Raw genomic sequence first — 144,179 nt, 5'->3', positions numbered from 1 at the left:
AGCTGCATGGCTATAAGCCAGATGTAAGTCACATGAAAGTTTTTGGCTGTCTTGCTTATGTGCATATTCCAGATAAAAAAAGGAAGAAGCTGGATCCAAAAGCGCATAAGTGTGTCTTCATTGGATATTCACAAGAGAAGAAGGCATACAAATGCTATGATCCCTCTACCAGGGAGACCTTGGTGAGCAGGGATGTTATTTTTGATGAGATGGGTTCTTGGTATGTATCACCGGCAACAGTGCCATTGGATATGCCTTCCACTCATGTATCTACAGTTGATATGCAGCAGAGCACTACTATGACAGGACCTAGTAGTCAGACAATATCTCCATGGACAGGGAGATTGAGGAACTCACCGTCCACTGACACCAGTATGTCAGTGAGGGGGAGATATGATGTCGTGGACAAAGGAAAAGAGAAAGTTACTGAGGATGTATCTGGGATGATGACACCTGGTAGGATGACTTCTGGATATGAGTCTACTAACACTTTAGACAGTGAACTTGGTATTTCGACTGTCTATACGCCTGGCACAAGGCAGAGCAGGTACATTCCGCCTCATGAGAGAGGGGAATCGAGCAGTGCACCACAGCTTAGACACTCACAGAGGGTTAGATACCCTGTTGACAGGTTGACATATAGTGGCTACACTGCAAAGCATTATGCTTACATGACAAAAGTGATGGAGATCAAAGAACAAGGTACATATGCTGAAGCAGTGGAAAATGAGAACTGGTGTGTAGCTATCACTACAAGGAATTGGGCAATTAGCGACGCCGATTAGCGACGGTGGATATCGGCGTCGCTATAGGCGTCGCTATTGGCGTCGCTATTTGCGTCGCATTTGCGATGCAAATAGCGACGCAAATAAATGCGACGCAAATAGCGACGCCGCAGGGAAAAAAAGTGCGGCCGAAACCAGAGCGCCGTTTTCATTTTCTTTTCTTCGCCTTTTGAGAGCGAGAGCGAGAGTGAGGGAGAGAGCGAGGGAGAGAGCCAAGGCTTTGTGAGAGAAGAAGAGGAAGAGACTTGCCGCCGCCGCCACCGCCACCACCACCGCCGTTGTTCGCGAAGGAGAGGAGGAGCCCTCGTTGCAAAGAGAAGCCGCCCACGCTCGCCATATCTCATTGGTGAGTCTCCCTCTCTCTTTCTTTTACTTGTTGAAGGTTTAAATCGTTCTCTTTTGTTTGTTTAGGAGAGGAAATGAAAGAGAAGGAGAGGGAGAGGGAGAGGGAGAGAGAGAGAGAGAAAGAGAGGGAGAGGGAGAGGGAGAGGGAGCGAAAGAGAGGGAGAGTGCATTCTCTCTCTCTCTCTCTCCCTTTTGCTTGTTTAATGTTTGAATTACTTTCTTTTTTGCTTGTTTAGGAGAGGAAACGAGAGAGTAAGAGAGAAAGAGAGGGATAGGGAGAGGGAGAGGGAAGGAAAGAGAAAGAGAAAGAAAGAGAAAGAGAAATAGAGGGAGAGGGAGGGGGAGGAAATAGGAGAGGGAGAGAAAGAGAAAGAGAGGGAGAAGGAGGGAGAGTGCATTCTCTCTCTCCCTCCCTCTCCCTTTTGCTTGTTTAATGTTTGAATCACTTTATTTTTTGCTTGTTTAGGAGAGGAAATGAGAGAGAAAGAGAGTGAGAGGGAGAGGAAGGGGAAGGAAATGAGAGGGATAGAAAGAGAAAGAGAGGGAGAGTGCATTGTATCTCTCCCTCTCCCTTTTGCTTGGAGGATGTTTAAATCACTTTATTTTTTGCTTGTTTAGGAAATGAGAGAGAAAGAGAGATAGAGAGGGAGAGGGAGAAAAAGAGAGGGAGAGAGAGAGGGAGGAAATGAGAGAGGGAGAGAAAGAGGGAGGGGGAGGGAGAGGGAGGGAGGGAGAGGGAGAGGGAGAGGGAGGGGGAGGGAGGAAATGAGAGAGGGAAAGAAAGAGAACGAGAGGGAGAGGGAGAGGGTGAGAGGAAGAGAGGGAGAGGGAGAGAAAGAGAGGGAGAGGGAGGGGAAGGAAATTTAAGATAATATACTTATTGATAATGGTATGCAATGTGCTTTGCATACGGCCACGTACTTCATCAAAATGGATCCAAAATTATTGTTATAGAAGAAGAAACCCTTAAATTGAGTATAGGATAATTTCTCTCAGGTCTTATGACTATGAGTAGAATTGATTGAAATAAATTTTATTACTATAGTTATAAAATTTCAAAGATGGCGCGCATTAATTTTAAAATGGATTACTTATACTCAAAGCCGAGATATAACAAAAAATTATCTACCGGGACAAACAAATCGTTGAGCATGATACAAGGCCGAGATATAACATCGGAAAATCTCTCGACTACTATATACAATGTAAGGTTTATGGTCAACTTGTAGCTTGATGTATATCTCCATAAAGCTATCCATTTAAGCCTCGTTTGCTGTAATGTAGATAAGATGGCAAACGAAGAAGGTCTTATTGTTCAAGACCGCGAGTCGTATCTTAATCAGCGTGTCCCGTGTCCTTGCTCTCAATGCAAGTTGGCAATTAGACAAAAACGTTGATTGTCTATAGAACACGTACGACGATTTGGCAAGTTTCAATCTGAGATCATTGATCAGGCGATTGTAGATATTCAGCAAACGGTAATTTGAAGTTAGCATTTTTCATGCATTGTACTCTCAAGCTAATTGAAAACCATACAAAATAAGATTGGGTCTTGTTGGCAAATTTTGTATCCAGGGGGGTGATGTCTCGACCCAAGGGGGAGTGCACACTTTGCGGCCAATTAGAAGAGTTCGTGGACGTGCGATGGATGGATTGCAGGAGCCAATCGACCACTCGCAAGGCCCATCTATACCGTCAATGCCAGAGGAGACAGACAACCTTCCTGACTTGCCTACAATCTTGGAGCCTGAGATGGAGGCAATGATCGATGCATTGATTCCCATGGATGTTGAGACATCTGACCCGCTTAGAGAGGAAGCATCCATACCATTATATGATGGGTGCCGAGTATCTCGGTTGAAGACATTGCTTGCACTCTTAAGTGTGCAAGTAAAATACGGTTGGAGCGACACGAGTGTGACTGAGTTATTCAGGTACCTTGCACACAGACTTCATTGTTTTTTTTAAAAACAGTATTATTGCAAACATGGATGGATTTTTCAAGGTGTTTTATGATTTTTTCAGGTTATTGAAATATCATATATTGCCACCTACAAACACCATGCCCGAGTCTCGTGATGATGCACGACATGTTTTACGGAAGCTTGGCATGGACTACAATAACATCCATGCATGTATCAACGACTACATATTGTTTCGAGATGAATACGAGACTATGGAGACATGTCCAAAGTGTGGTGCTCACAGGTATCGACAGGACTTGCAAGGGCAGACCATCCCTCAAAAAGTCCTCAAACACTTTCCGCTCATCCCCCGCATAAACCACATGTTTTGCACGTTTGCCATGGCAAGCTTGACAACGTGGCATGTGCAGAATAGGTCCACGGATGGAGTGCAACGAATATCAGCAGATTCGCGCGCATGGAGCCACATTGACTCTACCTTCCTAGGCTTTGCGCGAGAGCCAAGGAATCTTCGGCTGGGTCTTGCCATGGATGGTGTGAACCCTTTCGGTCTGCGCTCGACTTCTTACAGTGTGTGGCCTATAGTGCTTGTCAACTACAACATTCCTCCATGGCTTTCTACGAAGAAAGGACATCTCATCCTTAGCTTGCTCGTCCCGGGCCGCTACAAAGTAAAAAATATGGACGTGTATCTTCGTCCATTAGTCTATGAGCTTAAGATTTTGTGGGAGGAGGGGGTCACGGTGCAAGATATGAGCAGGCGCGATGGTCGGCGGTCAGCCAACATTCGAGCCATTCTCATGTGGACGATGCGTGACTTTCCGGGATTGGGAGAGTGCTCAGGTGAGCAGACCTTTGTTCTCGCTGGTAATATCTATATTTTATTTCATTTAATCAAGTATTCACTAGGTCGTGGATCGCCTTGCAGGTCTCGTTACCTCAGGTTATCATGCATGTCCATTGTGTGGGCCACAGTTAGACTCCCGAAGGTCACGAACCATGAAGAAGATGGTATATCAAGGACACGCCGCTTTCTTGCCGGAGGATCATGAACTCAGGGAAGGTTTTCTTGGACGACCTCCAGCACGTATGAACGCTGCAAGCTGGTACGAGCTGAAAATGGTAAACCCGGAATCACATCCAAATGGAATGCGACGGTTCTCAGTTTTCTATGAGTTGCCATATTGGACCCACTTACATGTCAACCACTTGTTGGATCCCATGCATATTTTCAAAAATGTGGGCAGCTTGCTATGGGACCACATCACAGGAAAGAGAGACACTATAGGGTCATGAATGGATTTAAAGGAGGTAGGTAAGATGGAGGCGCTTTGGCCGCAGTCGAGTGCTGAAGGGGGAGTGCAGCTTCCTCGCGCTCCCTGGGTTTTGTCTACCAAAGAAGAGCGCATTGTGAAGCAAGTAATCAAGTCTATCCGCACTCCGACGGGTATGATGCGTTCTCTCAGGTCCGCATTTTCTAAAGATGACCAAATGTCTGGGCTAAAGTCCCATGATTGGCATAAGATATGTTAGGTTTGTGAATAGAATGGATTTTAATTAGCATGGACATTTTGAAATTTGAAAAGTGACCATTATTCTTAATGCTTTCTCATTTGTGGCAGTTTGTCCTACCGATCGCGATCGCGGGATACCTAACTCCAGAAATTTGTGGGGCCATTTACAAGTTGTCGATTTTGGTGCAATGGATCTCACAGAAAGAGATTAAGACGTCCTCTATTGAATCCGCAAGGCGGGGAGCAGTTGAGACGGTCTGTCTCTTTGAGAAATACCTGCCCACTAGCATGCTCACGATACAAGTTCACCTTCTTGTGCATCTTGTGGACGAAGTGGAGATTGCTGGACCTGTCCATACGCGATGGATGTTCTTCTTGGAGCGCTTCATGAAAACCCTGAAAGGCTTTGTGCGACAACGAGCTCGTCCGGAAGGTAGCATGGCGGAAGGTTGGTTGGTGTCAGAGGCGTTAGTGCATATCTCACAATGGCTACCAACGGTGGAACCAGACAATAAAATGCTATGGACGCTGAAGGACGATGACAGGCTGATTGGAGATGTGGTGGTTGAAAATGGGGTAGAAAAAAGAATGGATGCCTCAATGGAAGAGAAGGTGAATCGCTTTTGTATGTTGCACCATGCCTCCATGGAGACGTGGCTCGCCAAGTACCAGATTGCAAGGCAAGATCGAGAGGAAGCGCGAGCTGAATTTCGATGCAGTACGCATCACCGACTGATTCGATATCCCGAAGGCATGGAGGAGATGCCGCGGTTTATGTCAACACGATGGTTGCATGGAGCCTTGACCGCAGCATCCAGTGAAGGGACAGAGGTCTCAATGGAGGAGTGGGAGTTCTCGAGGGGATGTAGTCCAAAGGTAATGAGGGGTTGTACATGTGTCGTATCTAAATTTGCTTGCTACATCTAATTTGAGTGTTTCAATGTGCAGTACAAAATATATAGTGCAGCGTGGTCGCGCGGATGGCATTTTCGGGTGGAGCGTATTGACCAAATGCGCTCCACAATGGACTGTGGTGTCATGGCAAGGTTTGAGCAAGAGAGCCGGCGACGAGCAACGGATCCGAACACGGTTGTGGATGAGATGGAGTATTTTGGGAACTTGCAACGTATTATTACGGTGGATTACCGTAGCTTCTCCATGATAGTATTCGATGTGCAGTGGTTCAAAGTGGTACTTGGAGGACTTGGCGCAACAGTTCGACGAGGTCCATCTGGATTTCTTGAAATAGATTCCGAAAAAAAATGGATGGATTTGCGCGACACCTTTGCGTTGCCGGCCCATTGTGAACAGGTACAAATAGTCATTTGCTTGCTAATTGTAATACGACATGGTTTATGTCACAATGGTTTGAAGCCGCTTTGTAAGTGTTTGTGAATAGGTAATCTTCTATCCAAATCCCCGACAACCTCGATGGTGGTATGTTATACCTTCAACTCCTCGAGGTGCGAGAGTATACGATCAAAGCGATGTTCCAGGCATAGATGAAGAAAATATGCAAATAGAGGGATCGAAATTACAAGGGGTGGAGGCCACCGCAAGCTTGGAGCCCGCATCGGCTAACAATTATGGAAATATAGAAGTCGTAGAATTTTTTGAGAATGAGGCAGACTCGTTCTTTTGTGGTGACATGTCTATCGACCTTCCAGTGTATGCAGAGTTGTGTCAGGAGATTAACATGGGACCATAGAATACTTCATTCTTGGAGAATTGTATTACTCAATTCGTTGTTTAGATCTTCCATAAAGGTAGATAAGATATGCATTTTAAGAGGGATTTTTCAAAAATGATTTATATTAATGTGCTTTGTATAGTTTAAATTGATTATTCTAACATCATTTTTTATCTATGCAGGTATCGACATTTTCAGGATGAGTCGAGGGATGAGCGATGAGGAGTTTCAGGAGATGATGGCACGCATATCTCCAGATCAGCTCGCGAGATTCAGAGAGATGGCAGATCAGGAGCTGGCTCGTTCTTTGTCAGGGCGCTCTGCTAGATCAGCTTCAGCGCGATCAGATGCTTCAGCTTCGAGCAGACGACCTCGATACTCGCGACTTGGGCCAGAGGGAGGGATTGCGACTGCAGGAGGATCAGGGGGGTGCTGCTGTGGAGACACAGATGCGGTGTCTCCGTCTCCTCGTTCAGTTGGAGCTCGGTCACCTCCAGGATTTGTCACACCTGTGGGGACGTCCACTCCAGTTACTCCGCCTTTTGAGCAGTCGTCGGCAGATGGCACGCCTTTTGGTGGCACTCCTTTTGGTGGCACCCCCTTTGGTGGCACCCCTTTGAGTGGCACTCCGGGAGAGGGTACCCCCGTCGGTACACCGGATGTACAGGGGTCTCCTGGATATGCCCAGGAGCGTGGACGGAGATGGGAGAGGGCCCATACAAGGCATACTCCTAGGGGTTATGGATACCTAGTGGATGGCAGGTCAGGAGCCATCATCATGAATGATGAGGGGAGGAGGGTGATGGCTCGCATGAGGGAGTTGTGCCAACAAGTTTTTCGGCACAATGTCCTGGATCATTGGAGGAACATACCGGAGGGGAGCAAGGAGTACGTAGTAGCATCCTTGCACGAGGAGTTCCCGGTGCCAGCCGCAGTGGATAGATTCTCTACGGGCTGGATGATGGATTGCATGCGTGCATACATGTCACATAGACGATCCGACGCATGCAAGGCAATCAAGAGTGGGGCTCCAAAGCCCGAGTGGTTAGATGCAGACGACTGGCGCCGACTGAGGGAGGAGGCTACAAATTCGCCAGGACGTTGGAGTCAGCAGCGGGAGGCGGCGAGGGCACGAATCGAGGTCGGATCGGTACATCATCTTGGGAGTGGCGGCCACAGGACATATTTGGAGGACTTTGTAAGTTTCTCTTTTGTTTTGCTTATTTTTTTTTTTGAGATATTCTTTGTACTGACAATCGTGTTTCTAACAGTTAGCATTTTGTTTTCTTTGCAGCACTCCATTACAAATTGCGATCCGCAAGGCCTTGAGACTCGATATGTAGAGAGGCATGGTCTCAGATCATTGATCGACCGATTGTATAGACGCGGCGGCCCAGTAAGTCACTCATCTTTCTTGTCCGTAGTTACCATGAGATATTTGAATGCATTATTGTATGGTGGATTGATATGTTGTTTCTTTTTCTGCAGAATCCGTTTGATGCTCCTTTGCAGCCGGAAGAGCTTTCGGGGGACGAGGATTTGTAGCTCGCCCTTGGATCCTTAGAGCTCACATACCTTTAGTTTTTAGTTGCCCGATCTATGTAGACATTTTCTATGTATTAGTGATATTGTTTTATGATTGTACCAATCGCATTTTATGCGATATCATGTATTTATTTCATCTATCAGTTTTATGATTTCAGTACACATTCTTTTTGTTTGCAAACGCTTTGTATGCAGCAGTGCAGAAACTATTTTGTATGGCTCTCATACAGCACACAGTGCTATATGTGGCAGGGCAGCTTGCTGCCTTGCCACAATTTTTTTTTCTCTGTTACCATCGCTATTTGCGTCGCAAATTTACTGCACGTGTCGCTATTGTCGTCGCTATAAGCGTCGCAAATTCTCTGTAACCGTCGCTATATGCGTCGCTATATACGTCGCAAATAGCGACGCATATAGCGACGATTCTATGGCGTCGTCAATAACGACGCTTTTTGCGACGACGGGGGTAGATTTTGTTGTTTGTATTTTCGTCGCTTTGAACGTCACTATAAGTTATATATCTTGTAGTGTATGGATGAAGAAATGAATGCCTTGGCTGAAAATAAGACATGGGATCTTGTGCCACTACCTGAACGAAAAAAGACCATTGACTGCAAATGGGTCTACAAAATCAAATGCAAGTCAGATTGCAGTGTGGAAAGGTACAAAGCTAGGCTGGTTGCTAAGGGGTATACCCAATAGTATGGACTTGATTATGAGGAAACATTCAGCCCTGTTGTCAAAATGGCAACCATACGCACTGTGATTGCTTTGGCTGCTGCTAGAGGATGAAAATTACAGCAAATGGACGTTAAGAATGCATTTCTTAATGGTGACTTAGCAGAGGATGTCTATATGGTTCAGCCAGAAGGGTATGTTCACCCTGATTTTCAGTATTATGTATGCAAGCTAAAAAAGGCACTGTATGGGCTGAAGCAGGCTCCGAGAGCTTGGCATGCTAGGATCAATAACTACTTGCAGAGGTTGGGTTTTACTGTTGGTAGGGCTGATCACAGCCTATTTACAAAGAAGACCGATAGTGGCTTGGTAGTGCTGGTCATATATGTTGATGATTTGATAATCACTGGTGATGATGACTTGGACATACATCATGTAATGAAGATGCCGAAATCTGAATTTGACATGAAAGATCTAGGTGAATTGAAATACTTTTTGGGTATTGAGGTAATCAAGGCTGAAAATGGTTTATGGATGATGCAGAAACATTATGCCATGGAAATGCTGAAGAAGTATGGCATGGCTGAATGCAAACCATTGGATACACCCCTTGATCAGAATGTCAAGCTGGACATTAGCACTGGAGCTGAAATTTAGGATGTGACTATGTACAGACAGATGGTTGGAAGTCTGATCTACTTGACCATCACTAGGCCGGATTTGAGTTATGCAGTTGGGCTCATAAGTCAGTTTATGCAGAAGCCCAGGAAGCGACATTTGGATGCTGTTAGGCGGATTATGAGATATGTTAAGTCCATTGTAGATTATGGGCTGTTCTATATGAGAGATAAGCCCTTGAAACTAGTTGGATACACAGATGCGGATTGGGCAGGATGCTCATATGATCGCAGATCTATGAGTGGCTATGCTTTTGGCCTTGGAAGTGGCATGATCAGCTGGAGCAGCAAGAAGCAATCAACGGTTGCATTGTCTAGCACTGAGGCAGAGTACAGGGGTGCTGCATTGGCAACATGTGAGATTTCATGGTTGTTCAAGCTTATGGCTGATTTGGATATTCAGGTGGATGCTCCAGTGACCTTATTATGTGACAATCTCAGTAGTGTACTCCTAGCAACGAATCCAGTATACCATGCCAGGACAAAACACATAGAGATACACTACCATTTTATCAGAGAGATGGTTCTTGCAGGGAGAGTAGATCTTATGCATGTGAAGACTGATGAACATGTTACAGATATCTTTACCAAGTCTTTGGGTAAAGATAAGTTTAGTAGTTTTAGACAGCTACTTGGAGTTCATCAGATGATTTGAGCTTGAGGGGGAGAGTTAGAATATCAAGCTCATACTATTCTCCTGCTAGTATGTATAACTGACATTAGTCTTGTCCAGATGTATCAGCAAGTGTGGGACATTAAATAAGTCCGTGGTCTTAGACCCAGTGTGAATGGTCCTATGGACCTTAGTACTATTGTATACACTTACCTTTTGTGTGTGGTTATGTGAGAATGAATGAAGAAGATGAGAGCATGCTTGCTCCTCACTCCATCTCTACCTCTCTCTCTATCTTAACATGGAACTGATAGGTAGTAGTTGGAACCTGGGATGGGTGTAGCCAAATGGATTTTTTGAGTTTGTATACAAGCCCTTGCGAGGAACGGTGCTGGATGGATCATTCCTTTGAAATTGCAGATGGTGTTGGACGGATCCCCCTCTTGCCCTCCGAGGTTGCGGCACCGCGAGCTTAACATGGTTGTTCCCTATTCCCTCCAAATGTCCTTATCTCTTTACATATGTATGTTTAGACTTTGCCACTTATACAAGAGGGAACCCAACACTTCTGATAAAATGAATTATATTGCGCCTCACGCTTTTCTTGTGAGAGCATTCGAGGGTGCTCCCTCATCCTTGAGAAAGCCTTGCTAGAATATTCGGTGCTTTCCTCCCTCCTTTTAGAGCACCTTACTAGAATCTTCGGTTCTTTCCTTCATCCTTCATCCTTGATAGGACCTCCATCATCCTTGAGAAGACCTCTCCAAAATATTCGAAGCTCCCCCATGTTTTTTCTGAGGTTGCCATCTCCTACACTTTTCCTGCTTGAGCAGAATGAGCTTTTTTGTTCACTTATTGACTTGGGCTACCTTGGTTTTCCTTTGCTTTGTCTCAGCTGCATGGTGACACGTTGTGCGAAAACGGTTGTGGAAGTTGATGATGATAGGGTTTCATGGGGATCGGTCTTGGGGGCCAAGAGTGAATTGAGTGGATGATGGGGCCACCGAAGTTGACAGGTTGCATCATTTGTATTTACTTGGAAATAAAAGAAGGTGCACTATCTGGGGGCATGTCTACCTTACCATGTGGTGCATTGTGCTTGTGCTAGTGGAATTGGGAGCTGGGTCGAAACCACAAGCAAGCCTGGTTGTTGTCCCACACTTGAGGACCCAGTTCGTGCACCGTTATGGGTGCTATGTGTGACTTAGGGAGACATGTTTGAAATTCCTGCCCTTGAGGTGCCATAAGCATAAAGTAGAGAATGAAAATGGGCTAGGGGGTTAGGGGTAGAGCTGGCCGACCGAGGACACCAAATGTGCCTAACTTGAGAACCCGTAGGTGTAGTGACGGTGACCTACATGTATTAAAAAAAAAGCCACACATTGATCTATACATTGCACAGATATCTTGGCCGACGTTTGAGGTCAAAAAGAGTGGTGCAGGGCAACATTCTTGTCATAAAAACCTCCCACTAAGGAGCCGCGGCTTGCTGCCCCCTTTCAAAACTTGGCCATGTGTCTTTAGTCATCTTTTTCCTCTCTTGCTTTGCGTCTGTGGGCTCCACAATTTGCATTTGGGCATGTAGCCTGTGTTTTATAGCCTTGCAGGAGATCTCTAGCTTTTTCCTTAAGGACTCAATGGCCTCCTCTTCCTTAGATCGCATGGTGTCCAAGAAAGTGCGGAGGAAGGTGCGTTGTTGGGCTGCTCCTTTCCTTGGTGTGGAGGGGGACCTATTCGTATCTCATAGACTGCCTCGTTGTGTTGTGCTTTCCCAAGTGCCTCTCTTACGATGGTTGTCAAGATTCCTCCAAAGCCAATGGTGGAGGCATTTGAGGATGACGATTTCTTGGCTTTGGAGGCCGAGGACTCTCCCCCTCTGCGGGCCTTCCACCCAATGGCTAATGCTTTTGCCGACGACTCTATTGTCTTTCTTACGAAGCCTTTTAGATTTACCTCCTCAAAGGACATTGATTCTGTTCATCAACATACTAATGTAGCAATGCTCTCCAGCATTGGCACGTTGATACCGTTCATCAATGCGTTATATCGTTGATTGGAGAATAGGGTGTGCACCATTTTGGCTTGGATTTGGACCTCAAGGTTGGGGATGTTAGCTAGGTTGATGCCATTGTTGGTGTGGACAATCATTTTGTCCATTCCCAATATGTCTTATACATCCCTTTTTGGTCGTCTCTCCGCTTTGTTTGGTAGGCCTAGTGCTTTCTATACCAGCTCAGGGCTTAGCTTGATTTTTACTTCGATTTCTACTTGGTGTGTCTCATTCTCTAGGTGCACTTTGACGGTGCCTTGGTTTCTATTGAAGGTCTGAAGGAATTTGACGCACTTCTCATAGTCGATGGCTTGGCCCACCTTCTCCACATACTTTTGCAGCTTGCATTGCTTCACCAATTGTGTGATGGATGGATCCTCCATGACTAGGTCTTCTAGATTCAGGATATGCCTGAATTTGAATTGATTGTAAGCCCTTGTTTCCAACAAGAGGCTGTACTTTGCCTCCTCCTCTGAAAATGGAAGTTTGTTGCTTTTCTCTTGATTGCCATTGTGGGTACCTGTCATGATGCCATAGTTCACCATTAGTGCCCTTAAGGTAACTTCTTGTTGAAAGGTAATCAGGATTTGATTATGCTTTCTTAGGAAGAATAACATGTTAAAATACAAAAAGAGCATTTTTCCTTCAGACAATCCATTCATTCCAAAAATTTTATGACTTGTTCCTCAATCACAAGTTGATTTTTATCTGCTCTCTTCCGCCCTTGGACATTCATGGATGTTTGATCGGTGCATTTCATTCACCTTTATTGTTTATATGTTTGATTTCACCTCATCCCAGAATCCTTCCTAGCATTAAGGTTTGAGAGGTCAAGGGCATTCGGCACTGACTTGCGGTGTTTTACTTTCTCATGAGCCAAGCATAGAAGTTTAGATTATATTCTAGATTGACACAGCGATCCATATCGAAAGGACAGATGCCAACTTGAGTGATGTAGGTGAGAACATCCATGATAAAATCACCGGAGTTGATCCTGCTAGTAATGTATAACTCTTCCTCGGTCAGAATTCGGTCTAAATGTGGGTGGGTCACGATGTGCTCTTCTAGGGTCGGTTACAAATGGTGGTCAATACCCTATAGGAGGTTGGAGCTACATAAGTGGGATCATACTCAGAGGTCTTAACAACACGTTGTTGCTCAGCATTAATCATGATTTGGAAGCCTTCTTATTCCGTTGTGGGGGTTTTTACCGTCATGAATTTGTATTCCTCCCAAGTGCACATCATGGAGCGGACATCGACGCTAAGGATGAATCAAGCATACCTAGGTCCAAATGCTCATAGATCTTAGCGAGTAGGGTGAACGTGGCATCAAAGTACTTGATGCAGGTGATTAGGTCGTCTTCCGTGTTATTAGCTAGGTCTTTAGCCAATGTGAGAATCGATCATCATTCGAAGGATGGCTTAAGACTTGCTAGCAAGTAAGGTTTGACTGAACTAGATAATTTGGTAGCTGATGGCTATGGCTTTGGTTGCTCCTGAGAGCGTGGTTGGGCTTCTTGTGTGATAGGCTTGTTGATTAGAGTCAGGGGTGCCGTGCTACTAGGCGCTAGTGAGGTAGTCTCTACCAGCTTCTGGATTTGAGGCTCCATGCTTTTCGCAGCTTGAGTCGTTTGTGGCATTGCTGCCTTTTCTGTCACATGGCTTGGTGTGGGTAAGTTTGGGGGCATTGTTGGAGTAGTGTCCTTGGCCATCTTGGCTTTACGTATCCAAATCCAGGTGTTACCCTCGTAGTAGTGTTGTGCTTGCAATAAGGTCTTGGGAACCCATCACCACTTGAACCTTCGTCGATGCCTATAGTTTCTTCTAGGCTTCCTAGGTTTCGAGGAGGATTTCCTAGCCTTGCGGGTTTGTGTTTGGGTGCTCCTAGATAGGCGGCGTTCGTGGATATTTTGGCACCCATTTGAGATGGTGTTCAAGGGTTTTAGCTTTGTGGTCGACTTTTCACTAGTACTGAGTTTTGGCAGGTGATGACGAATCACAACCCCCCTCCTTAGTCTCGATGGTGGGTTTCTCTACCGATGGCTTTATGGACTATGATGGAGTCGCGTAGCCCTTGCTAAAAGTCGTAACTATCCTAACATTGCCCATGGCAAGGTGAATGAGTTGCGAGTAATAGTTGACGTTGCAGTGTACTTGTTTCTTGAATGTATAGCCTAGCAGCGATTCCTTACCATCGGTCTTAGTGTTAGGCATCACAAAAAAGGTCACAGGTAGGCTTTCAGTCTTGATAGAGACCGTCATTCTACACTTCTTGAGCAGTGCGTAGGACCATCCTCCAAATGGATTGAGTTTGGTGTTGGTGGATTGCAGTTTTGGTTGACTAATGAGGGTCCAATGATTATGCATAAGGATGTTATAGTCAGCTCCCTTGTCAATGAGTATGTCAAAGATGTGTGTCTTTTGGGTAGTTACTAACAAGCGTAGGTAGGCAGGTGCCACTACTTCCTCATCTTCATCTTCAATTTTCGTGATGGTGGCCACTCGTACCTTGACAAGTTTGGAATGCCTATGAGAGCTCCTCGCTATCATGCAGATTGGTGCTAGCGGCATGCCACTAGGCTCACCAATTGCCTTAGCGGCTTGTTCATACTTCTCACTATCCAAGAATGATAGATCGATTGTGGCTAGCACATGCATCCAATATCACTTATCCTCAGGACAAGGGATGTACTTGGTGAGTTGCCCATAGTATTTCCTAATTTGCGCATCACCGTTCAGCATGGTGGAGATGGCATCCATGTCAACTGGTGTGGTCTTCCATGTATCCATCTCTAATTTTACTGCCTCTGTTCAATTGCCTAAGAAGATTAGACCCTTACCCTTATCTTCTATGACTCGTGCATTGTACATCCAGGGCCAGCCTAATAGGATGTCATAGTCCACTCCCTTCATGACTATAAAGTCCAAAGAATTGGATTCCTATGATCTTCAATGGTCAATTCTTTAATACTCCAAATGGCCGCAATTTCATTCCATTGGCTAGGGTGATATTGAACGGAGCATTCTCAACAGGCGGGTTATCCCAATCCTAGAGTACTGTGTGGCTCAACACACTAACTCTTGCTCCTATATCCACAATTCCCTTTCTTAGGATGTCTCCTAGAGCTAGGACCGGTAAGACTGTATGCATTTTGGTGCCTACCCAAAAAGCATTGACGTGCAAGGACTTGGGAACTGAGTGCAGCATCAGATTGGGCATCTGAGTTACTGCATCATGATCATATAGATAAGCTACCCCTTGCTCCATTAGTCCTTCAACCTATTGCTTCAATTCTTGCCATAGTGTCAGATGCTGCCTAAGTAGGTCTCCTAGGCTTATAGTCAATGGGGTGGTCACTAATGTGATGAGGAGGTTGTTAAGTAGCTATTTTCCTCTCTCCTTACTTTGCGTTTCTTGGTCAATGGTCCCAATTGGTTTGTTGGCCTATAGCGTGTAGGTTCTATTTAAGCAACACTACTTGTGGTACGGCCAAATCCCTTGACTTTAGTTGTGGAGGCGATGCTGGTGTGCTTATGATTGAGAGATCATCGATCTCATCTTTCAATATAGGTCAACATCCTTCAAGTGCTCCTGGGCTTCTTTTACCCACTCCTTGACCTTTTCGATAGCCTCAAGTTGGCCCTTTGGGTTGGGGTACTCCGCAACCTTTGCACTCCCCTTCTCGACCATCCTTAGAGAAGATGTTTTTGCTTTTGTGTCTGTCACCTTTTTTCTGGTAGCACAGGTAGTGTTGTGGCACTCTTGGTTTTTAGTGTGACCTTTGCCTTAACTTTCTTTCTCCTTCACTTATAGCTCTTTGTTCTGATTGAGGCTGCATCTAAGTTGTTGGATCCAGGCAGTGATATGCCGGCTTGCTTTTTCTATGTGCAGATCATGAGATGTAATGGGATGGGTGTGTCCTCTCCGTTAAATGTATCAACTCCAAACAACCCCAACAGTACATATGGCTCGTTCGTAGCACTAAAGGGTGGCCTTTGTTTGGGGCATTCGATAAACATGTGAGTGATTCCACACTCTCGGCATCTAAGGTCAGCCTTTTTCTGATTAGCCTACTCCTGTTCGGGCCAGTGTGAGGAGATGTGTCCTGGGTGACCGCAATTCCAACAAGAAATTGGTACTTGGGTTTGCCCCCCTAAGCTCCTACCTCTACCCCTTCCTAACACCATCACCGGTATAGGTCGGTAATCCATAAGGACTGCATTGCCCTCTTTGTCATACGATATGTAGGGGTGCACGTAAGGCTCTTCGTTGTTTGGCTCCTCCACATAGTGGACTGGCATGTCGCTCGGTGGATGGGTTACATAGGGTCAAGGTTGTCTAGGTATACTTATGGGGTTTATCTTCATCCTAGGAATGGCCGGTTTGGCGTCATTAGGTGCTAGGAGAGCCAATGGGGCTCCCCTCCTGAAAAAGTTTTGTGGCCTATTCACTAGATAAGGCTGTTTGTATGGTTGCGAGTACGGAAGTCTCCTTGGTAGCCTGCAATGTAGGGTATTATGGTCAACAAACCTACCGCGACCTCATGCTTGACACTCGGTTGGCAGGTGGTTTCCATCACAATGCATGCATTGAAAGTAAGAGCATGCTGGTCATCTCATCATCTCTTGTAATTTGGCTAGCTCCATCTTCATCTCCGCTAGCTCTTGACTTGTGTTAGTGCCCTTTCCTTTATCTTGAGTACTTGGGCCTGATTTTTTTCTTGATGTTGAAACTCTCTCTCTAGCATTAGCTAGCTCTCGGGTGGGAGCTCTTGGAGCTTCTCTCTTTGAGCTCGTCATCCACTCTAATTGCCTCATCGAAGACCCTAGCTAGCGTGTCTCGCTACAAGCTTGAATTGCCTACCAAGGCCTTGTACAGTTCCTCTTTTCGTATCCCATTGATGAAGATGGTGCAGACCGCTCTTTCAGTGGGTCACTCACTAGTTGGGATTTTTTTCAAGAGACTTCGCATGTGGGTGATGTAGTCTCTGATGTCCTCCCTGTCTTTCTGCTTGATGTTCATTGGTTGCACTAGAAGGTTATTGGAGTACCGAGGCTCAGAGAATCTCTTAATAAAGAGACTCTTGAGACTATTGAAGTCGGTTCACTCAGTAGCATCCAGACTCGTGTACAAGGTCCTACCCTTATCTCCTAAGCATAGACCAAAAGCTTGTGAGCACTAAGTAAGATCGGTGAGGCCATTGGCCTCTCAGACTTGCTCGAATTGCTCTATGAAGTTGTATGGGTCATTGTTTGGCTAGTACTTGTCTAATTGCTTAGCCATGACAAGGATTATTGATTGGCTCTTAGAGCCCTAGTTAACTCCTAATCCTGTAAGCAATGAGGATGCCATTGGACTTGAGCTCTATTCTACTGACGAGTTTCTAGCAGTCGCTTCGTAAGAAGCTCGCTCAATCTGAGATCACCTCTTTTAGCACTCTTTCCCTCTCTGCATTGTCAGGTCCTGTTCTATTTCTGCTTGCTAGGCTAGCACTCATTGAATCCCGTGCATTTCTATGTTCTGTTGCAAGCTTCTAGCTTGTTGTTCATAATTGTAGGCCACTATGCCTTGCAAAGCTTCCCATGCTAGTCTCCTCTCCTTTTCAAGGTACACTATGATATCCTCGGATGTCCTACTATGGTGGTCTATCCGGGTTTGTAGACTAGCTGTTGCTGGATTTCCGTTGGGAAATCACCTAGGTCAAGCTCTTTGCCACATCCGTGGTTAGTGCTTGGCTGTGCTAGGCTTGCACTCTCATGTGCTCCACCAATTTGTCAATGAGATTGATCAAGTTAGACAGATCCAGTCTTCCAATGGTGTCGGTCCTTGTAGTGTCTGACTTCTGTGTCGCATCTGCACTTGGTCCTATGCTTTGGGTTCTTGATCACTTGACTATGTTTTAGGGTCTTCTCCTACTAGTGGTTTGTTCTGATTGTTAGTTTTGAGTGAGTTCCTTATTATTTACAGACAGTCCTCACTTACACTCCTTGAGTGTGTGTGTGCATGCTCTCTTTCGTGCACCGTGCAAATTCAGGCTTTTAGCTTTACTTAAGTGCACTTCAAGTGCTGGAAAACAATGTGGGTGCAAACACAAAGTGACAATTGTAACTCTCGCATTCTCCTCCATGTACTCGGTCTAATGGGACGCTAGTATTGATTTCTAGCCACTTCCTTTGGTCTCTAGGGTTTGTGCTACGTCGTTAGGCTTGCTCAGGGTCAAATGGGGTGTTGAATATGCTGATATGAGTATTAGCACTGTGCCTGGCTGTTCAGCTACAATTTCTAGGTTTGCCTAGAAGGCTTTCGATGAATTCTCCTGTTGTGGGTTGTACTCTCTATCGTCCTGGACATGTTAAATTTGTCAAGTTGATGTGTCGAAATTTGATATGAATATGTAGAGTCCGATTCTGCAATGTCCGATTTGATAGGTGTCCAATTTTGAGATGCCCCATTCTCAAAATTGGACAAGGTATGTTTGATCGAACTGGTCAAGTTGGTCCAATTTGAGTGTGTCTGATTCTCAAAATTGGACAGAGTGGTCCAAGATTCTGATTTTCAAAATTAAACGAGGTCACAAGTTCGAGTATCCGATCCTCAAGATCGGATACATGGTAGTGGTTTGATTGTTGGGGTGTTCTATTTTCTGCATGTTCAAGTGCTTGAGTCTAATTTAACTGAGTCCGATCAGACATGTCAGGTTGGACCATGTGATTCTCGGGATTAGACGTGTATAAGGTGTCTAAGCGTTCGATTTTGGGAATCGAACACCTACGGATGGTGCCCGATTTTGCTGTCGGCATGCAAAACAATGGCAACAAAAATCGCTTCGCGCCAATGATTTTTTGCCACACCCACAAGCAATATTCTCTAGAATCGAAGGGCAGATACATAGAAAGGTTTCTACACAACTAATCCAAGCAAAAAACTCTTGTGGCTACCGATCGATTTCCCGGAAGCACCAAGTCTCTCACAAGCTCTCAAGCTCTCTCTCTTTCTCTACTAGAAACTAAAAATGAGGTCTCCCTTTTCTTCCCAGGGTCTTAAACCCTTGTTGGACTCAACCTTAATCTATCTAGTCACTCTCCATGTAATTCTAACACCTCTAAGCACTCTTTTTCCCCATTTTTCTCCTTGTTTGCGCTTGCTTCACAGTAGAAACCCTAAAGTTTTTTCCTTTGATTTATTGGTCCTATCCTACTCTAAATGCAACAAAAATCAAAAGAAAAATATAGAAATGAAACCTCCTACCTATCTGCTCCGATTCAGGGATGAAACCCTTACTTTGTTGCTCGATTTGAGGTGCGCAAGTACTCAAGCTTGAATCCATTGGTCTCGGCAAACAGAACCAAAATGTAGTGGGAGCTCATGCCCGACTACCAAGACCCATGGACTTCTTATTGTTTCAAGAATTTTAAGCGAATATCTATGGATATCTCTCACCTAGCCAACACACCTTCAATCCTACCAGGGTGTAGTGAGCTTACCTTGATGCCCAAACGAGTTGCCTCCTCCCTCAAGTACACCGGTAGCTCCACAATTGAGATGCGAGCTCAAGCATCCTCAAGACTCTATCTCCAAGCTCCATCTTCCATAGCCATGTGTGAGACAAGACAAGACAAGACAAGACAAGAAGAGAGGAGATGATGGAGACCTACACCTCCAAGATCCCTAACCCTCACACACTCACTCCCTCACACTCTCACACTCCCTCTCTCAAGCACACACAAGCAAGTAAGAAGAGAAGAGAAGAGAAGAGAAGAAGATAAGTCCACTTTGCCACACACCAAAGAATGAGCTCCTCATTCACTGAGTTTATATACAAAACCATAATTCCTTTTGGGAGGTCATCCCCTTATCCCCTTTTTTTTGCATGGCCGACTGTGGCCTAGGACCTCTTTTCCATTGTCCTCCTAACTTCCTAGCTTCCTTCCTACCACCCATCTACTTTTACAATTTGCACAGGAAGGGGCATGTGCTCTTTTACAAAAATTTTTGGGGGTGCCTTGCATTTAAAAATGCTCTTTTTCCTTTGCCTTAGCTTTTGAGGCCGCTATTGCACTTTTGATCGTTTCCCTTCTTGCTTTTTCTGTTGTGTCTGATTTCCTTCTGAGCCGCCTCTTTTGGCTCCCGTCTTCCGCTTTTCCACTTTTTCCGCTTTATCTTGTGATGAGGTTAACAATGCACATGTCTTTGTGCGCATGCAAGGGTTTGTGCATGTCTACATGTGTGAAGATGTTGTACAACATCCTAAGTGTACCTAAGTGCAATGTCCTATGTGTTCATGCAATTGTGTGTGCACATACGGGAGGGACTATGTGCAAGAGTCCTAGAGTGTAGGGTTGTGTGTGTGTGCACGTGTGCTAGTGCCTATGTGCAATGACTTATGTGCACATGCACTAGTGTGTGTGTATTTGTACAAGGGCTTATGTGCAAGTGCACATGCGAGCGTATATGTGCAAATGCACATGTGCACATGTAAGGGTGTACATATAAGTGGACATGTACAATGACCTATATGCACATGTCTATGTGCACATGCGTGGATGCTTTCTTCTCTGCTTGAATGATGTCATGTGATGCCACTATTGTGTATGATACTTTCCCAAATAATTCTGCCCATGCACTCACTAACTTCACCATCCATCTTCTTCTTCTTCTTCTTTCCCCCCGATGAAAAAAAGGCACAAAAAAAGGAAAAAAATAGAATGAAAAATGGGGAAACCCTAGAGTTTCCCTTCCTACTTGTCCCAAACCTCCTCCCCTCGACCCCACCATCGTTGCCATCCCACCAGCTACCTAGTGCCCTGTGGTCAACCTCACCCAATGTCATCCCCACTTGGTGCATTGTTGACTCTTGCTCCATAGGCATGCTGCCCCTGTTGGACTGCCCCATAGTGGAATCCTTGCTGCCCTCACCTCAACTATGTTCTCGCCATTTGTCGCATAGGCACCAATATTTCCATTCACTGATGTCAAAGGAGCCATTGTCGCCTTGTTGGAGTTGCTATTGTGCCACCTAGTGCCCCATTGGAGTCTCTACCACACCACCTAGTTCTCTCCTTGCCCCCTCCTCTCCACTAGGGTCTCCACCACCTCTCTCCTCCTCCTTCGTCTTCTCCATCCTCTTCCTCCTCCTTCATCTTCTCCAACCCCTCCCTCCTCCTTTGTCTTCTCCATCCTCTCCCTCCACTTTTGTCCTCTTCACCCCTTCCCTCCTGTGTCTTCTCCATTTCTCTTTTCCCCCTCGACCACTCTCTCCCCCTCGTCTTCTTTGCCCTTTCTCTACCCCCTAACTTACACCAACCCCCTCCCTCCCTTCTAGCCCCCACCACCATCCCGACCACATAATCGCCCTCATCCATCGTCTTTGATATATTTCTCCTTCTTTCTATCTCTATCTTTCCTATTCTTCATTGGCCATACCCATAACACCACCACAAGGGAGGAGGAACTACCAAGAAGAAGGGAGGATCCATTGAGAAGAGTCAATGGAGCCACTAAAAGAGAGGAAGAGAAACCTGAGGTAGAGACCAAAGCTGCCCCATGAGAGGAGGCAAGGAAAGGTTGCGAGCAAGGAAAGGCTACAACCAATGAATGGTTAGAGGAGGTAAGGCTTTATTTCAAGTTGTGTGTACCCCATTAAATGTGTTGGTTGGGATTAGTCAAATTTCTTAGTTGTTCAGTGGTGGAGGGGCCCTCTTCCAACTTGTCTCCTTATAACTCCACCTAAGCAATGTGGAAGAGAGAGAGGAGCATAGGGGGAAGTTTGACCCCTTCAATACATATGTTTCTTTTTGTTTAAGAGGGTTCTTTCAAATTTTCATTAAACTTTAGTGTATTCTCAGTCCTGCATACCCTTGGGCACCTCCACCCTACACACATTAATTCACATATTGGCACACACAAATTGGTAGACATACTATGACACCCAACACACACATACTTGGCAGGAAAGACTATAGGAACTGGTAGAGGCAGAAGGTGCCTTGGGTGCACTTGTGTGACACACATGTACATATATACATGCACACATACACATGTACACAAGCCCTTGCATTAGACCCTTGAACATAGTCCCTTTCATGTATACACGTGCATGCATACACAATCTCTCACACTAGACCCTTGCACATAGTCCCTTCCATGTGCACATGCACACAACCTCTCACACTAGTAGCCTTGCACATAGTCCCATGTACGTGCACATAGACATGTGCACATAGGCAAGTGTACATGTGCACTTGCAAACACAAGCTTACATGTGGATATGTGTGCACATGCATACTCACACAATCCCTTGAATTGGACCCTTACACATAGTCCCACACATGTGCGTATAGTCATTGCACATAGGCAAGTGTACTTGCACACACACACACCCTTATAGGTGCACAGGTGCATATGCATACAATCCCTTGCATTAAACCCTTGCACATAGTTATTGCACATAGGCAAGTGCACATATGCACTTGTACATATACCTTTACACATGTACATGTGGACATGTGCACACATGGACACATGCACGTAAACACATGCACATTGGCAAGTGCACACATGCACTTGCACACACACCCTTACACTTGCACACGTGTATACGCACTAGTGCACGAACACATAGGCCATTGCACATAGATGCATGCACACATGCACACATGCACATGCGCACTTGCACACACACGTGCACATCTGCACAACCTCTCGCACTAGGTCCCTTGTACCCATGCACATGCACATGGACGTGCGCACATAGGTCATTGCATGCGTGCACTTGTACACAAATGTATAGCCTCTTGAACTAGGCCCCTTGCATCCTCTGGGATCAAAGGAAGGAGACTTTAGAGATGTTGAAGGTCTTTGATGCCAATGGCCTGTAAATTAAATTGGAGGTCAAGTTTGCATTCTTCCTTGACTTATGCTATTACTATCATGAACCAAGACACTTTGCAATGGACACTTTGCAAAGGAGTGTCCTAAGAAGCAAGCAAAGTGAGAAGCTAAAATTCTAGCCCAACTTAAAGATCGGGAGGAGGAAGGAAAGGAGAAGTAAAAGGAACTAAAGAAGAAATTAGAAGTTCCAACAGTGGCAAGTATCCCTAAATCATCATCAACAATGATTGGGAGGGCAAAGTAGAAAGGAGAATAAAGGAAAGGAAAAGGGGAAGTATTTCATAATGAGCCTAAACAAGAGAAGGACAATATGGTGCAATAGGTTCAATGTCGATTGATAAGGAGGAGGTTTGCGTGATCTTGATATATGCACCTAACAAGTCTAATAGACAAGTTGCCAAGTGGAAGGAACTGGAAGTTGAGATGATTGGACTTCCCATACTTCTAGTTAGAGATTTCAATACGACTATTGGTGAAGGGGGACCAATCCCATCACTCTACATCATTATCAACAGAGGAATGTTGTGCCTAGGAAGCATTGTGTATGGCTCATGAGTTAGTTGATATGTGCCGTGCATCATGCAATGATGTTACAAGCAAATCTTTCACATGGCATAATCAATGGAAGGGCTCAAATTGGAGAGTTGCTAGATTAGATTGAATATATGCCGATCACTTGGCATGGTGGATGGTGCCTACATCCCAAGTGAGGGTGCTCCCACAATTTTGCAACTCTGACCACATATCACTGGAAATGATATTCAAGGTGATTGGTAACCACCACATGGACTATGGCCCACCACCCTTCAAGCTAAATGTCTCCTTCTTGGAGGACAAGAACTTTAAAAGGTGTGTGTAGGAGAATTGGAAGAATGTAAGTATGAATTGCAAGGATCCCTTCCTTAGGCTAGATGAATGCATCAAAGTGATAATGAATTATGCCAAATAACAAGGTCACCATCAAGCTCAGGAGTCTAGGTGTAACATGGATACTACCATTGATGTTCATTCTTCTCTCCTTAGTGCTCCTGTTGTTTAGCCTAATGATCCTATTCTTGTGTTGAATATTCAGTATTTTAGGATTTCATTAAGGCTAGGGAAATATACCAAATTCAAGGTTGTAAGGTGGAACTAAAGGCTAGATATGAGATTGAGGGAGAAGCTAACTACCTTGCCTTTTTCCAAGCAGTCCCAATCAAATATAAAAAGGAAACAATACTCTACATCCATGATGCTGACGGGGCCCTACATTGAGATGACTTTCCAAAAGCTAAAGCCTTTATGCCACACTTGTCTACAATTATAGGCCAGGAAGCTCCAATTATGCCAAAGTATGAGAAGGAAGTGTAAGAACTTCTCTCCCCCTCTGCTGAGAGAATGATCCTAGAAGTAGCCAACCTCATGGCTTGCCCCTTTACTATGGATGAATTGGAATTCACCATAAAGAAGATGAAGTCAAGGGCCAAATGGGCTCCTAATGGAACTCTATAGAGCAACACGTATGTGATTTTGCTAATCACGTTCATCTAACACATGCTATGCCGCTATGTACAAACCTTGGGATGATCAAGTTGATACCTAAATCTCTAGATAGGGTAATGATTAACCAATTTTGGCCACTCACCATATTCAATGTTTGTTTACAAGATCGTGGCCAAAGCAATAGCATTGAGGATCACTGATATCAAGTGTGATGGTCGAGCCCTTGGAATCCCCTGCATGGCATGCATGCGAGCCCTAGGAGGCATCTTGCAAGACTGCAATGTGTCACATCTCAACACCATTTCCCAGCTCGACACACACTTGTCACGTACTCAACATGCAACATCAACATGACACGACACAAAAGTTCACAGAATGGCCCACCATCTTGAGGGAAAATCTCATCTTCATGAAGGGGGACTATGTACATCACAAATCGAAGGTACACAATATCATGTTTTGTAGGTGAGGGCTGGCACTATCAACACGCTTCCAAGCACGACTCAACATTGCGGGGTGAGGGAGCTAGGAGGTACTCCCTCAAGAAAATGCATATATTATGCCATATTCAATTTGGCATTCTTTGTGGATTGGTCATTACAGCATGATCGAATCATCATTTTTGCTAATGGTAGCATTTGTAGTTGCAAAACTAACCCCTTCAATAGAGCATGTTGGGATAAAATACAAAAGTTAGCAAGAGACTTCATATGGAGCTATGGGGATAAGAAAGTCAGACATTCCATCCCTCGAAATAACTAAGCATGTTAAGAGGGACAAGGCAAACAAATTTTCCTTTGATATGCTCAAAATAATGAATAAGGAGTGGCCATGGGCCACTATCATGAACTATAGGATGGCACATGCCAAGGTTGAGAGAGGCAAGTGGAGTAGTCTTGATTGGCACGATGTGATCGATGATGATGTGAAATTTAGAATCACCCAATTAGCATCAGCCAATGCACTTCCACAGAGCTAAAAATGTACCATGAAGTATCTCGAATGGGACAAGAGCTTTGCAAGGGCCAAACATATGGTGCTCACGCAACACATATGGCTAAGCCCATTTTTCTATCAAGATAGCATAGCTCCTACTTAAACGGACTGGAAAATATCAATGGCACTAGATAAAAAAGGTCTAACAAGATGGAAAGACATATGGAACCCGGAGTGGGGGGAATTCAAGGATATTGAAGAACTCACAATGGCATATAGGCTGACCCAACTAGAGAAGAAGTAGGTAAAGAAGGCATTCGAGAGGAAGGCTAAAGAATGGTCCACCTCACAAGTATGTAAGGGACAAGTTCTCAAATCTATGATAACCAAGAGATGAAAGAAAGCCATGCAAGTGAGAGGAAGGAAGGACTTTGAGGCGCATGAGGTGGAAGCTTTCTTAGTCGTCAAGGAGGAATGGAAAAGCCAATTCCCAAATCATCATTGGATGAAAGCCATGCAAGGGAGAGAAAGGAAGGACTTTGAGGCTCATAAGGTGGAAGCTTTCCTAGTCCTCAACAAGGAGGAATGGAAAAGGTAATTCCCAACCATCATTGGAAGATTTGGAGGTGCAAACTTAGGAGGGAGGGAAACCCATTAAAAAACTCAACGGATTTTTTTGGAAAGGATGCACTAAAAGCTACCAACTAGGATAGACTAGGCAAGTTTATGAAAATAAGAGATATTTGCATGATGTGTGCTAAGAAAAAGGAGTCCTCGTTACATGTACTTTGGCATTGCACAACAACAAAGGCTTTTTCGAAAGGAGTTAGACAAGCCAAGCAGGCTTGAGTACGTATGTAAGACTGAAAATAACATTGTTTGAAGAAAAATGAAAATGAAATGAGGAGACATTGAAGATATGGAACATAGTTAGGCATTAACCTTGAAAGGAATTTGGGCTAACATGAATAGGGTAGCAATGTCCAAAGCTAGTAGGATGTACTTTCCCAAGTAGTGGGAGGTCTTAGCTCTCTTAGAGAAACTGAAAAAAAGAGCCCATGTATTCAAAGTGAACCTGAAATTGCTGAGGAAAGAAAAATTCATGTAAAGTTGGGGTAAAAAATATTTTTGTTAAAACTTGAAGCATCTTGGAGATGCAAATGTAAATATTATTTTTTTGATAGGAATATCAATTATGTTCACATTAAGAAAACAAATATCTACTCTCAAGTCCATAAATGGAAACAATGGTTTGATATCGTATTAAGGCATAATTTATCCATCCTAAGAAATCTTCTTAGAAGAAATAGAACTTCCTTTTTATAGGAGAAGGTTACCTTTGCCTTTGTATAAGTAAGTTTTAGAAACTTAGCATATGCTCTTGTGAGATAAAGTGGGGAATAAGCTTATCACCCTTCTTGCATCTTTTGTATATAGTAGCTCATATCCTCTTCCCCTTGTGAGAAGTTATCTAAGCCTACCTTCCTAAAAACTTTAAGAATATGGTGCACCATTTATATCAACAGCATCACCGTAAAAGCATTTTCCCTTTCTATCATAGTCACCTAATTTCCTATGATCCTTGGACCTTACCTTTACTTTTTTCACTAATAGCTATAGTTTCTTAATCTTTTATATACTAGTAATGTTTTTTGTTATATCTCTCATATTATGCTATCACTAGATAGAGCATATAGGGAGCATTTTTTATTTTCAATCAAGGATACCTTTTAGGAGTTGCAAACAAATTTTTTAGGAGACCCAAATTTCACTCATGAAGTTACCTTTTAGAAGGTATGAAACTTCGATATGATTGCCAAGTTTTCCCACCCTCAAAAGAGTGCTCATAACTTCCCAAGTTGTAACGTACCCTCTTTTATTACATGATGAGTAATGTTTTAGTAGTTGCCTAGAGTTTACCTTCCAATCGTCACCATCCATACTCTAACCAGAATGATCGGATTTTGTGCTAGTTAACCCTAAGTCTACCCCGTAGGGGAAGCATCCTGCACTTTCCCACGTAGAACTGACCTGAAGGTTCCTAATTAACCTAACAATCACTTATCACCAACTAACTCACATCCAAAGGTGTCCTTTGAGAGGCTTCATGTTCGGAAGGAGCGACTGCCATTACCCTTGGTTCATGGAGTACAACGCTTTTTTCCAATAGCAGACTAAGGATTTATGAAATCCCTAGTAGTGCTCTGTCACAGCTGCTGTACCTTTTTCCTAAGATAATTTACAGTTTGGATCTAAGACCAAACCCTAAGTAAGTCGATGAATCTGCCCTACCTAGAGTTTCTTCCTAGCGTTTGTTTTCAGAAAAACCTCTTAGCTAACCGAGACCACCCTACCATAGGACTGGATTCGTTAGGAATCCATCCACCCACTTCCCTTAATGAAGTTTCTTAGTTATCTAATTAACTACCACATTACGTGAAACGTAAAAAAACAACTTCATTAATTAAAAATCCCTTTTATGTACAACTGTTCATTTGCATAATTTACTCACAGACACACAATCAAAATAAAACCAATTCATTGATTATATTCCATAATATGTGTTCTCCTACCCATACAGGAGAAAAATTGCAATTTCAAGTACTACCTCATCCGGCGCATCTGCACGTCACCAAGATCAAATCCACCTATACCTAGCATTTTTAGGTGTCCCAAGTAGAACTCGGGCCATACAGGGGACCAAGTAGTTCCTAGGTGCATAATGGATTTACTAGCTAGAGCCCCCTCCCTGGTACCCTGTCCACCTTCTACTTAATGGGATCCCTATTGGGAGACCTCTCGCCATCGGAGTTAGTCCATGCTTCTGCAGTGGTAAAAACATCCCCTCTTGGTATGGGGATTCAACACCTATCCTTGGGGGAGGTATAGAGCTCCTCAATTTATATCTGTTCCAGTATTTGATTCAATCAAGATCTAATCTAGAAAATCACAAACAAGATTGATGTCTTCAAGCAATTATGACTTCAACAATCATGCAACTTTCAAGTGATGATTAATCTCGTAGCAATCGACCTTTGAATTTAACTAGGGTATCTAGATTTTTGGGGTCTCTAACTTCTCAATTTAAGGTTTATGATGACATTCTTGTAACCCAAGTTTCTCGGCCTTATGTCAATTTCTTCAACTTAGAGATATTTCCAGTCTTTAAAGCCTTCTATCAAGCTTCTAAATTGAAACTATATCCTTGTCTAATTTCTTCAAGGTTTCGTTCCTAATAAATTCGTCTTGAATTCAAAATTTCTCATGATTTCTCTTGAGTTCTAGATTTTCATAATTTCCATAACAGTTTTTAGCCTACAAGATGTTCTAATAATTTACCAAGTGAATGCTCTAAGATTGCGATATTTCTTAAGAGACTTATCTTATTCTTATTGAATTCGGATAGGAATTTTTAGAAAAACCTGTGGTATCACGATTGGTAAAGGGTTGTTATCAATGCTCACGACTCCATTAGTGACTCCCGTGCTCGCAACTCCAACCATTGCTTGCATGTTAGTAGGGTTACTCGCAATTCCCACTTTTTAATTATTTTTCTTCGGGGACATAACAGAAATATGATTCGTAGAAGGAGAAGAACATGGCAGTAATATGAGCTAGCAAAGGTGTAAGACTTTTGATGATGATGATGGTTATTGCGGGATTAGATGATGACGGCCTTGTGGATTGTGCTTTGTGGAGAGCAATACTTCTCTCTCTCTCACCTTGGCAAGTAAGGTTAAGAACAAGAATAGCTCTTTCTCTAGTATAGAGCAAGGGTAAGAGAATATGTATGATCTCTCCCTCCCTCCCTCCCTCCCTCCCTCCCTCCCTCCCTCCCTCCCTCTCTCTCTCTCTCTCTCTCTCTCTCTCTCTCTCTCTCTCTCTCTCTCTCTCTCTCTCTCTCTCTCTCTCTCTTTCTCTCTCTCTCGTGGACGGAGTAGGGACGAGAGTATAGGTATGGCTTCTATCGGATAGGGTACTCAACATCTTGTCTTCTCAGATAAGAGTAGAAGAGGATGAGAGGCCTTCGGCGTATCCCCTCCTTGGGTTGAATAGAGTAGTGTCTCCTCCTCTCGTGAGCAAAGTCTCCTCCTCTTGAGTTGATGGAGTAGAGTCTTTATCAACGTCTTGTCCTCATCAAGATTGCTCTTATCAATTTGTCCGGTTATCCCCATGCCCTCAATTTATAGTTTTTACAGGGGGGTTGCTGATCAAAAGCACGTTAATTTTTACGGGTAGTTTTTTTTTTTGGGTTTGGGGGGGGGGGGGGGGGGGGGGGGGAGAGGATTGTTATCCCTCTCAGTCTGTAATCGTCATCATGTTGACGTTTGCGGTGAGGAGGATGCTTACGTTCATGAGGATGTTGACATTTGCAATGATAAGGCCGTGCTGAATACGTTGACATTCATCAACCGTTTTTTTTCTTTTTTGACGAAAAAAAAGCTTACGTAATATATAAACTAAAAAATTACGTAATACGTAAAAACATTACACAAGTGTATCCTGGATTAAAGGATTATATAAAGCAAAATACTGACAACAAATTTTAAAAAAGGTTTGTAGATCAAATTCTCTTATTTCACATTTTTTTGGTTAAATATGAATGTCAACATCAAATCATTGAGAAAAAAAATCTTATAGAGAGGAAATATTTCAAGTGTACTCATATTTAAACAAGTTTGACCTTAGTGGTACTCAAAGTCCAAGAATTGCTTGTGGTTTTAGCTTACACAATGGTAATCCAAGTCAAAGAGTCACAAGACAAGTGCTCCATTATATGTTCACTTATCATAAAACCAAATCCTCTACCCATCCAAGTACTCAAAATAGTTGATTGAGGATATTCTCTCAAATAATCTAGTCAATTAGGACTTGAATGTGCTATGTCTAGAGTGCATCACAGAATCTTTAGCTAAAGCCCACAAAATCCTCTAGAAGAACCCCGGTGAAAAGCTCACTTGGTAAAAGGGAAATCATGGCCTTGTCAACTACGGAGGGGTCCTTACAAAAATTCTAAATAATAGTTTATGAGTCCCTCTCAAGCATGTCCTACCCCCAAGATATGTTGATCAACCACACTGGTGCCCCAAGGAAGTACTAGGGAGAATCTAAAAATTACACTGAAGAAAGCAAGAAAAGGATGGAAAGAGAAGAAGCTGAATCTAGCTCATGCTCTAAAACATTTGATGATGAGAAGACAAGTGGGCAGGTATTTGTGATTAGGTTAGACAATTCGTAGACAATCTAGAAAGGATATGAAGAAGATGGAGGAGAGAATAGTACAATCTATCAAAGAGCTCCTAATTAGAAAAGAACAAGAAGGAGTAGGGACAAAAAAGGATGAAGAAAAGATTGGTGAAGGCTCACAAACTGTCGAAGCAACCACATTATAGAACCTCATAGCAACCATATAAGGACTACAAGCTAAGGTCACAGGCTTGGCTAAGGCAAAAAACATGGAAGGGATTCTTGAAAATACCAAATAGGAGCAAGATCACAAAGATGAGCTCACCAAAGGTCAGGATCAGATTGCAGCAATAAGCACAAAAGGAGGACTAGAAACCTTGCAGAAACTATGCAAAGAGCTCAATAAGTAGAAGCTAGAAGCTCTCAAAGCAAGTAAGAACTTCAGGAGCACCTAAATGTGACACATGAAACTTATATAAAGTTCATCATCTAGTCAGAGAAATGGGCACAAGACCTCCAAAATAAACTCCAATAGAGTAATTCCATGCTTTAAGGTAAAAACACATAAATGATGTAATTGTGATAGCATTTATAGGAGATGATTCTCCAACTTAATAATACCACACTCCAGCTATCACAAGAGATAGCAAAAATAGCTCTACAAGAAAGAGAAATTGAAGAACATCAATAGAAGCAAAGACAATGGAAGCTTGCATTTGCAAGGCTCCAATAAACTATAGCCACCCGACCAACTGAAGTTGTGAATTCAGTGGAAAATCATACTCACAAGCTTTATGAAGAAACCATTATGAAGATGTCCACAAACTTGGGCATCACAATGTATAGTGAGAGCCAACATAAAGTGAAAATGGAAGCATATATGCATGCTATGGCAAAGTAACAAGAAGTACTCAAAGAAGCTACCTTATTGGCTTGCATTCCACAATCAAAGGACATCAAAGAACTCAAAGCCCAATTAGGCTTGGTGGTGGCTGGTACATGGGATCAATTTGTTAGCTATAGAACACACCAAAGAAGATTTGATCTATCATCTGAACCAAAAAGGGTACATGGAGGGAGAGAGTTATAAGCAATAGACCTCCTACAACTAGAAACAAGTCCCTTAGAGTCTCCCCTTGTCCTTGAGCCACCAACTACCATGACTCCACCCACGAATCTACTTGACCATCTAAACTTTGAATTTGGAGAATTCATGGAGCAACCAATGGAGGAAATCCCAAAACAAAAAGAATCCTATGAAGGCATGATTGAGGAATTGAGGGCATAACAGTAGAAGGTTGTAGATTTATCCCTCCCATCTAAACTCCTAGTTGATGCAGAGAAAGTAAGCCCTGAAGAGGTAGTATAAAAATATTAGGTACATGAAGAGTCCAACAATGCACTAATTTTTTACTTCAAGATGGATGAAGGAAACAAGTTCAAGGAGCCACTACTTCCATGCACAATGCAACTAATCATATGAGCAACTAAAAGCATAGCATAAAAATGGGAGGGCAACTTGATATAGAAGCCTTTCAGGAATCTTGTTAGTCCAAAGGAGGAAAAATAAAATACCTTATAGTGAAACCGTGGGAAGCCTGCGCTAGGACAATTCGAATGGAGATACCCCATCCTAGAAAATGACAAGATAGCTTGGCAGGCCTTTGTCTACTCAGTTGACATCGCAAAGGTGAACCCACTCCACTGCTCCTACCCTTTTTGACATGGAAAAAAATACAAGGAAGGTGAACATGGTAGGTAACACTTTCCCAAAATTCCCAATGTAAGAGCCAATGATCCGAAAAATACCTACCTCTTCCAAACCCTTGACCTCATCTGACCTCATCCCATCTTTACCATCTTTGTGAGACGATTCAGTAAACTACCCTAATTCTTCTTTCATCACCACTTGCAAATATCTTCACCTTCTATTACATTACTCCAGCACAGCTAGTTGTCATGCCATGTGAGCAGTAACTTCCACCATTGTTTTCTAAAGAGAACATAGGGATTGATCGAGTGGCGATGATATGGATGTTGAGATGGTAAGCTCAACACGTGCGGACATTGATGATGGACCACCTACTAGCTAGGATGGGTCCGCACGTCTACACTTATCACGTTTGTGGTCATTATGATACTCACATGGCCACTGAGTTATCACTTATTATATTTAGTTTGTTACACCTACCTACAGTTGGCAAAGATATAGCACCAGTCGATTAGTGTAGTCTATTATGTATTGTTTGACTTAGTAGGCCACTTTCCTTTATGTTGTATCTTATCTATACTTTGTGTAAATTGTATAGTGTGTGGAAGAAGAAGAATAAATTAGCAAAAAAATGTTTTGGCCTCCATCTCTCTTCTTGTGTTCTTGAGTGAGCTTCCTCTTGTGTATACAATGTGTGTTTGGTGCAGCAACTCAAGCAAAGTCCCCTCACCATGCAATTCTTGACATGGTATCAAAGTCTCACCACTGAGAGAGGCTGATTTTGAAGGTTGAAGTGAAGGAAAAGAAGCAAGGTTCGAGCAAGCAAGCAACGGGTAAGAAGCTATCCCATTCTTCCACTCTTTCTCTTGGATAGTGCTTGTGGAGGCACCGAAAGCAAGGTAGAGTGAAAATCTCAGATTGCTATGAGATTTGGTGTGCGAGCAGAGCACTGTATATTCTGTAAATTTACACTTTAGGGCTTTGTCGCAGTTGTTTTGGGCATTTGGGGCTGTTTCAAACTCCGTTTTAGAGCCGCTAGGTTGCGGACAACAGTTTCAAGTTACATATTTCAAATCTGTACTTTTTTTAGGTGTTTTAGGAAGCAAACATGAGGTTTATTTGCAAACAGGTTGCAGATTACATGTACTATTGAGCAATCACTGAAAAAGGTTGCTTGGTGTATTGTTGTGCACTTGTTGTGAAAGGTTGCAAAAGACTAGCTTGTCGTGTTGTATCCTTTTTTGTGATAATAGCAGAGAATAGTGGAGATCCCATTATTAAAAAGCTCGACAATAACAACTACCCTTCATGGAAGTTCTGTTGTGACAAACTTTCTCATTGGAAAGGGCCTTTATGAGCTTGATTCATGTGAAGAAAAGGAGCCAGAGTTGGCTATCCCTCCGACTGTAGATGAATTAAAGGCATGGAAAGAATGGAATGCAAAAGTAAAAAAGGTGATGTATTGGCTATCTGCAGTCATTGATAATATTATGTTGGGACATATTAGGAATGCAAAAACTTCACATGTAGCTTGGACAAATTTTTAGAACATGTTTTCAGTAAATACAAAGGCACGAAAGATTCAACTCAAGCAAGAGTTGAATACCTTGAAGAAAGGCAGGAAACTTTAGAGGCAAGGGGAGCTCTAGAGGAAGAGGTGGATGGCAAACAGAGGTTCTGAAAATTCTTCTATTATTTGTCATTATTGTGGCAAAACAGGTCATATTGCAACCCATTGTTATGCTAAGAAGGATGATATACACACTTGTAAATTGCAACAAGGAAACTATGCATTGTCTTCACGACAAAATGATGACAAAAATGAGCATTTGTTTGTTATATAGCATATGATGAATGCAGTTACAAAAAAGGGGACACATGATGATGTATGGTATGTCGATTCAGGTGTATCTAATTATATGACCAGTCATGTTAAATGGTTTGGAGAGATGTAGGACTTACAAAATCCAGGTTATGTGCAAATAGGTGATGATTCATGCCACCCAATTTCACACATTGGAAAGGTTCCCTTGTCGTTGCATGATGGCTAGACAAAGAGTCTGACAGATGTATTACATGTGCCTTCAATCACAAAGAACCTAGTGTCTGTTTGCCAAATGGTAGAGCAAGGGTTGCATGTCTGATTCAATGCAAAAGGTTGTTTTGTAGAAGACTTTAATGATAAGTGTAGGTTGGTCACAAAAGAAAGTAGAGTTGGCCGCATGTTCACTTTAGATGTTGGAATTCCTGTAATGGATGCTTCTATGTATGCTAAAGGAAAAGGAGTGGTCATTGCAAACATTGAAATATGGCATAAACGTATTGGACATGCAAATGTGCAAAGGCTCAAATTAATGCAGTCCAGAGAATTGGTTATAGGTTTGCCTTTCTTTAGAGTTGCAAAATTTCATAAAGTTTGTGAAGCATACCAGTTTGCTAAGCATGCAAGACAACCCTTCTCGCATGATAGAGAAGTGAGCAGAAAATATACTTGATATAGTGCATACAGATGTTTGGGAGCCTACACAGAATGTATCTCTTGATGGTAGTAAATACTTTATCACACTTATTGATGACTGTTCAAGGAAGCTATGGGTATATTTCATGAAGGAAAAGAGTGATGAGGTAGCTGTTGAAACAAAAACAGGCTTGAAAGTGAAGTGCTTGAGATCAGATGGAGGGGGAGAGTACCTCTCTAATGAGTTTAGTGGCTTCTTGAGGACTCATGAGATAGAGAGAGTGTTAGGATCAAATCCAAATATAGCCAAGGACCTTTTAATCAAGAAACTAGTAGCTAAAAGTAGTCAACTCATTCAAACACATGATCCTAATAGGACGAGATGATTTGAGTCCCACTCATAGGACTAGATGATTTTGTGAGTAGAATTAGTGCAAATCTAAGTTGTTTTGATGGCATGGATCCTCCCTATAGTGAGGCTATCCAATACATAGACATAATCACACATATAAGTATGCATATAAGTACATGTTTTTTTGTTGCAAATACTCACATAGAAATGCACACACATGCCCATGTGCTCTCTCTCTCTCTCTCTCTCTCTCTCTCTCTCTCTCTCTCTCTCTCTCTCTCTCTCTCTCTCTCTCTCTCTCTCTCTCTCTCTCTCTCTCCATTGTGCAACCATTTGTGCCTTGCTTTAATTCGTGGTAATAGTCTTATGAATGTCAAAATGCAACTTAACAACCACATGTATGCTAATTAGCAATCGCATGTATACTAATTAATACCAAATGTGCATTAAAAATCAATTGTATACTAATTAGAATAATTGATCTAAGGTTCTCCTTGTACTTGAATCCCAAAATGTGATGCCATCCTAGTGAAGAAAGCACCAAATCACATTTCTCAGTTTGCTAAGGAAATTGAAAAGTTTCATAGGATGGTATATCAATATGAATTTGTTAGTCAATTTGAGCAACTAGATGATGCAAATGGTGTGGGAGCTTTCACTCAACCACCAAGACCCACGGACCGCTTATTGTTTCAAGAGTTCCAAGCTGAGCACTAATGGCTACCTCTCACATAGCCGACGCGCCATCCATATCTACGGGTGTAGTGAGCTTACCTCCATGCCATTCGAGTTACCTTCTCTCCCGCGCACTCCGGTAGCTCCATGATCCAAGTGCAAGCTTCAAGCAAGCTCCATCCTCAAGCTCCACGCTCCAAGCTCCATCACCGTGAGCAAGAGAAGAGAAGAGAAGAGAAAAGAAGAAGAGAGGAGAAGATGGAGAGCTTCTCCACCTCACGGTCCCTCACCCTCACACACTCACTCCCTCACACTCTCACACTCCCTCTCTCAAGCACAAGCTCAAGCAAGCAAGAACAAAGAAGAAGAAGAAGAAGAAGAAGAGGAGAGCCACTTTTTGCCACACACAAGAATGAGCTTCTCATTCACTTTTCAACTTTATATACAAAACCCTAAATCCCTTTTGGGCGGTCATCCCCTTTCCCCTTTTTTACATAGCCGGCCATAGCCTAGGCCCTTTTTCCCATTGTCCTTCTATCTTCCTAGCTTCCTTTCCACCACCCATCTATATTTACAAATTGCATGGGTGAGAGCTCGGCGCTCCTTGAGTTAAACCGCGGGGTGCTTGCACTCTTTTACACAAGTTTTGTCTTGCGCTTTTCCTGGTGTGCCTTTGCCCTCCCTTTCTCTTGCCTTGGCCTTTGTCTTTGTCTTTTATTTTAGCTTTCCGGATTTTCCACTGCCTGGTACTCTTTTACAAGGTTTTAGGGTGCGCCTTTGTATTTTAAAATGCACCTTTTCCCTTTTGCAGCTGCCTTGGATTTTTAAGGTTGCCCTTGCGCTTTTGGTATTTTCTCCTCTTCCTTCTTTAGCTGAGCTACCTTTTTTCCGCCTTTGCCCTGCATCTTTTTTATTTCCTTTTTCTTTCTTTGTGTTGGGGTTAACAAATGGATTCTTATATACCATAAATGTGGGTAAGGTCTCAAATCTATGCATATCTTATATTGCATAGACTTAGTAAAATGCTATGGATACCATCATTAGGCAATGCTTCCATTCTCTCAAGACCTTGTTGATCAAGAGATTCACACCCCTTATGCACAACAATAGTGTGGATATGAATCAAAAGAAGAGGGTTAGTGTGTGACTATGTGCTTAGAGCTAGGCACATCCATCAATAGAGAGGAAAGCTACGATTCTTTATGAGCTTTTCACCCACTTTCTTCCTTGGAAAATGAACAACTCACCCAAGTCTTTGATGAGTCTATGGGGCTAGAGGAAAACCCATTGCAAAACAGTAAAAGAAGAGAGGACATGTGTAATCCTTCATGATAAGACTACAATGATAGCCACAAACCCAATAAATCTATGAGCTTACGGGTGCCTTGAAAAAAATAAATGGTAAAGTTGACATAGTTAGGAAGTTCAATCATATAATTTGCTAAGGGGTAGAGTTAGGAAGGAAGACATAATGGTGACATGGACCCCACTAAAACTTACATACCAAAGCGAGGAATGCCTGACCTAGAGACAACATTTAAGGCAATAATTGCTAACCTATAGACAATATTTAAGGCAATACTCTTGATTGTCAAGAGAGTTTTAATGGATAATGGGAGAATGCATATAGCCATCATCATGTTGTCGATACTATGTCTTTGCAACTTCTAGTGTTTCTCTTACTTTTTGGGGAGAATTCCATTTGGTGAAAAATTTTCCAAGTGGTTTTTGGGCACTTATGAGGGCCATTTCAACTTGGGTGATTTCTAGTTCATTGTAAAGAGTTTTAACAATCTCTTGTTGGCTCTATAGTAGAGAGAGATTGAATTCTTTCTTATTTAGTGGGCTACAATGCTAACTTTGTCAATGTCCTTCCTTGGACAATAGGTTATTCCTCATTGAAGTATTGCGATGTGAATTTGCTATATCGGCATCATTCTTTGATCTACATTACATCTTTGAAGGAGTTAGAACTTTGGCTACAACTCTTGGTAAGGTCCCATATATTCCCTCAGTTCTAAGAGTGATAGGAAAGCCTATGTGCTTTGAGACAGGGGGCTGGAACCTCTTGAATTTCTTGTGGATAAGGGTAGTATTTAAATAATTTGTGGGTTAAATTCTTTTCATCTTCAAATGCATGTCACATTTTTTAGGAATCGATATGTTTTGCCACACAATGTCCTAAATAGTAAGGGGTACTGGTCAATGGGAGAAGGTTTAGGAGGCTAAGGAGGAGAAATGCACTCCTAATGAATAATTTAAAAGCATTGATAATTAGTGGGAACAATAGAAAACTTCTTAGCAAATGAATAAATAGCCATATTGCACGAATTACATGTTCCTTGTACTATATCTAAGCAATTTGTTGTGCATTTATGTGGTGTTAATAGTATTTTACACACTTCCATTGTCTCCTTTCATGTATTTTTGTGTCCATGTTTAGATTCCTCTAGCAAAACTATTAGCTTCTCTTTGTCATTTTGCAATGTAAGGTTCCTTGCAATTGCACATGTTTGAATATACATAAGCTAGAAAGAGTTTTAGGTATAAATGTGTTTTTCTCCCCTATAGGGGAGTTGATATCAACGAGTTTGAAAACTTACTCCACATGCTTAGGGTTAATGGAGCTTGGAGTCTACTTGTGCTTTTATGGCCTTGATAACATTTCAACTTTTTTGGGGGGAGAGGGGGGGGAGGGCTATCAATTGCAACTATGGAAAGCAGAAACTTGTAAGGTACGTGTATCAAGGATCATAGGTAAAGTTGATCTAAAGTTCTCATAATAATCAATGCCTCTTTCTAAGCATACCTTTCCAATAAATGGAGTATTCTAGAGATCAATGTTTCCATCTGCTTTCATCTTTAACTTGTAAACTCACCTAATAATGGCCTTGTTGACTTTAAGCAATTCAAAAAAGTCCCATATATCATTCTTGAATAATGAAAAACCAACTCAATACTGCATAGCTTAAATCCAGTGAACACTCTCTTTAGCTTCTTCAAGTGCGATTCTTCCCTTTCATCAAATATAGAAGTAACAATGCATAGCCATTAAGATATCAGGCATGCATGGCATACAATCAATCAATACTCTCTTTGGCTTCCTCAAACAAGACTAGTATCAAAGTAAAAAGCATAGTTAGTAATGTATGAAGTATGCAATAGAGCATATGTAGTGCTAGGCAAAGGAGAACCCAAATTACTATCCTTGATGTAAAGCTTGTTTACATTATTGTTTTGGCTCATTGATTGTTTCTCTCTCTTTTAAGCACTACCTTATCCAAGTCCATTTGTCAACAAATGGGCAACATTTATGGCTACACAAGATTACATATATGATAAATAATAATTATAAAAAGAATGCAAGTGCTACCCATTAGGCTATGAAAATACCAAACAAAAGAAAGTGTGTGTGGAAGATAACTTGAGTAGATAAATTTTTCTACCTTTTGCATGAGAGAAATGGTTGGATGGAATTTAAACCATGGATGACATCCCTAGTAGCAATCACTTCCATCAAAGCCACTAACGATCATTTTCTTTAAACAAGGATTATCAAGTCTTTATTTTCATTGGTGTGCCCATTAACAATGCATTTCACAAGTTTATCATCAATTTTATGCATTATTTTGAAGGCATAAAAGCTTTAGCAACGTATCCAAACACATAATAATTTGCAAGGAGAGGCTTTTTACCATGCCAAGCCTCATAAAGCATAACTATCTACAAAGCATTAGTAGAACATACTAGTTTTCAACTCTAATTTATGAGGCAAATTTGTGCTTTCAATGTGCATCACACCATCTTCATAGAAGCTATTTCCCTCTAATTGCACATTAATACTTATTGAGCAGCACATACTCAATGTCTTGGGACCATTGGAGACGCTCTTATTAATTCAAGCATTTTAACGCACGAAATTCGATGGCTAGCTCCCACCTAGCTTCTCACACACTGCAAGAAATTCGAAACCATTGTAGTGAGCTCTTTTTATCTCCTTCAAGGATGAAGGTAGCACTTGGAAAGCTCCACTACTCATGCAAGCACCCATTCTCTTTTCTTGCCCTCTACGGCCTTCACATGCAAGAGGGAGCACTCAAGAGAAGAGACATGAGCTTCAACCTTGGTCCCTCACTCTCCCTCTCTGAAGCTCACACACACACACACACACACACACACACACACACACACACACACACACACACACACACACACACACACACACACACACACACACACACACACACACACACACACACACACACACACACACACACACACACACACACTCACTCACTCACTCACTCACACACACACACACACACACACTCACACACACACACACACACACTCTCTCTCTCTCAATGGAAAACAAGAAAGTGAGAACACGAAATGAGCACACACATGAATAGTCTTTTCCATACTCTTTCATCCTTTTTATGATACTTTTTAGGGTTAGGGTTTCTCTATCCCCCTTGGGCATTCAACTCACTTTTTGGGCCAAAGGCCAGTCTTCCCTCTAAGCATGCACTCAACGCTATATTCCTTTGCCAAATGCTACTACTAGATTTAATTACAAATTGCACAAGAGGGAGCCTCGTTGACTTGTTTACAATAGTCAAATTTTTTTCGGAATTGCACAAGAGGGAGCCTCGTTGACTTGTTTACAATAGTCAAATTTTTTTCGGCCTAGCGATTTTGAAAAAAATTTGTGGCTCTTATGTTCTCCTTTCACTTCAAATATTTGTATTTTCACTCAGTTAACATTTGTCCCTCTCCTATTCAAGTGCCAGTTCCATGGCACTCACTCCAATCACAGCAGAATGAGGCTTGTAGAGTGCATTGGGATAATTGATGCAACAAGCCTAGAGGAGGGGGTACTTGGATGGTGAGGGTGAGGGTGAGGGTTGGGTAGGATGGAGACAAGGAGGCCAGCTATTATCATAGGTAGGGGAGTTCGTAGAAAGAGGAAATTACAGGAGGCCACCGATTGTTGATGGGTCTTCAAGCACTCCATGTAAATGTCATATTGTTGTGCGCTCCTTGAGGGGTGTGTCTACCTGTTCAATGTCATGTGGAGTGCATGTGTTGTGCAACAGGAAGATGGGTCAAGTTTTTAGTATACTCAAAATGTTGTCCCACTCTTGAGAACCCAATTGGTGTAGTGTTGGGTGGAGTGGTGCAATGCCCAGGGTGATAGGTCTATCGTGCATGCTTGAATTGTCCTTTCCTTAATGTGCATTGGGACTATGGTGTGGTGGTATGGGCTATGGGATTGATCCCTAGGTGATGTGAGCATGTTAATTGCTTCTATTATTCTTCTTCTTCTTCTTCTTCTTCTTCTTCTTCTTCTTCTTCTTCTTCTTCTTCTTCTTCTTCTTCTTCTTCTTCTTCTTCTTCTTCATTATGAGTAATTTGACGAGCAAGCACACTACTTAGAAACTTAACAAAGTGCATGCTAAAGGCATCCCATACTGACCATGTATTCTTTTTGCGAATTGTGTAGCTATAAAGTGTGACTCAAGGTAGAAGGGATGGGTACACATAGTGCAAATAGACTATCCACCATATCTTCTAGTAGCTCAATACAATAAGGAGGTAATAGTGTGGCTCTAAAGTGAAGCCATTGTCAAGAATCGTGTGGTGGGGGGACTTGCTTGAGCTACTGCGCCAAATACACTATATACACAAAAGGAAGCTTGCTCAATAACACAAGAAGAGAGATGGAGGCCAAAATGTTTTCTTGCTTATTTCTTCTTCTTCTTCCACACGCTATACAATGTACACAAAGAATAGATAAAATACAACATAAAGAAAAGTGGCCTATTAAGTCAAACAGTGCATAACAGACTACACTAATTGACTAGTGCTATATCTTTGTGAAATATAGGTAGGTGTAACAAACTAAATATAATAAGTGATAAGTCAGTGGCCATGTGAGTATCATAATGACCACCAACGTGCTAAGTGTAGACGTGCGGACCCATCTAGCAAGGTGGTCCATCATCAATGTATGCACGTGTTGAGCTTGCCATCTCAACACTCCCCCTCAAGGTCAACTCTATCTCTACAACTCCAAGTAAGCTTCAAAACTTTCGAAGCTTGTCTGCACCCAATGCCTTTGTGAAAATGTTAGCTAGCTGATCATGTGTGTTGAAATATACCAAGTCAATCTCTCTTGCAAGTACCTTCTCTTTCACAAAGTGGTAGTGCACCTCAATGTGTTTTGTCCTAGCATAGAACACTTGATTTCTAGCTAACTGTATGCTTCTCATGTTGTCACAATGAATGACAACTGGACCATCTCCCTGCACATTCAAATCACCTAATAACTTTTGCAGTCATACCACCTCACACACTCCCATAGCAGCACCTCTATACTCAGTCTCCGTACTTGATAAAGCAACTGTAGGTTGCTTTTTGCTGCTCCATGTAACTGTTGCCCTACCAAGGGAAAACATGAATCCACGAGTAGATCTTCTGTCTGACATGCTACCAACCCAATTTGCATCTGTGTATCCAAAGACCTGTACATCCTTACCTGCCTCATAAAAAAGTCCATAATGTAAAATGGACTTCACATATCTCAATATGTGTCTAACTGCATCCAAATGAGGCTTTCTAAGCATCTGTATAAATTGACTGACAAGGCCAACAACATAGCTCAAGTCTAGCCTTGTGATAGTCATGTAAATCAAACTCCCTACTATCCTCCTGAACATAGTAGGATCTTCTATCTCATCCCCAACGTCAACTATGGATCTACTGGACTCAATATGCTCGACTATTTTCACCATATAAGCATAATGGTGAGTTGCATAATCTTCAATGGAGCCTTTACATTACTATGAAAATATTGAGCATAATCTTCAATGGAGCATATTGAAAATAATCTACTGAAAATAGTCGAACATAGTACCACTGGATCACTCAATGGAGCCTTTACATTACTATGAGCTCTCTGTACACTTGGTGTCCTAACTAAAGGAGTACCAAGCTCATTATCCAAACTCTATGAACCACTAGAATCTCCATCAAATCCCAAATGACTAGTAGATGTATCATTACCATCCAGCACTTTCTTATTTCCTTTGTCTTTGCATACAACACTTATAGATCCACTTGAAGATGTGGGGCTACTCCTTAGTTTTCCAAACCAAGGGCTCACTGTAGGTGTAGTACTAGATGATGTTTCTAGTCCACTAAGACTCCATAATTCTTGCTTTTCTTTCTGTACATAGCTATCATGATCATTATCATAATCTAATACATCACCAGTAGGTGCATACCAACTGCTCATCTTATAAAAAATAACATCCCTGCTCACTCTGAACTCACATGTGATAGGTCATAACAACGATATTCTTTCTGCTCTAAAGAGTATCCAATAAAAATACATTTTTCAGCCTTTGGATCAAGTTTCTTCCATAGCTCATCTGGCACACAAACATATGCAACACAGCCAAATACCTTCGAGTGTGATACATCAGGCTTCTTGCCAATAAAGCATTCTTTCGGAGTTATCCCGTATGAACTGCAGCTGTGGGAGTTCTATTCATAATATAGACAGTAGTATGGACAGCTTTAGACCAAAAAAATTTTGACATATTCTTTTCAGCCATTAATGCATGTGCAACTTCTGCAATATACCTATTTTTTCTTTCTACAACCCCATTTTGTTGTGGGGTGTAATGGATCTTCTCAAGTAAGAAAAGTTTGACGTCTTTGTGTAAAAAGAATTTCCACATATATTATTGCAAAATTGTAGACATAGTCTAAGGAAAAGTTGTTAAACTTTATTGGCATCATTTATGTCTATGAAAAATATGCTCAACTTTCATCTATGAATGTAAGTAAGCTTATCTTCAATGCTTATGCATCCTTCTCTAGTTAACTAGCACAAAATGTTACCCTTGCTAGGTAAAGTAGTTAACGTAGAGGATATTAATTGCTTTTCTCTTCAACCAACCAAGTGAAGGCTCATTATATTATACATGAACGAGTTAGGCTTAAGATTGAGTTATTGTGGATGTGAGGTCTCTTGTCCTTTGTCTTTCCTTATTTCTTGCAACCTACTAAGTTATAAGAGAAATCTCAACCATATGAAATTAGGAAGCTTTGTTTTGCAACAAACATCGGCTCTTATGGCTAGCTAAAGGCGAGAGATTGAAACTCTTACTTGTTATGTTTGTGCTCTTCACCATAACAAGTGAGTAAAACAAATTTTTACATTTTGGTTAGAATCATGGGACATGGACCTAAGAGAGAACTTGTGAACACTTTGGTTTGGGTAAGTGTGAAACATGTGAAAATGAGGCTTAAAGAGAGTTACACTTCTAGCCAAATGCTCAACCCAACATAGATGAAATAATCTGAAGAGTACTATAGTGTGGAAAAAATAAAGAACAAAAACCTTCACTACTAGGGATAATTTTTTTGTAATCCAAATAATTCACCTCTAAGCATTCTCCTCGTGTGAGTAGAGAGGAATATTTTGAGCCAGAACTATGGAAGAAATAAATCTTGCCATTACACAAGAGATTTAGGCATTGTAACTAAGTTCATAATTATTCTTTATGGTTCGATTTCTCAAGAACATAAGGAATACTTACGTATCTTGATTGACCAAGTAGAAGATTTGAAAACATATGACTTCTATTCTACTTCAAAGAGATCGTGAATTTCATGAAAACCTTTCATGAGGTGGCCAACTTACTCCTTACACAAAAGATTGCAATTTCCTCTTACACAAAAAAACCCAATCATCCAAGATGAGAAGTTGATCCACAAGCCAACGTGATTCACTTGTTTTCAATTAGGAGCTACAATTTGCACCATACTCACAAAGTGCAACTTCTATGTTAATCCACCCAAAAAAGAAAAAGCTCGTAAACATTAAATAAGCTTTAAAACATCATCACATAAGAACAAGCTTTTGGGGTAGGATCTAAAGTTGCGGAGTCCATCTTTCATACCACTAGAGGGGATAATTACTGGAAGTTACATTTTAGTAATCCATAATAAATGTTACAACTTAAGGCTCCATAAGAGCCTTTAGTAAACTAGTAGTCCTTTTATAATCAATGAAAGAGCTACAAGTTGATCCATGAGTTATCATAATCAATGCTTTGTTATTTTGTCAATTACAACATTATGGCATCTTAATTGAGTGCAACTTTTTATTAATCCAAAGATTCTAACTTAAAGGACCTCTCCAAAGCTAAGTAGCTTGGAGATGGATTTGTTACAACCAAAAGGGCTCACGTAGAACACCACAAAATTTGTACCCAAACACTTGAAAAGAACTACCACAAAAGGAAAATTAAGCCTAAATTTCAAAATGACATGAGCCAACAATCCAAGGTCCAATTTACATCTACATCAAATAATAAACCAATTCTCTTGTTTGATAGCATATACATTTATAAAACTAAAACTTCTCATAAGCAACCTCCACACGAAATATGTTAACTCTTTTTAACAAAAGGTATAGATGCCACACATCATTACTCTAACAAATCAATACATAACACTTTTTCCTACATCCCATAGGAAATTTGTACTTCAACCAAGCTCTCTCCACAAGAGGCAAACATCAAGCCTTGATATATGGATTCCTGAGAATCTCACTCATTCATCAACCATTATATGCTTCAGTTTAGCAAACCCTCTAAAAGTAAGAGTATCCATGCTTGTCAAACCTTTCATTCATTGACACATTTAAAAATACTTTGATAATCAAAACTAGTAGTAGTAGTGATTTCACAATGCAAAATTGGTTGATAAAGGGCCCTACCAATTGTCAAAGCTAGCTTCTTGAATTAGTTCTTACATACAACAAAGAAGGCAGCAATACCTTTCTGGATGCATAAATGATAGTAATATTTTGCTCTACATCTACTAAACAAAAGGAAGTTCAATCCAAAAGAGTTGGAAAAATTCAAATTAATGTCAAAAGGGATGGTCTGGGGAACTTATCTTACTCATTCAAGTGATCTCTAACACTTTGCAATGGACAATATGCAAATGCTTGCCATTGGCTCATGTGAAATCGACCTTTCATCACCTTTCATGTGAGTTCATTAAGGAGATAATTCAACTAATGTGAGTGATCAAAACCACTCTACAAAGCTCACATCCACACATTGCAAAAAAGTGAGATCTAACCAAGGCATGATGTTTCATATCACATCAATTGTTTAACCAAACCTAGAAGTTCTTAGTGGATGATCACACATGCCATACATTAAACTAGAGTGGCTTGCCATTGTTATAATGTACAATAGAAGGTGTGCACAACAAAATACGAGTGAGTTACCACATAAGAAGATAAGTCATTTGTCATTTGCTCGCCAATTGGTTAGTGAAAATCAAAAGGCACAGCAAGGTTTTATTCCCAAGGATATGAGGTATCATGTTTATCTTTTGTTTAGATTCAGAAAGGATTTGCAAGATTTTATGGGTTTGAAAAACATGTGAAAATTCTAAATTCATTGCTAACACAAAATTTTGCAATAAATTAGACATTTAGTTCGTTTCTAATTCTCAAGTCAAGAAGTGATGGTGACAAGGTAATCATTAAGCATATGAAGAAGCCATGGCTAGATCATGATTGAGAATCCAAGTTGATCGGTCAAAGTCTACAAACTTGCCTAAGTAGTAATTCTATTACACAAGGCCCGCACTGATTTTGCAAGTATTTTTCTTTGGACCAAGAAGCATGTATGTGTGGAAAGTATCCATATAACATGCCATGTAGGTGGACACTCCCTATTGATAGCCCAAAGCATTTAAAATCATTCAACATCCCCATGGATTTGGAATCAGAAATTGAGAATGTGATTCAGCTCAGAAGATTCAAAACCTTGCACATTAACAGGGTAGAGAGAGGTATTCAAAAAAGGGTGCGATTAAGCTTCACTGCCTCACAATTGTTTAGACTCTCACCAAATTGTAACTTAGTAGCTTGACATTTTGCGAGAACAAAAAAATGACATAACAACAAAAGCAGGGACACATTGTTTCAAAACAACTACTTTAATCTCCAATTCCATTTGCAAAACTCGTGCCTATGTACTTGTATAGATACTTTATGGAGAATCATATCAAGCTCAGCCATCCAGTGTAAAGATGCTTGCACATACTTTTAATGGAATGCCTTCAATTTCTCGAAGAGTCTTCATCATCTGAATCATGTCTCTCCCTAAATCGAGGATTCTTTTCCTAAAAGATAAAAATAAAGATAAGAAATAAAGCATGGCATTCCAAAACATGACATACATATCTTGATTCCCTATCTCTGCAATATCGCTCAGAAGATCTATAGTCATCATCTCCGCAGTGCCGCTTATATCTTGATTTTGTGAATCAATGAACCAAAAAATCAGTCTGTTCCATACAATAATGAAACAACATAAGGTGCAAAATAACACTAAACTCATCTAGTTCCCATTAATCAAAATGGGAAAATTTATACCACTTCTGTGGGAGCTTCCATGTCCATGAAATCCACCTAGAGGAATAATTACCGCTAAGAAAATAATCTCTCTCTCTCTCTCTCTCTCTCTCTCTCTCTCTCTCTCTCTCTCTCTCTCTCTCTCTCTCTCTCTCTCTCTCTCTCTCTCTCTCTCTCTCTCTCTCTCTCTCTCTCTCTCTCTCTCTCTCTCTCTCTCTCTCTCTCTCTCTCTCTCTCTCTCTCTCTCTCTCTCTCTTTGTAGAGCCTATAGCACAGTTCCACCTAGATACCCCTTGCTATTTGGAGGAGACACCTCCCTAATGTGAAGATATGCTAGGGTTTGCACAGAGAGAACACAGAATGTATGAACACAACTGAAACACAATAACTCAAATAGTAATGGAATAAATAAAAACCCTAAACACAAAATGCAAAAACACAAACACAAATAGAGAAAGAAGATAACTCTGAGTGAATAAAGCAATGTGGCAAATGAATGGTGTACAAAATGCTCAAAGGCAGAGCAGTGAATGATATCAGAGTGACGTTCGCCGAGGACGGATTCCGAGTGCTGTAACCGCCAGTTGGAGCTGAAAGAGTGCTGAATGTGGAAGGGCAGTAGGCTACTCACCAAAATGTCGTCGCAGTTAAGAGGTTGAAATTTGGTAAACACAATAGTGTACCACCCAAACAAGCTAAGAACTGTTAATCACAGCTAAGGACAAATAGGCAACAATTGAAATGGAGTGTATTGATGTAAAGCAGCCTGGTGGATAGCAAAATACCGGCTGCAGTAAACATCAAAAGAGACAACAACCTATCGCCTGGCTCCAGGGGCTATGAATGCAGGCTGAAGAGGTGCAATCAATGAGGAAGCAGCTGAAGACAACTCAAAAACTGTAAATATAGCAAGCTGATGGCTCTAGGCAGCAAGGTAGCGTCTGTAGAAAAGTCGCTAGGTACTACAAGGCGAAGGGTTGTAGTTGCCAAAGGCTGAGTAGCTTATCGATGGTGGCTGTAGAGTGAGAAACCTGCACACAAGGATGGGCCAAATGGTGGGTAGCCTATCTATTTATAGATACAAATGGACCCTCCCAAGTAAGGGTTTTTCTTATGGGCCATAGAAACTATCTAGGGTTGTGCACCATTTAATGAAACTTTTGGTAATTTACATATTTTGGGGTTGTTTTAAAGAGCTAATAAGTTTGTAATGGATTTTTAGCTCAACACCTCCTCTCAGGCCCAGAATTGGTATCAAGAAGGAGATACAAGAAAAACTCGAGTCCATTTTTGTACCCCAAGGCATTGACCCTTAAGCAATCAAGACATTAAACAAAGGGTGCATGTTCGTTTCCCAATGGCCTGCCAAGACTACAAAGGCGATGGTTATCTTACCAAGGGAGTCCAAGTGGTCACCCTAGAGGCCAAGACATTGATCAAACCTTTTTTTTGTGTGGAAAAGATATAGTTTGCAACTTATCAAGTAATTATCCCATAAGGGGAGAATGAGAGGAATGGTTAGATCCAACACATCACAAAATAAAGAAGTTATTCAAACCACTCGAGGGTGCCAATGATAAGGGAAAGGGAAAGTAGTAATGTGGTGAAGAGGGGTGGTGTGGTGGTGGGAGAACCATTGATGAAGATAGCTCAGGATCTGCTCAATGGTACTTGCACAATGAGATACAAAGAGTATGCTACATTATGAGAATGCACATACAATACGTGCTACTTGGAGAGAGTTCCTCTTTGAACAAATTGTTCACTTGCCCAAGTCCATAAGTTCGAAGATGATGAGGATCATGCAATGCAAAGGGAAGATACAACAATGAAGGGATGTTGATATCAAGGACAAGTACCGAGTCCTGTAGAATACTAAGAAAGGATAGAACCCCCTCTCAACCTTACACATAAAATTCATATCTACTGAAAATACAAATATTACCACTATAATCGTAGACAATGTGTAACAAACCTTTTGTATATCAATTGTTAACAAGACATATTGGCTCAATGATTCCAAATTAATTTGATACTCATACTTTGGAAGGCGGTTTATATTATTGAAGTGTTTCAAAATATGACTAAATGTTCATCTTTCTATTTAAGGACAACCAATTATCAAAACACCCTATATTTATACTTGGGTCTTCATTGAAGAGATATATATCCAAGAGAAATTAAAAGTTTAGTCGAGCAGTCAGATTGACCAAAAAGCTCAAATGATTAAGATTTTTACACTCATATAGTTACATTGACTAGAAGCCCATATAATGAGTGGCTTCAGAAAGAGAAACCAAATGCTCATGATCAAAGAAACAAACCATGAACCAGTGAACCTATATAATGAAGCTCTCTAGAAGCTAAATTTAGCGAATCCTAAAATTTAGGAAGTCAATATTTTTGAAAGTTGCTAAAATGAAAATTTTGCTTGTATTAAAGGCTTCAGAATTTCACAAGTAAGAATTTTGTCTTTAGCAACTATCTCAAATAGCATTTGAAAGATTTTACAGAGTATAAGCTTTGGAATATTTTTTTCTCTAGAAAAGTGACATGTGGCATCTAGAAGAGGACATGTGTCATTTTGAAGAGATAAGTGTCCATACACTTATTATTTTCAGTAAATACTTATCATTTGTAGTCTCTACTTTTCACTTTTGAGCATCCAAGCCCCACACCTATATGTTAGGGATCTCTCTCTTCATTTGGAATAAACTCTCATGCTGAAATTTCAGCAATATGCTTTGTACTTTCTTATCTCTCACTCATTACTCAAAGAAGCAAGTTCTACTTAGTTTGATCTAAATCCAAGTATTAAAGAAGAAAATCATATTGTTTCTTGGAGTTTGCAAAAATTACGGTTTCAAAATCCCAATTTTTAGAATTGTAGAAAATCAGCTATTTTGTATATAATTTAGGCACACAGTGCTCATGGTTTGTTTCAATAAATGCCTGTAAAGGGGGAGGGGCCAGTTCCCCTCTCAACATGGTCTCGACTCCTCTCTCTCTCTCTCTCTCTCTCTCTCTCTCTCTCTCTCTCTCTCTCTCTCTCTCTCTCTCTCTCTCTCTCTCTCTCTCTCTCTCTCTCTCATAGTGATAATTGATCGAGTTGGTTAAGTTCAAAGTATTGTCATTCTCACATTTTCTCCCACCCTTACACAACGGACAACCCATCGACTACAATGTAGATCCTCTGACCTTCTCCACTAATCCAAATGCCACTTGTTGTTATAAATGACCAGCAATTCTCCAAACCAACTTGCCCCTTGGTTTGCTCAAGGATTGACCTTCACCTAATCCTTGAAAGATTAATTCAACCCCAAATCTAATATTGGTTGATGACTAGCCTCTTAAATCTCCTTATTATGATTCCTCAATTTCAGTTGCTGAAATTCAAGTCCTAGGCTCTCAATTCTAAGTATGCCTCCCGAGATGGCTATCAAACCCTAATTTCTAATGTAAATTAGGATTTATAGTAGAGATTGACAAAAATCTCTTCCTTCGATGGCTTAAATTGCTGAAAAATGCTAAGATAACTTGAGATATGGATGGGGATGAGAGAGAATGCTATAGAGAGAGAAATTGCAGAGTTTCATTGTGAGAACGTTAACGTTGTCTTGCTCAAACAGCCACCATGGAAGCTGTCACTTAGGGGTTAGGGCCACCAAAAAGACTGTTGCCCCTTCCTCTATGTTGTCAATTGCACCAAAAGGACCTTGGAATCTTGTCACATGTTTTTGGAGCCCTCCAAACTGTTGTTACATGTTATAAGACTGATCCCTAGTGGTTGTAAATCACATTGGCAACCTTTTCTTGCTCTCTAATATCTTTTTTTCTATTACAATGGATGGAATAGACTTCCACCAGTCCTAAAATTGTTGTTTTCACTTGCATGGGTAAGTTTGGCCAAGTGGCAACCTTCTAATCCCATTTTTCAATACTATGCAGCTTATTAAATTAATTTTCATTATATTAATTTTAAAATTTAATTTAGTATTTTTCTAGTACTTAAAATTTTAATTCCGCTCTCCAATAATTAAATTGGCTAGGCCAATTTATCTTTTAAGTATACCTGAGCAGTTATGTACTCACCATTAAACTGTAAGCGGGGAAGAACATGAGAATGACAACGCTTTGAACTTAACCAACTTGATCAATTATCACCATGAAAAATTAGAAGATAGAAAGAGAGAGAGTCGACACCATGTTGAGAGGGAAACCGACCCCTTTCCCTTTTCCAGATTTTATTGAAACAAAACCACGAATACCAAATGTCTGAACTATATACAAAATGATAATTTATATAACAATTCTGAAAACTAGGGTTTTGAAACCCTAATTTCTGCAAACTCCGTACAAATAGTTGATTCTCTTCTTTAGTACTTGAATTAGATCAAGCTAAGTAAAAATTGTTTCTTAGATGAGAGATAAATAGGAGAGTACAAAGCATGCGGCTGAAATTTCAGCACAAGAGTGTATTTCAAATGAAGAGAGAGAGCTCCAATATATAGCTGTGAGACTTACTTGCTTAAAAGTGAAAAGTAGAGGTTACAAATGACAAGTGTTTGTTGAAAATGACAAGTGTAGGAACACTTATCTCTTCAAAATGACAAATGTCCTCTTCTAGATGTCACATGTCACTTTTCAAGAGAAAAAAGTTTTCAAACCTTCTACTCTAAAAATCTCTCAAATGGTCAAAAATTTGAGATAGCTGCTAAAAACAAAATTGTTTCTTGCGAAATTTTGGAGTCCCATTTTAGCAACTTTTAAAAATAGTAACATCCTAAATTTTGAGAGTTGTCAAATTTAGCTTTAGAAGAGATTCACCAGTTCATGGTTTGTTTCTTTGATCATGAGCATTTGGTTTCACTTTCCAAAACCACTCATTATATAGGCTTCTAGTCAATATGACTATCTGAGTGTAAAAGTCTTAGTCATCTGAGCTTTCTGGTCAATCTAAGCACCCAACTAAAACTTTTAGTTTCTCTCAGGCATCTCGTCAATGAGAACTGAAGTATAATTATAGGGCATTCTAGCCATTGGCCACCCTTAAATAGAAAGATGAATATTTAATCATATCTTAAAATACTTAAATAATACAAATCGCCTTTTAAAATACATGAGCATCAAATTGATTTGGAATTATTGAGCCAATGTATCTTAGTAATAACTTATATACAAAATGTTAGTTATATCCCTCGCTCTCGAAATCTGTCTTATCCTCAAGAGATTGGTTGAAGTATTTCTGATCTTATAACTTCTTAATAAGATGTAAGTATTTTTGGATAGTCTTTAAAATACACTTCTAGCATCTAAATGAGAGTAATTCTTAAATTTTAAAAGAAAATTTCTACAAACATTTCTTTTTTATTTTTTGATCATATGAAAGATTATTTGCTCTGATTGAAGTATCTCATATTGTTCATCTACTTTAGATGGATCATCTACTACATGTTGCAATAGTCGAGGCTCTTCATAAGCCTTCAGAAAATATGGATATGAAAAGCATTGTGAATTCTCCAATACTCTAGAAGTTGTAACATATAACAAACATCATTAATCTTTTTAGTGACTTAAAATGGCCCAGAATCTCTTGTTGCAAGCTTAGTGACTTGGAATAAAGGCTTATTAGAGTTTTTAGATGAGCTTTGTCAAATTTCAGCCACACCCAATCTTCTTTTTGTAAAATCAATTGCCTTATATACTTATGTAATATTTTCTTTTATTTTTCTTGAGATATTTGAAAAGCTTCTCTAACTTGGGATAATGTTGTATCCATATCACACATAAACTCATCGGCATGAAATATCTCCTCTTTGACTTTTTTGAGAATAGATAAAAATAGTCATTTTTCATATATAATCTCAAATGATACTTTACCTATAGAAGTATGAACTGTGTTGTTATAGGCATATTCTACCAAAGGTAAATACTTTTTTCATTGTTGGTTGGCTTTATGGTAATAACACTTTAATATATCAAATATTGTGAGATTTGCTATCTCACTTTGACCATCTGTTTGTAAGCTTTGTATCCAAACTTTTAAAAAGAACTTGCCACCAAAAGAAACTAGTGGTTTGTGGATCTCTATGACCCACAATGGATTGTGGCAACCCATGATACTTAAAGATTTGTTGAATAAATATTCTAGCTATATATTCATACTTGACAGTCTTCTTGACTAGAATAAAATGAGCATATTTGCTAAACCTGTCAATAATAGTCCATATGTCATCATTGTTGTTTGCTGATTTTGACAAGCTAAAAATAAAATCTATAGCAATGCTTTCCCAAGGTTGCCTTGGAATTGGTCATGGTTGCAAAAGCCATGTAGGCTTTTAGCGATCAAACTTAAATCTTTTGGCACACAAGACACTCTTTGATAAATTGCTTAATGTCTCATCGAAGACTTGGCCAAAAGAAATATATTTCAAGTACCTTGGTTGTGGCCAGAATACCATGATGAGCCATGTAAGGTGCTGCATGACATTCTTCCATTACTTTAGGCCTAAAATCTTTAGTAACACATAACTTGTTCTTCATCATTAAAAACCCATCTTTAATAACATAAGAGTCTACCATTTTACCAAGTTGTAAATTCTTCCATATGATTTTAAAATCTTCATTAGAAGCATGCATGTCCCTCATACTAGTGAAATCTGTATAATGAATCATAGATATTGCATGAATCTGAGATCTTCTTGATAAGGCATTAGCTACCTTGTTTTGCTTTCCAGGAATATGCATTATTTAAAAGTTAAATTGAGCTAAATAATTAGCCCATTGAATATGCTTTTTCAAAAGTCTTTATTTGGTTGAGAAAATGTCTCAAACTGTCATGATCTATCTTGATGAGAAATTCTCCACCTAAAAGATAGTATCTCCAATATTTTAAAGCTTGAATGATAGCCATTAACTCCCTTTCATATATAGTAGCATTTCTTTCTACATTTTGTAATGTTCTGCTTACATAAGCAACTGCATGTTCTTCCTAGTTTAAGACTGCACCAATGCAATCTCTTGAAGCATCACATTTCACAAATAAATGTCTCGACAAATTAGGTATAATCAAAATAGGCCCTTTGTTAATATAGAACTTTATAGCTTCAAAAGCTTCCTTCTCTAGTTTGGTCCATTAGATTGCCACTCTTTTTTTGGTTAAATCATGCAATGGTCTAGTAATCAGTGCAAACCATTTAATGAATCTCCTTTGGTAAGAGTATAATCCCAAGAAACTTTGAATTTCAAGAACACTAGTCAATTCAAGTCATTCTACAATAGCCTTGACTTTTTCTAGATCCATCCAAATTTCATATTTGGATACAATATAGCCCAAGTAGTGAATGTCTTCCAAGAAAAACTGCCATTGATATAAAGTTTGTGTTTGCGGAGTTCTTGAAACACTATTTTCAAGTGTTACTTATGCTCTTCTTCATCTTTTAAATGAACCAATACATCATCAAAGAAAATACCTATAAACTCTCGATATGCACTAAAGATTATTTTCATCATTCTAATTTCTATCAAAGGTTGCAAGAGCATTGGTGAGACCAAATGGTAGCACAAGAAACTCGTACAAACCAAAAAATGTCTTAAATGCTGTTTTATGAATATCTTGAGAAGCAATCTTTATCTAATGTTAGCCGCTCTTCAAGTCAATCCAGCTCAATACTTTGGATCCATCCAATCTATCCAAGATATCATCAATTTTTGGAATGGGAAATCTATTCTAAATTGTAATTTTATTGAGAACCTTGTAGTCCACATATATGCGTCAAGATCCATCTTTCTTTTACACTAAGAGAACTAGAGAGCAAAAAGGTGAGGAACTGGGTCTTATTAGACCCTTCTCCAAGAGCTCATTCATTTGCTTTATGATCTCCTCTTGTAGTGTTGGACTCACACGATAGGGTGGCCTATTTGGAGGTGAGCCCATAAGAATGAGATCAATGTCATGATCTTTTGACCTCTCTGGTGATAACTCGCCAAGCAAAGTATCTGCAAAATAATCTTCATACTCCTTTAAGAAACTCATTCGGTCCTCATTTATATCTGCGATGGATTCTTCAATTCTAGACTCTTTGTTAGAATCTTTAATAAAAATCAAGTACGAGGAAATACATTTTTTCATTGCTTTACAAATTTGTACATGGGATATAATGATATGTAGCCCTTATATCAAAATGAATGAGAACAAGTTGATCAGCAATCTTACCCCAAGCCATAAAAAGCTTTTTTTTTCTCTAACGGAGTTCCATCCTATTGCAAGGATTCCTTAGGTACAACATTTGTTTGATGTGTCTTTTGGGGCTGGTTTTCCTTCTTTGCCTTATTAGGGCATTGACCAATCATGTGTTCTTTTTCTCTATGAGAGAAACATCGTCATTCTCTAGTATATTCTGCTAACTATTGATATGTTAGCTCCTATTTGGATGGCAAAGGTGATCTACCTCCATCCTTATGCTTTGGTTCTTGTTTATCTACCTTCTTTTGGTCAAGCATCTTAATCCTCTTCCTTTGTGGTTCTCCCTTTGGGGCTTTGCTAAGCATCGATGGCATTTGTAGTCCTTCAACTTCTAAGGCTCCATCTTGGGCTACTTTCAAAGTATCAGGATTTGTCATCTTCACAACTCATCATACCGTCGAATATAAATCCATGGATCAACTTTCTCATCTCCATATTGAAAGAAACTTCATTAAGAGATATAAACTTAAGAGAAACGGTCGTAAACCTATTGATATATGTTTCAATATTGTCTCCATGGCTTTGCTTTAGCTCATCCCATTCTTTTTGCACATCAGCTTCAAAGGATAAATGCTAAAACTTCTTGTTGAACATCTTCTTAAGTTCTTTCCAAGACTTGGGTTCCTTTTCCTCTTGATTAACTTTAAGCCACCAATTCAAAGTGGTATCTTTTAGATGCATTTTAACCATTCTAATTGTTTATTTTTCTGTATAATCTTCACCACCAAAAGCAACATCAAACTATCTAGTAAAAGATGCACCTTTCTGAGAATCTCTCTTACCATAGAAAATGCCAAACTTGACGCTCTTCTCTCCAACCTTGAAGTCTCTTTTAGCACCATTTTCCTTTGCTAAAAGTATCTTTGGAGATTCAGCTACCATGGAAATAGCCCGCTCTTTGACTTTCTCCATGCTTTTCTCTATGGAGGGATTCTTGAAACAAGAGGAGGCAACTTGTGTATGATGAGACTTTGAAGTCACTACTTGGGTGGATCTTCCAACAATAGGTGATATGTTACGCATCAATAACATTGATACCTTTCATGCTAAGATAGGCCTTCTCATCCGTAATATCATCTGTCTCAAGAGCCTTCTCAGTAAGGGAAATCTTCAAAGACCTTCACTTTAGGCCGTGCTTTAGCCCTTCTTTCCATCAAAGCTTGAATTTCTAGATTAGTTTCCAGCTCCTTGTATCTTTGTCTCTTCTCATAATCAGAGAAGTGTATAGATACAATGTCGAGAGCCTTTTGGTTATTCACCAAAATTCTCCTCTTCACCTATTGATATGGTGAGAAAATTTAGTCCCAAGATCTTGTCACCTAGAAAAGTTCTTGCAAAGAAGAAGTCCTTGCTCTGATACCAATGTAAATGCATGGAAGAATGTGAGAATGACAATGCTTTGAACTTAACCAACTTGATCAATTATCACCACAAAAAATTGGAATATATATATATATATATATCTATATATACATATATATATATATATATATATATATATACATATACATATATATACATATATACATATATATACATATATATATATATATATATAGAGAGAGAGAGAGAGAAGAGTCGATACCGCGTTGAGAGGAAAACTGGCCCATCCCTCTTTTCAGGATTTTATTGAAATAAAACCACAGACACCAAGTGTTTGAACCATATACAAAATGACTTACTTATAGCAATTCTGAAAACTAGGATTTTGAAACCCTAATTTTTGCAAACTCCATAGATAGGAGAGTATAAAGCATGCAATTGAAATTTCAACACGAGAGTCTGTTTCAAATGAAGAGAGAGAGCTCCAATATATAGGTGTGGGACTTAAGTGCTTAAAAGTGAAAAGTAGAGGCTACAAATGACAAGTGTTTGCTGAAAATAACAAGTGTAGGGACATTGTCTCTTCAGATAACACATGCCCTCTTCTAGATGCCACATGCCACTTTTCTAGAGAAAGAAGCTTCCAAGCCTTCTACCCTAAAAATCTCTCAAATGGTTAAGAATTTGAGATAGTTGCTAAAGATAAAATTGTCCTACAAAATTCCGAAGCCTTTGACGTGAACAGAATTTCCATTTGAGCAACTTCCAAAAATAGTAATCTCCTAAATTTTGGGAGTTGCCAAATTTAGCTTTTGGGGAGCTTCATTATATAGGTTCACGAGTTCATGGTTTGTTTCTTTCATCATGAGCATTTGGTTTCACTTTCTGGAACCACTTATCATATAGGTTTCTAATCAGTGTGATTTTCTGAGTGTAAAAGTCTTGGTCATTTGAGCTTTTTGGTCAGTCTGACCATTCGACTAAAACTTTTAATTTCTCTTGGGCATCTTGTGAATGAGAACCAAAGTATAATTATAGGGTGTTCTGGCCATTGGCCACCTTAAATAGAAAGATTTGTTACAAGACACACATTAATTAATTTGATGCTTATGTCCAATACAAATCGCCTTTCAAAGTACATAAGCATCAAATTGATTTGGAATCATTGAGCCAATATGTCTTAGTAATAATTGATATACAAAAGATTTGTTACAAGACACATTAATTAATTAATTAATATGTAGTCTCTAATGTCACCACTAACATTAGTGGCCAATAAATTAGTCCAGGCCAATATTTGACACCGAGTATCACCTAGTGTATGTAAGACATAACTTATTACAATTGTTGCATTTGACACCAACCGATATATCGTGGTCATAGGTTTCACACTGTGAAATAATTGACTTGCACCTCACATGTACAAGTCACATTAACACATTTGATTAACTTTTAATCAAATGCTAAGTAAAGAAATACAATTTGATGTCCTTGTGACAGACCACCCCTTGAAATCTTTACAATCGTCATTAATTGCACTACATTGTGTCAAAGGAAAAGCATATTGCACTAGAATTTTCATAAGGCATCATAGTCACAATATTAGCCACTATTGTGTAACCATGCCATACGCCCCAAATCTGTAGAAAATTTCTAGCCACAATATACATAACATAAAACTCAAAATTAGTTCAGAACTGAAAATTTCCGACTAGCATATACATAACATAAAACTGAAAATTAGTTGTGAACTGTTGCAAGAAACCCATTGGATGCATCCATAACTCATGTTTCTCAAATCTTTTGACTTCACAACCATAATAAAGCATATTCTCAACATAAACCATGGCTGAAATTCTCAATAGTATTTACTAACGTGTTATTGTCATTGGAATCAACTGTAAACCATTGAAAACTAAGTGTAATCTGATCATGAAGTGATCACTTGCTAATCTGAGAATTGATCACCTTTTGCTGCAAAGGTGATCCCAGACTACTTATCATAAACTGATTGCAAAAATTGATCAGTAAAACTAATGCAAAAGTTGACAAAAACTGATCCAAAAAGTGCCCATAAATGGTTCTCAAACTGATCAAAAACTGAGTTGAAACTTATCATAATTTTATCTCAAAATTGAGGCAAAAGCTCATGCCCAGATCATGAACTGAGGCAAAAGTATGGTTTCAATCCATGTTTGAAACTCGTACTCATCTATATATATCTTACAATGACTAGTACACTGAGTAGTGACCTCATGGCAGACATACTACCAACATATTACCTTGGATACATACCGAATGCATTTGAGATCCACTACATACGAGAGCTGTCCAAAAATCATAAAGTGGAAGTGTTACCTTCCCGTTGAGCATCATGCAATGCTCTAGACCCCTACTCTACTAAACCTGACTAAGGCTAAACTAAAGTTGGCTTTAACTAAAAGGCATCTCGATAAAGTTGCAATAACTAAGAATGGTCTACCAAGTCATCCCCTTCCATCCACTTTGCATCTATTGGTAAAACAATACTGAAGCTTCACAAAAAAGAAGCATATGAAAGCTTTACATCACTTGCCTCAAACCTCCATTAGATTGTAGGCCTTTCTTTCCCTTAAGCATTGCGATGCTTTATACTTTCATATTATTGCAATTCCAACTTAATTAATATGCAACATTGCATCCAGTTGACTAGCTCCTCATATGTGCATGACATGCTAGGAGCACAAGATGCATTAGGAAACATTCTTTTTTGCATACTTTGGACCATTGCAATGTAACTATGCATGGGAATTTGCATACTACCAATCATACCGAGATACATTTTTCCATACATTGCATGCATTACTAGCTGCATTTTTTTTCATGACTAATACTATACGCAGCATTTGCATAACTAACATTAATACCATAAGTCCCAAACACAATGGGCTGCATATATGCATTGCTAAACTTGCCACTTTGTGTCCCACAACATCATGCCAACATTGTTATAGATGGGGTTATTCATATTATCAACCATACCCAGATACATTGGGCCTTGCACACCATGCATTGGTTGTTGTATATGATAAGGAGTTGTGTCATACATCCCTATATGCGGTCCTCCCTAACCCACCATTACATTGAAACTAGTGTCACCACCAAATACCCCTTGCTATCATAAATCATCAACAAGCTTCCAAACTAGCTTGCCCCTTGGTTTACTCAAGGATTAGCCTTCACCCTCCTCCTTGAAAGACAAATTCAACTCCAAATCTAATATTAGCTGGCTAGCCTTTTGAATCTCCTTGACATTCCTCAATTTCAGCTATTGGATTCAAGTTATAAGCTCTCAATTTGAGCATGCATTCCAAGGTGGCTATCAAACTGATATAACTTGAGAGATCGTTGGGGAATGAGAGAGAGTACTATAGAGAGAGAAATTTCATAGTTTCATTATGAGAAATGTTGAAAAGCTACTACTGCCCTACTCCAACAACCATGGAAGCTGTCATCTATAGCTTAGGCCCATAAGAAAGACTGTTGCCCCCTCTTGTATGTTGTCACTTGCACCAAAAGTACCTTGGGCTGCTATCACCTACCCTTGGAGGGATCCAAACTATTGTAACGTGCTGTAGGACTAATCCCTAGTGCCTGCAAATCACATTAGTAGTCTCTGTTTACTCTCTAACAGTCTTCTTCTCTCTCACAATGGTTGGAATAAACTTCCAACAATCCCTAAAAATGTTTTTTCAACTTGCATGGGCAAGTTTTGCTAAGTAAAAGTCTTTTAATCTCATTTTTCAACATTATCTAGCTTATTAAATTAATTTTATAATTATTCTAGTACTCAAAAATTTGATTCCACCAACCAATAATTAAATTGGCTAGACCAATTTGTCTTCCAAGTATACCTGAGTAGTTATTGATCCTTAGACTAATATTAATTAATTAATTAATGCCTAGTATCTAATGTTACCACTGATATTAGTGGTGACATTAGACACTAGGCATTAGTGGTCGATAAATTACTCTAGATCAAAATCTGACACCGAGTACCACCTAGTAACTGTCAGATATAACTTGTTACAAATTTTGTTTTTTGCACCAAGGGCTGGTGTAGACTTGGTGCTAGGCCTTGTGGAGTGGTTCTTGCTACTGTCCTATGCCACATGTGCGTCTTGATGGCGGCGGTGGACATTTGGTGGGTTCATATGCAGTTCTTCTTTTAGAGGTGTGATTGATGGCTCTGAGGATGTGCCTTTTAACTTCTTATATATAATTTGCCTGGTTCATTATTTAAAGGTGATGCTGACTTGATCAATGAGCCTTAGGTCTTTGTGGCTGCAGAGACTGTTCATTTGATCTGTGTCTGTTGAGGTGCTATTTTACTTTCGTCCATTTTGGCTATGATGGTTTCTAGTATGATGATGGTTTGATGATGATTTAAATAAAAATGTGGAAAGCACATTTTGTGTAACAAATCTTATGTATATCAATTGTTACAAAGACATATTGTTAATTTGATGCTCATGTACTTTGAAAGGCGATTTGTATCATTTAAGGGTTTCAAAATATGATTAAATGTTCAACTTTCTATTTAAGGGTGATCAATGACTAGAATATCTTATAATTATACTGGATCGTCATTGACAAGATGCCCAAGGGGAATTAAAACTTAAGTCGAAATGTCTGATTGACCAAAAAGCTCAATTGAAGTTACTCTCATTCTTGGGAAACTACAGATTGAGATAGGAGATTATGCCAATCATGAGAGTTTTGCCATGGCATATCTTGGTCATTATGATGTATTAGAAATATATTGGTATAAAAGAATAGATCCAATCTTTTATTGGAATCAAAATAAGTTTAGATTCCCTTTCAAATGTAAAAATGTATCTTTTGATATGGAAGTTGAAGCAAACTCTATTCCTATCTTATCTCATGTACAAATTTGTAAAGCAATGAAAAAATCTATTTCCTTACACTTGATTTTTGTCAAAGATTCCAACAAAGAGTCTAGAATTGAAGAGTCTATCTTGGATATAAACGAAGATCAAATGAGTTTCTTAAAGGAGTATGAAGATTGTTTTGCATACACTTTACGTAACAAGTTACCACTAAAGAGGCTAGAAGGTTATCACATTGACCTCATTCCTGAGAGCTTACCTCCAAATAGACCAACCTATCATGTGAGTCCAACACAACTAGAGGAGATTATGAAGCAAATAAATAAACTCTTGGAGAAGGGTCTAACAAGACTCAGTTCCTCACCTTTTTGCTCTCCAGTCCTCCTAGTGCAGAAGAAAGATGGATCTTGGCACATGTGTATGGACTACAAAGCCCTCACAAAATTACAATTGACAATAGGATTCTCATTCCAAGAATTCATGATATCTTGGATAGATTGGATGAATTCAAAGTATTCAATTGGATTGACTTGAAGAGTGGCTACCATTAGATAAGGATTGCTCCTTAAGATATTCATAAAACAACATTTAGGATAACTTTTGGTTTATATATGTTTCTTGTGCTACCATTTGGTCTCACCGATGCTTCTACAACCTTTAATAGAATGATGGAAAGAATCTCTAGAGCACATCAGAAGTTTACATATACTTTCTTTGATGATATTTTGATTCATTCAAAAGATGATGAAGAGCCTAAGAAACACTTGAGCATAGCCTTTCAAGAACTCCACAAACACAAACTTTATGTAAATGGCTAAAAGAGTGATTTTTTCTTAAAAGAGATTCACTACTTGGGCCATATTGTATCCAAAGATGGAATTCAAATGGAGACAAAAAAAAAGGCTATTGTAGAATGGCCAAAATTCACTAGTATTCATGAAGTTTGAAGTTTCTTCGGATTATGCTCTTATTACACGAGATCGGTTTGCAATGGTTACTAGACCATTGCATGATTTAATTAAGAAAGCAATGGCATTCTGATGGATTAAACTGAAGAATGAATATTTTGAAGCTCTAAAGTTCTATATTAGTAAAGGACCTGTTTTGATTATACCTAATTCATCAAAACCTTTCATTGTGGAATGTGATGCTTCAAGAAGAGACTGCATGGATACAATCTTAAACCAAGAAAGGTATAAAGTTGCTTATGCAAGCAGAAGGTTGCATAATGCAAAAAAGAATGCTACTGTCTATAAAAAGGAGTGAATGGCCATTATTCAAGCTTTAAAAGATTGGAGACACTATCTTTTAGGTGGAGAATTTCTCATCGAGACGGACCATGACAATTTGAGACATTTTCTCAACCAACCAAAGATTTTGAAAAGCATATTCGATGGACCAATTATTTAGCTTAATTTAACTTTCAAATATTGTATATTTATGAAAAGCAAAACCTTAAAGAGCAAAAAGGAAATGTTGGATGCTTTTAAAAGGTTTCATGCTTTTGTTACCACACACAAAGGGTTTAAGTTAAAAGCTATAAGAATGGATAATGGGGGCAAGTATGTTTCAAATAAATTCAAAAAGTTTTGTGAGATGCATGGCATTAAGAGGGAGTTGGCCTCCCCTCACAATCCTGCATCAAATGGCGTGGCTAAAAGATATAATCACACACTTTATGAGAGAGGCAGATGCATACTGTCCACAGCTAATCTCCCACAACAGTTCTGGGAGAGGCTCTTAAAACTGCAATTCATGTGTGCGATCGCTCTCCCAATCGTGCATTGGAAAATGGCATTCTCGTGATGAAGAGGTTTGGTCTAGCAAATCTACTTCATATGACCATTTGTGAGTCTTTGGTTGTGGTGCCTTTGTGCATATTCCTGTAAATCAGAGGACATAACTAGACATGAAATCCATCAAGGGAATCTTCATGGGATATGAAGATAAGGGAGAGATGGGATATAAAGTTTGGCTTCCTCATGATAGGAAGATAGTACACAGTCGAGACGTAGTATTTAATGAGGAAAAGTCACTGAAAAATGCTACACATGATGACCTTGACAAAAAGAAGGTCAAATTTCAGCATGCACAGCCAGCCATTCACAACCATTAGCTGAAGATGCTGTCCCTTTTGATGTTGAAAATGAGCAGCAACCTATTGTGCTACAGCCAAAAGATAACAGCAAATAGATGCACATGATGGAATGGGATAGCAAGAAGAACATGCTGAAAATAGATTACATTAACAAGAAAATGCTGAAAATCAACCACTAGGTGATGGTGTGCACATACCTGAGGATTCAAACTCATTGCCTATCAATACAGATCATTGGGTAAGAAGGTCTACACATGTCAGAAGGCAACCACAAAGGTTTCAACCATCTTTGTATTGCATTTTACTGACTGATGAAGGTGAGCCTCTGACATTTAAGCAGCACATTCATGTGAAAACAAGAAAAAGCGGAAGCTTGCTATGCAAGAAGAGATGAAGTCTCTATATGCGAATAACACATGGGAGCTTGTACCTTTGCCCAAGGATAGGAAAGCTATCCCTAATAAATGGGTTCATAAGGTGAAATGTATTGATGGGAAGCCCAAATACAAGGCATGTTTGGTTCCTAATGGCTATGCATAGAAGGCATAGACTTCCAAGAGGTTTTTTCACCGGTGGTGAAGATGACTACGCTCCGTGTTTTGTTTGCTCTCACCGCATCCTTGGATATAGAGTTGGATCAGATGAATATGAAGACTGCTTTTCTTCATGGTGACCAAGATGAAGAGCTGTACATGAAACAACCCAAAGGTTTTGCTATTCCAAGGAAAGAGCATTTAGTTTGTAAGCTAAAATGCAGCTTATATGGATTGAAACAAGCCCCTAGACAGTGGTATAAAAAGTTTGATACTTTTATGCTCAACCCTGGATTCAAACACAGTCATGCAGATAACTGCTTATATACTAAAAAGGCTGATGATGGAAGCCTTATTATGCTAGTCTTATATGTGGATGACATGCTGATTGTTGTTGGACAGCATAAGAGTACTCTACATGCTCTTAAAAAGCAGCTGAGTTCAGCCTTCTCAATGAAAGATTTGGGAGCAGCTGAACACATTTTGGGCATGCCCATTAAAAGAGATAGAGGGTAGCACTCGTTGTTTCTCTCACAAGAAAAGTATATTAGCAAAGTACTTGACAAATTTAATATGGCTAATGCTAAGCCTCTTGGTGTGCCTTTACTGCCATATACAAAGGTTAGTAAAGTTGATTGCGCAAAAGATGATGCAACTGCTCTATTGCTATGAAGGGCATACCTTATGCATTAGCTTGTGATTCTTTGATGGACACCATGGTTTCAAGTCATCCTGACATTGCTCATGTAGTGGGAGTTGTTAGTAGATTCATGTCTAACCCTGGCAAACTACATTAGAAAGCAGTGAAATGTATCTTTAGATACTTAAAATGTACACAAGTCAAGTGTATATGCTATGAAAAGGATACGCTAGGGTTGTAGGAATTCTACGATTCAGACATGGCAGGAGATCTTGACACTCAAAAATCTACAAGTGGGTATATCTTTACTTTGGCTGGTGGGGCTACTTCTTGGTGTTCAAGGTTGCAGAAAATTGTAGCACTGAGTACTATAGAAGTTGAATATATTTCAGACACAAAAGCTTCTAAGAAAGCTATTTGGCTTGGCTGTTTAGTCAAGGATTTTGGTCTTTCTTCACGTACTCGAATGCTTGGTTGTGATAGCCAGAGTGCAGTATGTCTAGCTAAGAATGCCATGTTCCATGCACGTACCAAACACATAGATGTTTGGTATCACTTCATTCGACACATCTTGGATGATGATCTTGTCACACTAAGGTCAAAACCCAAGATAACCCTGCAAATTTTCTCACTAAAAGTCTTGCAAAGGCTCAGCATGAGCATTGCATTCGATTAGTGGGAGTTGGCTAGCTTAAAGGTACCACTTCGGGCCTTTAAGTGGGAGGTTGTTGGGTGTAAAGTCCTTGTTGGGTATAAAGTCCCTTTAGGTGTAAAATCCCATTAATCTTCGTGTGTATAAACTTATAGGTGTGAAAACACCCTTATTTGTACCCTAGCATAAAAATACATTTTTATTCTTTGTGTATCGTAACACACTAGTACACTCATCTTCAATTCCCTCACTCTCACTCTCAGCTCCATTCTTGCTCATTTTTGTCTCGCACTCCATTGCACTCTGACACAACTTCTTCCATACTTCCACTGTGGTCTTCAACCTGCAAATATGCAGCACAAGGATAGAATCCTGCAAACTTGCAGAGAAAGGATTAGGCTCAAGAGTTGAGCCAATCCCACAAGGATGCTCAGTCCATAGAAGTCCCATTTGTTGGGTCCTCCCTAGGATGGGAGATGGAATCTGAAACAAGAGCCCAAAGATCGAAGGTGTCAAGTATACACTCCATCTTACATGAATACAACAAATAGTTTGAACCATCCAATTTGTCTTCTTTGGATAATGAAATCACGACAAGCACCCATGCTGAGGGAATCAAGGACAGCATCTTCACTTCCCAAGAAGCCTTTTGTGATAGATGAATAGAAGGAGGACAAGTGTGAACAGGGGACTCCTCTCGTCAACTATAATTGCGATAATCGCATTTCCACTCAGAAGAGTTTCTGGAAAGAAGCTCCTCCTTTGAGTCATCAAAGCTTGTGAACTGGTAAGATATCTTTGATCTTGCAACCACCTAGAAATCTGCATTTTGATGGAGATAGCGGGAAAGACAAAAGGCAGTTAGCTATACAGAGACTATAGATGTGTCAGGGAAAAGCTCTCGCCTACAAAACCAAGATGATGTCACTTACACCAAGATGTGGTCATCTGCAAAATGTAAATTTGTGTTTTCTACAAAACAGAAAAATAGATGCTGCCTCATACCTAAATGCTGTCGCTGTTGAGCTAAAACACGCTTTTCAGCTGACTAGCATTCTTAAGCAGCCCAAAAACACACTTAATTAATGAAAAACCCTAAAAAGGGAAGCGGTTCAAGAGAGTTTCAATGGTTCCCCAAAAACCCTAATTCTATGGAGCACCCTTCAACATCTATAAATAGACAGGCTACCCCCATTTAGCCTCATCCCTTTTTGCAGGTTTCTCATCCTTGTGCGCAGATTTCAGCCATCAGTCTACCTCCACGTGGCTGTCCAGCCTTTGCGACTATTGCCATCTCTCCACCAACCCTTGCAGTGCCTTGGCACCTTCCTCCAAGCTGTCACCCATTGTCTGGCACCATCTTCTAGGCTACATTTGGCATCCACCTACCATGGCCAGCATCGCCAACATCTCCACCATCTCCCAGTGTCTACGTTTAACCCACATCAGTCAGGCATTAATCTCCACACCCTCTAGGTCCCTGCGTTTGGGCTCCCTCTGCCTAGCGACAGTGTGGCTGCTTCCTTCTCCATCAAGCGACATCCTTCAGCTTGTGTTTGTACCCTTCTGGAGCCACCTAGCATCATCTCTCTCTTCTGCAACAGCTGTCGCCTCAATCTCCTCAGCCTCTTGGCATCAATGTTTTGCAAATTCCTCACTCCACACTCCACCTAGTGGTCACACACTTGGGATCCATCTCTAGTGGACATCACTTTCCGATAATTTGCTCTACCCTTGAGTATCTGTACACTCTAACATTCATTTACAGTATTCATTCACTTTAGAGTTGTGTTCTTCTCTCCCTTCTTTTGTTTGTGTTTTTGAGTTTCTGTATTTGAGTTTTGAGTTTTGCATTTAGGTTTTGAGTTTTTATTTCAATATCATTATCTGTATCTTTGTGTCTCTGTCATGGTCGTACACTCTGTGTTTCCTCAGTACAAACCCTAGCAGTTTTCTTCACAATCGCATGGGTTGTGGGGACTGTCACCTAGCTGTTAGGAATATGAAATGGGCAGTCGACACTTGTACAGGTTGAATGCAGCAAACACATGATGCTGAAAATCTGCATTTTGAAGATATGGGATGCTCCTCCACAATGAAAACTTGCCCTTCTGCAAGAAATCTCCAACTGTGTCCTCACTTAGGCGATGATACCATGTGAGAGTGCACAACAAAAGAGAAACACAAACATAGAGAAGCACAGAGAGAGAGAGAGGAAGCAAAAGATGAAGGAAGAATGTTGTACGAACTCAAGAAGAGTGCCGATACAATGATGATGGATTGATCACTCCCCGCACACAGCCCAAAGCATCAGTGAGGGCACTAGATTAGGCTGATGACGATGGCAACATAAGCACAGAGAGTGGGAGTGTCATGCAAGTAGCTAGGAATCATCTAACATGAGGATACACTCCATTGGCCATCCTGGGGTGACAATCACCAGGCACACTTCTAGGAGCCTCGCACATGGAGGTGGCTATTTGATACATTGGTCACATCGGCCATGATGTATGGTGCACCAGTTTGGAATGTACTTGGATTCAAACACATACGATTCAGCATACCAAATATCAGCAAACGTTCGGTATGCAGATGTATGAAAAGCCATTTCGTACCTATCCCATTTTTTGGGTTTTTTAAAATGGCTCCTAGCTGGTCAAAACTATCGCTTTTTGCAAGGTGACATTTTTTCCTGCAATCTCAATATTTTCTCCTGTAGGTTACCTCCATGCACAGCCTGCGTGCCTCAGCCTGTTCATGTGCAACCAGCAAGATCAATCATCAGCCTATGCACTGTGCAGAACCAGGGCAGCATGTGTAGAAATTCAGACTTAGGGCAGCATGCTCAGCCTGTGCAAAAACAGGACAATGTGTGCTCAGCCCATGCATTATGCAGTGTGCTCACTACTGAGTGATCAGCCTCATCCTCTCCCTTTGTTGAGCTGAGTGCTCTACAGCCTAAACGAGCTCTCTCAAAATTCATAGTCCCCTTTTCAATTTTCACTATCTTTCATGCTTGGTTTTCAAAGTGTAAACTAAGAGCTTTATTGAAATGTTCACAATTCCTACTAAGGTTCACTTATCGTTCTTATATTTTTTCTAGTTTTTAAAGGAAAAATTTAGAGTAACATATAATTCAACCTGGGGTTTTGAATCATACTTCAGTCATATTTTCATACCCGTACACATATGGAAATATGAAAGATATGTTAACAACTATGCTCTCAACTTTGGACATTTGGCCTGGCCACATATCTCACCCTTGCATGGCCCAAAAACCACATCGAAATGGGAGAGAGAGGCCCCAACATGGAAGACATATTTGTATGTGGCCAAAACCTGACCCTAACTTGACATTTGGCAAATTTCCATTTTCACAGCAACCTCCACATGCAAATTCGAGCTACAAGCCCTTTGACCCTACCCTCATTTTTAGATAGCATTAAATGCCGCCCAACAACAATTTTGAACTCCTAACCTCTTTAAACCTGAAAGTGTTGAAACTGTGATTTAATCTCTAGTTCCCCATGACACCAAAAGTCATTTCTAAGGGGATATAAAATGTCCCTAACCTAGATATCCCTTTTGCACTTGTCCACAACTTATAGCAATGGCTCCCACTACCTAAGCTAGGATTATTGGCCACCATGATATAGCATTCAGATGTGCACAACTTAAGTGTCCAAAGAGCATTAAGTTTCAAATTCACATCCTAATGACACAATTCCAGCCTCACACAACCAACCAATAAAGACAGGTCAGCAGCCAGGTAGGAAGGGGGACAAAGCTGAAACACAAGTTTAGAAAGCTCCAACAGCAGGAAACATAGAGGTTTCAGACCTGAACTGTCAGTATCAGCACAATAAACCAGCACACCAGCAACACTGATCATCTAATACCATGTGAGAATGCATAAATGATCAGAAGCATGAAAGACAAAGAATTTACACATTCTTCAGTTGTCTCGTATCTAAAACCTAACTAAAGGCTAAACACAATGTCCAAAGCCCATGATAAATACAAAACTAACACCAACAAGCCTTTTGTGCACTTTCAGCTTAGCCTCATGTGGATGAACTTCCACATTTCAAACAATGCTTCTCTAGGTGACTGCAACTAAGTCATGAACCCACATTATCTATTGACTTTCAAGATTAATGTGCAGGACTTCTACCTTTCACACGTTGCTTTTCTAAGTACCTACTAAGTCACGCATCAAAATTTGCAGAACAAACTGCTTATCAAACTGTACACTAGAATCTAGTGCCCAACTGATTGCTAAACACAGTGCCTAAAGCCGATGGCACGTACTAAACTAACACCATCAAGCCTTTTGCGCACTTTTAGCTTAGTCTAATGTGGGTGAACTTGCACATTTCACACAATGCTTTTCTAGATGACTACTAAGCCCTGCACCCGAATTATCTATTTGCTTTTCAAAATTCATGTACTGAATCATGTACCCAACTTGTTACAAGAAACAGCTTACCGAACTGGAATATGATTAGATTTGTGAACTGTCAGGAAGCAGTAGAATAAAAACAATAATGGAAGTCTATTCAAAATTGATTTCCAAAGAACAAATTGTGTTTTCCTTCACATGTTTCAAGGAAAATATGTAAATAAGGATTTGAAAAATGAGATAATTAAGAACAATGTAAGAAAATCATGGGAAGTCTTCTTTGAGTTGAATTTGCAATCAGGACAATTCAATCAAGAATACTCAAAAGGTTTGCTTGTAAAGATCAAAGAGAGAGGAAGCCAGCAATTGAGGATGAGAAAAAAGCAACTTGTGATGTAGTAGGATCCCAAGTTGCCTGTATAATCAACTAACTGCCAGTGAGATTCCAATTCACGTTGTACAAGCTTGCCATAGCCACCTCTTCGTGGGCCACCGGTCAAGGAAATATGAGTCGAAGCCAAATATATGCATAATTCTCAACCATACAGAAAGTATGAATAAAAGGATATCTGGATCATAGTCGGTTCTATATTCATCACGGACCTGTATGGACAGAAACCAATAAACTCCCACCCTCAACCAACATATGCAATTAGAAACCTACCATACCGTGCACAATCCCACCACTTGGAAACCCCAATCGAAGTCCACATGGATGGGCCTTTCATCAAGCATTGTTCCACTAATATATTTACAGCATCTTCAGTGTCTTCCCTTGTGTAGTACCTGCATTTAAGCTTCTTATGAGGTCTACTTACAGTTCTAAGACTTCAAAGAAAGCACATAACAGCCATTGTAGTGAAGATCAAGGCACAACTGTGCACATACTGTGATTTCAATTGTCCATTCATAAACACATTGTATTCCAAAGAAAAGAAATCAAACACAATCTTATTGGGAACAACCATGCCAATGTAGAAGAGTTTCAGAGACCTTCAATCCATAGAACGCCCAAAATATTACTAGTTTTTTCTTAGTTTGGAACAGAAAAAATTAAGAGCAACCCCTTAAAATGCTTATGTCAGAGACAAAATATTGGCAAATCCATCCATCATGACTAATCTGGAGAAAATGAATTGCATATGATCATCAACTTTGCTCGTCTAATTGTAGTTAAACTAAGGACTTGTTAATACATGGATTGTGACTAGCGGCATCAAGCACCATTGTGAAACTAGCAAAAGTCTAAAGAGGTGATGCATGTTAGCAAATTAGACATCACAGCAGGCAATTTTGAATTATTTCCACACGTGTAGGCTGGCCGCCCAATTTATGGCACCAGCATTTTGTTAGGAAACAAGACCAGCAATGGAGGAGAGAGAAACAAGACAGTGAAAGTACAACCTAGTTTAGGTCATGAGTTGACCTAGCTAGTAGCTAGCCTTCCACCCACTAGCTAGAGTTAGGCTAACTTACTCTAGGTCCTAGTGTCACTAAATGCCTAAAGGCACTAGGTACACACACTACATTGACAATTGACACTTGAATAAGTGTCCACACCACATGAAATACATTGGGCACTGCCCAAAATTACCAAATTCTAACACTCCCTTGTCAAAAGATGACATACCAGCGAGACAGTAGGGTTTGCGGGGAGGAACATGGAGTGAACTCAACAAACATGGAGAAGAGAAGAGAAGAGAGAAGAAACTCTGATGAATGGAATGATGAAGATGTGAATCATGGAGTGAATGTGATACAAGGGAACAAGGGTGCCATAGCACAAGGAAGATGATGAAGACAGCCACGAACCACGAACCGCAATGTCCTCTTGAAGGGGTATGAGGGTAGTGGAGAGGCTAGAGAGAAGAGGTGACGGACTAAAAGAATCAGCCGTGAGGAATGAATGAGAGAGTGGCCTAAAAAATAGGCATAGTCAATCTATGATGGCACCCCTTTTTGGAGCTGCAAACCCTAAACGCAAAACGCAAAAACGCAAAAACGTAAACTGCAGGTGAAGGGTTTCTTAACATCCCCTCTCATGCCTAAAAAGGGGAACAAGAGAAGAGTGAGATGGAGATGCAATGCTACATGTTGAAGAATGCTCATGCAGCAGGTGCCACTTGGACAGTGTCCCATGGGGAAATTGTTCACTTGCCCAAGTGCCCTAGTACATAGATAATGAAATCATGCAATGCATAGGAGGAATGTAGGACTTTGTGGGGTGCTGAGAACAATAAGAATATACCCGTACTCGATCTCGAGAGGTGGCTCCATGCTAACCAAGTGACCAAGGCAAGAAGAAGAGGAGGAAGAAGATGTAGAGGATCCTGAAGATCCAAGATTTCCACCGAAAAGGGAACCTACAGGAAAGAACAGTAGACAGAGTGAACTAGAGAACCCGAAACTCAACCTCGGGAAAGAAGCCACTAGCTCCGTGCATCCATGTTGGAAGGAATATGAAAGCCTTGTCACTAAGTCGCAGTTGAACCTCCGAGGTCCCGATCTAGGTGGTACCTGAAGATCCTGGGTATTAGTAGAAGAGATGACTAGTCGAAGAGAGCCAACCCAAGAAAGTAGAGGATGGGTGAAGAACTTCATGTGGAGTAGGTTCCCCCTCTGAGGTAGGAGGTGGAGGGGCCCCCGCTGAAGTCGAAGAAGAAGTAGATGCCCCCTTTGAGGGCAAAGAAATAACATCTCCCTCTGAAGTAGATAGGGAATCCAAAAACTCATGGATCACGGACTCCAAAATGTCTAATGACGAAGGAAGTGCTACCGGTCGTGCCGAAGAAGGTATCTGGGGTGTTGAAGAGCTCCCTGAGGTAGCCTCTCAAAGTTGAGTAGTCAAGGGTGGGGAAGGGTGAGGCTCAGAATGAGCAAGAGGTGGGCAACAGTCGTTGTCTCTCAGTGGAGCGGACTGGGTAGCCAAAGAAGAGAAAGGAGTCGAGCAGCCATTGTCTCTCGAAGGAGCAGACTGACGAGGAGATAGTATCAAACAATCACTGTCTCTCGATAGAGCGGATTGCAAATTCGTAGGTCGTGGAAGCCATTATACCTAAAAATAAGTGGGAGAAGACTGTCACTGGCATTGCGATGATCTCCAGGAGGTCGTAGCACCAATCAATCCTCCATGTGCTCGAAAGGACTTAGTGCACATCGGATGCGTCTTATTGCCTTGAGCATAGTACTCTGATAGCCGATGAAGAACGATCTCTGTGGCCCAAAAAGGAGTGCTTGGTGGAAGACGCATGTACTCCGGAGGGGTGGGGAGCAAAGGCCGAAGTCGAAAAGCATCGATGGTGTGTCCAGTGATGCCACAATAGGAGCACCTAGTAGTCGTGTCATCTGTTGGTAAAGAAGCCATAGATACCAATGTGCCTTGCTGAAGAAGAAAGAGGTCAACCACCATGAACCACAAACCGCAATGTCTGTCTGGGGTGAAGGGTTTCTCAACATAACACTCCCTTGCTATGCCAATGTCATGAAGTACAAGGATGATCAATCACCAAAGGCTAATAAGTTTAAGGACTTTTGAAAAGCCTCAAACTTCTCATGTGGTAATGCTTTGGTGAAAATGTCTACAACATCTTCTTGTGTGGGTACATATATCAAGCTAATCTCTCTTGCATAACATCACTCTTTGAGATAATGGTAATAAACCTCATTTTTTTGTGCAAGCATGAAACACAAGATTATGTGCTACTGAAATACCACTCTAGCTATAAGAAAGAATAGATGTAGGACCCTCCAATGCAAGATCATCACGTCCGATGGCGTCTAATCACCGATCAACGTAGTCCAATACTAGTACAGTACTAATCAGATTAATAAATCTTAGACCTATGTCTGATGTTACGTCCAATGAAAAAAAATACATGTAATTTAAAGTCTATACTTAATGTTGGACTCAAAACATAAACTTAAATATTCAAGTCAAAAGTAAGTGCAAAAGAGGGTTGAAACAAGACTCAACACTCAAGTCCCAAAAGTATAGTATGACTCATGACTCATGATTCGTGAATAATTAAACCAACATTATTATTAATAAGAGTCAAATATGCAACTCATGCAAAAATATATATGAAAATGGATTGAGATAAAAGCCATGGCTCAATTCAAATCAAGATACACGATCAAATGACAAATCCCTCGACTCTAAGTGTCATATGACTCTCGGCATCGAAGGTAGAAGCATAATGTGCAACCATCACAATCACACATCTCACCATACTCATACGAGATGTAGGAGCAAAAGATTTCTCATAATCTATGCTTTTTTTCAACACATAGCCTTTTGCTACCAATTGTGCCTTGTACCTATCAATTGTATTGTCAATTTTACATTTGAGTTTGAAAAACCACTTAGAAGCAATGGCCTTCTTACCAAGTGGTAGATCCACAAGATCCCATGTAGAGTTAGTCACAATGAAGTCTAACTCCTCCTACATGGCCTACATCCAATGTACGTCTTGTTGAGCTATGTCTAAGAAAGTAGACTCATCATCACTCAACAGTGAGCTCATAAACACATCATCATCATCCAAGAGTGAGCTCATCACAATCATCTACTTCTGTTATATCAACCCAATGTGCCCCTCCCTACATCATGTGTTGCATACCTAGCAGCCCTTCTAGTACGCTCAGGTAATGGGGCATCCATTTTACTCTCCTAGAGAGTTTGTAATAGCCATCTTGGGACTGTTTTTCCTGCATTTTTAAAAGCCCTTTCATGTTGAACTACTGTCTCCACTGCATGTGGCAAACCCTCATCAATACCCTGCTGTTCGGGAGCATATGGAGCAGCAACAACTTGCTGTAATAGGCCTATCTTGCCATTTGCAACAAGCACAAACTCCAAAGAAAGTGGTAAAAGGCCTTCAAAAACATCAGCAACGTCATGTGTGGCTGGCATTTGGAATTGGTCATGTGAAAATTCTGCATTTTCAGCAAATATCACATCCCTACTGACAAACACATTCGTGCATGGGCCATACATGCAATAGCCTTTGCTTTCCGAAATCTAGCCAATAAAAATGCATTTTACAACCTTGTCATCAAGCTTCCCACAAAGCTCTTTCGGAACATGCACGTAGGCTATGCAACCAAACACCCAAAAGTAGTCAACTTTGGGTTTCTTCCCATGCCAAGCTTCAAATGGTGTGATCATCTTCAAAGCATTTGTAGGTGCATGATTCAATACATGATTGGCATACTAAAGCCCTTCTAGCCAAAATTAATGTTGCAGCCCCTTGGAGCCCATTGCCTTTCAACATGCAATGAGTCATTTCCATGAGAGTGCGCTTCTTCCGTTCAACAACTCCATTTTGCTAAGGAGTCATTCTAACACTGACTTGATACATAATGCCATGATCCAACATATATGTCTCAAATGCACGAGACATGTACTCCCCCCCTCTATCTGCACAAAGTGTTTGCACTTGTAAACCAGCTTTAGCCTCAAGCTTTGCCACAAGATGTTTAAAATGCATGAATACATCAGCTTTACCCTTCAGCCCATACACCCATGTATACCTGGAGTAGTCATAAATAGATGTAACAAAGTAAAAATAACCCCCACCATGGGACCACAAACATTAGAGTGGATAAGCTGCATTTTTCGAACAACACACACTGCACCATCCTTTTTGAAGGCAAACTTGTGCATCTTTCCCAAAATACATCCCTAGCATTCATGAGGAGGTGGACTCTCCATTGGAGGCAATGCAACTCACCTATGAAAGATCATCAAACTCCCAAAGCTCATATGTCCATAACGGGCATGCCAGAGCTCTACATTTTGCATAGCAAGAGTAAGACTAGTGACTGTCATACCATCATGAGACTATCAGTCATAGGTATCTAACAAGAATAAACCCTTGTACAATGGGGGGTGTGGCTATAAATAGCCAAAATACCAAAAAGCTGGTTGATCTGCTCCTATAGGGGCCATAAATGCTAGCTGACTAGCAATAAATGTTGGTCACTGAAGACAAAAATGCTAGAAAAATATGGGAGACCCTGAAAGAATCCGAGATGACAATGACAATGTCTAGCAAGTATAGACAAACTATGAAAAGCAGAAACTAACCTAGGAATTCACACAATAAGCCCACAAATAAAGAAAATGCACCTAAACTACCAAAGCTCCTATATCTCTGTCAAAATTTGACAAGAGCTCACAACCAGGAGATGACAGACTGACATGACTAACATAAGCAAGCTAACACCCCTCTTAGATCCTAGTAGTGGCTAAAGACCTAACAACCTCATATGATGAAGCATAGAAGCTTTGGGCAAAGGCTTTGTGAAGAGATCGACTGTATAGTCCTCCATGGGACAGTAGGCCACCGCCAACTCAAAATCCACAATCCACTCTCGAACATAGTGATACTAAATCTCAATGTGCTTCATGCGAGAATAAAACATAGGTTCTTCGCTAGAGCTAGAGCACTATGGCTATCGACATGCAACTCCATAGATCCAAGCTTAGGAGAGCCAATCTCCACTAACATGCAATGAAGCCAAACTACCTCCATAGCGATAGAACATAATTCATGACGCTTTGCCTTTGTAGAAAAAAGGGCCATAGTAGGTTGCTTCTTGCTGCTCCACAAGATAGTTCCAGATCCAAGGGAGAAGGCATAACCTATACTGGACCGTTACGAATCCACATCACCTACCTAATCAGAATCACTCCAACCCCCTCTCTATACATGATCCCATGTCAAGAGGACATTTATTTTTGAAACCTCACTTAACATGTGGATTAATTTTTAATCACATGGTTAAGTAAATGTTACACATGTGAGGAGTAACTAGGGTTAGAGTAAATTTACGAGCCCGGGACCTAAGGAAATCATGGGATATCAAAGGCAAAAGTTGCTATAAGTTGTGCCACACAGGTACTTGGTGGTATCTTGTGCCAATTGTTAGCCTAAGTCATTCATTTGGTCATAAGTGTCAGTTGATGACACTAGAGAAGTGGCGTTTAATGGTCCCTCACGCCAATTTGATGGTCAAATATGGCACAAAGACACTCGGGAATGGAAGTTTCCTAAACAATTTAATTATTGGCCAATCACATTATTTCTCTAGGTATTGAAATAATTTTTAAATTAATTTTCAATATTTAAATATTCAAAATTAGTATTTTAATTATGGATAATGTTGGAAAAACCATTTGGGAAAGATGTCACTTGTCAAAAATTCCCATGCAAGACTGAAAAACGTCTTTAGAGGTTGGATAGAGGCATTTTAATTTATCCAAATTGCAAGAGGGAGGGAGGAGATATTGTTGGTCTGATTTGCAACCATTGGAGAACCTTCTAAGGTAGCCAGGGGCAAAAGAAGACCGATCAATAACAAGTAACAGCATCTACAGGCTGTTAAAGACAATGTAGCAGCAGTGAATAACTGATTCAGCTCTTTGCATCTACAAGCTATGGAGACTGTCCAGCAACATTAAATGACAAATTTTCTTTAGTTCTTCATGAAGAAAGTCTGAATTTTCTCTCTTCTCAGTATTCTCTCTCATCTCCCAACCTTGCTCCAAAGATTATAGCATTCAGATCACGAAAGAATGAGAAGTTTCAAATTTCTCTGCTGTAAATCCTAATCTGTAGTAGATATTAGGGTTTAGCAACAACCTCCGAAAGTGTGCCAGGAATTCAAAGCTCTAAGACTAGGATTCAATAGGGCTAAGGCAGTTTTTAGCCTATTCAAGTGGAGGGACCCGCAAATCAATGAATTTGGGGCATTTTCCATCTCCATCAAAATGGGTGAAGGCCAATTGATTACCCAAGAATCAAGGGGAAAATCAGATTGAAGACTTGTTGGTCACTTTGGACAGCAAGGAAAGTTGGAATACCGAAAGGGATTGGGAGAATTGCACTGTACATCAACTTCTTCTTCAATTAAGTTGAATAAATACCGAAAGGGGCACAAGTTTTGGGGCAGACAGGGTGTCCAATGTCCAAGATTATATGGTAAAGTGTGCATTGTGAATTTGTAAATTGCTGTAAATAGTGCTTACTCAAGTTATTTACCACCCTCTCTAAGAAGAAAGGCTCTCAAGTTATTTAGCCAAAGCTTTGTGCTAGTGCTAATTTTTACTCTCAACTAAGAAATAGCAGCAATACGTCTTCATACAGTGAGATATACTCAAGCAGTAATGATGCCTCTCAGTATGAATATTCACATAGGAATGAAAGAAATGCAATGCCTGACCTTGGACAAGGCTCAGACCATGGATAGCAAGCTGAAAATGTTGTCGTTGGGTAAGATGCACGGCCTTCACGGCATAAGGAAGCTAATGACCAACAAAGTGAAGAGGAATTTGGTAACCAATTCAAAAAACAGATGAGGATAGCAGCAAATCTCTTTGCTGAATTTGGCAAAGGATCCTCAATTTATCTGATTTTTGAATGCTCGAAAAAAGGACAGCAAAGGCAAAAAGAAAAAGATGTCTTTTACACCTTCGAGACAGCAAGATGCACCAAAGATAATGCCAAACACTTCATTTGAAGCTCCCAAAGATACTAATGAAATAAAATAGTTGGTACCTATAGGGCAAAGAATCCAAATGCAAGGTCATCATGCAAGTGCCAATCCAATGGATTTTGGATAACCAGGCATGCATGCTATGATGGGGCAATGAGGATATTTTGGTGGAAGCATGATTTTTCATGCTATGGTTGGAAAAGGACCGCATACAGGAAAGTATGTCACAAGTCCCTATGGTATGCAGCAACCAATGCATGGTGTGCAAGGCCCAATGTATTCACGTATGGCTAGAAATATGCAAAACCCTATGTATGGCAGCATTGGCTTGATGCCTGGGGCACAAAGTAGCATGTTTGGTACTATATCTGCACCCCCGAATGCTTATAGGGCTCAAGGAATGAATCTTGGTCATCCAAATGCTCTGTTTGGCTTTGGTTTTGATGTAAATTCAGCAAATGCCCCCTTTTTGCAGCAACCAGTGTATGACAACTTGACACCCTTTTTGCAGCAACCAATGTATGACAACTTGACACCCAAAGCGGCAGCAAAAGACTATAATGAGGATGGAAAAGCAGTGAAGTTTGAGTTCTTTAGTGGTATACAAGGTAGACTGAAAGCTTTGACTTTCATTCAGCAGTTTGATACAACCTATTCACGGGGAAACTTCACGGAGTCCTCGAAGATTCGAAAGGCAGACACTTTCTTGAAAGGGAATGCATTACAGTGGTGGTCCACTCTTTTAATGCAAGGTAGAGCACCGTCAACGTGGGTACAATTCAAGCAAATTGTTGCATCAAATTGGTTAACAAGTACCTTTGAGGTGGACATCATGACACCTTGGAATAAGCTGATGTCACGAGGACGTGAAAATTTGATGTTTTTCTTATGTTTAATTGACATTTGATTAAAGGATTAATCAAATGTGCAATTAAAAGATGCACATGTGTTGCACATGTGAGATGCAAGCTACTTTTTCACAATTGAAGGCTGAAGGACCCCATGAAAAAGTTGGGTGTCAAAGGCAAAAGTTGTAACAAGTTACATTTTTTAGATTCTAGGTGAATTTTGGTGTCAGTTTGCCCTTAGGACCATTAATTGGCCATTAAGTGTCAGTGGTGATACTAGGGACTAGGCATTAATTAATGGATTAATGCTTGTCCAAGGGTTAATTAATGCATGGAACCACTTTGGGTTGCAAATGCCCTAGCCAATTAATTTTTGGATGGGTAAGGTCAATTTTCTAGGCATGGATTAAGGGCTGAATTAATTTTCAGAATTAATTAATTCTGAAAATTAATTAAATGGCTAGAAATTGCTGATAATGGATTAAGAAAGCTACCACTTGGCAAAACTTTCCCATGCAAGTGGGGGAAAGGCTAAATAGGGCTGAAGGGAGAGGGAAATCTCGTTTTTTCATTTTGGAGCTGTTGGAAAGAGGTGTCGGACTGTTGCTGTCAGCTTTTGGGGCCATTTCCCAACCATTGGAGACCATTTTGGTGATGGAGATTGCATATTCTTGACCTTGGAAAGCTGGCAATTGCTGCTGATGCCCTTTCTTCTAAAGATAACAGTCTATGATGCTCCTATTGTTGTTGGTGCATCCGTTTGGGGCTGCTACAACAAGGCAGCATAGCTGATTTTGATCAGTTCTTTGCGACAAATGTCAAAATTTTCTCTCTTTACAGCATTCTCTCATCTCCTTCAGCCTATGCTCAGCCATTCTCAGCAATTCTCAGCCATTTGGAGGAGATCTCAGCCATTTTTGGTGGGCTAATCTATAATTTTTGCAGTAAATCCTAATTTAGGGCAGAAATTAGGGTTTAGCAGCCACCTTGGGATCTGTGCCAAAGATTAAAGGCTCAAGGGACTGAAATCAGCAAAGCTGATAATTGAAGATTATCAAGGGATTTCAGGAGCCAGCCCATCTCAAATTGATTTGGGGCAACATTTGGCCAGCCAAGGGTCAAATTGGAGAAGAAGTCCTAGGTGAATCAAGGGGCAAATGACCCAAAAGGTTTGTTGGTCATTTATGACAGCAATAAGCAATTGGTTAGCAAGAGGAGATTGAATAATCTCAAGTTGTACTCCTTCCAATTGAATGAAAGCTAAAGAAATACCACAAGGGGCGCCAATTTTGGGGCCAACATGGTGTCTACTGTCCAAGAATGTTATGGTAAAGTGTGTATTTCATTTTATGTGCATTTATTTATTGTTGTAATTAACTCTTAAATCAGGTTATCACCACCCATTCCAAGAAGGAAGGCTGGTTTCAGCTGCATACTAAGGAATGTAAGAATTTGGAGAAATAGAATAAGAAGTTTTGGGATGCATTGCTGCCTATTATTTCTTACTGCCCTGTACTCCTTCATGAGCAAGTGGAAAAATATATTTGTGGGCTACTCAAAGGAATCACGGATTTTTGCATTAAATCCATCGTGTCTAGCATGTCTTAGCTCATAGAGGCTACTGCTACAGCCAATGCTTTGCTACGTGGAAAGGATTCGGGCTTCCTAGAGAGTGGGGAGAAGCCGAATAAAAAGTTCTTTAAGGCTGAGAAAAGGGACAGATCTGAAAAACAGCCTAAAAAGTGGCCAAAATAGCAAAGAAAGGCCTCGAAAACATTTGCACAACGTAGGGAATTCATGGCTGCAAATAAATGTTTAATTTGTGAACAAGAGGGTCACATTGCAAGGGACTGCCTCAATAAACAGCAAGCTGGAAAATCAAAAAATCAGGGAGATTTTAAAGGAAAGAAGCCCAAAACATCACTGGGATTTGTGCCCGATGTTGTTAATGATCAGCCCAATGATGATGCTACTGAGTTGCGCATAGCATGGGGCAAAATTAGGAATCAGCATGCATCGATTTTCTTTCATAATGGTGCATGTGTCATGAGGACATGTATTTTTAAAACCTCACTTAGCATGTGGATTAATTTTTAACCACATGGTTAAGTGAATGTTGCATATGTGAGGTGTTATCGGGATTAGAGTAAATTTACGAGCTCGGGACCCAAGGAAATCACAGGATATCAAAGGCAAAAGTTGCTATAAGTTATGCCGCACACATACTTGTGTTGAGAAATCCTTCACCCACAGCTTGCGTTTTTGTGTTTCTGCATTTTGCGTTTAGGGTTTGCAGCCCCAAAAAGGGGTGCCATCCTAGACTAACTGTGCCTATTTATAGGCCACTCTATCATTCATTCCTCACGGCTGATTCATTCAGCCCGTCACCTCTTCTCTCCAACCTCTCCACTACCCTCATACCCCTTTAGGAGGACATTGCGGTTCGTGGTTCATGGCTGTCTTAATCATCTTCCTTGTGCTACAGCACCCTTGTTCCCTTGTATCACATTCACTCCATGATTCAGAACTTCATCCTTCCATTCATCAGAGTTTCTTCTCTCTTCTCTTCTCTTCTCCATGTTTGCCAAGTTCGCTCTGTTTTTCTCCCCACAAACCCTACTGTCTCGCTGGTACATCATCTTTTGACATGGTATCAGAGCTAGATCTGCTCAAATAGCGGCAAAGATCCTCCACTCCAGTCAAGGCAAGGACCGGTGGTGGGTTCAGCATCCACTTCTCTTCTTTTCCGCTGCATCAAAATCTCGTTTTTGCAGATTTTAGGTGTTTCAGCTTGTTGCCCATACCCCATTTGCGAAGGACATCTCAACCGAAGTTGTCCATTGCTTTCTCCATCAGTTTTGGCGCCTGATTTCCAGCTCTCTTCACGCAATTTGGAGTTGATTCCAGCCAAGCGACTGCTGTCCCTGTGCAGACCTGCTGCCGTACAGCTTGTCACATCATCACAGTCCTGCTGCCTGCGTTTTTAGTCTTTCTCTCTCCTATAGGCTGTCATGCCTGCGTTTTTAGTCTTTCTCTCTCCTGTTGCCTGCGTTTTTTGTCTCTCTTTCCTGCAGGCTGTCATGCCTACATTTTTAGTCTTTCTCTCTCTTGCAGGCTGTCCTGCCTACATTTTTAGTCTTTCTCTCACCTGTTGCCTGCGTTTTTAGTATTTCTCTCTCCTCACCTGCGTTTTTCTACTAGTTGCAATCTCTTATGGCTGGTCGCATCCTCCTCCCACAGGCAGCTCACATTCAGCCCTTCCATTGCCCTCCCACCCCTTGAGGCAGACATTGCAGTTCGTGCTTCACACTGCCCTTGCACCCCTGGAGGCGGACATTGCAGTTCATGGTTCATGGTGCCTGACCTCTTCGGTTCATGGTTCACGGTGCCTAACCTCTTCCTTCTTCAGCAAGGCACACTGGTATCCATGGCTTCTTTACCAACAAATGACCAGACTACAAGGTGCTCCTAATGTGGCATCACCGAACACACCACTGATGCTTCCCAACTTCGACCTTTGCTCCGCATCCCCCCAGAGTATATGCATCTTCCACCAAGAACTCCTTGTGTCATCTCTCCTTTCTGGGCCACAGAGATTGTTCTGCATCGACTATCAGAGTACTATGCTCAAGACAATAAGATGCATCGAATGCGCACTAAGTCCTTTCGAGCACATGGAGGATCGATTGGCGGTATGACTTCCTGGAGATCGTCACAAAGCTAGCGGCAATCTTCTCCCAATTATTTTTTGGTACATTGGCTTCCCCGACCTATGGATCTACAGTCCGCTCCATCAAGAGACAGTGGCTGCTCGACTCCTTCCTCTTCTTTGGCTACCTAGTCTGCTCCACTGAGAGACAGCAACTATTGCCAACCTCTTGCTCATTCTGAGCCCCACCCTTCCCCAACCTCGACTACTCGACTTCGAGAGGCTATCTCTAGGAGCTCTTCGGCACCCCAGATACCTTCTTTAGTACAATCGTCGGCACTTCCTTCGTCATCAGACATTTCGAAGTCCGTTATCCATGAGTTTTTGGATTCTCTATCTACTTCAAAGGGGGATTCAGAGGGGGATGTTATTTCTTTACCCTTAGAGGGGGCATCTTCTTCTTCGACTTCAACGAGGGCCCCTCCAACTCCCACCTCAGAGGGGGAACCTACTCCACATGAAGTTATTCACCCATCGTCTACTTTCTTGGGGTGGTTGTCTTCAACCGGTCATCTCTTCTATTGATACCCAAGATCTTCAGGTACCAACTCGATCGGGACCTCGGAGGTTCAATCGCGACTTGGTGATGAGGCCTTTGTATTCCTTCTAGCATGGATGCACGGAGCTAGTGGCTTCTCTCCCGAGGTTGTGTTTCGGGTTCTCCAGTTCACTCTGTCTACTGGTCTTTACTGCACGTTTCCTTTGTGGTGGAAATCTTGGATCTTAGGGGTCCTCTACATCTTCTTGCCTTGGTCACTTGGTCAGCATGGAGCCACCTCCCGAGATCGAGTACGGCATATCCTTATGGTTCTCGGCACCACACAAAGTCTGACATTTCTCCTATGCATTGTCAAGATTGTGGGAGAGAAGGAAGGAGTCTCACTTGTAGCTTTCTTGCTTGCACAATGGGGGAATACACACAGAGGTGGAGGCTGAAAACAGTTTTCCTCTTCTTAGTTGTGTAAGCCAAAAGAGAACTCTCATACAAAGAAATAGAAGAACCCTATATATGGGTCTCAAACCAAACTCAACTAACTAAGGTGGCATACTAACTGAGCCATGAACTAGAGTAGATAAGGATAGCTATCATGTAGCTATTATTCATGGGCGGTGTACCAACCGCATCTGCAACAACTGACAAGTCGGTGACATAAATACACAACGGTCACCCTGGCGTATCACAAGTGGAGCTCGATATCTCAACACTCCCCCTCGAGCTCAATCCCAATTCCTGCACACCAAGCAGGTCTCTGAACTTGCGCAGCTTCTCTGCGCCCAATGACTTTGTGAATATGTCAGCTACCTGATCCTCTGTGCTGACATAAACTAGATCAATAAGACCTAGTAAAACCCTCTCCCGCACATAGTGATAATGCACCTCAATGTGCTTTGTTCTAGCATGATAGACTGGGTTATTTGCCAAGTGTATACTACTCATGTTGTCACAATAAATGACAACTGGCCCATCTGTAGAGACTGATGCATATCATAAAGTAGCTTATGCAACCAAGCTACCTCACATGCAGCCATTGCTGCACCCCTGTACTCAGCCTCTGTGCTCGACAAGGCAACTGTAGCCTGTTTCTTGCTGCTCCAAGTGACTGCAGCACTCCCAAAAGAGAACACATATCCACTGGTAGATCGTCTATCAGAAATGCTACCAACCCAATCAGCATCAGTGTATCCATGCAACTGTATCTGAACCCCAGTCTCATAAAATAGTCCATACTGCAATGTGGACTTCACATACCTGAGTATGCGTCTAGCCGCATCCAAATGTGGTTTCCTTGGAGCCTGCATAAACTGACTTACCAATCCAACAGCATAGCTCAAATCTGGCCTGGTAATAGTCATATAAATCAAGCTTCCTACTATGCGTCTGTACATAGTAGGGTCTTCCAAAAGCTCACCTGCATCTGCGCTCAGCTTCACATTCTGCTCCAAAGGAACTGAAATAGGCTTACAGCCTGTCATCCCATATTTGGACAGCATGTCCAATCCATACTGCCTCTGCAAGAGCTGTATACCACTTGGTGATCTAATCACCTCAATGCCTAAGAAATAGCGCAGCTCTCCCAAATCCTTCATCTCAAACTTCTGCTTCAATAGCATTTTCACATGAAGGATATCTTCATCACTGTCACCTGTCATAATCAAATCATCAACATAAATGACAAGTAGCATAATACCTTTCTCTGTTTTTCTCACATAAAGTGAGAAATCTGCCTTGGAAATCTGAAAGCCAATAATGACAAGATACTGTCCTATCTTGTCAGACCATGCTCTAGGTGCTTGCTTCAAGCCATATAAGGCTTTCTTCAACCTGCAAACAAACTCAGGATGAACATCATGCACATAACCTGGTGGCTGCTCCATATAGACCTCTTCTTGCAAATCACCATGCAAGAAGGCATTCTTTACATCCATCTGATGTAAAGACCATCCCATTGATGCAGCCATAGCAATGACTGCTCTTACGGTTGCCATCCTTGCAATCGGACTGAATGTTTCTTCATAGTCAATGCCATATGTTTGTGCATACCCCTTGACTACTAATCTTGCCTTGTATCTGTTCACAGAACCATCAGCATTGTGCTTCACCTTATAAACCCACTTACAGCCAATTGCATTCTTACCTTTAGGCAAAGGTACCAATTCCCATATAGCATTTGCTTCCAAGGTATCCATTTCTTCATCCATGGCTTTTTCCCATTTTTCTTTTCCCATGGCTTGCTCAAAAGAAGTGGGTTCTGGTTCCTGTATCACTTTGACCATATATGCATAGCGAATGGCTGTAAATCCATCATATTTCAGCCTATCCACAGGATACCTAACTCTGGTTGACCTGCGTAAAGTAGGTTCACTCCCAGGTGCTCTCAAAACATCCCTGGTCTTCCTTACTCCAGGTGTAACAATAGAGGGGATACCCAACTCATCATCAATGCTCTATTCTGAGCCACTGGATTCACCATCCACATAAGAGTGACCTGCATTCACATCAAACATGGGCTGATCAACCTTCTCTTTTCCTTTTCGTGATACCTGCATACCACTATCTGCATTGCTTTGAGACGATTTTCCTGATCTCAATCTGCCTGTCCATGGCAAAGAATGTGAACCACTGCTAGAGGACGCTCCAGGTCCACTAATATTTTGTGACTGCTACTGTGAATTCTGTGCAGCATTACCATTTTGTGCATCTACATCATCAATCACATTTACTGGTTTATACCAGCTACTCATCTCATCAAAAACAACATCTCTGCTCACTGTAAACTTACGAGTAGAAGGGTTATAGCATCTATACCCTTTTTGCTGCAGAGAGTAACCAATAAAGATGCACTTCTTAGCTTTTGGATCCAACTTGGATCTCAACTCATCTGGCACATGTACATAGGCAATGCAACCAAAAATTTTCAAATGCAAAATCTGGAGTCATCCCATGCATTGCTGCAGTGGGAGTCCTGTTCATTATATAGACTGATGTAGCAACTGCTTCAGCCCAATAAAAATCTGGTAGGTCTTTTTCATTGAGCATGGCACGAGATACCTCTCCAATATGCCTATTTTTCCTTTCTGCAATTCCATTTTGTTGTGGGGTATGACTGCATGAATATTGTTGCTTTATGCCATGCTCCTGCAGGAACCTTGCAAACTCATTTGAGAGGTACTCTCCCCCTCCATCTGACCTTAGGCATTTTATTTGCAGGCCTGTTTCTTTTTCAACCATAGCTTTAAGAGTTTTGAAATGCCCAAAAACTTCACTTTTCTTTTTCATAAAATACACCCAAACTTTTCTGCTATAGTCATCAATAAAAGTGACAAAATAATGACAGCCTCCAAGAGATGCAGCTTTAGTAGTCCACACATCAGAGTGGATTAATTCCAATGGCTTCTTACTCTCTTGAACATGTCTAGGAAATGGTTTCCTTGCCTGTTTTCCAAACTGACAGGCTTCACATACCTTATGCATTTCTGCAACCTTGAATCTAGGCAATCCTGCAACAATATTTTGGGCCTGCATTGATTTAAGTCACTGTACATTAACATGACCAATGCGTTTATGCCAGATATCAATATCTGCAACTACACCGGTCCCATGTGCAAACATTGTTGCACTCAATTCAGACATGTCTGCATCCAATGTAAACATTCTGCCCTTCTTCTTTCCTTTTGCTATCAAGCGACCTTTATTTTTCATATCCTCAACAAAGCATCCATGAGGATTAAATCTGACCTGCAAGCCCTGCTCAACCATTTGACCACAACAGAAACCAGATTCTTGGTGATATTCGGGACATGAAATACATCGGACAGGTATTTCTTTTTCCCATCCTGCATAGACAAGGGAATTTTTCCAATCTGCACAATAGGATGTGCAGTATTATCACCAGTCTCCACAAATCCTGGTTTTTCCATTTTTCTTGCATCCTCCATCCATTCTGCATGACCTGTCATGTGGTTTGATGCACCTAAGTCAACATACCATACATCGTTTCTTTCTTCTGCACTTGTCACAGAATTGTTCATGTGCTGCACCATAAATAAATGCTCATTTCTGTCATCACCCTGTCTACTAGAAGATGCATAATTTCCTTGTTGCAGTTTTCCATTCATGATGTCATTCTGCTTTTTATAGCAATCTTTAGCCATATGACCCATTTTACCACAGTAGTAACATTCAACATTGCTGTTTGCATTTTGGCCTCTTTGCCATCCACCACGACCTCTTTGGCTCCCCTTGCCTCTAGAGTTACCATGTCCTCCTCCATAGGACTGGTTTTCTTGAGTTTGCTGCATATTCTGATTTCTACCACGGCCTCCAAATCGGCCTCCTCTACCTCTGCCTCTACCTCTTCCAGCATTTGAGTAGAAGACAGTTTCTTTTGAAGTTCCTCCTGAAGAAGATGCACCACCATTTCTCTGCTCCTCAGAAATTAGAAGAGCAATCAACTCCTCAAAATCAGGAAATCTTTCACGAACTGAAATGGATGTCCGAAACTGTGCATAATCCTTTCCTAGACCATTCAAGGTCACAGAAACTAAATCATCATCTTCCACTGGCGACCCAATGGAAGCAAGTGCATCTGCAATCTTCTTCACCTTCATGTGGTAGTCATTGATGCTCATACTTTCTCTTTGCACATTATGCAACTCTTGCTTGAGCTGCATTTTCCTGGCTTGCGTATTTGTGCTATACAATTTTGACAAAGTATCCCATGCCTCCTTTGGCGTACTTGCATCCTAAATATGCACAATCATAGAGTCTGAAATACTGATAGACAGCCAGTACATAACTTTCCTGGCTCTCTCATGCCATGCTTTGAATGCCTGCATTTGCTGTTGATTGGGAACATCAGGAAGAACTGGTTCTTCTTCATTTCCTGCAACAAATTCCCAATATCCTTTTCCCATAAGGAAATTCGTCATTCTAAACTTCCATGCTTGGAAGTTGTTCTTGTCAAGCTTTTCAGTGACAATCTGTGAAAGAAAATCAGACGCCATTACAGAACACTGCAAAAAATTCTGTCACTGCAAAAAACACAGCTTCACCCTCACAAGGGCAAATCTGCAAAACTGGCGAAAGTGGTATTTGACCACACAGTCACTTCCTAGTGACGATTTTGCATAAACAGGAACCAAGGATGATTCTGTAACTCCCAATGTCTCTGCACACAAGCATACGATGCAATTTCTGTGGTAACTTTTCACCGACCTGTAGAACAGTGGTCGCACAGCATAAAACTGGACCTTTTCCTGAGTGCGTGCAGAAAACTTCCGCCTCCAAAATAGGCCCCGAAATGGCCTCAAATCAAAAAAACTAGGTCGCCGAGGGCTAAAGCCCTCGCCCGCAGCATATACTGCCCTCTTGCTTCACCGCGAAGGGCGTCTCAAGCTGAGACAATGCACTCTTGCAATTTCCGGCTATGCTACCTGCAGAGATCTGCTCCCAAAACAGAAAATGAAAGCAACACTGCTCCTCTTACCAGAACACCGCGAGCTTGGCTTGCTTTCTTGAGCTCCTTACCACGAACAAGGCTCTGATACCATGTCAAGATTGTGGGAGAGAAGGAAGGAGTCTCACTTGTAGCTTTCTTGCTTGTACAATGGGGGAATACACACAGAGGTGGAGGCTGAAAACAGTTTTCCTCTTCTTAGTTGTGTAAGCCAAAAGAGAACTCTCATACAAAGAAATAGAAGAACCCTATATATGGGTCTCAAACCAAACTCAACTAACTAAGGTGGCATACTAACTGAGCCACGAACTAGAGTAGATAAGGATAGCTATCATGTAGCTATTATTCATGGGCGGTGTACCAACTGCATCTGCAACAACTGACAAGTCGGTGACATAAATACACAACGGTCACCCTGGCGTATCACGAGTGGAGCTCGATATCTCAACATGCATTGCATGTTTTCATCATCTTTGCACTAGGGCTCTTGGGCAAGTGAACAATTTCCCCACGAGGGACACTGTCCAAGTGGCACCTATTGCATGAGCATTCTTCAACATATAGCATTGCATCTCCACATCACTCTTCTCTTGTTCCCCTTTTTGGGCTTGAGAGGGAGTGTTGAGAAACCCTTTACCCTTCACCCGCAGTTTGCGTTTTTGCGTTTCTGCATTTTGCGTTTAGGGTTTGCAACCCCAAAAAGGGGCACCATTCTAGACTGACTGTGCCTATTTATAGGCTACTCTCTCATTCATTCCTCACGGCTAATTCATTAAGTCCATCACCTCTTCTCTCCAGCCTCTCCACTACCCTCACACCCCTTCAGGAGGACATTGCGGTTCGTGGTTTGTGGCTGTCTTAATCATCTTCCTTGTGCTACGGCACCCTTGTTCCCTTGTATCACATTCACTCCATGATTCACAACTTCATCCTTCCATTCATCAGAGTTTCTTCTCTCTTCTCTTCTCTTCTCCATGTTTGCCAAGTTCACTCCGTGTTCCTCCCCACAAACCCTACTATCTTGCTGGTACGTCATCTTTTGACAACTTGGTGGTATCTTGTGCCAATTGTTGGCCTAAGTCATTCATTTGGCCATAAATATCAGTTGTTGGTGACACTAGAGAAGTGGCCAAGCTATTGGTCAGACATGGCGCACAGACACTCAGGAAGCGTGCTAAAAATTGGAAGATCCAAGACTTTGATTCAATAGGACTAAGGCAATTTTTAGCCTATTCAAGTGGAGGGAGCGGCAAATCAATGAATTTAGGACATTTTCAATCTCCATCAAAGCGGGTGAAGGCCAATTGATTACCCAAGAATCAAGGGGCAAATCAGATTGAAGACTTGCTGGTCACTTTGGATAGCAAGGAAAGTTGGAATACCAAAAGGGATTGGGAGAATCGCACTGTACATCAACTTCTTCTTCAATTAAGTTGAATAAATACCAAAAGGGGCACGAGTTTTGGGGTAGACACGGTGTCCAATGTCCAAGATTATATGGTAAAGTGTGCATTTAAGTTTTGTGAATTTGTGAATTGCTGTAAATAGTGCTTAATCAAGTTATTTACCACCCTCTCTAAGAAGAAAGGCTAGTTTCATGGTTTTTTTGCTGGGACTACCACTCAATCCCTTGATTTGGTGGGCCCGAGACACCTAATTGCAAGCCAAAGCTTTGTGCTAGTGTTGATTTTTACTCTCAACTAAGAAATAACAGCAATATGTCTTCATACAGTGAGATGTACTCAAGCAGTGATGATGCCTCTCAGTATGAATATTCACATAGGAATGAAAGAAATGCAATGCTTAACCTTGGACAAGGCTCAGACCATGGATAGCAAGATGAAAATGTTGCGTTGGGTAAGATATACGGCCTTCGCGGCATAAGGAAGCTAATGACCAACAAAGTGAAGAGGAATTTAATGACCAGTTCAAGAATCGGATGAGGATATCAGCAAATCTCTTTGCTGAATTTGGCAAAGGATCCTCAATTTATCTGATTTTTGAATGCTCCAAAAAAGAATAGCAAAGGCAAGAAGAAAAATACGTCTTTTACACCTTCGAGACAGCAAGATGCACCAAAGATAATGCCAAACACTTCATTTGAAGCTCCCAAAGATGCTAATAAAATAAAACAGTTGGTACCTACAGGGCAAGGAATGCAAATGCAAGGTCATCACGCAAGTGCCAATCCAATGGATTTTGGACAGCTGAGCATGCATGCTATGATGGGGCAGTGAGGATATTTTGGTGGGAGCACGATTTTTCATGCTATGATTGGAAAAGGACCGCATACAGGAAAGTATGTCACAAATCCCTATGGTATGCAACAACCAATGCATGGTGTGCAAGGCCCAATGTATTCAGATATGGCTAGAAATATGCAAAACCCTATGTATGGCAGCATTGGCTTGATGCCTGGGGCACAAAGTAGCATGTTTGGTACTATATCTGCACCCCCGAATGCTTATAGGGCTCAAGGAATGAATCTTGGTCATCCAAATGCTCCGTTTGGCTTTGGTTTTGATGTAAATTCAGCAAATGCCCCCTTTTTGCAGCAACCAATGTTGTATGATAACTTGACACCCAAAGTGGCAGCAAAAGACTATAATGAGGATGGAAAAGCAGTGAAGTTTGAGTCCTTTAGTGGTATACAAGGTAGACTGAAAGCTTTGACTTTCATTCAACAATTTGACGCAACCTATTCATGGGGAAACTTCACGGAGTCCTCAAAGATTCGAAAGGCAGCCACTTTCCTGAAAGGGAATGCATTACAGTGGTGGTCCACTCTTTTCATGCAAGGTATAGCACCGTCAACGTGGGTACAATTCAAGCAAATGTTTGCATCAAATTGGTTGACAAGTACCTTTGAGGTGGACATCATGACAACTTGGAATAAGCTGAATGCTAAGGAATGTAAGAATTTGAAGCAATATAATAAGAATTTTTGGGATGCATTGCTGCCTATTACTTCTTATCGCCCCATATCCCTTCATGAGCAAGTGGAAAAATATGTTCGTGGGCTACCCAAAGGAATCACGAATTTTTGCATTAAATCTACTGTGTCTAGCATGTCTCAGCTCATAGAGACTACTGCTACAGTCAATACTTTGCTACGTGGGAAGGATTAAGGCTTCCTAAAGAGTAGGGAGAAGCCGAATAAAAAGTTATTTACGGCTAAGAAAAGAGGCAGATCTGAAAATCAACCTGAAAAAAGGCCAAAACAACAAAGAAAGGGCTCAAAAACATTGGCACAATGTAGGGAATTGATGGCTGCAAATAAATGTTTTATTTGTGAACAGGAGGGTCACATTGCAAGGGACTGTCCCAATGAGCAGCAAGCTGGAAAATCAAAATATCAGGGAGATTCTAAAGGAAAGAAGCCCAAAACATTAGTGGGATTGGTGCCTGGCATTGTTAGTGATCAGCCCAATGATGATGCTACTGAGTTGTGCAAAGCATGGGGTAAAATTAGGAATCAACATGCACTGGTTTTCTTTGATAATGGTGCACAAGCCAACTTCATCTCTGTTGGCATGGCCGCCCGTCTAGGCATCAGAGAGGATGAGATGGGACCCATGGGGGAAGTTGGAATGGCATGTAAAGGCCATGCAGAGTCCATCACACACCTCATTGGAAAGCTTGGGTTACATATACAAGGATATATGGACAACAAAGAGTTCTTCCTTGCTCTAGTTGAGGGTTGTGATGTATTGCTTGGTATGCCATGGTGTCATTGTATGCATGCAGTGATTGATTCTTGTGCAAAAAAGATTACTATTCAGCATAAGGGAAAGGTACTCACACTTGATGTAAAGTTGAAAGGTAAATCTATCCCTGTTGTATTTGCAGCTGCCATTTCTAAAGTAATGAAAAATCATCTTTCAGCATACTTGGTATTTACTAAGGATAAAGATGATATTGAGAATGTTGGGACATGTCTAAGTTAGAGAAGGATTGCATGTCATTTTTGAAAATCTATGCTGATTGCTTCTCTTAGTCACTTCCAAGGCAGCTACCGCCTAAAAGGCCAAAAGATCATGGCATAGATTTTATCCATGATAGTAGCCCACCTAATAAGCCACTCTATAGAGTGACTGCAGCCCAACAAGAGGAGATTATGACTCAGGTAAATGAGCTATTAGAAAAAGGGCTAATTCAGCCCAACTCATATTGTTCTCCAGTGTTTTTGGTGCAAAAAAACGATGGTTCATGGCATATGTGCATTAATTATCATGCTATGAACAAGATCACAATAAAGAATCGCTTTCTGATTCCTTGAATCCATGATGTTATGGATAGATTGCAAGGGGCAGCCATATTTAGCCATATAGATTTGAAAAGTGGGTATTATCAAATACGCATTAGACCGGAAGATGTGCCTAAGACAGCTTTTAGGACATCTTTTGGATTGTATGAGTTTCTTGTTATGCCTTTTGGACTTACGAATGCTCCTGTCACTTTTAATCGGATGATGGATCATATCTTTAGGCCACATAGAGGATTTATGGGCACTTTCTTTGATGACATGATTGTCTATTCAAAGAACAAGCCAGAGCATAGAAAACACTTGGACATTGTGTTCAATGAACTGTGTGAGCATAGGCTGGTTATCAATGACAAGAAAAGTGAATAAACAGGTTTTTGGGTTTATGTTCTTACTACAGGAAGTATGTATGCAGGTTTACTGAAATTGCATCTCCATTGCATGCCTTGCAGAAGAAGGATGTGCCATTTAGATGCATAGTAGTGGAAATTTCAGCATTTGAAAAGTTGAAGGAAAAGATGACTTCACATCGTGTGCTTGTATTTCCCGATCTAAGGAAGCCATTCAGAGTTCAATGTGAAGCATATGGTGAAAGCATAGGGGCTGTTCTTATGCAGGACGGTCGAGTTGTGGCTTATGAGAGCCGAACTCTCCACGGTGCAGAAAAGAATTTGCAAGTCTTTGAGAAAGAGCTCTTGGCTATAATTCCTGCATTGTCTACGTGAAAACATTATTTGTTGGGGGCTGATTTTACAGTGTAGACAGACCAACTTTGAGGTACTTTCTTACGCAAACAAAGTTGTTAGAGAAGCATATGAGATGGGCAAATTTTCTCTCTATGTTTCATTTTCAAATTGTACATATTGATGGTAAAAATAATGTTGTGGTTGATGCACTGTCACGTAAGCCACAAATTTCAGCCATCAGCATGGTTTATCACACTGAGTTGGATGCCATGAAAGAGGAATATGTTGCTAATTCGGACTTTGCTAATGTTTATTATCAGCTTTGCAATGGCCAAATGCATGAACACTTTGTGCTAAGAGATGATTTCTGATGATGCATAGACGACTGTGTGTCATAAAGCAGTTAAGGCTCAGAGTTATCACTAAAAGTCATGCTCCTCCATATACAAGACACAAAGATATTGATACCACGGTCAAGGCAATGGAGCATTTCTTTTATTGGCCAGCTTTGAGGCATGAGGTAGAATCATTTGTTAAGACATGCATCATACACCAGAAGGTAAAGCATGATAGGCAAAAGATGTCAGGTTTGTTGCAGCCCTTGCCTATTCCAGATAGGCCTTGGCGGAGCATTGCAATGGACTTTATTTTTGAGCTTCCTAAGACACCTACAGGGAATGATGGGATATGACCTATCATTTGCAGGTTTAGCAAATAAGCCCATTGTCAGAGTGCAGCGATGCGAAAGCGTGGGACCAAGACTGAGAGAGAGAGAACGCAGAGAGAAGAGAGAGAAAGAGACAGTGGAAGATGAAGATCTGTTGTATAAGTGTGCTGTATACAAAGATATGCAGATATGTACACGGGCGCAGTGCGCGGGACTGCGTGTCTCCACCTCGACGATGCAACCTACTGTTCACCTCGAAGTCCGCTACAGTCTGCATGATCTCCAACCTAAAATTTGCAGACAGAGACGTAATCTGCACGAATCTCCAGCCAGAAACCTGCGATTAGAAGTGAGAGAAGACTGTTGAATATCGGCTATAAATAGCCACAAAATAGGCCCCAATAAATGCAAGTCGGCTGCATTAAATGCAGTCGACTGTCCAAAAATAGGTCGGACTGCCACGTGGCAGTCCGACTGGGTAGTCCAACTGCCCTCCGACAGGATCTGAATCCTAACACCCCCTCTTAGAGCCTGGGTGGGGTAGAAGCCTGAGGGATCTGGCATGTCTCCGAAGTAGAGCTTGGGGAAGTGCCTTCGTAAACAAATCTACAAGATTGTCCTCCATCTTGCAGTACTCCACAGTGATGGTGGTCGCATCCAGAAGCTTCTCTCTGATGAAGTGGTACTGGATCTCTATGTGCTTCGTCCGGGCATGGAAAATAGGATTCCGTGCCAAGGCAATGCAACTCTCATTATCGCATTGCAGCAAAGTAGGACGAGTCTGGGGGCAACCAAGCTCCTCCAACAATCTCCGAAGCCACACAGCCTCACATGTGGTGGAAGATCCAGCCCGATGCTCCGCCTCAGTAGACGAAAGGGCTACCGTGGGCTGCTTCTTGCTACTCCATGAGATAACACCTGCACCCAAGGTAAAATAGTAACCTGTGGTAGACCGCCTGTGGTCCACATCACCAGCCCAATCCGAGTCGCTCCAACCTGCAAGTACAAGATCTGAACCACTTGTGCCTACTGGATAATGAATCCCTAAGTCAGATGTCCCCCTCAAATACCGAAGTATCCTCTGGGCAGCCTGCCAATGCACCGTCTGAGGTTCACTCATGAACCCCGCCAAGAGCCCAACAGCAAAACAAAGATCAACACGAGTGTTGAGGAGCCAAATCAATGATCCAATCAACTGATGATAGCGGGAAGCATCCGCCATGGGAGAAGCTGAATGTGAAGCGGCCTTCCAATTCGGATCCATAGGAGTAGAAATGGTCCGACAATCCTCCATCGCAAAAGAAACCAAGAGCTCCTGTACATATCTCTGCTAAGAGATGAAAATCCCCCTCTGAGACTGATAAATCTCATGGCCCAAGAAGAAATGGAGTAGACCCAAATCCGTCATCTCGAACGTCTGATGTAAAGCTGCCTTCATCTCTTTGACCTTCTGTGCATGATCACCTGTGACAATCAAATCATCAACATACAACACAAAAAGCACACAACCAGCCTCAAAAGTGTGTATATAAAGCTGCGGATCGGCCTTGAGCACCGATATCCCAACTGTGACTGAAGAAACGAATCAATCTTCTCGTTCCATGCACGCAGAGGCTGCTTGAGGCCATATAAAGCCTTCTTCAACCTGTAGACTTTCCCATCTGAAGATCCAAAGCCAGGAGGCTACTCTACATAGATCTCCTCCTTCAAATCACCATTGAGGAAGGCCGACTTCACATCCAACTGGTAGACAGGCCATCGCCTATGGCCAGCCAAGGCAAGAACAACTCGAATAGTCACCATATGAGCAGTGGGGGCAAAAGTGTCATGACAATCAATCTTTGGGCGCTATGCAAAACCTTTAGCAATAAGGTGAGCCTTGTGCTTGTCCAAAGAACCATCGCTAAGGTACTTGGTCTTGAAGACCCATTTGACGCCAATCACCTTCTTATTCAGGGGGCAAGGCATGAGAGACCAAGTGCCATTCCTCTCAATAGCCTCCAACTCGACTTCCATAGCTTTCTTCCATGGTGCGGACTGTAAAGCCTTCTTCACGAAGGTGGGCTCTCGATCCTGCATAACATGAGTCATCAAACAATAGTTAGAGCAAACAAGCTTCATAGAATGTGCCTGGTGCCTCCGTGATCACCGGGGACCATCCTACAGTCCCCACTCCTCAGGGACCCCCTCGATCCCTGAATCACGGAGTGTGTCACGGGCCCAACGAGGAGGAGGCCGGACCTCTCCTCGTCTCTCTCCATCAGCTAAAGACTCTGGGATATCCACCGGTAGTAACTCCTCGGGGGTGATCGGTGGAACAGTAGACTCTGTATCGGAAACAGAATCGGAATCAAAAGGCCTGGGCTCCAAAGGAACTATCTCGAGAGCCCAACTCTCCCCTAGATCTCCAAGAACGGGATGCTCCTCACCCGCTGCTATGGCTGGAACCTCCACGAACCGCACATCTCGACTAGTGTACACATCCCGCTTGATGGGATCATACAAACGATAGCCTTGGGACTGAGAGCTGTAGCCAACAAACGCCTATCTTCGGGAAGCTACTTCAAATTTATCACGATGAGCCTTGGGAATGTGAACATAGGCATCACACCCAAAAACCCTAAAATAAGAAACATCGGGCTTAGTCCCAAAGTAAGCCTCAAAAGGGGTCATCCCATCAACGGCCGAAGTGGGGGAACGATTAAGGATGTGGACTGCAGTAGCCACAGCCTCGGCCCATAGAAACTGAGGTGTCTCTCAGTGCTCCATCATGGTGCATGCCATCTCGATCACACTTCGATTCTTCCGTTCAAGAATGCCATTTTCTTGAGGAGTGTTGGTATTAGCAAACTCTTGATGAATACCTTTATCTGCATAGAAACGAGCAAACTCATTAGAAACAAATTCACCACCCTTGTCGGATCGCAAGGTCTTCAATCACCGGCCCGATCGGTTCTCCTCAAAGAGAAGCCAATCCTTGAAGTGGGAGAAGGCCTCTGACTTCAACGCCAAGAAATAGGCCCAAGTCAGCCTGCTATAGTCATCTACGATCAACATGAAGTATGAGCTTCCTCTCAAGGACTCGTTCCTCATAGGGCCACAAAGATCCGTAGATACAAGCTCCATCGGTGAAGAAGAACGCCGCGAAGCTTTGTTGGGAATGGCATCCCTATGCTGCTTCCCACGAATGCAGGAGACGCATTGGCTACTGGCTCACCACTATGTCCGATAACCCTCAAACAAGCTGTCCACGTGATGCCCTCCAAAGATAATCATAGGTGAGATAACCAAACTGAGCATGCCATAGCTCTGATTGTGTCTGAGAGGTAAGAAGAAGAGTAGGGAGGGCGGTAGAAGATGTCGATTTGTAGATGCCTTTCTCCTCATATCCTGATGAGAGAACCTTCCTTGACCCACGATCAAGGACTCGCACCAAATCACTGTCAAACTCCACCAAAAGTCCAAGTGAACAAATCTTATGAACCGAAAGTAGATGATACCCTAAACCCGGCACATGCAAGACCTCTGAGGTATGAGTACCACCACGTCCATCTGGAATAAGCTGCATCTCATCCCATCCTGTAATAGACACCGAAGAGATATCTCCAATGAGAATCTGCCCACGTGAAGGTCGCAACTGGGCAACACCAAACTGGTGAAGGAGTCATATGCCGGGAGGCACCACTGTCAGCGATCCACTCTCGAGCCTGGGGAGCTGTCATCACAGCATCAAAAGCATTCGGTGTAGAGTCCTCAATGACAGCTAGATGAAGAAACGCAGCTGATGAGGGTGCAGCCACTGCTCCAGAATCCTTCGTATCCTTCTTGTCTTTGTCACGGCAATCCTTCTTCTAATGGCTAGTCTTTCCACAAATATGGCATGTGGATTCTTTGTCCTTGTCCTTCTTTGACTTGTTGTCCTCCTTCTTCTTTTGGTCCTTCCCCTTCTTCTGAGAGGCTTGACCTGTCAAGGCTTCCGACTTGGAAGCATGTTGTCCCTTCAGTTGTTCCTCTTGGTCCAAGACCATAGGAACCAACTCTTCCCGCCGAAGAGTAGACTCACGCCCCGAAGCAATAAGGGCAGAGTAGAAAGCACCAACTCGTGGCGGTAACTGGGACAAAAGTGTGATCGCCATGTCTTTGGAGGAAATTGGCTTCCCTGCATTCTGAACCTGCATCTGAAGCTATCTAAGCTTGTTGATGTGCTCCCGTAACGAAGAAGACTTGTTCACGGACAAGGTCTGCATCTGCACCTCCAAAGAAACCCGCTTCATAAGTGTCATCCAGTTATACATCTGATCAAGCTCCATCCGTGTGGGCTATCACGGCTGTAGTACAAGACAGAAAAAGAAAAGAACGAATCCGGGCATTCAGTTTGTCCCAATGAGACTGTGCCTTGGCCAACTCGGCACGAGCATCGGAAGAGAGTTTGGACTCATCTCTCACTGAGGGCCGATCGATCTCCTGTACAAGCTCTGCCAAATCGTAGGACTCAAGGATGGCCAACATCATCACGTGCCAAATGCGGTAATTGTCGCCATTGAGCTTTTGATCTGCGGGAAGAGCCGGTAAGATAGGTACCTTCTGATCCATGATCGTTTGGAACTCCAAGTCAATCTCTATAGACATCTTCACCTGTAATGCCTTCACAAACGCAAAAGCAACCCCCTCTGACTGTGAAAACGCAGCCTGCTAGGGCTCTTTCTTCCGTGTCCCGAACCTTCTTCACCTGTCGGAGGCGATGAAAAAGCAAAACCTGCACTAGAAAGCTGAAAACTCAGCCTTCCTCCTCTTCAAACAGTAGCAAATCCACCAACTGGACTCCTTTCCCACGCGCCCACGCTCGCTTTAGCCTTGTTCCAAGGCGCAGTCCTCCCGTTCGCCCTCAAACACTGGAAGCGCAGCCTTGTGTTGCGATGGAAACTCCTCTTTAGGTTGGTTCTTCACTCAGTCAACCCTTCTACACTGCTTTGATACCATGTCAGAGTGCAGTGATGCGGAAGTGTGGGACCAAGACTGAGAGAGAGAGAACGCAGAGAGAAGAGAGAGAAAGAGACAGTGGAAGATGATCTGCTGTATAAGTGTGCTGTATACAAAGATATGCAGATATGTACACGGGTGTAGTGCGCGGGACTGTGTGTCTCCACCTCACGATGCAACCTGCTGTTCACCTCGAAGTCCGCTGCAGTCTACATGATCTCCAACCTGAAATCTGCAGACAAAGACGTAATCTGCACGAATCTCCAGTCAAAAACCTACGATCAGAAGTGAGAGAAGACTGCTAGATATCAGCTATAAATAGCCACAAAATAGGCGCCCAGTAAATGCAGGTCGGTTGCATTAAATACAGTCGACTATCCACAAAACAGGTTGAACTGCCACGTGGCAGTCCGACTGGGCAGTTCGACTGCCCTTCGATAGGATCTGAATCCTAACACCCATTTCATTCTGATGAAAAAGAAAACAAAGGTTGATCATATGGCACAATTGTTTTTGCAGCACATCTTTAAGTATCATGGTATGCTAGAGCCGATCATTAGTGATCGAGACCCCCAGATGACCAATTTATTTTGGAAGGGGTCAGTCTGAGGAGGCGAATTCCACAATGTTAGATCTTTTGAGGTGCTATGTTTCAGACCACAAGACACAGTGGGAGTAGTATTTTCCCTTGGTTGAGTTTGCAACAGCACAGTGCATAGTTCTACGGAAAAAACTCCATTTGAGCTGGTTGAGGATGGCAAGAAGATACCACCTATTCTGCAAACTAATGATAAGATCTTTGAGGTTGATCGTTATGTGGAAAACTTGGATGTAGCCTATGCAAAGATAAAATATGCCCTTCAAAGATCGCAAGAAAAGCAAAAAAGGGCAGTTGATCACCACAAATGTGCTTTCCAATTTGCAGAGGGTGATTATGTATTGCTATGTTTTGAAAAGACGAGGCTAAAAAAGATGAAAGGAAGAGAGAGTTTGTATCCGAAGTTGAATATGAGATACTATGGACCCTTCCAGGTGTTGGAGAAGATCAACGATGTGGCATATCGACTGAAATTACCTCCACATTGGCAAATACACAATGCCTTTCATGTCAATTTGTTGAGGCATTTTCATGGTGATGTGCCAGAGGATATGTCTACTGAAATTCAGCCTGAGGTTGAGAAGCTGGATGAGATTTTGGTACCTGAGCAGATTTTGGCACATAAGGGAAAAAAAGTCAAAGGTAAAGTTTCCAAGAGATACTTAGTGAAATTTCAAAATTATCCACTAATGGATGCCAAATGGATGAAAGAGGATGACTTGGCAGACCATCCTCGATTGTTGCAGCTTTACCTAGATGCTTTTCAGTTAGAGCTGACTTTAGTTCGGGCTCCGTTAGGTTTAGTAGAGCAAGGGTTTGGAGTATTGCTTGATGCTCAAGGGGGAGATAGCACTTCCACTCCTTCAGTTATGGACAGCTCTGTATGTTTGCCATATGGCCACTACTTAGTGTACTAGTCACTGTGAGATGTATGCAGACGAGTATAAGTTTCACCCGGGCACTAGAACTATACTTTTGCATCAGCTTATGATCAATTTAGCATGAATTTTGCCTCAATTTTGAGACAAATTCTAATTAGTTTTTGATCAGCTTGAGAACCGTTTTATGGTCACTTTTGGGATCAGTTTTTGCATTGATTGCTATTCAGTTTTTACAATGAGTTTGTGATCAATTTGGGGTCACATTTGTAGCAATTTGTGATCAGTTCTCATATCAGCAAGTGATCAGTTTATGATCAGATTATGCTTAGTTTTCAATGGTTTACATCTGGTTCCATGGACAATGGCATATGTTATGGTGCCATTGATGTTTTAGCCATGGTTTATGCTTGGTTATGCTTGTTTTAGCCATGGTTTATACCTCCTCCCTCAAGTACTCTGGTAGCTCCATGATTCGTGATGCAACCTCAAGCATCCTCAAGCCTCCTCCTCCAAGCTCCATCCTCCATAGCCACACGTGAGATGAGAGAAGAGAAGAGATGAGAAGAAGAAGAGAGGAGATGATGGAGAGCTTCATCTCTAAGATCCCTCACCCTCACCCTCACACACTCCCTCTCTCAAGCACTCACAAACAAGCAAAGAGAAGAGAAGGAGAGAAGAAGATGAGTCCACTTTTGCCACACACCGAAGAATGAGCTCTTCATTCACTTTTTAACTTTATATACAAAACCCTAAATCCCTTTTGGGCAGTCATCCCCTTATCCCCTTTTTTACATGGCCCTAGGCTCTCTTTCCCATTGTCATCCTATCTTCCTAGCTTCCTTTCTACCACCCATCTACCTTTACAATTTGCACAGGAGAGAGCCTAGCGCTCTTTTACAAAAAAATTTAGGGGCACCTTGCATTTAAGAATGCGCTTCTGCCTTTGACTTAGCTTTTGAGGCTGCCCTTGCAAGCACTGTCGGTCGTTTTCCTTCTTATTCTTTCATTGTGTCTGATTTCCTCCTAAGCCACCTCTTTTAGATCCCGACCTACACTTTTCCACTTTTTTCGCTTTCTTTTTTTACTGAAATTAACATTACCCCCCTCCTAGCCTAGTACCAATCCCATGGCACTGATGGGTAGTGGTTGGAAGGTGGGATGGGTATAGCCACATGGCTTTTTTGAGTTTGTATACAAGCCCTTGCGAGGGATGGTATTGGATGGACGGGCCCTTGAAATTGAAGATATAGTTTGGGCAGAAGGTCAGCGTCCCTCCTTGATGCTAACCTTGGGTGGATCTATCCCTTGAAATTTAAGATGGTGTTGGACGGATCCCCATGGGAGAATCATAGAGGGCGGATCGGTCATCGAAATTTAAGATGGTGTTGGAAGGATCCCCCTCTTGCCCTCCGAGGTTGCAGTGACACAATCTTAACATGGCGTTTTCCTATTCCCTTCAAGTTGCCTTATCCCTTTACCTCTGTCCGTGTAGAGTTCACCACTTGCACTGGAGGAAACATGTGTGTCTTATAAAATGAATTACGTTGTGTCTCACGCTTTCCTTGCGAAAGCATTCATAGGTTTTTCCCTCATCCTTGAGAGAGCCTTGCTAGAATATTCAATGCTTATCTCATTCTTTCTAAGCACGTTACTAGAATCGCTGGTGCTTTCCGTCATCCTTAAGAGAGCATCCTTCATCCTTGACAGGGCCTCACCAAAGTAGTTGGATCTCCCTCTTTTTCTAAGCTTGCCTTCTCCTACACTCTTCCAAATGCGCTTCTTCATTCACTTTTTAACTAGGGTTGCCTCGGTCTACCTCTGCTTTGTTTCGTCTGCATGGTGACATGTCATATAAGATGACCTTCCTCCTAGACGGGTGCTAGTTCTAGGACACTTGCGGTTTCGAGTTGGTGAAGGTTTGATGATTTAAAAGGATGGTTGTGTGAGTCAATGATGATGGGGTCTCGAGGGAATCAGTCTTGGGAAGAAATTGATCAACCAGTTAAGGTGGTGGAGGCCAGGAGTGCATTGCATGGATGATGGGGCCTCCGAAGTTGGGGGATTGGAGCCTTTGTTTATACCTGAAAAGAAAACAAGGTGCACTACATGGGGGTGTATCTACGTTGCCGTGTGGTGCATTGTGCTTGTGCTAGTGGAGTTGGGAGTTGGGTCAACCACAGGAAAGTCTGGGTGTTGTCCCATACTTGAGGACCCAGTTTGTGCATAAGAGGGGTGCAGTGCGTGTAGCTTAGAGTGACAGGTCTAACGATAGACGAGTGTTACCTCCCCATGATGTGCCATGAGTGTGAAGTGGAGAATTAAAATGAGGTTAGAGGGTTAGGGACAGAACCGGCCGATCGAAGCCAATCGGACACACCTAACTTGAGAACCCCTAGGTATAGTGACTATAACCTATGTGGGATAAATTGCGATTCATTGTGATTTCTTCTCTTTTCTTCTTTGCTTTCTTCTTTCTTTCTTTCTTTCGTTCTCTTTCTCTCGTTCTTTTTTTTTGCATTTCCTTTTTTTTCTTTTTCTTTTTGATTACATAGGCAGGATGAGAGCTAAGCTTCATCGTCTGAGTGGGATGGAGAAGGAAGCCTAAGAGACTTATTTAGGAATTGCCAACTCTGTAAGTATCCTTTGAGGTTTAGGCAGACTTGCAGAGTGGTGGTAGAGAGAAATGGATGATTGCAACGCTTAAAGCAGCTATCACTCATGTCTTCCATAAGGGATAAACAAAACGAAGGGAGGAGAGCACCGCGCATTATCAGCCGAGCCATGGCACAGCTATCTATGGCATTGGGATCAAAGTAGAGGAGTGGAAGGTTGTGTTCTTGTGAAGTGGGATTTTTCCTAAGTAGTATTCTAAGTAGCCTAAGGTAATTACATGTAGTAATGAATGCAGGGTCAGGGCACGAGGAGAATTCCTCTACAAAACAGACTATAGAGTCACACAAATTTTCTGGGGTGAAGATAAGGGCCTCTTCAAGCTTAGTACAATTCGCATTGTAGATTACGGGGAAGTCGTACTGGCCCTGGGCATTGGGGTCAAAATCCACTCCCATTCTTCGGGGGTATGGCATGAATGTCGGGTTGTTGCATTTGAATGGGAGGGTGTTGCAGAAAGCCACCCAAGTATCCATATTAATGTCACAGAGGCACGGCTGGCACTAATAGCCTGGTACTGATCTCGCGACCTCAAAAACCTTATCTTGCCAAAATTCTTCATCCTTTGTGCCCCAGAGGGTGGGGTTCTGGTCCCTCTCCACCAGTCATTTTTTCCCGAGCCTTCTTCCAATGTTGATCACTTCTTCCACCACCTTGATGGGTAGAACCCTGCGCAAATTGGTGAGGAATTGGAAGCTCTTATTGAAGGGGTTTTGGGAAGTTTCCTGTTGTTCCCAGATTACCAAATCAGCGTGGAAACTCACTGGGAAACTATCCTGGCTCGGTGGAATAGGCGTGGGTGGCACGTGTACCAGTCTGGCATTCAATCTTCTCCTTGCCTCCTCCACCATTTTTTTTCTTTTTTCCTTAAGTGCATCCCTTCTTTCTTCGGATGTGTCCTCCTATTGTGTTGGTCTTTCGGCCGTGGTGGGGAAGGAGACTGTGGGGCTATCTCTTCTTCATGGGGCCCCATTTTGAAGCTTGGGCCAACCTCATCTCCTTGCTAGGTTTCCTGTTGGACCCCTTCCATGAACCTTATTGCATCTATTTCATGTGGGGTCGGACCTACCAACAATAGATATCTCCGTTGTTCTTCGAGGGTCAAGTTAACTCCCACAGGTTGCAATGGCATCTGCTAGTCCTACTTTCAAGGCCCTGTGTGCAATCTGCACTCTCTTCTTGGGGGTTTCAATGACCTCCTTTTCCTCCATCTGGGTGACATTGAGCAATGTATTGAGGAAGGCATATTGCTGGGTTTTGAAGCCCACTTGGGCGGCCTCAGCTTTCACCTAGTACCTTATCTTTTTCAGCCTGAGCCAGATGGCACGCAAAGGCTTTGACTCATCTTTCATTATGCGCTGCCCATTCATCTGCCCTTTTCGTCATCTCCTCAAGGCTTTCCCCTTGCCTCTGAGCTAGCATTGCCAGCCTCTGTTCTTGATCTTCCATTTCTCTTTCCAGTCTCTGCTACTCTTCTTGTGCTCTGAGGCTGACTCTTGTGTCAATTTCTCCACCTCTTTTTCGTATCTACATGCTCTTTCCTCTCTCAGTGTCTCTAGTTCCTTGGTGGCTTTAGTGATCTTCTCCATCTCTACTTGAAAGTCCTCATAAAGCCCCACGATCTCTTCGACATGTCTTCGCAGGCGCACTATGGCTTCAGTTTCTTTGTCCAATCTTGCCTACCATTCGGCTTTTTCTTCTTCTTTAGCTTGTAGCTATTCGTTGAGCTCACTGATCTCCCTTTGGGCCATGGCTATTTGGTGGGTTTTCTCCAACTGAAATGCACCCATGGACTCTTTTTCTGCTTCTAGCTCTGCCACTTCCACCTTTTTCTCTTCCTTGGCTTTCTCTAGTTGAGCGAGAAGCTCCTTGACGTATTCATCGTACTCCACAGGTGGCACCTCTGTTGCGGGGATGGATGTTGTAGAGGTTGCCACCTTTTGCTTCTTCGAGTCCTGTCTAGACTCAACATTTGCTGCTGCCGGTTTTTTGGTTCTGCCATAGGGGTCCCTTCTCCAGCTCCTTGACTCATTTCCTTGTTCACAAAGTATTGGACCCAAGCCATTAGATTGTTGGTGTCCACCTAGGTCTTGGAGCTAGGTGTGGATATGGTGGTGGTAGTGGCGGGCACCAGGAGAGTAGAAATGGGGGTGATTGGGGCCTTGCCCTTGCTTTGTTGCACTGCGAGTGGTATGAGTTCCAGCACATGGACACTTGAGCTCGGTTGTTCATCTCTAAGCTCGTGGACTCCAGCTTGTCCTACCTGCACTACTGCTCAATGGATCTACGCATTGCAAGGGCTATATCTTCCTCCTCCTCCTTTCTTATCAACTCCTCCTCCTCTTCCTCCACCTTTCTCTTTTTTTCCTCCTCGGTCTTCTTGGAATCCCTGCAAGCCTTTTGTAAGTCCACTTTTTCTTTTTTCCTCCTCTCCTCTTCTTGCTTTTCCTATGCAATTTTCTTATTTGTCTTCTTAGCCTCTCCACGGCTAGATTGCTCTTCTTCTTCCCTATCCTTTTCATCCTCACTCATCGTCCTTTCACTGGATTGTACCACTTGTTCCTGGTGAGGTAGTGACCTGCTCGGCGTTTCATCAACTCCTCCTTCTCCTTGCCCTTGCCCCAACGTGACTAGCCAAAGACCAAGCCACTTTTAACCAAGTTAGCAAGTCAAGTCCTAAGAGTTGTTGCACTAAACAGGTGATTGTTACTACTAACTATACTAATTTGGTTTAGCCTTCCATTATTTTTACGACGTTTGTTCATAATAGTCCAACGATAGATATCTAAACTCCAATAAACATACTTAATCTCACACTTCGTTTCATTTAAACTTTTACAACTAGGTCTTTATATTGAGCACTAAAACGCTAAACCTAGGATAACTACAGTTTCCCTCCATCTTTCAGGAGCGGCTCCTCATAAATTTCTCCTACCATACTAGTGGCGGTTTATCCAGGAAGTTTTGATGTTTAACTTTAAGAAATTTGTTTCAAGATATAGATTCCTTGGATCTATTCAAATATCTCCATTTAAATTCCTTTTTATATTTCTCTTCTCCAACTGATTAAAATTAATTCTTTTTATTTATTTAAGTGATAGCAAACATTCAAAATACATTTCCTAACGTACCATAAACCCATAATTTTAATTCCTTATAATGTTTCCCCTCTCCGTATTGCAATTCGTCGTTACTTTTTTAGTGTTTAGATAATTAATTCGTTTTGCAAGAATAACATCCTTTCTTTCTTCTTCTTTACTAAATACCAATCAAGATAAAAACATATACTCTCTACACTCCAGCGTAAACACATACATAATTTATTTTAAATCCCCATATTTTCCTTTAATTTATCAGTTAATCCTAGTGGCCCTCCACTCATAATTCTTACAATCATCAGATTTTTGTAAATGTAAATAAAATGTAGACATTTAATATAGACGCTGAGACTTCATCCCATGCCATCTAATCATTAAATTGTTAATTTTTATGTTGATTTTAATTTAAACCAAATATTGTAGCTGCGACATGACATTATTAATTATTACAAAGTATTATTAAGCTTCTTATTCTTACCCTCCCATATCTCATAAATTTCCACACCACGGATAATCTCTATTTATCAAAACCAAAACACCATATCTTTATGCAAGCATTTCTTTAAGGAAAACTTTATTAAATTGTTGTTTCTTTTCTTTTAATCCTTATAAAAATTCACTAACAACTCAAAAACTATCTTTTCAGCCTTTCACTAGGAATCCATACTTTTCATTAATAAATAACGCATTTTATTTAAATGAAAACTATGATTTTTCTTTAAAAATAACCATTTTTTAATTTTTAAATATATTAAATAGCATTTAAATATTATGAAAAAAATTTAGTAAATTCTTAAAGACATAATCTTTATGAAAACAATATCATAAATCATATTGGATCAACCAAAAATTTTGTAAAAATTTATATATGTCAATTTTAAACCATTTTAAAGTATTTTTCACTATTTTTTATTTTTAGAAAATAATTTCAGGTGCACATAAATATAGACAATCATTCAGCACAAGAAAACAAGTTTCAAGGCATTTTCTAAAAATATTAAACTAAACATTTACTCATACTAAATCATTTATTTTAGATAAATGAATTAAAACGCTTACGTGTTAAACCGTGGGTCTTCATCACGTCCTTGGAGACCGTGTCCTCCTGCAATCTAGCCAAGGGTATCCTCTAGCCAATCGTCTCAATCGTGAGCTTATACTATAGTCTTTTTCTCCTTCGATCTCTCGCGCTCTATTGCTCTTTTGCTCAATGTAAACCACCCTTAAAGGGTTTAGAAGGATTAAACTCTTAATGAAGAGTTAATTTTAGCTATGGTTTTAAGTTGAGGAGGCGACGACTTATGAGGGAGATGGAGACTAATTCAATATCTTTTTAATCTGCCCACCAAATCCTTCGCGAGATAGAGCGATTTGACGAGAAGAACTTCTTCTACCAGCCTATGATCTCTGATTATGTGGTTACATTGATGCTCCATTTCCATGTTTAGAGGGAAAGCATGGCAATGATCTTCAATTTTATGGCGATGGTGTTTTGATGTTGGAAATGCTTTCTTTCTTTCCCTCTTTACTAGGTGCCATGCAATCTTCCTTCTCCCTCTCTATCTTTCTCATCATGGGCATTTATGTTTTAGAGGTAAAAGATAGGAATTGAATATTAACGCATGGCGATGATGATCAAGAAGGTGGTGAGGATGATCCAGAAGAAGATAGAGATTGTAGACGAATAGTGATTCAAAATCTATCTCTCTCTCTCTCTCTGAGTATAATATTCAATCTCAGCTAGCAGCTGCACCAGCCATTCTTGGAAGAACGAATTAAACACAGAGATTGGAATTTAAGCCCTTTACGAATCTCTCTCTCTCTCTCTCAGCCCTTCTCTCGGAGATCGCAATCTTCTGCTCTGCGCCAAAAACCAGGCCAATTCGTTGGGAAAAGGGCGTTGTGAATCAGAATGTTGTTCTCTGTGGAGATGCATGACCTCCTTCACAATCTCATGAAGGATCCCAGGTTCCATAACTAACCTGAGTAACCTCCCTCTCTCTCTGTCAACAAGTGAGAGAAGATATGGCGAGCAATGCAAAGAGGGCTCAACCGTCCATGATCAAAAAAGGAAAAAAACCTGTACGCCGACCGAACTAAGTCATACATTGTGCGCGCAGGGCAAGATGGGAGGCCGTATTGCACCAAAAAAGAACCATTCGCACAATCTCTCTCTCTCTCTCCGCATTCCTGCCATGGTCTGAGTCAGATTTGTACTTGACGAATTGTACCATGAAGACACGTCCCCTGCCAACCCTACCTCTAGGGTGATACCATCCTTTTTCTTCAATTTTACAAGGCTGACACAAGGATCAAGATTCCATTATTGTCTGTTGCTTCGCCCTCTTTTGCACCAAATGCTAGGATCGCTAATACTAGCAAAACTGGCATCTTCTACGTGCTGCGCTTTTTCATGTTCGAAAGATATGAAAGAATCGCTCGTTCTCTCTCTCTTGTGCGGATGACGGCATCTCTTCCCCTCCTCTTGGCACTTCGCATTCCCCCCTTTTCCACGCATAACTACCACACCCATATTCACCACCTCGATCTCCTCCATGACCTTGACCATAACCTAAGCATTGCCCTAACAAGCAATGTAAAATCTATTCCAACTAATTGTTCCCACTTGGTGTGTCCATTTCCTGTCACTATATCCTTTTCACTTCATATGTTGTTTTCTAGCTATTCTTAACACTACCTAGTTGACAAAAAGGCCCTTTGTAAATACTAGGTAGCTTGGTCGATATTGCTAGCAAGTGCTGCTACTATGCTTCATACAGTTGGCACACTTCGAGTTTTAGTGAGTTCTCTCTAGTTCTTCCTTAGAAGCTAAGGGATGGTCAGACATCTTATGAGTGGGAATCCACAATGATGGATCATCTTTGTATAATGCTCTTGTACCTTTAGTGCCATCTCAATTTTCTATTGAGGGCTTTGACACAATTCTCCTTGGTTGTAACCTAGGCTCATCAAACTCAAAGGGAACTGCATAATCTTCCATTGATGACATGATTTCTAGTGGCTCTAAGGATGTGGATTGCATAAGCTCAAAGGACTTCATTTTGCAAAGTCCTACAGTCTCTAATTCTTGGTCTCCATAGCCTATGCCTTGCAAATGAGATATAAGAGCTTTTCTTGTTTGTACACAGGCCAAAAGTTGAGTTTTGTACCGACATTTCCTAGCCGAACTGCAAGGACACAGCCTCCAAGTACAGCAACAACGAACACCGCATCTGTAGTAAATTAAGATAAAAAGTTGGTAATAGGGTGTCACTTATATACAACTTTGCCAAAAAATTGTTGCAATAGATGGCATGTTTTTAGGTGTTGTCATTCTCCCCCACTTAATTGCGAAGTGTCCTTACGAGCATAGCTACATCACGAACACAACTACCACGAGCACTGCTACGCAACTTCGAAAGAAAAAATATACTCTCCCCCACTTAATTGCGAAGCGTCCTCGCGAGCACAAGTACAAGATCTGCAGAACCGCACATAGACAACGAGTAGACACTGGAAAAGCAGAAAAATACTTGTGTGTGTCATATTGTAACGCAAACAATACACATGTGTCAATGAAATTATGTAAAAACATCTGCAAACTAACATTCCCCTTACTCACTCTCCCCACTAAAGTGCATAACCGAGCTTCATCCATTGCATAGAATATACCAACTAGGAAGCTATCTAGAGCTGGTAAACAACAATAATCCCTCTAGGCAATAAATTGCCACACTACTATCCTACTAGAAATATTGCTTCTGAAATAGTCTCACTAATAAGATCGTTACTTAACAAAGAACCCAAACAAGGCATGCTAATACTACAACACCAAATAGGACTCCTAGGGTTTAGCTGCTAACCCTTCATGTTCTACTAGAACAACCAGCCAATGATCCCTTGCTTCCAAGTGTCCAAAGTTTTTCTTTTAATTTTAAGTTTTAATAGCATTCTTTTCAGTGTCAAAAGAGTATATACATTTATTCTCCTTCCAAAAGGTCCCATCCCAAAGAGATGCATGGCATCGGATGCAGGGCACCCGTCAAGGAAATCCCTACAGCCTACCAGGAGCTCAGAGGCGATGGTTATCTTCTTTTGGTTTTTTTTTTTGTTTTTTTTTCAAACCCTGCAGTCTCAGGGCGTTTTTTTCTTTCTTTCTTTCTTTCTTTCTTTCATTTCATTTTTTTTTAAGAATAAATATATAGACTCTTGTGAACTTTTAATATTTGGATTGGGTGTTAAGTAGGTTTTTTTTTTAAAGATCAACTAGAGAGCTAAGAATACATCACTTAATTGAACGGTCAAACATTTCATCTCAGCAACTTTGCTCAAGGAATCTAATCTAGCGCATAATACTAGTCACTCTACTTGGGCAAATGATAAGCAAAGAATACTCACCAGTTCAGCATCTCTCTTCCACGCTACTCCTAGTCAAAAGTTCGTGGAGAGAACCTTGTTGCATAGCTACCCTACATATCGCTAGAAAAGTGACTAAAAGATAAGGGAAAACTCTATAGGATTCCTAATTAGATATCCATACAATGGAATTCACTATGTTATACACACACAATCACCCCCTTTTTAATCTCGTCTTAGTGCTAAGTCCCATCCCTTGTGAGTGGACTTCATATATACGGAATTAGACATGTGTCATTCATATTTGTTTGAAATATTTCTTCTGTAATTACTTAGGCTATTGAAATCTCTGAGTAAGCTCAATCAATTTCTATTGTTGTACTTTGCCTTTCAAATGAATGAATATAGATAAAGAGTATAGGTATGAAACAACCTGATTTGTACGTGGATATTGCAACTCCGAGAATCATCAATAGAAGCATGCAGCAGTATATAACTCAAAATCATAGTCAAATCTACACATGAAACATACACTAGCCAATACAATGTTAAAGGGTTAGATAAATAGATAATAAAACTTTCCCCCAGACAAAAGAATTGTCATATGCTCATATCACAATTTTGATCAACTAAGCTATCATAATGCTCCCACTGCTTAGTTGTTTAGAGTAGTATAGTTCTCCAATTGATAACCATTCTTGCACATAGAACTGTCCATCTCGCTAACTTAAGTATCCCAAACTCCAGCACTGAAAGGAATACCCTAACTGTGCGTGCAAGCTAACTACTTAACTATGTGAAGAATGATACTAGAGTGCACTAAAACCTAAAAAAGACATGAACTCGAAAATTTTTAAAAGGTTATTTATTATTTATTTGTTTTTTTCTTATTTTATAAATGCAAAATAAAGTAGAAACTTAAAAAACTAAGAAAACAAAATATCTAAACTAAAATCTTCAAACTCCCTAAGATCTTCTAGTGCAAATAATAACCCGAATCCGAAATCAGCATCACTATCTAAGTCAAACCTATCAACTAAACTATCAGCTACTACAGGATGCTCAAGAATAACCTCTAGTATAGGCACATCAGAGGTCACAGATCCACTATCAGGTGCATCCCTAAGAACCTCCATCACATCATGGAGCGGAGCCGAAGCTTCATCATCATAGTAGGGCATAGGGGCCACTGGTAAAGCATCTAAAGAATGCCCCTCGGTCGCATCCATATACCAACAAATATAATCCCAACATGGACATGGAATTCTAGTCTGCAAATCATGGTAAGATGGAGTAAGGTGGTAGACAATGTAGCGATATCTCGCAAATTCTGCCTGCTCTCTACCTACCCTAGACTGACCAACGCCACGCTCAGGAGAAAAAACACTAGTATAATCATGACGCTGGTAGGTATAACCAATCATATCCTACATGGTAGTGGTACCATAGCGTCGAAAGTATGTGTGACACTGCCAACACAAGAGCTGAGCATGCACAAATAAATGCCGTTGACAAGACCTACAACCAAATGGTGGATGGTACTGTAAACAAAAAATAATCACAAAAGAAGAACCACAACAGGCCTCTCCCCTCCGTGCATATAAAAACCTATCATGCGTTTGAAAACATGGAATATCGTAAGGCCCAGCATGATAGGATCAAAACTATCAGCATCAAGACGAGGGTAAAGTGCATCCATCCACAAAAAAAGCCATACTTGCATACCATTTAAAAAAACCCCCCTAAGAAAGAAAAGAAATCCAAAGATAGATTAGTCAAAATATTATTTTAACTACTAACATAACTATACCTAGCTATCCTAAGTCACAAAATGTTTAAGGCGCAGGCCATTGACCCTAAATATCTCAGTTTCAGCATTAATATCCTGCACATCAAGAGAATCGTTATCATAAACCTAAACAATCTTAAAAGGTCCTAACCAATGAATTTTAAGCTTCCCATGAAATTTATAATAACGACTGTCATAAAGTAAAACTAAATCATCTTCCTTAAACTCCCGTACTTTAATATTCTGGTCATGCCATGCTTTACGATGTTTTTGCATTGCTTCTAGACTTTGTAGAGCTAATAATCTCTCCTCATCCAACTTTACCAATTCTAAAACCCGTTGTTTCAAAGATTCAACCTCACCTAGTCGTAATGATAGAGCTACTCGTAAAGTGGGCAACTCTTGCTCAATAGGGAATATAGCATTGGTTCCATAAACTAAATTGAAGGGTGTATTTTGCACTGTCACCTTATAAGTAGTTCTATAGGCCCATAACGCCTTATATAAACATTCATCCCAATCTCGCCTGTGAGAAGCAATTGTTTTAGTTAAAATTCCACAAATAATGCGATTGGTTACTTCAACCTGATCGTTAGCTCTAGGATAATAAGGCGTTGATTTGCGATGCTTAATTTTGTAGACTTCCATTAGCTCGCTGATAAGACCATTCAAGAAATGGGAAGCTTGATCAATTACTAATTCTAGTGGGCAACCAAAATGTGTAATGATATTCTCATACATAAACTTAGCCATGTCAATGGCTTTATCTGTCTTCAGCGCTTTCGCTTCCACCCACTTTGTAATATAGTCAGTACAGACCAAAATATAACGATTTGATCGATATCTCGTAGGCGGATCAATTGGGCCCACAAAATCAATTCCCCACTTCTCAAAAGGTGCTAATGCTAATATGGGTGTCAAAGACGTTGCAAAACTTTTAGAAGGATGACCAGTCCTTTGACATACATCACATTTTCGGCAATAATAATAAGCATCTTTAAATAGGGTAGGCCACCAATAACCAGCTAATAGAACTTTCCTTGTAGTCAATTCACCAGCAAAATGACCACCACACAGCTCATCATGCAATGCCTTAAGAACCACTGGGACTTCGTCTTCCCTTACACATCGTTGATAAATACCCTTGCGTGGAAAAATTTTATAAAGGTAACCCCCTAATAATCCATAGGAGTGTGCTTGCATTAATATATGATGTTTCCGACGCTTATCAGCACCAGGTGGATATCGAGCAGTACTCAAAAAATTTGCAATATTAGCATACCATGGAACTTGTGTCTCGACAGTAAAAAGTGATGCATCCGGCAAATCATCTTCCACTCCTTCCTCCTTGTCTAATGTTAATAGTCGTGAGAGATGATCTACTAAGACATGAGCTCTACCAGGACGAGTAACTATTTGAAAATCAGATTCTTGGAATAACAACATCCAACGGATCACACGTCCTGAAAGTTTTTCTTTATTAAGCAAATACTTTAACGCCTCATGATCAACATAAATAGTAAATTTATTTCCTAATAAATAATGACAAAATTTTTCCACCGCAAATACCATTGATAGGCATTCTTTCTCAATGGTGGTATAATTCCTTTCTGCATCACTTAAATTCTGACTCGCATAATAAATTGGATGATCCACCTTATTATCAGCTGCTTGGCACAAAACAGCCCCTACAGCATACATAGATGCATCAGCATGAATATGAAATTCTTTAGTCCAATCTGGGGGTGCTAATAATGGTCCTTCAATTAACTTCTATTTAAGAAATTCAAATGCTTTATGGCAGACATCATCCCAAGTAAAAGGAGTATCCTTTCATAGCAGATTTGTCAAAGGTGATGCCACCTTTGCGAAATCTGAAATAAATCTCCGATAATAAGTTAGATGTCCTAAAAAACCACGCAATTGCTTAAGATTTGTTGGAGGTGGAAGTGCTGAAATCTTTGCAATTTTAGCTGGATCCATAGCAATGCCCTCCTTAGAAACGATATGCCCCAATAAGGTTCCTTTTGGCACTCCAAAAACACATTTATCAAGGTTCAAGGAGATATCTACGTCGTCACTACGCTCAAACACTTGCATTAGTAGCTCAGGCATTTCTTTTGCCGTCCCATAGACACAAAAATTGTCTAGGAATACTTCCATCCATTGACGCAAAAAATCTTGATAAGCTGCAATCATAACCCTTTGAAATGTTGCGGGTGCATTGCACAAACCAAAAGGCATTACTTTATAAGCAAATGTACCCCATTCAATAGTAAATGTAGTTTTGGATTGATCTTTGAGATGAATTAGTACTTGGTTGTAACCACTAAACCCATCCATGAAATAATACAGCTCATGGCCTGCAACCTTATCAAGAACCTGATCAGTAAATGGCAAAGGAAAATGATCTTTCCTTGTCTTACTATTAAGCTTTCGATAATCAACACAAATGTGAATTTTCTTGCTATTCTTCTTGGGTACTACCACAATAGGAGACACCCATTCACTGTATGCAACAGGATATACAAACCCAGCATCTAAAAGTTTAGTGATTTCAGCCTTCACTAACTCTGCATATGCAGGGTTTGTCCGTCGTTGACGTTGACATACGGGTTTCGTGCCTGGCTCCAGATCAATATAATGCTGACATAATTCTGCTTTAATACCCTTAAGGTCCTTATATGACCAAGCAAAAGCGTCAACATGCGCTCGTAAGACTTCTTCAAATCTTTCACGATGTGGCGATTCCAATTGGTCTCCTAAATTTAAATATTTCCCTTCTGCCATTTTAAGTTTAACTACTTCAATTTTAGGCTCTTCAATAAATAGAGAAGTTATTCTTCGTGGCTTAATTGTAGGCACATCTTCGGATATCTGCATCGATACATTTTCAAACAGACTATGCCTAGTACTTGATTCTGGTGCTTCTTCCCTCACATTCATAGAATGCACTAAGGGTAAAGCCCTATAAGGAATAATAGCAAGATTATCTTGAGTAGCACCATCCACTTATATTCCGTAGACATTTGCTATCTCAGGAAAGGAGTTTTCAGTATATCCCTTCCAATATTTATCTAAACAGCCATTATTGGCATTTAAGTCTTTATGAGATTTCATGATAAATGAGGTTTTTACAGAGTCAATTACGCTAGGTATCTGCTGTAAATTACATGGATATTGAGCATGTAACCTATGACGATATCGACGTAAGATTTTGTTATTCTTTTCTAAACATTCTTGATCATCTACACTCCAAGACCATTGATTATCTTTAAGCGTGAGAATTAACGAATGTAGATTCTCATCCTCCTCGCCCTGAATTCGACAGCCCAAATAATGTATGACTTGTTTCAGTTCCACAAAATTCCTAGGTATTGCAGGTTCAAACCATCTAAGTTGTGGCTCTTGGCCAGCCCCATAAATAGTAAAATCCATTACTCTTTCTTTTGGATGAGGCAACACCACCTCTTGCATATTTTGCAATTTGACCTTGGTGGGTCCAAATTGGACTCGTTGATAACCAACTAGTGGTCCCCTACAATGGCGATAGATCTTCTACGTAATTCCATTGGAAAGCTTAAAAGAATGCCACAACCTGGGAACACTCGTAGGGTTTTTCTCTTGAGTCTTTGGCTCAAAAGTATCCTTAGATTTATCTTTTTCCAAAACCCTATTAGTTTTTTCATATTCCTCCCAATAATTCATATCCATAGGTAAAGCTTGTTCCATCTGTAACTCCCCGCCACTGAATTTAGACTTCTATTCTTCTAAATAAAATTCTAAAAGCGAGATTTCATCTAGATATCGCCTTTCTCTATATTGAAACTCTGCCTTTTCCTTTTGCAACTCAGTAATCTTCTTCATTGCTTCATTTATAGCAGTTAACGCTGCCTCATGCTCTACTTCCAATGCCTCATTCAATTCTCTAATAATCCTAACGTAATTACCATGATGTTCACAAGAAGTCTGTGAAAACCTATTAAAAGCGGAAGATGAATCATCCTCATCCTCACGAGATAGTGGTCTTTGTAAGGGTTTGCACCCATGCCTACTTCTCCTTTCTCTTTCCTTTCTTTCTAGTTGGTAATAATAAATCCTTTTGACTCTATCTGGCAGTTGTCTAAATCCAAAGGGTAAAGTATTTTCCCCATAAGGAAGAGCTGCTAAAATCCTACTCTCAGGCATACTATTATTATTATCAGTAACATCATCTTCGTCCATACTTTCTGAAGAGGTTATTGAGATGTCAGCCACATCAGATGTCATTAACTCAGGCATCTCTTCATCCTCTAATTCATCCATAGAAACCTCTTCTAACCTGCTATACGCAAAAAATGCATTTTCTTGATTATTCTCTTCTTGATCCGTGGATAACTGAAAACGTGTTTCAAGCGAATCATCAAAGTATTCTGCTTCCTCTGCAGAAGGCATTAACCAGTCTAGAGTTATATCTTCGGATGTAGACAACCAGTGAGTAATATCACTATCCGAATCATTGTCAGATGAAAACGTTACAGCATATTCACCAATACCCATCTGTTCTACCTTGTGAGGCCGATGTGCTATGTTGACCTCTACTTTCTCTGCTCCTGCTGGGTGTGGTGTTTTAAATAACCAGTCATAAGGCCCTTCATGATTAGTCCTCTCCGTTTCTGAATCATAAAACTCACTGTTGGATCTCTCATCCATTTCAGTAACTGCCTCATCTCCTGACTCTTTCAAAAACCCTTTTGAAATAACTTGTATTTTAACCCTATCATTTCTAGGACCAATCGCAATTGAACCTTTATACCAGTCTTGAATGCATCTTGCTTGGTATAACCAGGGTCTTCCCAACAACACAGAATATGATGAAATGTTTGTCTGCGAACGAACGATCAAATAGTTCACATGAAATTCTAATCCAGCTACTACAGATTTCACATTTCACAATAACCCCAAAGGAGTTACTTTTCTCTGATCAGCCACCCGTAAAACAATATGAGTAGGTTCTAGATCCTTCAACCCTAATTCTTGCATTGCATGTTCTGTCATCAAATTAACTACTGAGCCACCATCCAACTGCACTTTATGTAGCAAGTGGCCATTAATAGTAGTATCGATGACTGGAGCTCCTGGATCCACAAACAAATCTACTATTTTACATCCTTAGTTGTTTTTCTTTTAGGAGAATTTTCACTTACTTTGGAAGCATCAATCTCAATCCTCTTCCTTCGACGCCGAACTAATTTGCGATAAAGTTGCTTCCGACAAACAGGCGCTATTTCTAGCAATTGCCGAAGGTTAATGGTCAATGATATTTCTTCTAATGTAGCCCAAAGATCATAGGTCTTATTTCCTACTTCCGATTGCTCTTTACTTCCTTCCTTAGGAGGAATCAATCTTTCAGGAAAAGGAGCTACTCCCACTTGAATCTTAGGATTTGCTAAGGGCACAGGTAATAATGGGTGGTCAGAGGAATGCTGTGGAGAATCTGATTCAGGTAGTTCTACATTAGGATCTATGTCCTTAGATTTATCCTTCACTGCTTCGTTTAATTGTGGACTCTCTTCCTCTAAACCTTGCTCCTTTTGTTGTTGCTTTTGTGTCCTAGTAATGACACCAATCATAGGGTCAGCCTTAAAGGTCACTTTACGAGGTATAAATTTTGACTTAACTCCGGTATCTTTCCTTATTGTTTCTACTTTAACTAAATTTGCAGCAGACGTTGAAGGTTCATTAAAGGCTTGTTTACCTTTGTCAGTAATTTTGTTATCCTCTCTCTTAGGGCAATTCTCCTCATAATGTCCTTCACCACTACACTTCTGCAAAGAGGAGTATAGTCTTGATTTTTACGTGTATTTGGACAATACGTAGCTATGTGACCTTCTTGTTGGCATCAATAACAAATTACTGGTCCCCTAGGCCGCTGTTGTCCACCCTGCCCTATTAGATTACAAAAATTCCCATTGTTTCTTCTAAAAGGAGAATTTCTCCCTCGATCGGTATCACTATTATAATTGTTTCGGGGTACTAGAGGTCTACCCTGAGTTGGCAATCCTCGTGGCCTAAAAGGTTGATTGGGCAGTCCAATCTCATAAGTTGTATTATTACGATCTATATAATTATAATTCGTTTGCATTGAACGAGCTTGTTGTTGCTCTTGCCCTATCTTATGCCAGCAATTGGTATCCAAATGCCTTGTTTTAAGGCAAAAAGTACAGAACGATGGATGATCAGGTATTAATCTTGAAGGTGTCGGGCACTCTGTAGCCACATGGCTGTAACCATGACACTTACCACACCATATATTTGATCTAGGTGGGTTTAAAGTTGAGTTTCCCGACGATTGTTGTGCACTTGGACCTTGTGTTGTTACCGAATAAATTTCCTTCAAAGGTGCTTGTACTGCACTCATAATTTCCTCCTTCAATTTTCCTAGGGATTTCGCAATAATATCTGCTACTTTTGCTTCATCAAGAGGAGATTGAGGTTGCGGCATAGAAGGCATTCCTGTCTACATCATATAGGCTGGAATTGAAGTGTACGGATTTAAAGGTACACTTGACACATTTGAACTTGCAGTTACCGAGGGATTTAAAGGAACGGTCACATAAGACACATTCTTAGGTACCCCGCCTGAAGTGCTGGCAGGGTATTCCATCCGAGGTTCCTTGAAGAGATCTCTCAGTCGTTGTTGACTAAGCTGCACTTCTTCCCACCATCTAGCATGTGTTTTAGCATCTGCCAGCGTAGCTGGTCGCTGTAAACTAACATGCTGATGAACTTCAGGATTAAGCCCATCAATAAACTTATGTTTTTGCGTGGGATCATCAGGAGTGGGATTCATCTTGCGAATGATTGTCTCCATACGCTCAATGTAATGTTCAACGCTTTCAGTTGCTCCTTGAGATAAATAATCTAATTGGAGAGCTAATCTATCTTGAAAACCTTGTCGTCTAAATTTTTCGAGAAAAGCTCTTGATAAGGCAGCATAGGTTCCTTTATGTTGAGCATCCAGGTTCCCGTACCACCTCGCTGCCTCATCTTTTAATGTTGCAGGGAAGATATGAAGCTTTTGGTCGTCGTCTATTATCTCATTGGCGACACAAGTAACCTCAAATCGTTGCGAATGGGCATCGGGATCTTCGTCCCACAGTCCCCCAAATTGCGTAAAGTCAGCTAATCTGACTGGGTTTCGAGCCATTGTTTCCTTAAATAGTGTTCCTAGTCCAAAATCTAAAGTAGAGTCAAACCACACGGGTTCCTTGGATTCTCTGAATAAGGATCTTAATCCAAAGTCATATACGACTCTTGATTGCTCTCTTTGATGGGGAATACGAAACAAAGAACGTAATCCCAAATCTGTCACTCGATCTATCCACAAGGGTTCTTTTGGTGCTTTAAATAAGTAGTTTAACCCAAAAGTAGATTCTAAATTCGAACTAAATGTAGATTCGTTACTCCTATAGTGGCATTAGCTTCACTCTCCACGCTCTCACTTTGCGTACTCTTTACCTCAGTAGGACTATCAGTGCTTGAAACCACTCGATCCCACTGGTATGAAGCTGTTTCACTTTCCTTTGATGGTGTTCGATCAAATGATACATGAGGCTCTAAGGATTCTACGTTTGAGTTAGACACAGCATCTATCCCCAAGTTCAGTAATGCATTGACCCTCTCAAGCCTTTCTAATAACCAAGCCTCCTGTCGTGCCGCTCATTCTCTAGCTCGCTGATCTCTAGCTTCGTTTTGCTGCCTCCGTCTCTCTTCTAAATTCATCCACGATTACTAAACTAGCTCTTACTGTCATACTCCAAAATTACGCTCGTTTTATTTGAAGCTATAAAATTAGGTTTTCGCTTGTATGCGCGCTTAGAAGGTTCAAAATAGTTGGCAACTCGGGGTCTATTTCCCCATATGGCAACTTTTCTTCTTGCTCGGGATTAAGCCTAAGATTTCAGCAACCTCTCTAACGTCCTTTGTGTCAAAAGTAATTTTTAGACCTCTGGATACACGTATCCAAGGCAGCACATCATCCCAGACCACTCTTCTAAAGGTTCGGTAAGAGCTGCGATAATACCAATCGAAGTGGTACGATAGACTAATTGTATTTATATGTACTGCATCTATTAGCCCAAAGTGTGTTGCTAGTAGAACTATGGTTTGCGCACAATCGTTATAACCCCAACTCCAAAAGGATAATTGCTCTACGTCCACAGTTAATTTAGGGCCAAAATATTTGCCTCCCTCTACTAATTTTGTGTCTCTCGCCCAATCTAGCACTCTTCTTTGGCACTCTTGGGGCAAATTAGGAAAATAGTCCCTTAGAAAAGAAACTGCGTATTCACTCATAAATAACACCTAGGATTTAAATACCCTAGGAAATTTGATCACCCATTCGAGCGCACTTGGCTCCCGGTAAACGCACCAAAAAATGATTGGCCAAAGACCAAGCCACTTTTAACCAGGTCAGCAAGCCAACTCCTAAGAGTTGTTACACTAAACAGGTGATTGTTACTACTAACTATACTAATTTGGTTTAGCCTTCCATTATTTTTACGATGTTTGTTCATAATAGTCCAACTATAGATATCTAAACTCCAATAAACATACTTAATCTCACACTTCGTTTCTTTTAAACTTTTACAACTAGGTCTTTATATCAAGCACTAAAAAGCTAAACCTAGGATAACTACAGTTTCCCTCCATCTTTCAGGAGCGACTCCTCATAAATTTCTCCTGTCATACTAGTGGCGGTTTATCCAGGAAGTTTTGATGTTTAACTTTAAGAAATTTGTTTCAAGGTATAGATCCCTTGGATCTATTCAAATATCTCCATTTAAATTCCTTTTTATATTTCTCTTCTCCAACTGATTAAAATTAATTCTTTTTATTTATTTAAGTGATAGCAAACATTCAAAATACATTTCCTAACGTACCATAAACCCATAATTTTAATTCCTTATAATGTTTCCCCTCTCCGTATTGCAACTCGTCGTTGCTTTTTTAGTGTTTAGATAATTAATTCGTTTTGCGAGAATAACGTCCTTTCTTTCTTCTTCTTTACTAAATACCAATCAAGATAAAAACATATACTCTCTACACTCCAGCGTAAACACATACATAATTTATTTTAAATCCCCATATTTTCCTTTAATTTATCAGTTAATCCTAGTGGCCCTCCACTCATAATTCTTACAATCATCAGATTTCTGTAAATTTAAATAAAATGTAGACATTTAATATAGACGCTGAGACTTCATCCCATGCCATCTAATCATTAAATTGTTAATTTTTATGTTGCTTTTAATTTAAACCAAATATTGTAGCTGCAACATGACATTATTAATTATTACAAAGTATTATTAAGCTTCTTATTCTTACCCTCCCATATCTCATAAATTTCCACACCACGGATAATCTCTATTTATCAAAACCAAAACACCCAATCTTTATGCAAGCATTTCTTTAAGGAAAACATTATTAAATTGTTGTTTCTTTTCTTTTAATCCTTACAAAAATTCACTAACAACTCAAAAACTATCTTTTCAGCCTTTCACTAGGAATCCATAATTTTCATTAATAAATAACGTATTTTATTTAAATGAAAACTATGATTTTTCTTTAAAAATAACCATTTTTTATTTATTTTTTAAATATATTAAATAACATTTAAATATTATGAAAAAAATTTAGTAAATTCTTAAAGATATAATATTTATCAAAACAATATCATAAATCATATTGGATCAACCAAAAATTTTGCAAAAATTCATATATGTCAATTTTAAACCATTTTAGAGTATTTTTCACTATTTTTTATTTTTAGAAAATAATTTCAAGTGCACATAAATATAGACAATCATTCAGCACAAGAAAACAAGTTTCAAGGCATTTTCTAAAAATATTAAACTAAACATTTACTCATACTAAATCATTTATTTTAGATAAATGAATTAAAACGCTTACGTGTTAAACCGTGGGTCTTCATCACGTCCTTGGAGACCGTGTCCTCCTGCAGTCTAGCCAAGGGTATCCTCCAGCCAATCGTCTCAATCGTGAGCTTATACTATAGTCTTTTTCTCCTTCGATCTCTTGCGCTCTATTGCTCTTTTGCTCAATGTAAACCACCCTTAAAGGGTTTAGAAGGATTAAACTCTTAATGAAGAGTTAATTTTAGCTATGGTTTTAAGTTGAGGAAGCGACGACTTATGAGGGAGATGGAGGCTAATTCGATATCTTTTTAATCTGCCCACCAAATCCTTCACGAGATAGAGCGATTTGACGAGAAGAACTTCTTCTACCATCCTATGATCTCTAATTATGTAGTTACATTGATGCTCCATTTCCATGTTTAGAGGGAAAGCATGGCAATGATCTTCAATTTGATGGCGATGGTGTTTTGATGTTGGAAATGCTTTCTTTCTTTCCCTCTTTACTAGGCGCCATGCAATCTTCCTTCTCCCTCTCTATCTTTCTCATCATGGGCATTTATGTTTTAGAGGTAAAAGATGGTAATTGAATATTAAGGCATGGCGATGATGATCAAGAAGGTGGTGAGGATGATCCAGAAGAAGATAGAGATTGTAGATGAATAGTGATTCAAAATCTATCTCTCTCTCTCTCTCTAAGTATAATATTCAATCTCAGTTACTAGCAGCTGCGCCAGCCATTCTTGGAAGAACGAATTAAACACAGAGATTGGGATTGAAGCCCTTTACGAATCTCTCTCTCTCTCTCTCTCAGCCCTTCTCTCGGAGATCGCGATCTTCTGCTCTGCGCCAAAAACCAGGCAAATTCGTTGGGGAAAGGGCGTTGTGAAGCAGAATGTTGTTCTCTGTGGAGATGCATGACCTCCTTCACAATCTCACGAAGGATCCCAGGTTCCATAACTAACTTGAGTAACCTCCCTCTCTCTCTATCAAGTGAGAGAAGATATGGCGAGCAATGCAAAGAGGGCTCAACCGTCCATGATCAAAAAAGGAAAAAAACATGTACGCCGACCGAACTAAGTCATACATTGTGCGCACAGGGCAAGATGGGAGGCCATATTGCACCAAAAAAGAACCATTCGCACAATCTCTCTCTCTCTCTCTCCGCATTCCTACCATGGTCTGAGTTAGATTTGTACTTGACGAATTGTACCATGAAGACACGTCCCCTGCCAACCCTACCCCTAGGGTGATACCATCCTTTTTCTTCAATTTTACAAGGCTAACACAAGGATCAAGATTCCATTGTTGTCTGTTGCTTCGCCCTCTTTTGCACCAAATGCTAGGATCGCTAATACCAACAAAACCGGCATCTTCTACGTGCTGCGCTTTTTCATGTTCGAAAGATATGAAAAAATCGCTCGTTCTCTCTCTCTCGTGCGGATGATGGCATCTCTTCCCCTCCTCTTGGCACTTCGCATTCCCCCCTTTTCCACACATAACTACCACATCCATATTCACCACCTCGATCTCCTCCATGACCTTGACCATAACCTAAGCATTGCCCTAACAAGCAATGTAAAATCTATTCCAACTAATTGTTCCCACTTGGTGTGTCCATTTCCTGTCACTATATCCTTTTCACTTCATATGTTGTTTTCTAGCTATCCTTAACACTACCTAGTTGACAAAAAGGCCCTTTGTAAATACTAGGTAGCTTGGTCGATATTGCCAGCTAGTGCTGGTACTATGCTTCATACAGTTGGCACACTTCAAGTTTTAGTGAGTTCTCTCTAGTTCTTCCTTAGAAGCTAAGGGGATGTCAGACATCTCATGAGTGGGAATCCACAATGATGGATCATCTTTGTATAATGCTCTTGTACCTTTAGTGCCATCTCAATTTTCTATTGAGGGCTTTGACACAATTCTCCTTGGTTGTAACCTAGGCTCATCAAACTCAAAGGGAACTGCATAATCTTCCATTGATGACATGATTTCTAGTGGCTCTAAGGATGTGGATTGCATAAGCTCAAAGGACTTCATTTTGCAAAGTCCTACAGTCTCTAATTCTTGGTCTCCATAGCCTATGCCTTGCAAATGAGATATAAGAGCTTTTCTTGTTTGTACACAGGTCAAAAGTTGAGTTTTGTACCGACATTTCTTGGCCGAACTGCAAGGACACGGCCCCCAAATGCAGCAACAACGAACACCGCATCTGTAGTAAATTAAGATAAAAAGTTGGTAATAGGGTGTCACTTATATACAACTTTGCCAAAAAATTGTTGCAATAGATGGCATGTTTTTAGGTGTTGTCACAACACTTCTTTGATGATGGCGGTAAGGACCCCAACAAATCCAATGGTTGAGGCCTTTGAAGATGAAGCTTTCCTTTTAGCCTTGGTGGCCGGGGACTCTCCTCCGACGGGCTATCCTCCTGTTGGGCCAGAGCCTTTGCTAAGGTCTCGATGATCTTCCTCACAAAGCTTTTGAGGTTCACCTCCTCTAGTGGCTGCGCTGCAATGCTCTCTAGCAAAGAAACATTAATTCGGGTCATGATGATGTTATACCTCTGACTAGAGAACAATGCATGCACCATATTGGCCTGGAGTTGGATTTCAGGATCTGAAATGTCCGCCAAGTTGATGTCATCATTGGTGTGGATGATCACCTTGTCCATCCCCAGCATGACATATATATCAAATCTCTTCGGCTTTCTCTCCACTTTGTTTGCCGGGTCCAATGCTCTTTCTACCAACTCTAAGGTCAATTCAATCTGCAAAAACTGACGAGTCTCTTCTCCCTCTTGCATGGTTACGGTGCCGCGATTCCTGTGAAAAGTTCGCAAGAAGTCCGCACAATGGATGTAGTCTACCCCTTGGCCCACTACTTCCATGTATTTCTGCAGATTGCACTACTCAATGATCTGCCTCATGGCCCGTTCTTCGATGGCTACATCCTCTAGGTTGAAGATATGCCGAAACTTAAACTAGTTGAAAGCCCTCATCTCCACAGAGAGGCCATATTTTTCCTATTCCTCTTCCGAGAAACGTCCACTAGCCTGCCATGATGGTTGCCTATCATGAAGCTATATTCACCATTAGTGCTTTTCAAAAGAGTTACTCGCAGAAGAAAAGACACCATGCTTGCTGCCTTGAGCTACTTAAGCACATTAGTAGACTTTTCCTTCAAGCAATCCCTTCATTTCAAGATTTTATGCCATTCTTTCTCAATTCATTAATTAATTTTTCATCTATTTTGGACATTGACTGAGGCTTTTTAGTTTTCCTTGCATGTTTTATTCACATTACCTAATTGATCTTACCTTTTGAGTTCACCTTACCCCTCCCCCGTCTTGAGAATGAAAAGGATCCTGTGCACGGTGCTTTCAGCACCTGTGCACAGTGCTTCACGTCTGCATGAGCCAAGCATAGAAGTTTGGATTATATTCCATTTTAGCGTAGTGGTCCACGTCGATAGGTTGAATGCCTACATGAGTGATGTAGGTAAGGACATCTATTAGGAAGTCACCGAAATCGATTCGGCTAGAGTTGTGTAACTCCTCAATTAGAATATGATCTAAAGACGGATGGGTCAAGAGGTGCACTTCTAGGTGTTTGTTACGAATTGTTATCAAAACCCTATAGGAGGTTGGAGCTACATAAGTAAGATCATACTCCGAGGTTTTGATAGCACGTCTCTGTTCAACATTAGTCATGATTAACATTAGTCATGATTTGACAGCCCTCGAGTTCCCATTGAAGTCGGAGAGCGTACCATTTCCTCAAGAAGAAAGAGTCATTGTCAGCAAGCTACTTCAATTCTTCGATTTCTTGGTTGATGGCGTATGCTCTGCGCTAGTCATATGATGTAATGAGGCGTCATTTCTATGCTTGCTCATAGAAAATTTTGGTGGCGATTAACTCCTCAGCTGCTTCGGCAACCTTGACGAATACAAATTCCGATTCTTCCCATGAGCAAGGTAGTGTACGCACCTCCGTTGCTAAAGGTTCTTCCAAAAGGTCTAAGTCTACGTAGTCATAGCTTTTAGCAACAAGCGACCGGAAGGTGGCATCTAAGCACCTAAGGCAAGCAACCAAGTCATCTTCCGTGTTCTCAGCGAAGTCCGCAGTAAAGGTTAGAATTGATCTCTGCTCATAAGAGGGTCTAAGGCCTACAGGTGGCCAGGGGCCTCACTGAACTAGAGGGTTCAGCAAAGCTGATTGTTGCGGCTCTAGTGGCTTCTACGGTTGTGGCTTGGCCTCTTATTCGATAGGCTGGGTTGCGGCTACTAGTGGCGCTTCTGAGGTTTGAGGGGCACTAGTAGGCCCAGGTTGAGACAGTTTGTTAGTAGCGGGTTGTAGTTTTGGCCTATGGATTGTTTTAGATTCTATGGGGCTAGGCTTCGGAGGTTCTATGGATTTAGCAGCCTGAGTCTCTTGTGGCCTCAGTGCCTGATCTACCCTAATGTTTCGTGTGATCAAGCTTGAGGGCGGCATTTGAATAGGGCCTTTGGCCATTTTGGCTTTAGGTACCCAGATCATGGTGTTACCCACATAGTAGCCTTGTGCTTGCAAATAAGGTCTTGTGGAGACCCATCATAGCGTGACCGTACGTCGATGTCTATAGTTTCGTTTTGGCCTCCTAGGTTCCTAGTGTGGGGCCTTAGTCTTGCGGGGCCGTGGATGTCTGCTCCTAGGTGACGGGCCTTGATGTTTAGGTATCCATTGAAGCCTTGGTTCAAGCGTCTTAGTTTTGGCTTCAACAGTTTGCAAGTCTTTAGGTTTGGTGGGTGGTGGCGAGTCACGACCCTCCTCCTTAGACTTGGCGGTGGGTTTCTCTACCAGTGGCATTGCGGACTTTGAAGGACTCGCGCAGCCCTTGCTGAAAAAGCGATGACTTTACGCATGTTGCCTATGGTAAGGTAGATACGCTAGGACTCATAGTCGACATTGCAATGAGCTTACTTTTTAAATGTGTGTCCTAACAGCGATTCTGTACCTACATATTTGGTGTTTGGCAACACATAGAAGATCATTGGTATACTTTTAGACTCAATAGAGACTACAGCCTTGCACTCTCCCAAGAGTGTATATGATCGGCCCCCATATGGGCTGAGTTTGGCATTAGTGGGCTGCAACTGCAGTCTGCCAATGTGAGTCCAATGATAGTGAGTTAAGACATTAAAGTCAGCTCCCTCATTGACCAACGCATTGAAGGTGTGTGTTTGCTTGGCAATGACCATTATGCTTAGGTAGGCTGGTTCTACTGCTTCCTCATCCTCATTGACAATCTCTATGATAGTGGCCACTAGCACATTGACAAGGGATTCCAGCATTGGCAGCTCATGGAGTGGGTACAAGGGAGGGTAGTACTTCTGTATGCAATTGCCATTGAAGAAGCCTATGCCCTCACCCTCTAGGGTTTCAAGTTTCACGTTGCCAGTTTGACTAATTGTGCAAACTCAAAGAGGCCCTAGCCCTCTAAACTTCATTTTCTGCTTATGCCCCTTGACTAAGTACAACAATACCAAGTCTCCCTGTTCGAAATTGCACTGCTTGACATGCTTGTTAAACCAACTTTTGCATCTTGCCTTCTCACATATTAGCACATGGGTAGCTAGAAGTCAAGTTTTCGATAGACGTTCTAGCTCAATTAGGTGCTCTATCCATGCCTCCTTTCCATCCCATCTCTCTTGATAAGCGATTCTCGGGCTAGGAATGAAGAACTCTACAGGTAGAATTTCTTCAATTCCGTAGGTTAACCTGAAGGGAGTCTACCCCACAGCCATTTTATAAGCTGTGATGTAGGCCCATAAGGCTGTCATGAGTTTGTTATCCCAGTTGCTGCACGAAGCAGAGACTACCTTGGCCAGGACATTTACTAGAACTTTATTCGTAGACTTAGCCTAGCATTAGCCTGAGGATAGTACGGTGGGGATTTTCAATGGATGATTAGAAAGGTGGATAGGAGATTAGCAATCACTTCATTGATGAAGTGCGTGCCTTGGTCACTAACGAGTTCTATGGAATAGACAAATCTTGAGATTACCTATTCTCAAAGGAATTCGGTAGTGGTCCTAGCGTCATTCTTTCTTGTAGCTCGTGCTTCCACCCACTTCGTGAGGTAGTATGTGGCAACAATGATGTATTTCTCTTGTGAGTATTGTGCTGCAAAACTGATTGGACCAATGAAGTCGATTCCCCATTTCTCGAATGGTTGCCTTGCAATTGATTAGACTCAACTCTGTTTTGTCCTTGCAAACTAGCACCTTGGTCCTTTGGCACTCATCATAGTGCTTTACGAATCGTACTGCATCTCGGAAAAGAGTAGACCACCATAGCTGAGACCGCAGCACCTTGAAGCTGTTGTGTCTCCACTAAAATGCCCTTCTACTATTCTATCGTGTACCTCTGCAAGCACGTAGAGCATTTCGTGCTCGCACACACATGTGCACAGCAATCCATCTTACCCTAGCCCATAGAGTTGGCCTGCTATCAACTGATACGATACGGTTGGACTTTGAGAATGAGTCACCTAAGTCGAGCTTTTTCTATTGGTCGTTCAGGGAGTCCGTGCTCAAGCACTTGGACTATGTCAGCCCAATAAGGCGTCAGATCAGCTCTAAACAAATCTCTTTCATTGGATAGGCTGAATGGATGGGCATCAAGTAGTTTGTTTGCAATGCCTTGTCCAATGGCTTCTCCCGTGGGGATGCAGGACATATGGTTAGCCATATAACGCTGCTTTCCCTTACCGAAACCACAGAGAAGTTGAATTCTAAAAGCAAAAGTAGCCATTGAGTTATGCATCCTGTAGCACATGGTTTATTAACAAGGTAAAGCAGGGCTTGATGGTCAACAAATAAGGTAAAGGGCATAGCCAAAAGATAATGCTGAAACTTCTTTACAGCAAACACCATGGCTAAACCCTCTCTCTCCGTTGTCGAACAATTCATTTCTGTATTTGTGAGCTGTTTGCTAGTAAAGCTCACAGGATAGACTAAATTGTGCTCACCAGGCTGGCACAACACCACCTACAGTGAATTTAGAAGCGTCAGTGTGAACATGGAAAGTGATTGTCTAGTCTGGGGCTCATGGAATTAGTATAGTGGTTAGAGCCTCTTTCAACTCCTCATATGTGTGTTGGCATTCCTCTGTCCACTCGAATATAATCAACAGCTTGTATAGAGGTCTAGCAATCAATGCATAGTTCAACACAAACCGTCGATAATACCCTATATGGCCTAGGAAGCACTAAACTCCCTTATAATCAGTTAGTGGTGGAAGATAGACAATGACTCTGACTTTCAAGAAGTCGGTGGCAATGCCGTTCTTTGACACCACGTGCCCTAGGATGCATCCCTACTTCACCCAAAATTGGCATTTTAAGGGGTTCACAATATAATCGACACCATTCAAAGACAGCTCAGTCTAAGTATTCCTTCCAAGTAGAGTGAACACACAAATCATTGACGAAAACCTCTAACTCCTTCCTAAGCATATCCTTGAATATAGCACACATAAGCCTCTGAAAGGTAGCTAGCACATTAGTCAACCCAAAGGGCATGACTATGTAGACAAAGACTCCCCACTTAGTAGCAAAGGTGGTATTGTGCCTATCTGCAGGGTGCACTTGCACTTGATTGTACCTCGAGAAGCCGTCTAGGAAACTGTAGGCCACTTTACCAACCACTCTCTCAAGCATGTGCTTGGTATATGGCAAGGGGTAATTATCCCTCTTCGTAGAAGTAGTGTTTACCTTTTTGTAGTTGACACACGCTCAGATCTTCCCGTTTTTCTTTAGTACGATGACTATGGGTGAAACCCAGTCCATGTGTTCAATCTCATAGATGGATCCTACCCTCATTAGCTTATCAATCTTCTCCTTGATAGCATGAGCATGCTTTGGATTCATGGGATATGGTTGCTGCTTGACCGGCATTGTGTCGGGTGTCATGGGCATATTGTGAGTCACTACACTCGGATCTACCCCTTTGAGTGCCTCCAGGGACCAAGCAAAGACGTCTATATACTCTTGCAAGAGGGCACTAAAACTTGCTTCCTCTTTCTTAGTTAGGTCATCAGCTATAAAGACAGGTCACGAGCTATCTCCCCCTCCTCGGCAAAATTGACCTCCTTGACCTTGGTGGGTCCTTCTATTGGCTTGCTTGCCTGCTCCTGGCATTTGTCTCCCAGCAAGATCACTACCCTATCGCCTTGCGGTGTTCTTTGCTCCTTTGCTTGCACATCCCTAGGCTATTTCCTTCTTTCCTCCTTCAACCTTTGGCGCCTGAGGTGGACAAATAAGTCCCCTTTGGTGTCTCTAGTCTCAGAAGGTTGAGGTAATTCAGGATCAGTATCTAAGCTTACTTCTAATTTGGAATCAAACTCTTCATCTTCGCTAGAAGAGGGAGTCTCTCCCGGTGGTCATAGCTCTGATGGTGAATCTATCCTAAGCAATGGCGTGGCACTTGTGGTTGGGCTAAGCCTGCTCGCTCAAATTCTATTGCACCTATGTGCTCCAACCAAGTGCGATCGCAATCCATGTGCATGACTCCTCTTTCAATTCTAAAGGCATTTCCCTTACATGGTTTAGAGTCTGTTTGTATTTGCTCTATCACCTGTCCCTCAGTGTCGTATTCTATCGTGTCAATTTTCCCTTCACTCTCGTCATTGAATGAACAGCAGTCCTCATATTCATCATCAGATCCATCTTCGTCCACCTATTTGTCATCTCCTAAGTCTTAATATGTCTCGTCCTTCTCGTAGGTGACTAAGGCCCAATTGTACATTAAGTTTAAGTCATGCACTTTGGTCCATTGCCACTTAGGTTCATTCAATAGATCTTTGAGTGGTTTAAGGTTTGTTGATGGGTTACTAGCTAACTTGCCGGTCAGGTGCTTCAAGATCTCATGGAGCTCTCACTTATTGTTCGAAACTTGAAATATGATCAAATTGGGTCTTCTCTGCGTGCTCCTAGCCATCATGCAGACTGGCATTGAGGGCTCTTCTCAGGTCTTGTCAACTGCCTTAGCAGCTTGCTTGTATTCCTCGTCGTCTGAAAATGGCAGGTCGATTGTAGCAAGGACATGCATCCAGTCTCGCTCGTCCTCAGGACAAGGGATATACTTAGTTAGTGGCCCGTAAGATTTCCTATTCTGGTCGTCACCCTTCAACATAGTGGAGATGTCATCTAGGTCGACCAATGTGGTCTTCCAAGCATCCATCTCTACTCTCACGGCTTCCGTTCGATTGCCCAAGAAGATTAGACCGTTGCCCCAGTCTTCTATGACTCTTGCATTGCACATCTAGGGTCGGCCTAGCAGGATGTCATAGTCCACTCCCTTCATGACTATAAAGTCAACTGAGAATTGGACTCCTACGATCTTTACTAGCCAATTCTTTAATATAACAAATGGCTTTACTTTCATCCCGTTAGCCAGGGTGACGTTAAACCTAACCTTCTCAACTAGTGGGTTACCCCATGTCTGGAGCATTGCATGGCTCAGCACACTAATTCCCGCTCCCATGTCTACAATCCCTTTCCTTGTGGTATCGCCAAGGGCTAAGACCGGCAAGACAGTGTGCATTTCAGTGCCCTCCCAATAAAAAGCATTGACGTTTAAGGATTTAGGCACTGAGTGCAGCGTCAAACTCGATATCTATGTATCTGCATCATGTTGGTGCGAGTCAGTGGTGGAAGCTTGCTTCATTGATTCTTCAACCAATTGTTTCAGCTCTTGCTACAATGGAAGATGCTGCCTAAGCAGATCTCCCAAGCTTAACGCCACAAGGGTGGTTACCAGTGTGGTGAGGAGATTGCTAGCTACTTGCCACTCTCCTATCTGTGTGTTTCCTGGCCAATGGCCTTGATCGATTCACTGGCTCATAGCGTTTAGGCTTTGTCTATGTAACACTGCTTGTGGTGCTATCACATCTCTTGATTTTGATCATGGAGGCGACACTGGTATCCTCATGCTTGAGAGATCATCAATCTCATCCTCCAATATGGGCTCAACGTCTTTTAGGTGTTCTTGGGCTTCCTTCACCCACTCCTATTTGTGAAATTAACAAGGATTTCAAATGCCAAGCCATCCATTGTGAATTGGAGCAACATTTGGCCAGTTGTGGTGGTTCTATTTATGCAATTCTTGGGTGAAAATCAAGGGGCAATTGGCCAAAATTGCTTGCTGATTGTATGCACAGCAAGGGGCTTTTGGTTCAGCAAAGGAGATTGTGGAATTTCAACTTGTACTCAATCCATTAGCAATTAAAGTTAAAGAAATACTGAAGTGGGCACAATTTTGGGGCCAACCGAGTGTCTTTTGTCCAAGATTATTAAAATAAATTGTGCATTTCAACTTATGTTTGTTTGTCAATTACTATAGTTAAGTGCTTAGTTAGGAAATTACCACCCTTTCCAAGAAGGAAGGCTGGTTTCACCAAATGTTGATGCCAGCGAATGGATGATGATGCCAAATAAAGGGACAGCCACGAAGAGGGTAAACGCAGCCTATGAAGACCTATCAGCCCAAAAACACGAGTATCTAGGGATGCAGGAATTGACGCCAGATGTGGGGTGATGCCAAACAAGAAGATGCTAACTCTAGGCTGGGGAAGGTGATGCCAGATGTGGAGGTGGTCTCCAAGCAGCCAAAGCCAAATCTGGTGAAGCATGAAGGGAGTGGAAGAGGTCACCAGCTATAGAGGACTAACACCAAGGTAGAAGTGTTGTTAGGAAGGGTGACCACTAACTGCAATGCCCTCTAATAGCGATATGGGCAGCAATGGAGTGAAAAGGGAAGTGTGTGGGGGTGACCCAGAGAAAGGGGTGAAGAATGATTGTGGTGGTATAGAATGAATGAAGTGATTGCATATTTATAGACATAAGCTATCTAGGATGGCATACCACTGTGTGGGCACCCACTAAAAAAGTGACCAAAATGTGGACACTAGCCCTTTTGGGGCTGTCAATGCAAAAACCTGAATGAAGTGTGTAAATTAAAGAAGTGGTTTCTCAACCCCCCCTCGCAAGCCCAAAAAGGGATGAAGAAAGAGACGCAGAGAGAGATATGAAGATGTAGAGGATCCCGAAGATCCAAGATTTCCACCTGAAAGGTAACCTGTAGTAAAGGAGTAATAGATGGGATGAACTATAGAACCTGACTCCACCTCAAGAGAAAAGCCACTAGCTCCATAACTCCATGCATGAAGGAATTCAAAGGCCTTGTCACCAAGTCATGGTGGTTGAACCTCCAAGGCCCTGATCTAGGCAGTATATCTAAAGATCTTAATATCAATAGGAGATATGACTGCTCGAAGACAGCCATCCCAAAGAGTAAAGGGTGGGTGAAGAAATGAAAATGAGTAGGTGCCCTCCTTTGAGGTGGATGTGCAAGGGGCCCCTCTAAAGCCAAAGAAGTAGAAGCCCCCTCTTAAGGGCAAAGAGAGTACATCCCCTTTGTGAGAGATAGAGAATATAAAAACTCATAAAACACAGACTCCGAATCATCTAATGACGAAGGAAGTACCACCAATCGTGCCGAAAAAGATATCTGGGGGGTCAAGGAGGTCAAAGAACTCCCAAAGGTGGCCTCTCAAACCAGAGTAGTTGAGGGTGGGGAAAGGAATGGTGCATGGAAAGCCAAGGGTGGGCAACAATCAATGTCTCTCAATGGAGTGGACTGCAGAGTCGAAGCAATGGAAAGTATTGAACACCCACTGTCTCGCGAAAGAGAAGATTGTCGAGGGAATGGTATCCAACAATCATTGTCTCTTGGTGGAGTGGATTGCAGAACCGCAGGTTGGCAAGGTGGCATTTCTAAAATCCTAGAAGAAGCAACAACAACCTCCGTAGCACATTATGGTGGTCAAAAGGAAGCTGTGGTACTAGTCAATCCCCATGTGGCACAAAGGGGCTTGGGGGGGAGCATTGGATGCGTCTTATTGCCTTGAGCAATAAAATCTGAAAGCCGATGCAGAATAAACTTTGTGGCCTACAAGGGAGAGGTGGCAAAACAAGTGCCTTGGAGAAGACACATATACTTCGGTGGTGTAAGGAGGAAAAATCCATGTCGGCAAGCATCGATGGGAGTTCTGATGATGCCGGAAGAGGAGCACCCAATGGTCTCTCCATCTACCTATGAAGAAGGCATCGCACCAGAGTGTCAACCTATAAAAGGGAGGGTGGGTGGAAAAGAAAGAGAAGGGTATCTCTATCTCCTGGTGATGCAGCGGAAATGAAAGGGAAAAATAAGTAGATGGTGTCGAATCCACAACCCATCTTTGCCTTCTCTAGTAAAGAGGATCTTTGTGGCCCATTGAGCACCTCTGGCTCTAATACCATGTCAAAAAATAACAAAGAGACTAGAGAGACAGTAGGGTTTACGAGGAGAAACATGGAGCTGTCAAATGTAGGGAGAACAGCCCAAATGTTGACACCAGGTGTTGAACGCAAGTATCTGGGGCTACAAAATTTGACACTAGATGTGGGGTGACATCAGGACCACTTTGAGATAATGGGGCACTAAATGCATGATAGAGAGAGAGAGAGAGAGAGAGAGATTGGGAGACATGTGCTATACGAGAAGAGAGAGATCAAGAGGGGGGGAGGGATGCTTGCCATATTTTTCTACACCAAATATTTAGGTGCCGACAACCCCTTCTTTGACGACAAAATGATCCCAGTCCACATACTCTCTCTCTCTCTCTTTCTTCAACTATCCTAGCCCACACACACACTCTCTCGCATACCTTGGACCCTAAACCCAAATAACTAACATAGATGTGGGCGTCGGCGACCCCTTTCTCGGCGGGCATAACGATCCTTATCCACATGCACTTGCATTCTCTCTTCATTCCCTCCAAAAAAAATCCCATACAACTAGCATATTAATGTACTATAATATTAACTTATTAATTAGTATTACTCTCTCTTCATTCCCTCAAAAAAAAATCCCATATAACTAACATGTTAATGTATTATCATATTAATTGATTAACTAGTATTACTATAGTAACACATTGATTTATATAAAATAATTAATACTAATATACAAATTTATAGATAAATTAAGTAATATTAATATACCAATAGTTTACTTCGTACTAATTAATCCCTATAATAGCTAATTGATTAATAAACGAGTTGGCATGCATGAACGGATAAATAAGCTAACTAATATCAATTAACAAATTGATTAATAATCTAATTGATATAATGTGACCAACAAACTAAGTAACTAATCAATAAACTATTTGACACCATCTTAGTAAATATTAATTGATTTATATATGTGTTAATTAATTTGTATACTAATAAAGAGAAATCATTAATAATTTAATTAATCTATTAATATTAATCAATTGAGTAATAAATAATACTTTTAATTCCTACTTGAATTAAAGATCTTGGTTGTTTATAGTTATTTCAAATTATTTTAATTTAAGTAATTTATAACTAATAAATAAATGATCGATTAACAAATTAACCAATAAATAGATTTATTAGTTAATTAATTACTAATTACTTAATTAGTTAACCAATTATTAATTAATTATTTATGTATTAGTTACTTAATTAATTAATTGGTAAATTAGTTACGTAAAGAGTTAATAAATAATCAATTTTAAAAAGTTATTAATTAACTAGTTAATTTCAAGAAGTTTTTACTTAATTTTGTTATTTACTTAATTAATTAATAGGTTGATTAGTAAGCTCATTGATCAAATAATTAATTTATTAATTAATGAATTAATTTAAAAAAGAAAAAGTATTTTTTACTTTATATATATATATATGGAGAGAGAGAGAGAGAGAGAGAGAGAGAGAGAGAGAGAGAGAGAGAGGGGCATGGGGCGAGCGAGTGGGTGACGAACTAGAGTAGTGTGGGACGATATAGGTGCAAGCTCAAGTATGGTCACCCCCCTCCCAAAAAAAAAAAACACTCCTTGCTATATCATTTAATTAAAATTATTTTTTAGTTAGTAATTAGAAAGTTAATTAGTTTACTAATAATTTAATTAGTCAAAATTATATGAATACTAATAGTTTTATTGGTTAATTAATTTAATGAGATAATTTTTTTACTTATTAATATTTTTGTGAGTTTGAAAAAATTTAATTAGCTAGTTAATTGATTTAATTAGTCGATTAATAGTTCATTATAATTTTTGTTAGTAATTTGTTGAAAATATTTTATAATTAGTTTAAAATATTTATAATTATTAATAATAATTAATAACTATTAAGTATTAATTAAAATTTAATTAGTAACTAATATCTATTGAAGTAGTTAATTATTTGATAACTTAATTAGATTATATATATATATATATATATATCGTAAAGTTAATTAATTAATTACTAGTCAATTAGCTGAGAAAACGGGGAGAGAGAGAGAGAGAGAGTGACGAGAGAGGGGGGAAGAGAGAGAACATGCGATATGTGTAATTTTTTCTCGCTAGAAAGGGGTCTCTTGTAGCCCCTTATCAAAGGAAAATTTTTTCTAGCGACCCATTCCTAGCGAGAGTAATTTTTTGCCCAAATGGATTTGTGGGTTTTTTTCCCCCAATAAGGGGGCTACCGGTAACCCCTTTTTAGCGAAAAAACAAACCACAGTTCCGAGAATAGACAGCATGGGTAGAAGAGAGAGCAATAGAGTGTGGGTTTTCTTTTTAACCCAAGAAGGGGCTACCATGACCCCTTCTTAACAAAAAAACAAACCACGACTCCAAGAATAGACAACATGGGAAGAAAAGAGAGCAACAAAGTGTGGGGTTTTTTCACCCAAGAAGGGGATGTCGGTGACCCCTTCTCGACGAAAAAAAAAAGCCATAGTTCCGAGAATAAACACCATGGGAAGAAGAAAGAGCAAGAGAGTGTGGGTTTTTTTCGCCCAAGAAGGGGCTGCCAGTGACCCCTTCTTGGCGAAAAAAAACACCCACATGCCTAGGAATGCATGGGAGGAAGAAAGAGTACAGAGTGAAAGGGGAGAGAGAGAGAGAGAGAGAGAGAGAGAGAGAGAGAGAGAGAATGCAATACGTAGTATCTTGCCAAGAAGGCATCGCTAGCAGTCCCTTCCTAGATGAAAAAATATTGCATGCTGTCCCTCTCTCATCCCCTCTCTCATCACTTTGTTACTCTCTCTTTCCCCCATGCCCTCTATTCTCAAACCTATGGACTCTTTTTTTTTTATGAGAAGGGGTCATCAGGAGCCCCTTCTTGGGCAAAAAAAACCCACGCTCGGTTTCTCTCTCTTCTCCCCATACTGTCTATTCTCAGAACTGTGGCTTGTTTTTTCACCGAAAAGGGTTCGCCGGCAACACCTTAATTGGGCGAAAAAAACCCACAAATTCAGTTAGGCAAAAATTTACTTTCATCAAGAATGGGTCACTGAAAAAAAAAATCGCCCAATAAGGGGATGCCATCAATCCCTTTTGGTGAGAAAAAATTACACATATTGCATAGTCTCTCTCTTCCCCCTCTCCCCCCATTTTCTCTCTCCTTCACCTATAAAGGACCATCCCCCCCTTTTCACATTGTGAATTGTTCCCATGACTCTCGATATGCGACTCTCTCTCTCTCTCTTTATCCCTCCATCACTCTCTCTCCTTTGTCTTTAAAAGGACCCCCTCCCCTTTCAATTCAAGTTCCTATTTTCTATCCCCTACTCTCGGCATAGTTCTCTCTCTCTCTCCCTCTCTCTCTCTGCACATCTCTCTCTCTCTCACAGTCACATATACTTTATCTCACCTTTCTATCCTAGGCTTTTCCCCTTTCTCTCTCCACCTCTCACTCACTCTCCCTCTTGCTCTCTATCTCTCACTCTCTTATCCCAATGTCATCTCTTCCTCTCTCCCCTCCCCCCTCTCTCTCTCCCTCTCTATCACAATTGGTACTTGATGGCAGGAAATCAAGGAATCAATATATTTGCAACAAGAGGTAACCCTAAGCCTCTCTATCATGCCACATGAGATTTCAAAAGACAATATCATGTCACTCTTTTCAAGGGTGATGAAAGGATTGCAAAAGGTTTAATCCAACAAACGTTCCCCTTGTCGAGCATGCTCCCTAGAAAAGTGGGAGTGTTAGGGCTCAAATTTCATCCTCTATTTAGTACTCTTTCATACCTTTGTACTTTTATATATGCAGGCTTTTTGAATCAACATATGTAAAGCAACTTTATATGTCATATGATGTTTCACCTGAAAGTCAGGGCATGTCCAATATGTTAGGCAGTTGTATTCGATTAGATGTTGTGTGATCAGAGATAATAGACAATTCAAGACAATGTTTTGATATGCTAGTAGCTGATGTTTGCTCCTATTAGTCTATGTTTGTTTCCTAAGTAATATTGATGTTTTCTTTCAATCTATTCAATCGGGAATGGCTATGATAATCATAAACTATGTGATATTCTTGTAAATAGTAGTCGTGTGTTATTGAAGATGATATGTGTTTTAAATTTGAGTGTGTTTCCTGAATATTATCTATTCTTGATGGTGGTAAATCTATTCAAGAAGTTTTATGTAGTATTCAGGTAAATTCAAGGTGATTAGTGTATTCTAGATTGCTATGGTTTTTTGAGGAGCCATAACACTTTGGTAATCCTACCAAGTTAAGGGAAATAATTTCTTGATTTAGGCATAAACCTAGAACCACCTTAGGTGCAGATTGGAACTAATTTTTGGGGAATTAGGCTACAAGATCAGATGGTAGGAAAGCTAATGGCATTGATAGTGTATCAGGTGCCTTGTATGGGCTGCATTTATGTTAGACAATTACCTTTATCTATCCAATCCTATTCTTACCAGGAGTCGATCTCGAGAATTCAGGGAAGCCCTTGCAAGGCAACATCAGCAGGTTGTAGGGTTGAATGATAGGAGTGCAGCAGAAGGCTTGGGTAGGTTGGATGAAGTGCAATTTATTGATGTAGGGCAGACTTCTTTAGTAAGGGGTACCTTTGTAGGTACCTCAACAATATTTCATTCCCCTACACTTCAACGGATTCTCCTAATTTGTCAGATGATTAGGGAATATTGCCTCTTGAGCATCAGGATACTCCTCTTAGATAGGCACTTGAGAGGTTACAACATACAGTGCTAGGGAGGACATTTCTGTTACAAAGTACTAGAATCCCATATCAGAGGTCTCTTCACTTTAATCCCTTACCACCTCAAAGGAAGCCCGAGAAGCAAAACATAATGAATCCAAATCAACTGGTTAATCCAAAGGTTTGAGTATCTAAATTTTCGAGCAAAAAGAAGGAAGACCCTGATTGTCATGTGGCCCAATTTAAGACAAGGTGGACAACCGGTGGATTCAACCAGGTATATGGAGATCAGGTCAAGAAACAATAATTTGATGCCACCTTGCAAGGGAAGGCCATGGATTGGTTTGCTAGTTATGGTATTGCATCTTTCAATACATATGATGCTTTAAAGATAATATTTTTGGGCAAGTTCCATAAAGATAAAACTCTATGAGATATTTTAAGGAAGCTCAAGAAGATCAAACAAAAGACTATGCTGGTGGAGGACTATGCCCAGAAGTTTAAGAACTTGCTGAATAGGTTAGATGTTGATTATGCACCTTCAATTGAAATGCAAATTACCTATTTTATGAAGGGCCTGAGGGGTAAGATTAGGAACCCCATTGCCAACGTGGAGATGGGTCAAAATGATACATTGGACACATTGATCAGGGCAGCTATGAGAGTGGAGAGGAGACTTGGGTGTTGAGTGAGGAACTAAGGGAATGTGAAGCTCTTTATCATCTTCTTACTTTTCTCTTCTTCTCTACTAGCTTCTCAACTCATTGGTGTGCTCGGTGGTGGATGTGAAGGAGCAATGACATTAGATCATATTGATTGGTTCTTGAAACCAACTTCGAGCCTTCAAGCTTTCAAACTATAATATGGGAAGGTAATTTGATGAGTTCACTATACCTCAAAGCTAGTCTTATGTTCTTACTTTCTTGGGATAGATAGGAGTATGCATGGTTAGTTAGAGTACAGTGTTGAGAGATGAGGTGAGAGGTTGTCACTGGAGAGCGAATTGCAACTTTTGAAAGAATAGAAGTTCATCCAATGTCCTAACTGCTATATGTTTAGTCCAATAGGAGTCCTAATAACCTTTACCCACAAGGAAATTAGTCAATCTAAACTTCCAAGCATGAAAGTTATGCTTGTCAATCTTGTCACTAAAACAATGTGATTAAACCCTTTAGAATTTGTGTAGTAAAATCCAAAAAATTACTATTATCATAAACCTGCTATTTTTTATGAATTGCCACTCATATTTTTGGTGAATTGCCACTCATTACAAGATAGATTTTCTTGCAGTAGAAACCCTATTTCATTGGTGTTCCTTTTGGGGCTCCATGTTTTTGGTGCACATCTGAGGAAATTTGCCATCAACAAGCATCAGAAGAGGTTGAAAATGAAGGAAATGGCATTGCCAAGAAGAGGAGAATTCAATGGATGCTTGCAAAGTTTCTTCTACCACTGAAGAATTGGAGATTCTCATTACCAAAGCCACTTTCTACAAGAAGTTCATCCCATAATGGTGGAAACATATTACCGTCATGATGCAGGTTCTATGTGGTGGATTGTTTCCTCTTTCTGTTGAAGTAACAGAGATATGCATCTTGGTAGCAAACTGTTTGGGAGCAAACTGAAGTGTAGAAATCGAGAGAATGATCATTCATGGGAGATCTAGCATTCATTGAGAAGTTTCTGCACATCATCAAGTGGGAGATCGTGAAGAAGCTTCAAGAGTTGTGGTCAGTGAAGGTTCACGAAAACAAGAAAGAAAAGAGTTAGCATTTGTTCGTGGATGCTCAACAGGAGGATACGTGCGACACATGGTGCACTAACAATCTCCTGTTTGTCCAATTAGCAATCCACTGGAAGTTGGTGGATAGAGTATTCTTCACAACATACACTATTGAAACCATGAGAATCTAGCACTACTATGATGATGGAACCACAACAATCCTCAAAAGAATGAGTTTTGATACCTTCAAAATGGAATATCTTCCTCTCTATAGCAATCTAAAAGCTGAATTCAGAGATGTAGAAAAGCACGAAGGAGTAGAGATGTTGGCTAGAGAGTCCTCCAAAGACTGAAGCCCCCTTTGATTTTGTTTTATTGAGTATAGACCAACTAGGTGGAGCCAACCCCTTGATGAATGACACAATCAAGAGGCAAGCACTAGAACGAGTCCAGAGGTATGTGAGAAGAGAGAATGAAAAAATCAAAGTCGAGTACGAGCTTGCAGAAGCCTCTTTTGACGCTTTAAAAGCACTCTTTACAGAAGTCCCCATGGTGACTCAAGGTCCCCTTTCTAATCAAATCCATCTTAGAAATATTGATGAATCTTTCAAGGGCACGGTTTTTCAATGGTATGAAAGATAAGTAGTAGAAACTTTTGGCACATGGGATGACCTGAAGTTGGCTTTCCTCACTAAATTCACATGTGAAGGTTTTGAAGAGTGGATACGAGAGGAGTTCATAAACCTAAATTAGCCCTTTGGTGAATGAGTAGAAGCTTATGTCTCGTGAATGGAATCCATACTGAAGAGATGGACCAACCATCATTTGGATGAAGGCATCCAAAAGGGAGTTTTCCTTAGAAGCCTACAATCTGAAGTTCGCAAGTTCGTGGAATTGAGAATACCACTCAATCTACAAGCTGCAATGGAAGGTGCAAGACTATATGACGAAGTTGAAGCAAGGTTGTTAATGACCTCAGGAAGAGAAGTCCTATCTTCCCCCATGCCAGGAATGGTATACCCACCAAATGCAGTCCCAGGGACAATTCCTCACCCCTACCCCTAGATGCAAATAGTGCATAGTACAATGCACCTAATCCACAGTGGCCCAGATGACAGTGTCTCAAATGATGGTTTAACCACAACAACAGTGGCAGTGTATACAATAATCACAAAAGCTTCCCAAAACCCTACTACAAGTACTCCAAGAGGGGAAAATTTGAAGGACTACCTATCCAATTTTGTCGCAAGTATCAAGAAAGAGCTTATGGATGTGATTACAGACACTGAAGGTGAATACCGCCAATATATCCACTCCGGCAAGAAGTGGGAGAGATGTGATGCATTCTAATACATGGTGTGGAAAGTGCCATCAAGCAAGACATTTAGCCACTGAATGTACCTGAAAACCAACAATTCCTAGAGCCTTCTATTCATATTGTTTGAGAAAGAATCATACAGAGGATATCTTGAAAGAGATGTATGAAAGAAGAAAGAAAGATGAAGACGCAAGATTCAACTTGTTGGAATCCAAAATGACAACGCAGGACATTGGACCAAAGCCTAGGGAGTTCAGTCCTAATTTTAGTCCAAGGAGGTTTCCCTCTCATAGTTACAGATAACGACAGTATGGCAGTGGCCATAGATCAAAGGTGGAGTGTTACCAATGTGGAGAAAAGGGTCATATCTCACCGAACTATCCAAACCCTAGAAGGTCTATGGACTACAAGTCCTTATGCAGTCGATCCAAGGGAGAAGGCCTCACTACAAAAGATTGTCCAAGTCCAGTTCCTGTGAAAGCTACTTTTGATACCCAATAGAAGATCCAAGAATCTGCTTCCAATTTGGTGGAATTGAAAATGGCCCCGCAATAACACGTGCAAAGAAAGGAGAAACCGCAGTTCCAAATGAGAACATTCCTTCGGCCAAGACCGTGAAGTTCAACCTTCCTAGGGAGAAACAAAATAGTGCAACACATAATAATGTAGTATAGAGCACTACAGAGCCACACAGACAGTTCTAGAGGTAGGACCAAAGGTCCAGGAGATAGAGGATGCAGAAGTACCTCCTCAAGGAGAAAAAGCATAGATGTTGTCGTTCATAGAAGAAAAAGGGAAGATAAAAGTGGGTGTGGCCCCATTCCCTAGCCGATTGGAAAAGCCAGTGGATCCTATCAAAGAAGATGATTTGGACAAAGACCTAGACACTTTTAAACCAAACTTAGCATTCTGACAGTTGCTGATGTTGTTGCCTAGTTGTCGAAAGAAATTCCAAAGCACACTGACAAGAAGAAGAGCCTTAAGAAATTTTTCCCTCCGTGTCAACCAAGTCCAACTGAACCTTAGAACCTGTGAAGGAAGTAGATGTGGCTAATGCCTTCCTGGATCCGAGAACCCCAGAGATTGGCGTGTGGATTGAAGAATGTTTTATAGCAAACACATTGATTGATGGAGGCTCATCAGTAAATATAATGACAGATGTGACAATGAAGGATCTAGGCTTGCAAGAAATGCAACCTATGTAGTGGCTTATCAGATTGGCAGACCAAAGCAAAATCAAGCCTTTGGGCATTCTCTCGTACGTAAAGACAACCCTTGCATGAAGATACTATTGGCTAACATATTTGGTGATCAAAGCAAATTCTTACGGGACCTCATATCCTCTGTTGTTGGGAAAACCTTGGCTTTTTGAAGCAAGAGCAAGGACGGATTGGTTCAAAGAAACCCTAACCC

General features: G+C 41.0%; 1 pseudogene; it reads right to left on the bottom strand.

The window, feature by feature from the left end:
• Window positions 1-46,676: 46,676 nt before the first annotated feature.
• Window positions 46,677-94,947, bottom strand: LOC148015564 (uncharacterized; annotated as a pseudogene).
• Window positions 94,948-144,179: the final 49,232 nt, after the last annotated feature.

The sequence above is a fragment of the Lygodium microphyllum genome, chromosome 24 (assembly GCF_053477565.2).
Source record: "Lygodium microphyllum isolate KBCC chromosome 24, Lygodium_microphyllum_v1.1.10, whole genome shotgun sequence".
NCBI classification, from domain to species: Eukaryota; Viridiplantae; Streptophyta; class Polypodiopsida; order Schizaeales; family Lygodiaceae; genus Lygodium; species Lygodium microphyllum.
Note: the sequence above shows the minus strand (reverse complement) of the source record. Positions and strands in the feature narration are given on the sequence as shown.